The 124,518-nt window shown below is 37.5% G+C and overlaps 5 protein-coding genes across 8 annotated transcripts; 2 read left to right on the top strand and 3 right to left on the bottom strand.

Moving 5' to 3' along the window:
• Positions 1-2,971: 2,971 nt before the first annotated feature.
• dph3 (diphthamide biosynthesis 3) lies at positions 2,972-6,206 on the bottom strand. The gene is made up of 3 exons (XM_051898188.1): positions 5,976-6,206; positions 5,640-5,714; positions 2,972-3,276 (listed from the first exon to the last, which is right to left on the bottom strand). Exons 1-3 carry the CDS (start codon positions 6,081-6,083, stop codon positions 3,202-3,204), a joined length of 258 nt encoding a protein of 85 aa, XP_051754148.1. The 5' UTR covers positions 6,084-6,206; the 3' UTR covers positions 2,972-3,201.
• A 14,538-nt stretch (positions 6,207-20,744) lies between these two features.
• Positions 20,745-27,386, top strand: fhl2b (four and a half LIM domains 2b). The gene is made up of 5 exons (XM_051897127.1): positions 20,745-21,244; positions 23,679-23,853; positions 25,316-25,485; positions 25,569-25,755; positions 26,860-27,386. Exons 1-5 carry the CDS (start codon positions 21,089-21,091, stop codon positions 27,009-27,011), a joined length of 840 nt encoding a protein of 279 aa, XP_051753087.1. The 5' UTR covers positions 20,745-21,088; the 3' UTR covers positions 27,012-27,386.
• A 1,839-nt stretch (positions 27,387-29,225) lies between these two features.
• On the top strand, positions 29,226-49,634 carry tgfbrap1 (transforming growth factor, beta receptor associated protein 1). Of its 2 annotated transcripts, none has more exons than XM_051898352.1 (12): positions 29,226-29,371; positions 30,676-31,377; positions 33,115-33,309; positions 36,233-36,387; positions 36,484-36,566; positions 38,314-38,655; positions 38,954-39,011; positions 42,405-42,548; positions 42,660-42,806; positions 42,902-43,061; positions 45,675-46,111; positions 47,643-49,634. In XM_051898352.1, exons 2-12 carry the CDS (start codon positions 30,690-30,692, stop codon positions 47,835-47,837), a joined length of 2,604 nt encoding a protein of 867 aa, XP_051754312.1. In that variant the 5' UTR covers positions 29,226-29,371; positions 30,676-30,689; the 3' UTR covers positions 47,838-49,634. The 2 variants fall into 2 exon arrangements, with proteins under 2 accessions (XP_051754312.1, XP_051754313.1); XM_051898353.1 differs by lacking the exon at positions 29,226-29,371 and adding an exon at positions 29,379-29,711.
• Positions 49,635-51,002: 1,368 nt separating this feature from the next.
• On the bottom strand, positions 51,003-72,497 carry mrps9 (mitochondrial ribosomal protein S9). The gene is made up of 11 exons (XM_051898357.1): positions 72,333-72,497; positions 70,770-70,952; positions 62,974-63,036; positions 62,821-62,851; positions 62,642-62,721; positions 55,232-55,317; positions 55,011-55,086; positions 54,738-54,906; positions 52,749-52,857; positions 52,047-52,216; positions 51,003-51,373 (listed from the first exon to the last, which is right to left on the bottom strand). Exons 1-11 carry the CDS (start codon positions 72,429-72,431, stop codon positions 51,282-51,284), a joined length of 1,158 nt encoding a protein of 385 aa, XP_051754317.1. The 5' UTR covers positions 72,432-72,497; the 3' UTR covers positions 51,003-51,281.
• Positions 72,498-88,587: 16,090 nt separating this feature from the next.
• pou3f3b (POU class 3 homeobox 3b) lies at positions 88,588-95,246 on the bottom strand. Of its 3 annotated transcripts, none has more exons than XM_051898355.1 (2): positions 93,091-95,246; positions 88,588-92,770 (listed from the first exon to the last, which is right to left on the bottom strand). In XM_051898355.1, the coding sequence occupies exons 1-2, from the start codon at positions 94,300-94,302 to the stop codon at positions 92,657-92,659; spliced, it is 1,326 nt and encodes a 441-aa protein (XP_051754315.1). In that variant the 5' UTR covers positions 94,303-95,246; the 3' UTR covers positions 88,588-92,656. The 3 variants fall into 3 exon arrangements, with proteins under 3 accessions (XP_051754315.1, XP_051754314.1, XP_051754316.1); XM_051898354.1 differs by having other exon boundaries at positions 93,082-95,216; XM_051898356.1 differs by having other exon boundaries at positions 88,588-95,241.
• Between the last annotated feature and the right edge of the window lie 29,272 nt (positions 95,247-124,518).

Below are 124,518 nucleotides of genomic sequence, written 5' to 3'. Positions count from 1 at the left end.
CGACTTATGACTGGTTTTGTGGTCCAGGGTCACAAATATCATTAGGAGATTCTGAACTATTCAACATAAATTCACATTATACATTGTGTTTTTCTCTCTCTTACTGTATTTGGCTAAATATTTTGGGATTTTTAAACAATTTTTCCATTCAATTCAGTTCACAGTAGTGCATTCATGATTATTCTTGACATTTGATGATGTTTGTTCACATACATTTCAATGGCAAAATTCAAATGAGGCTTCATTTTCCTAAAATGATATTGGAAACTCGAAACCAAAACTACATTGTTTCAGGACTTGTTTTAAATTTCATTGTTCTTTTTACCTTCATACTTTTTACACACACAATATTGTCACAACATTCAAAATACTTAATAAATCTGATTTATTGCAGTAAAGGTAAAGATCTATTGGTTTAAATCTCAAAGCTGATTCAATGTTTCTGTGTGCCTTTGATAGCAACGTCTGAAGTAGATTAAATTAAAAAAAAAAAACTTTTGACAAGTCCTAGTTATTGCACAGTATATGCTTTTATATATATATATATATATATATATATATATATATATAAACTAGATAGAATAGAAATAGAATATAATTGGAGGTGTTAGTAGGCTATAATGGTTCAAGTGATGGTGAAAATGATGTGTCTAAAGACTCGGGTTGAGTCAGGCCATTCCACAGCAGGAAACAGTCCAGGTAAAGGTCTGTGAAAGTGATTTTGGGATGCACCACAAGGAACCATTCACTTGCAGAATGCAAGCTTCTGGAGGGCACAGAAATATCCCAGAAACTGCTTGTGAGAAAGAGATCACATGATTAATGGAAATAGTGTTTGCTAATATGCATGCACTTTATTTCATGTTGTTGGTGATCATCATTGACTTTGACTCTTTTTGTGCACAAATTCTCTCTGAGGGGAGTGTGTGTGCGTGTGCGTGTGTGTGTGTGTGTGGCAGCCCATATCCAGGCTCTGATCAGCAAAGTGAGTTGAAATGCTATTGACTGAGTGCAGTGTTCCTGCTGCTGCTCACAGTCATCAGAGAGATGGGCCTTTCAATATCATCTGAAGGACAGAGAACTGCTGTCTGTCTCTCTCACACACACTCATACACACACACAGCTGGCTGCTGACAAGCCAAATAACATAATTTAGATGACAGGAAATCAATGAAAGCCAAATTATGATTTGTGAATATACCGAATGGAATCACTAAAAGGATTAATTCATGGCATTGTTCCAGGGTTGGCTCTGTCATGCAAAAGACACACACACATCTTACAGTGTCTTAGACTTTCAGTAGTTACTTTTGAGAGTTTCTATTTAAAACTTTCTGAAAGAGTAGACACTTTCAGATGCAAATTGGTGTCTCGTTACTTTTTCAAAGAAATAAAGCTACAAAATGAACAGTTGCGTTCACAAATCTCAACCATTCAACCGTGTTAAGAAAGTTATAATAAACACACAGTCACACACAAAAAATATTTAGGCCTAAATGTAAGATTTATGTATTTTAATTGCTTATAAATCGCTTATTTTATCGCTTTTTTTTTTTTTTTTAAATATCAAATAGATGCAAATAGTTAGTATGACATGCTTTTTTAAGTGCAGAACTTTAATTTATGCATAAATTAAAGTTGAGTAGTTACATACATACAGTATGTAATCCAAATGTATGCAAAAAATTGTTTATAGCTAATCAAGTATCTTAAATTTATGCATTTTTTAGTGTAACTGCAAACCATTTTCACTATGAGCTCTTAATCAGGCTAAATATTCAACCCTGATTCTGGTCATTTTCTTTAAGTGTTAATGTTTAGAATGAAATTGCAGAAATCGTGCTTTCAAACTATAGTCATATGTCCCTATATTCCTCTTTTTATTTCAAAGCAGATGAGATTCAAAATTGATCTCAATCTAACATTATTTTAGAAATTACTTGGTAAAAATCAAAATGCGCTGCCTAAGAACATTTACATCTTTAGAGAAACTTTTTACAGCAATGATAGCTTTAAGTTGAGGAATTTATGTATTTTAGTTTTGCTTACTGTTGGTTGATATTTGGTTTGCTCCTCAATGTTTGAACAGAAGAACAGATTTTAATTCGGACTGACATCAGGGTCATGTCTTATGTCCTTGAGCCACTTCAGGGTTAAATTACAAAGAAATTCATCCAAATTCTATATCTGATGTTTTTCCTACCCTACAGTTAAACAGGGACTTCTTCTGTACGTTTTATCTTTGTTGTTGAACAAACAGCACCCTCTGGTGTCCAAAAATAATACCAAGAAAAACACATTGTAGAATTTGCTTCAGAGGTCATGCAGCTCATCATGACATGTTGTAGATTTATGTTTTAACATTACACACCATTAGAAAAAAGTTAAGGTTCTTGACTCAATTTTAAAGAACTTTTTTTGCCAAAATGGTTCTATATAAGGAGAAATGTCAAATGATTGCATAATACTTTCATGTTTAATTAGTTATTTAAGATTTTTTTTTCTACTTGTAAAAGTGTTTACAAACTGTTTAATTCATAAAATTTAAATAAAACACAAAATTAATTAAATTAAAATTAAATTAAAACTAAATCCATAAAATGATCCCATGATGGGAACCCATAAAAAGGATCTATAAATGAAGCGCCTGACAGAACCCTTTCTTTACAGAACCTTGTCTTCTAGGAGTGTATGATCAAGTCTTTATATCAATTATTAGACTTGTTTTGTTCATCCCTTGAAGTTACCATCATTGCGTTAATTCTTGCTGAATATTCAATGTGCGGTAAGACATGCATTTTCTCTGAAAATGCTAAAAAAAAGACAGACCTGGCAAAACATGTATAAAATAGTGAAAAATAGTTTAAAAATGAGTTGAAATGGAGCAGCAAGTGGCATTTCAGGAAGATCACCAAATTACATACAGTAGAACCAAACAAAGAGATAAATTAATTCATTCAGTATTACAGTATTTGTTCAAATCGTGAAAATTTTATTTTCAAACAAGAATAGAGCATATTTTAAAAAGGTTTTTAAAAAAAAAAATAAAATAAATAGCTTTAACAGAATAGTACTTCATGTGCAAAATCTGGGCGCAAAACGTATCAGTTAATGAGATCCAGTCAGTTTCCTCACAAAAGATCTGCATATGTAGTAAGTAACAGATGTGACAGATGTGTGTATTAAGTCCATGTTGATATCTCAGCTCTGGGCCAGCTCTAGTTTGTTTTCTGATGTTCTTGGTGCTTCAATTACTTCTCCACACATGAACTGCTCCTACAACAAAAACACAAGATTTTAAATTAACATGATTTTGAAAAACATTTCTCATGAAATCATAATTGACAATTCATATTTTATGGAATATTGCAGTATTTATTATAAATGATTTATTATTTATTTTAATACTTATTATAAATGATTAAATGGTTTATTTAAATTAACGTACCCTCGTAATCTTTAATCAAAATAACTCTTACTTCCAGCAACATCTCTTCTCTGATGACGTGTTTACTGCCGTGAGGGCGGGGCAACCTGTCACGTGATTTCAGTAAACGAGGCTTTGTTACGTCATAAGTGTTTCGAAACGTTTTGAAATTTCAAAGGTTCACGCGACTTTGGCAGTTTGATACACGCTCTGAACCACTGATTCAAAACAAAAGATTAGTTAAGCTTCGAAGCTTCATGAAGCAGTGTTTTGAAATCGCCCATCACTAGATATTGTTGAATAAAGTTGTTATTTTATTTTTTTGGTGCACAAAAAGTATTCTCATCACTTCATAACATTAAGGTTGAACCACTGTAGTCACATGAACTGTTTTAAGTACGTTTTTTAGTAGCTTTCGAGTGTTAATTATCTTGCTCTCAATGCAGGCCTCACTGAGCCATTGGATTTTATCAAAAATATCTTAATTTGTGTTCTGAAGATGAACGAAGGTCTTACGGGTGTGGAACGACATGAGGGGGAGTAATTAATTACAGAATTTTTCATTTTTGGGTGAACTAACCCTTTAATTCCCAATGGACAATATCAAGTCCCGCAGTTGAAAAGCAGTTTCACTCGGATATATGTCACAACGGGAGAAAACACTAAGAAAAGACTATCACAACTTCCATTTCATGGTGACTTTAAAACAATTAGTAAGTAAATAAAGCTTTATTTATATAGCACCTTTTTAAAACAGGGTTTACAAAGTGCTTTACAGAATAGAAATACACAAAAGAAGAAAAAAAAAAAAAAAAAAAAACGACAAATTACTATTTGATGTTTGGCGCAGTCTTGCTGGAGTATATTTATTCAACAAATTAGAAAGGTTTATTGGGGCAGTTCCATGAAGACATTTAAAAACTAACAAGAGGATCTTTAATTCAATTCTGAATGATAAAGGCAGCCAGTGAAGGGATCTGAGAGTTGGAGTAATGTGATTTCTAGTTTTAGAGCGAGTTAGCATTCGTGCAGCTGCACTCTAAACTCTTTGTAAGTGTTTAATAGAGCTCTTTGGTAACCCAGCAAAAACACTATTGCAGTAGTCAAGACTAGACGTAACAAATGCATGAACAAGTTTCTCATTGTCAGAAGGGGAGAGCATGTCACATACTCTGGAGATGTTTCTGAGGTGATAATATGCCGTTTTAGTAACAATGCTAATATGTTTTTTTTTTTTTTTAAATGAGGTCACTGTCAAACATGATTTCTAAGTTCTTTGTTTAGCTGTTCTGGGACATCCAAAATTTTATGCAGTCCAGAAGTGTGGAAATTGAATTGTGGGCATCTGGTGCAGGTGAAAGATAGCGTTGAGCGTCATCTGCGTACTTGTGAAATGAAATTTTGTACTGGTTAATTACACCAGCTAAAGGAAGCATGTGTAGGTTAAATAATAGAGGACCCAAAATTGAGCCTTGAGGAACACCACAAGAAATGACGTAACGCATTGAGGTGTAGGTACCCAGTGTAACATAGTATTCCCTGTTGCTTAAGTAGGATCTGAACCAGTCTAAGACAGGACATGATAGACCGACCCAAGTCTGAATTCGGTCGGGTAGAATCTCATGATCAATGGTGTCACAAGCAGCACTCAGATCTAAAAACAAGGATTGCCAAGTTTCCAGAGTCCCGTTTAAAACCCTAATCAAGGCTGCTTCTGAGGTCAAGTGTTCAAATTGAGGTCAAATGTTATCAGGGGGCATTAAGTGGTCACTTAATGGAGTTTAAAAAACTCAAAATAGTTGAACGGATACTATAAGGAGGCCTTTTTTTTTTTTAAGTCAGCAGGAAATATATATATATATATATATATATATATATATATATATATATATATATATATGCTATAGACTTTTATTCCCTACTGTGACGTATATCTGAGTGAAACTGCTTCTCAAACAAGAAAAAATGTAGGACACCTCACTTCAGTTTTATAAAACAATTTTTATTTATTTAAATTTTTTAGCTGATTTTTTTTTTTTTTTTTAAATAGCCAAAGCTCTCAAACGAGAGGACTCTGATATGATTGTTTATTAAATTATCGCTATTTTATTTGTTTGTTTGTTTGCAGTGCAGAACAAAAAAAAAAAAAAAAAATCAATGACCAAGCCAAGTTGGCTATACACAAATATAAAAAACATACTAAACATCTTACCTTATCATAGATTACTTTAACTATTAGTGAACAGCTCGGACAGGTGGCCACATCTTCACCATTCTCAAGATCCTCCTAAAAAAACAGAAGAAGTTTCATCTTAACAAAACAGTGGGTATTTTTCAGTTCACCTATAGAAATTTGCCACTAGTTAAACTCTCACACTCTTGAGTTTTGGTTAATGGTCTTTTAGCTAATGTCTTGTAGTTCTTCGATTACAGATTCAAATACAACTCTTCATAAATCATATATAAATGTACACACATATTTATATAAAAGTGAAAATAGATGAATCTGGAAATGATTAGTCAAGTAATGCCTGTTAGAACAACTTGCCTTCGTTATCGCGAATCTGTCACCACATGGACAAGGAAAATAATATGTTTCTGTTTCTTCATCATACTCAAAATCTTCTATTTCAACCTCGTCGTGAAACACCGTCATTTTAAATCAGTTATTGGTTAAAAACCCTCGCCGGTGCTGATTCAACAACAACATGCGGCAGCTGTGACATAAGCGGCGCACAAATTTGACGTGGTCAGCAGCAAACAGCTGTTCACAATTTAGCCACCAGGAGGAGACACATTTCTATCAACACGATGCTGCACAAGTCTCTTATAGCTTGAGTACAGTATAAAGTTACAGTTAACGTCTGGGGTTTTCAGTATGCAGTGGGATATTCACTTTGCAATCAATATTATTGTGCATGCAGACCTACCTAACTTTTCCAACGCAAGATCTGCTTCCATTTGAGTCACTATTGAGTTAGAACAGACTCAAGACAGCATCAAACACTTACATACTTGGCAACAGGTTTTCACTCCTCCCATGTTTTCAAAAAAATCATCCCAAGTTCTGTGAAAATCCAATGTTGTAATTTTGGGAAAGAATTTAGTTTAGTATCGAATTAGATTTCACAATTTTTAAGCTTTCACATGCAGTTGAGTGAGTCTCTGTGACGTAACTGGAGTAAAGGCTCAGAGACAGGCATTCATTCTTGGAATGCAAATGGGATTAATTGGTCAAATAGATTTGGGCTATTTGAGGAGAGAAGTGAGAAGAACAAGATTGTCCCAAGAACTAAGGTTTCGTGAGACCACATGCAGCAGATACGGTGCCATGAAAAGTATTTGATATTAAATCTTGCATGTTATTCACTGTTTTTGAGAACTAGTTGTATATTATCAAGCAAAATACAATATTGCATGAAGGGAACTTTAGTAATGACACAATGCAGCATTTTTATCTTTTATTTTCTTCTTTCAGTGCAAATCATATCACCCCTGTGAACAAGTAAATGCCCCTTAAACCAGTTGGACAGCGGGAATAACTGCAACTAAACACTGTAATATGAAATGAGCTTTGCTTCTGTTTCTGAAGTAACTTTAACCCGTTTTTCTTTGCAGAACTGCCTGAGAGATTGTGATAAATCTGAAATGCTCTTTCAGGATCTTGGCACCTCATCTCCAGGCCTCTCCAAAACATTCAGTTTTGTTTCTTTTAAGCCATTCAGATGAGGAATTGCTTCTGTGTTTTGGATCACTGTCCTGCTGCATCACCCAAATATAGCTCCAGTATGACAGGGCATTCTCTTTAAGATTTGTCTTGTATATTGTCGGAATTCATGCTTCCATTAATGATAACAAGTCGCCATGTTCCAAAACATCCCAACAATCACTGTAAGATTTTTGTCGTAAATATAGATTTTTGGAGTATATTTTACAGGAAAATACTAAACAAAATTTCATATTTAATTCAATGGCTGCATCTGAAATCTTAAAAATGCTGAAAAGCATCAAGGCACATCCAAAGTTAGCTTCATTTTGTGTCTCCTGAGATACCTTCATCTGATTGATTTTTGAAGGCAGCATAGACAAATCCTTCACTGCTTTTGATTTCCCACAATCCTGTGCCTTCCATTCTGTGACAGTTGATCTAAAAAATAAAGATAGCATCTTGCGGTTGGTGGTCAGTTTGTGTGTAAATGTATGTTTTTGACCATTGTTTTACACTTATGATGTAATTTTCTACCAAGAAAGTAGTAGTAATTAAATATTTGTTTAGTTATCAACAAAGCTCACTCTATTTTGCAGTAACTGTTACGCTCCCTCAGAAGTCTGTCCAAAATCAGTTTCATGAGGTGCCTTCATACGCAAATGCTGCCTACAAACTCATTGTCTGATAAAGCAGCGAGGCAACAAGTGAGCCAATATGTTACTTTTGGTCATGTGACCTTGGCCTACTCACTGTCCCTAGAGTTAAACTTAAAAAGAGGCAATTGTGCTTTCTCTACCGCTGGAATGAAACATTGGAATAGCCTTCCTCTTTACATTATGGCCCATCCATCACTGCTTTTAAAGGGGTCATGAACTGCGTTGTTTTATTGTTTTATAATGTTTCCTGAGGTGCACTTATAGTGTCAGTATGCTTTTTACATCAAAAATTGTCATAATTTAGAAATTAAAGGCATTTTTCCTACCCTGATTTTAGCCCTCTGATTTGAACGCTCTGTTTTAAGGGGCGTGTCTGCTGTGAGACTTCAGTGTAAACGCCCACTGCTGTGATTGGCTGACATCTTTGCATATGAAATAGCTAAATATTACTCTCGAAAACTCTTAGCATGTTTTTCACTATTAGAGCTCTCAAGGTTTACTAATTGTAATAAGTGTTGATTATAGCATTACATTTAGATCTATGGCATTATATTTAGATCGTGGCATGAAAGGTTGCAGTGATGAACATTGTAGCCGATCACAGACATATTATTGAGCGAGTGAAAGCAGTGATTTCTGCTTTTTCTGCACACTAACGAATGCTTTCATCATAACTAACAGTGCAAACACGATGTAACTAAGAGATTCGTTGAATAAAACAGGAGTTTTGGTGCAAATCCAGAACTTAGTCACTGATAAACTCGTGCTATATGATTGACAGCTCTAGTGATTGCAAAGGGAGCGTTCTTTGATCGCTTACTATAAATGATTTAATCACCGTTTAAATAACAGATTATTTTTATCCTACTAAGAGAAACAATGTAAAGTTGAGCGTTTAGTCATTGGTTTGATTTACTGACACATAGACAAAGAACATCTGACTGTACATGAATCATTAATATCAGATCAGGCATTAGGAATGAACACAGTTACTTACATGTTGTTGCATTACTGTCGAGTCCATATCTTAAAAGTTTGTTTGCAAAGCCAGCGCCGAAATGCAATTGATTTACCAAAGAATCCACAGTGAAATGTACCGAATACAAATAAATAGAGCTCAACTGAGACATTCACATTATTGAAAATAAATAACAATATTCCTAGCGTTAGGATCCTTTGAAAGGTAATGTTATTTTAGTCCTGTATCGCTTTTCTCTCCTCCTCATCTCACTAACACACCAGTGGGCGGGGCTAACGTTACAATGATGAAGTAGGCATTGATTTCTTCTGTGGAGGCGGGGTTTCACCTATTTGTGATAGATAGGCACATCCCAGGACAAGTCGTTCGATGGACCTGGTGTCAATAAAAGCTGTTTTTGGACAAACAAGGAAGTTTTCAGTTCTAAAACTTACAGGATATTCTTATAGTATGATAACCTGTTATATATCAAAAGCTGAAGTAAAAACTGATTTCTCAATTCATGACCCCTTTACATACTATCTTAAGACATGTTTATTCTCCCTGGCTTTTAACATTTCATTTTAAGTATGTTATTTTGGGTTTCTCTTGTATTATTGATTGCCTATTGCTTGTTTATTTAGTTTTTATTCATTTTACAGCACTTTGATAGACCTCAGTTGTGTATAAATGTGCTCTACAAATAAACATTGACTGACTCACTGATTGATGATTGATTGATTGATTGATTGATTTTTCATTCACAGTCTCTTAATTTGTTCTAGTTTACTTTATCATTTTCTATTCTAAAATTAAATATTTATCCAAAACACAATGGACCATCTATTCTGTGGCAACAAGAAGAAACACAGATCCTCGAAAGACTTTTATTCATGCAAGTGCGTAATAAGTGTTGTTTAGGGTGAAAAGAGTAAGACCCTCTGATGGAGTAATTGTATAACGGGTGTCAGCAGGGATTTGTTTGTGAATTAAGACCTGGGTGAACTTCAAAAGCTTGGTTAAAGATGCAATTAACTACAAAAGCAATGAGTATCTTAAACAGATATATTTTTAAATTAAAAACACTTAGGATAATATGCACAAGTAACAAACACAAGATGTCTTTGTACATCAACTTAGCAAAAGATCTAACAAGTCATGGGCACAGATTTAAATGTAGAGGATCAATTAGGGTCACTTAATTTGAATTCTGAATTTGAGCAAAATTGGTTAATACTCTGGTGACTTTTAACACAACAACAAATGAGTTTCAGTTCAAATGAAAGTCTTTCATCATTGACCTTGCATTCAACATAGGAATCCTTCTTAAACATTTTTTTTTCACATGCTTCATGTAGTTTTGACCTTTTACTTTTTAGTAAAGAAGTCACTTAAACTAAGTTTCTGCCCTCTGTCATGTGCCCTTGTCAATAATTAAGCACAGCTGTTTAAGTAGTCCATGATGTCTCTGTTAAAGTCAGTATAAGTGTGGTCCACCCCCAAATAATTCAATATGAACACACAGAACAGCAAGGAACTGGTTAATGTAATTTTATTACTAAGTTAACATCTTTGTAGTACACATCTATATTTTAAATGAAGGGACAGAATGTGCACTTTCAAATTACATCATGGGTTAGAAGATCAGGTCAGTGAATACCAAGCACATACGACTTAACTGGAAGTAGACATTTATCTGAGATCATATGTCAAACCGTAAGGGGTTAAAGATAAAGAAAGCTGTACGAGAATGTATGTACCATCATTTAGGACTGCATTTGCGTTGTTCAGACTGTCTGTTTAAAATAAATTAAAAGAAACCTAGCATTATGGATTTGTCCTTTGACCAGTAACACTTTAGTTTAGGGTCCAATTCTCACTATTAACTAGTTGCTTATTAGCATGCAAATTACTAGGATATTGGCTGTTTATTAGTACTTATAAAGCAGATATTAATGCCTTATTCTGCATGACCATATTCTACATCCCTTCATCCTACCTCATACCTAAACCTAACAACTACCTTACTAACTATTAATAAGCAGTAATTAGATGTTTATTGAGGCAAAAGTCATAGTTAGTAGTCAGTGAGAACTGGACCCTAAACTAAAGTTTGACCATTTTTCCTATTGTAGCGAACCGTGACCCAAAAACCAAGGTACGTACCGAACCGTGACTTCTGTGTATCATTACACCCCTAATAAAGACGCATTTATACTACATGAGAAAAACACAGCTGTTCTGAAATTCAATAATTGCCTTTTATATTGTCATTATACTGAAGCCAAAAGCAATTTAATAACGTTATCTTTAAATATGTTGTATCTTATTACAACCCGAATTCCCGAAAATGAAAACTAAAAGACTTTCAAATCACATGAGCCAATATTTTATTCACAATAGAACGTAGATAACATAAAAAATGTTTAAAGGGAGAAATTTTACACTTTTATCCACTAAATGAGCTCATTTCAAATTTGATGCCTGCTACAGGTCTCAAAAAAGTTGGCACAGGGGCAACAAATGGCTGAAAAAGCAAGAAATTTTGAAAAGATTCAGCTGGGAGAACATCTAGCAACTAATTAAGTTGATATCAGGTCTGTAACATGATTAGCTATAAAAGGGATGTCTTAAAGAGGCAGAGTCTCTCAGAAGTAAAGATGGGCATAGGCTCTCCAATCTGTGAAAGAGTGCGTAAAAAGATTGTGGAATACTTTCTGGAGAATTATTCTGGTGAATTATTGTGGAATACGCCCTCAGATGACACTGCATCACTCATCAGCATGATTGTGTCAATGACATTACTAAATGGGCCAAGGAATACTTCCAGAAACCACTGTCGGTAAACACAATCCGCCGTGCCATCTGCAGATGCCAACTAAAGCTATATCATGCAAAAAGGAAGCCATGTGTGAACATGGTCCAGAAGTGCCGTCGTGTCCTGTGGGCCAAGGCTCATTTAAAATGGACTGTTTCAAAGTGGAAAAGTGTTCTATGATCAGACGAGTCCAAAATTGACATTCTTGTTGGAAATCACGGACGCCGTGTCCTCCAGGCTAAAGAGAAGGGAGACCTTCCAGCGTGGTATCAGCATTCAGCTCAAAAGCCAGCATCTCTGATGGTATGGGGGTGCATAAGTGCGTAAGGTATGGGCAGCTTGCATGTTTTGGAAGGCACTATGAATGCCGAAAGGTAAAAGGTTAAAGGTTTTAGAGCAACATATGCTCCCCTCCAGACGACGTCTATTTCAGGGAAGGCCTTGTGTATTTTAGCAGGACAATGCAAAACCACATACTGCAGCTATTACAACAGCACGGCTGAATTGGCCTGCCTGCAGTCCAGATCTTTCACCTATAGAGAAAATTACGTCAAAGATGACCATGAACTCTTCAGCAGCTGGACACCTATATCAGGCAAGAATGGGACCAAATGTCAACACCAAAACTCCAGAAAATCATAACCTCGATGCCCAGATGTCTTCACACTGTTTTGAAAAGAAGAGGAGATGCTACACCATGGTAAACATGCCCCCGTCCCAACTATTTTGAGACCTGTAACAAGCATCAAATTTGGAATGAGCTCATTTTGTGCATAAAATTGTGAAATTTCTCCCTTTAAACATTTGTTATGTTATCTATGTTCTATTGTGAATAAAATACTGGCTCATGTAATTTGAAAGTCTTTTAGTTTTCATTTTATTCAAATTTAAAAAATGTCCCAACATTTCTGGAATTCGGGTTATATATTATTCATTCTCAGACTTATTAAACATGTTTCCATGTTTCTATAAACCTTTAAAATAAAAATAGTTTTTTCTTACTGTTAAAATAAAGCTGTAATATTTTACTTTGTCAGTCCTAAAAATATAATGTTATAAATAATTTGTTTTCTTAAATTATTTGCAGACATCCAAGCACTCTCCTCCCAAAACTCTTCATGTATTTATACTGTACTGACATAAATTAAGATAAATTAACTTAATTAACTTAACTTAATAAATTATTAAATTAACATTCAATAAACACATCATTTTGAAAGAATAGATCTTCCAGGAAAATAAATCCAAATATGAGATTGTGTGGACTGAAAACAGAAAAACTAGGGCTTGCATGGAAAAACACAGAGTTCCATTGACCTTTTTAATTAGTTTTTAACGAGTAACCAGTGGTTCTTGGGGTGATATTAATTTGGTTTGTTCCAAAAGAAATCCTATATCTTATCAAAATCACTATAATGAAGTTACATGGTAAATCGTCTATGCTGATATCTTTACTATTTTAAGTTAAAAAAACGGACACTGAACATGAAAAAAAAAAAAAAAAAAAAAAAATCCATAAGCCTAAATGTGTTTCTTTCGAATGTCTCATGACACTATAAAGTTTCATGACAAAAAAAAAAAAGGAATGTAATGAGCAACTAAACCTTTCCTAATTTAATTTGCATTGACTCCAGACAGTGCGGTACTTTTCAGGACCCTGAGGTCAATGGGAAAAACTACGACACTAATAATGTTATGCTGTGTATGTCAAATGCATCAAGGTCTTCTGTTAAGGAGTTGTAAGCTGTGGAAGGGTGTAAAGTCACTGTTTGGATATTGTTGCTGGACACCAGTGGACTCTTACACCAAGCCTCTACAGGGGTCCATTTCATGTGTCGGAGACCTCTTATGAACAGCAACATTATGTTCCAAAATAAAAGATAATACAGTTGCCAAAGAGGCAAACCTGAGCCCAACAACAGATGGTTCAGGACACATATTGCATGATGACTGCATGAGTTTAAAACATCAGTTATCATAAATGAATTCATTAAAAGTGAATTTTCACAAAAATAGACAGCAAAATTGGATAAAAATATTGTCATGTATAAATCATTCAAATGGAAATGGACAAAGTTTGCACTGTTGGTGCTGGTTGGACATCTGAGTTGATTACTTTCAGGTGGTTTTAGATGGCATTTTAGATGTTATTTCACTGCATGTTCCATAGTAACCCTAAAAAACCTTAAAAGGGAACTTCCTGTAAGATATATGTGATATTCCTTAGCATAGAAGTGTGTAGCATAGAAAAGTAGCTACATGCAGGTCAGAAAATGACAAAATAGTTGGTGTGATCGCACTTTATGTACAGTCTAAAAAATCTAAAAACAATCCAAGTTGGGTTGAAAATGGACAAACCCAACATGCTGGGTAGTAATAGTTATTTAACTCAACTATTATGTAAAAATGACTGTAAAAATGACTGTATTGCTTGCTTAAAATGAACCCAAAGTATGTTGGAAATTAATGTTTACTAATATATTTAATAAATGAACATTTGATAAAAAGTTTAATTAATAATGATTAAACAATAAACATTTATTAAATTGCTTATTAATAAATGTTCACCTTTTGATTATTATTGTTGCCTCTAGTAATTATGTGTCTGATTTTTAATTTTTCAACCTATTTTGGGTTCATTTTAAGCCAGACATATAGTCACTTTTAAACAATAGTTGAGTTAAATAAAACTGCCCAGCAGGTTGGTCAAACATTTAACCCAAACGCTGGGTTTTCAACCCAACTTGGGTTGTTTTTAACCTCACATTTTTTAGAGTATACTATAACAAATACATGTAAAAAAACAAAAAAACACTTTATTTTAAGGTGTCCTTGTTATAGTGTAATAATACATTTAAGTACTGAATTACTATAGAGTTAGGAATAGGGTTAGCTACATGTAATTATGCATAATTTACTGTTATTACTACAGTAAGTACATGTAACATATGTAACAAGGACATTCTTGTGTGCTGTAGGTTTTTTAATATTTGTTCTGCTACCATACAAGATTAATGTTCTCAGAAGAGCTCATCTTGTTTTGGGAACTGGGATTAAACAATGGGCACATACACATTGTATAGAGATGTGTTATGGGCCAAATAACCCTGCACTATAAAAGTGCATCACATCCTGACATTAACACATCTTTTTTAGCTGTACACTGTTGTTTGACCGGTCAGATCTGGCAGAGCTGGGTGATTTACAGCCAGTGTGATGGTCCAGGAGGATCACTGCTGACCTTATAGAGCTTGAGCTGTACCTCTCATACTGTAATCTAGACAGTTGCTGGATTTATCCAAGGCCTTATCACTGGGCAGAGAGGCTGAGGTGTGTGGCACTGCCAGCCCTGCGTACGTGTGCTAATCAGCCTGGCCTGTGCACTTCTGGTGCCATCCACAGTTCTGTCTTCACATTCTCGTGTTGTATTGATGGTACGAACTATCAACACCATGAAGTTGGGTTTCTCTCTGGTCCGCAGTGGGAACAATCAGCTAGAAATGCTTAAACGGTTAGTGTATCACTGAAATTAATATCTCTCTGATTGCTTTATGATATTAAAGCTATATTTGGCCAAGCTTGTATTAACATTGTCTTGAGTTCAAGTTTAAATCGGATTGAAATATGCATCGTAATGTATTTTGGATGATTTTAATTTTCTACTGGATTGTTTTGGAAAGATATTTGTGTTTCTCTTCACAATAACTGTCAGCTGCTTGTTCCGTCAGTGGTGCTTTTTATTATAGAGTTCCTATAACATTGTGTAATAATCATTATTCATGTCAGTTTTGTTGCACGTGAAATAAATCATTATCATTAGCAATATAGAATGGTAATGGCTTTCTGTAGCCTAGTTATATCCCCTTGAAATTATAATAGTCACAGCCAGGGATAAATAACACCTCCATTTGCAATCTGATCATGGGAATTCAAGTGTTAATTGATGACTGGCAGAAGAGTTCGGCTCTAGCCATGAGGAAATCTTAGTACCCATGGGAGTGACAGATGAGAGAGGAAAGTTTGGAGCAAACAGGTGTTGGGTCTCACCATCTCATTGTGAATCATCAGCCACAGTGACGAAAGCTTCCCAGAGTTCCCTTCTATTCCTCCACTCTGTCACTAAGCAACTTTTCAATATCACACACAGGCCTCTGCTCATACTGTGGGCAGAGGGATGGGGACGATTTGTGGTAAAACTCAAATATCACATTCTGTGGGGGTGTTCCATAAGGAAACAGAGTATTCTCAAACAGTCATGGATTTGATTCCCAGGGAATGCATGAACTGAATGCAATATAAAATGCTTTGGATAAAAGCATCTGCCAAATAATGACCTTTGTGGGTTGGATGGACTCATAGAGGAGAATGGGTAACACTTTTCTCAAGTGTTTCTCATACTTTTTAAGGGGTCATGACATGAGAAATCAAATTTTACTTGGTCTTTTGGCATATAAGAGGTCTTTGTATCATTACTACATCCTGCAATGCCTACTTATACATCATCGCATCGTTGGCCCCGCCCACTAGTGTTCAGTCGATGAGCAGCGAGTGAATCTAAAGTAGTTGTTTACGATAAGATTGTGATAATAACAAGATTGCGATGCCACGCAGACATTGTGCTGTTCCTGGCTGTGGAAAAACATCATCTTTGCATCAGCTGCTGAAGGATCCCAATGTCAGAGAAAAATGGATTCAGTTTATTTTTTTTATTTTCACGTCAGTGCTGATTTGCATGTTTGTACTGTACGTTTTACCAGCGACTGTTTAGAGAACAAGATGCAATACGAGACTGGCTTTGCCCAAAAACTTTTGCTCAAAGATCAGGAATCAGCTGTTCTGGAATCAACAAGGACCCCGCTTAAATTCATAAAGAATAATCCTACTATTTTTACTTCAAAGAACGCTCTCTTTATGATGGCTAAAACTGACACTTGCCAAAAATCTCGTTATAGTGACGCTCTTACACTACACAGTGAATCTCTTACTGTGTTTACATCATGTTTGCATTGTTAGTTATGGTGAAAGCATTTCGCGAGAGTGCAGAAATTGCGTTGCAATGACATCTGATCAATGTTAATCACTGCAACTTTCCATGTTATAGGAATAGGTATAAAATATTATGCAATAATCAACACTTTTCACGATTCATTAATCTCAACAGCTATAAAAGTAAAAATGATTGTAAAATGGTAAAAGTATTCGAAAGGATTCCACATGTAATACTTACAGTATTTCAAGTGCAAAGATGTCAGCCAATCACAGCAGTGGGCGTTTACACTGAAGTCTCACAGCAGACACGCCCCTTAAAACACAGCGTTCAAATCAGAGGGCTAAAATCAGGGTAGAAAATAGCCATTTATTTCTAAATTATGACAATTATTTGACGTAAAAATCATATTAACATTATAAGTGCACCTCGGGAACCATTATAAAATAATAATTAAAAAATCCGACCCCTTTAAGACTTCCTAATCATCAGCCTAATCATCAGAACATCTTCATGACCAATGATGGCATTATCAGCCTTTGCAGACTTAAATTTGAGAGTTTTTACTTTTATGTTTAATTTGAGAATTTCACATGGTTTCTGTCTCAGTGACGCAATAATCAATCTGTGTAATTGTACCTTATTTGTGCTATAGGCCATTTCAAATTCATCTGTGGCAACTTTGCCAGACAGATCTCACTAAACATAATCCATACTTTTGGAGGTTTACATTTTTGGTACTTCTAATCTAAACTCAGACAGTACAGAACATTATTTAATTTACTTGTGTGCAAATGAAATGTCTTGCATTTGATGCAAAAGTGCATCATTTTAAATGATGATTAATACAAATTTCTACAAAACTGGTACAATATTAAGTGGACAACCATTCAGAACATACAGATTTCCCATATGTTCACTTTGACCTTTGCTGGCCATCAGCATATGTTGTGTTCTGGATGGGAAGCTAGTGTGTTGGCATCCCCACAAGCTTTAGAACTTGCTTCTTAACCAGCAAGACTTTCTTTATCATCCAGTATTTTGGGTGGAGCAGTATGACAAAGGAAGTCTTGTTGGTTAAGAAGCTAATACCAATGGAAAATCATTACAGTCTAAGATGGTCTTTTAAGCTTGAAAGACCCATTTTGTGAGTGTCCTATATATGCACATCGCTCTTAAGGTTATGCATTAGACTCTAATTATTAGATGCACATCAGTTTTTAGAAAATGGCTTACACCATTCAGTGGAAATATACATTTACTGAATTGTTACATGAGAGCATGTATGGTCAAGTACGGGGTGCATGCAGTTGATTTCGTGGCTTAGTGGTGTCTATGTATTTATAGTTCCTGATAAATTGTCCAACCCATTTCAATCACCCCATTGCCCTTCCAGAGGGGGAGTAATCCAATAAAAAGGAGCACAGGAGTCGCTCCTCCATCTCTCTTTCAAGAACCAAGACGCACAGCACATCACGGCACAGGACAGGCAAGTTGGGCATCAAGAAAATTCTCTTCTCTTCTCTTCTCTTCTGATTATTATTTTTTTTTTTCAGAAAACATCTGATGTTATTATTATCAATCGATATATTGTATTTAATGTACATAAATTCTTCCAATCGCATTCTCTTTCTATTATCTATCCTGTCTATTCCGAGCAATTTTGACTATAATGTAAATTATTTTCTGACTATCCTATCATGTACAGATGGTTTACTTTCAGGCATGATATAGTTTCAATGCTTGTGAGCCAAATTTGTTTCACTGAACCATATTTTAATAGCTCAAGGTGGTTTGTTTATTAAATGAAAACATATTAGAGATGGAATATATGCTTCAGACTAAGGATTTACAGTGGAAAGTAGCCTGCATTTTAAAGCTGACATGATTACTGAAATGTAAGAGCATTTGTGGACATGCCAGGATGAGCCAGTCTGTATTTTTAAAGGGATGTTTTTGAGGTTTTGAGATTTATACCTGAAAAGTAGTAGTACTGTTTGCTCCCTTTTTTGGTTCCTTGTTGGTATGGGGATAAATAAATGTGTCAGGCATCTCCACAGCCACCTGTTCATCTAGTTATGGCTAAAAGGTTCCACAAACACAGGCCCTCTTGTAGTCTTTAATTAGCTGCACGTTTCACTGCATCACTCATGGTTTAATCGAAAACGAGTGGGCTGGTTTGGGACTTCATTAAGGTAATTCACATGACTCAAAAGATTCTCCTGCTAAGCTCCTGCTTGCGCCAGTCTTATTTAATCCCTGGGTAATGTATGTGTGTATCTGTCTGTTTGAGACTGAGGGAGATACGTCTCTTTACTGATAGTAAGGGACACACTGGGGACAGCTGAAACCACAGAGACTTCTCTTGATCTTGTGCCCAGTGCTGGTGCCAGCCTGCCAGGCTGAGGACAGATCAAAGAAGCCATTCAGAAACAACAGTGTGATCTGACAAGTGTTCACAGTGCAGATTTAGCTGACTCCACTACCTCTCTGTGGGAGACATACAGAACATGAAGGAGTCTATGAAGTTATAATGAAGGTCACAAACAATGAGATCATGACCTAACTTTCGTGTGGCAGAGTGGCTATAGCTCAGGGTTAGTCAACAGAAGGCAGTTACACTTTATTTTGATGGTTCCCTTTAGACATTCTGTTGATATAAGTAATGTTGCACCTACATGTCAACTATTAGAGTATTAGTTGAGTATTAAGCCGCGTTTCCACCGCAGGAACTTTCCCCAGGAACTAGGGACTTTGGGGTGGTACTCGTCTGTTTCGACCGCAGGGACCAGGATCTAAATGAAGTTCAGGGTAAAAATTTCCCCCTCAGAAAGTCCCTGCTCACGTGGTAGAACGTTTTTAAAGTTCAGGAACTTTGGGGGTGGGACTTGGGCGCTGAACATGCTGATTGGTTGAGTTCATGCAGCATTTTGATTGGTTGACTTTACGCAGCATTTTATTTCAACCACCATTTTTTAAAGTCTGTTGCGGTGTGTGCAGTAAGAGTTGTTTGCTATTCGAATCAACAATGGACGACATCGTGAAATTAAAGGGATAGTTCTGCCAAAAATGAAAAATGATAATTATCCCATGATTTATAGCATTTTGCATTTTGCATTTTGGATAGCATTTTGAAGCCAAACATAATGCATCCATCCATAAAAATAAGTAATCCATATGACTCCAGGGGGTTAATAAAGGCCTTCTGAAGCGAAGCTACGCATTTTTGTAAGAAAAATATCCATATTTAAAACTTTATAAATTCAAATAACTAGCTTCTGGCAGACGACCGTATGCAGAAGTCAGACGTCAACTGGACTAATTTGTCCAGTCTTCACGGTACTTTAGACCACGACAGCAACCGGTCTGGGGGAAAAAAGTTCCTGGGACAAATTGTTCCAGGTAATTTCGGTGGAAACACAGCTTAACTCTCATTAGAGTATTAGTAGACTATTAGGTTAGTGTTAGCAGAATAAGTTGACATGTACTTGCAAAGTTACGTATAGTCAGTAGATTGTCTGTTGGGGAGCATCATGATAAAGTCTTACCAGATATTAAGCAGACAGTCTACTAACACACTACTAATACTCTAATAAAAGTTAGTTGACATGTAGGTGCAACATATAGTCAACAGAATCTTTAAAGGAGACCATCACAATAAAGTGTTACCATGCAACAAATGATCCAATAACTATCACCATTGCTTCTGAGCAAGACAATCTTAGTTTGCTTTGTAAGTATTGTCTTTTTTTTTGCAATTTGCAACAACTCAACAACCTATTCACACAATTCAGTGCAGCTTCCAGTTGAGATCAACACAGTTGCATTATAATAACCTCAAAACACTTTACTAGTACATGATTTGTAAATTAATACAATTTCACGTTTGCATCATATATTCAGCTCCATTTGTAAGGCTTTTTCTGATGGTGTAAACTTGCTCCGTAGCTCACCTGGTACAGCATTGCACTTAAAGCAGAGCGCTCGAGTACGAGTCCCATGAAACACGACTTCGATATAGGACGCTCGATATAAGAGCTCAAAGACTTGTAGAAGCAAGCTAAAATGGCGTGGTTGCATTTTTATCTCACGTTTGGGTAGGGTTTAATGTAGGTTGTAAGTTATTTTTGATGAGCTTTACAGAGACTTTTGTTGTGTTTGAATGAGACAATCTGAAAAAATAAGCCACAGGATTGGTGTGGAGCTCAGAGCGGGTAATGTTTGAGTGCACAAATGCTAGTCTGGACACAGTTCTGAGAGATAATGCAGGAATATTAGCAGGGCTTTTCTGAGGGAGACACAACAGCTGGGACTAATACGTTGGCACGCCTTCCACTCTTGCTTTAGAAAGTTTGCGTCATATAGTTAGCCTTTATCTAGAAGAGGTTAAGCACTGGTATTATAGGCCTACTAGTTAAGTTTCATGCCTAACATGTCTCCAAACTGTTATCTGAACTGCATTTCCAATGACCCCCTCAACCTGTCTGCACCATTTAAAACACGTTTATCTTTTAGGGACTGTTTAAACCCAAGATGGCGGAGCGCTATGACTGCCACTACTGCAAGGAGTCTCTGTTTGGGAATAAGTATGTCCTGCGTGATGAAAATCCATACTGTGTGAAGTGCTATGAGAGCCTGTACTCCAACACCTGTGAGGAGTGCAAGAAACCCATTGGCTGCAACAACAGAGTATGTTAATCTTCACAGTTTCTACTTTACTAAATGTTTTTACTGAAAGACAGCTGGAGCTGCCCTGGTAAAGAAGTACACTTTAGCATACTTTACTTATTACAGAAATAATATGGTTTAAATTTTGATGAACTTTTTTGATCCACTTCATATTTTGACTACTGTACTTTTAAATTATACTTTTAAGATTTCAAGTACATGTGCACTTTCAATGCAATTAAGTGCACTTATATTTAAAAGAGTGCGCCAACTTAAATAGCAGGAATTATCCAGAAATATGCACTTTTCTTACCTCCATTAGAATGATAGTTCTAGCAGACTGTGCACCATATCAGAGCTCAGTATCTAGAACGATGTGACTATTTGAGCATTTTTATTTAGTAACACTGTACACAATGATTTGGAGCTCTGTGTAACCCTCTGAAAGCTGAGAGATCACCAGGAGAGCGGTGAGGAATAGCATGAATGCCGGCTCATGCACTCTGGACTGAACCCAGCAGGAAATCAGTGCTGGGGAGAGAGTCCAAAACCAAACAAAGAGACCAGATGAGCTTTTGTGGATTTACCAGCACTTATTCACCTTGGAGACAGAAACACCGACCTCTATTGCCATTTCAAAGACAAATTAAAACTTTTTTTATAACCTTTACATACTAAAATATAAATACTGAAGATAAAATGCGTGTCATTTCAATATAATTCAATTTTAAATAATAATTTATAATTTACAATATTTTTCAATTTGTTAACAGTTAATTCATTAGGATTATTATAATTTATTAGTACAGCTTTAAATGTTATATGTTTGCGCGTGTGTGTGTGTGTGTGTATGTGTGTGTGTAATTTAATTTGACAATAGAGGGTTAGTTCACCAAAAATGAAAATTCTATCATTAATTATGTCATTCCACACCCATAAGACCTTCGTTCATCTTCAGAACACAAATTAAGATATTTTTGATGAAATCCGATGGCTCAGTGAGGCCTGCATTGACAGCAAGACAATTAACACTGCTTCATGAAACTTCGAAGCTTTACAAATCTTTTGTTTCGAATCAGTGGTTTGGAGCGTGTATCAAACTGCCAAAGTCATGTAATTTCAGTAAACGAGGCTTTGTTACGTCATAAGTGTTTCGAAATTTCAATGGTTCACCACTGGGGGGCGTGACTTTGGCAGTTTGATACACGCTCCGAACCACTGATTCAAAACAAAAGATTCGTAAAGCTTTGAAGCTTCATGAAGCAGTGTTTTGAAATCGTCCATCACTAGATATTGTTGAATAAAGTCGTTATTTTGTTTTTTTGCCACACAAAAAGTATTCTTGTTGCTTCATAACATTAAGGTTGAACCACTGTAGTCACATGAACTGTTTTAAATATTTCTTTAGTAGCAATGTTAATTATCTTGCTGTCAATGGAGGCCTCACTGAGCCATCAGATTTCATCAAAAATATCTATGAACTTAAACAACTTATTAGATAGCTTGTACCTGACTGCTGCAGATTCTTTTCAGTGTTGATACTGTTGACATGAAAACACATAATTCTGAGTCTGAGCCGGTTAGAACGTCACAAGTTGCCTTTGCTTAATTACGGTAGTTATGGCGTGAACGCAGCATAGGCTGGTTGTTTTGTTTCGGTAGGAACTGTAAAAGGCGGCTGCTGTTTGTTTCAAACTTTCAAAAAAATGTTTCTGTAGAGAATCACCTACTGCACCTTTAATATCTCATAATTTTTGTCCATTGAAAATCCACTGTCACGCTATAAAAAGTACAAAAGGACACTGTATATGCATTGATCAGTATTTATATGTGAATAAAAGCCTAAATTATATATACATATATATATATATACATATATATAAACATGTGGTGCTCTTCTCTCTACAGGCTCCTGTGAGTTTCTGTCGTTAGTGTCACATTACATGGTCATTAGTCCTGATGAGGAGGCTGTCACCGGTCTTGAGGACAGGCCTGGGGTGGGGCCACATCTGTGTGGCATGTCCTTGGCCCAGTTAGCCACCGCTCCCCCCTCTAGTAGCAGCCAATCAGCATGACCTCATAGCACCTTGGGCCAGCAATTTAACGAGCACACATTCTCGCTCTCCAAATTGGTGGATAATTAAAGCAGTGGTGTCATACACTCATCCTGAGGCGATGTGTGCTCACAGCCCGGGACAGACTCTCACTAACGTACACCAATTGGCAGATCACACTGCGATTGGTTGCAGACGCCAGCACCTGCGGCTCTCATTGGAGAGTGACCCGCTGTGAAGCTGACATTGAGGAACCCTTTACCCTCCCTCTCTCCCTAATTAGCAGTTCAAAGGCTGAAAAAGAGCATTGAGGCCAAGCACATTCTCCCTTAAACCCAAGTTTAATGCATGTGAGACAATGGAGGTTCAAATTGTCCTTACCTGCATGCGTTTGTCCTCAGGACCTGTCTTATAAGGACCGTCACTGGCATGATGACTGCTTCCACTGCTTCAGATGTCAACGTTCTTTGGTGGACAAGCCGTTCTCCACCAAGGACGAGCAACTACTGTGTACTGAATGTTATTCCAATGAGTATTCCTCTAAATGTTATGAGTGCAAGAAGACAATCATGCCAGGTAAGTGAAAGATTTGCTTGCCCTGCTCCTCACACATGTTCTTAGTCCTTTAGAAACCTGATTGAGGCATTTGACAGTATCTTAAAATAAAAAAATAAAAAAGGTAATTGCGACTTTTTATCTCACAATTCTGACTTTTTTTCTCGCAATTGCGAGATTTAAACTCTCAATTGCGAGATATAAAGTCAAAATTCTGACTTTTTCTCAGAATTGTGAGATATAAACTCACAACTGCGAGTTATAAAATCAGAATTGCATGATATAAACTTTTGTCCCTCACAATTGGACATTATAACATGCAAATGGTGAGTTTCTGTCTCAGAATTCTAAGAAAAAAGTCAGAATTGCGAGATATAAACTTTTTCTCGTGCAATTGCGAGTTTATATCACGCAATTTTGACTTTATATCACACAATTCTGACTTTATATCAGACTATTCTGACATATATCACGCAATTCTGACTTTATATCATGCAATTCTGACTTTATATCACAATTCTGATTATATCACGCAATTCAGACTATATCACGCAATTCACACTTTATATCACACAATTCTGACTTTATATCATGCAATTCTGACTTTATAACTCGCAATTCAGACTTTATATCACGCAATTCTGACTTTAATCACGCAATTCAGACTTGAAATCACGCAATTCTGACTTTAATCACGCAATTCAGACTATATATCACAATTCTGACTTTATATCACGCAATTCAGACTTTAAATCACGCAATTCTGACTTTAATCACGCAATTCAGACTATATATCACAATTCTGACTTTATATCTCACAATTCAGACTTTATATCTCGCAATTGTGAGAAAAATAGTCAGAATTGTGAGATAAAAAGTCGCAATTACCTTTTTTATTTAACGGCGGAAACAAGCTTCCATAGATTTCTGTACCTCCTTTGAAAGTCTGTTCCACAAGACGTTGATGCTTCAAAAAGTTCATAAAGACATTGTAAAAGTAATCCATATTTCTGAGCAGTCTAAAGTGTTCTGTAGAGACATGATTGTTTTATATGATGAGCAGATTGCTTTTATTCACTTATAAATATTGACACACACACATCGAGCACATCAAATGGTCAACAGAAGCTCACTGGTTCTTGCGGAAAGTTAAATATGTTTGCATGACACAAAACGCCTTAAATTTCTTTTAAAATGTCTTTATTAACTTGTTTAAGGGCCAAAGTTTTGGTGGAATGGACTTTCAATGCAAGGAAAGAAATCTTTCAGGTTTCATTAAAAATGTTGTGTTTCAAAGAATGACATGAGGGTGAATTTTAATTACGACTTCCTATCTCATAAATATGAACTTCCCCAAGATGATTTTCATTTTTGGGTGAACTAACCGTTTAATACATAGGCTATAATAATCCATCCTCACTATTATCCAGCCAAATCATGGGATGTTTGTTTGTCTGTCTGCATTTTTCTTGATGTCTCTCAGGCTCCAGGAAGATGGAGCATAAGGGGAACAGCTGGCATGAGACCTGCTTTACCTGCCAGCGCTGTCAGCAGCCCATTGGAACCAAGAGCTTTATTCCTAAAGACAACAGTAACTACTGCGTGCCCTGCTACGAGAAGCAGTTTGCACTGCAGTGTGTGCACTGCAAGAAGGTAAGAACAGCTGGAATGCAACATTTCACTTTGAATATATGAAAAGTATTAAATGACATCACACCTTATTTGTTTCCTCTCAGCCAATCACCACTGGGGGCGTGACCTACCATGACCAGCCATGGCATAAGGACTGCTTCCTGTGTACTGGATGTAAGCAGCAGCTGTCTGGCCAACGCTTCACCTCTCGTGATGAATTTCCCTATTGCCTCAACTGCTTCTGCAATCTGTATGCCAAGAAGTGTGCTGCCTGCACCACCCCTATTAGCGGTATGAGCATTTTACATCTCCTTATTTTTGGAATGTGCAAGCTTATACATCAGTATAAACACTATTAAAGGGTTAGTTCACCCAAAAATGAAAATTCTGTCATTAATTACTCACCCTCATGTCGTTCCACACCAGTAAGACCTTCATTCATCTTCGGAACACAAATTACGATTTTTTTGATGAAATCCGATGGCTCAGTGAGGCCTGCATTGACAGCAAGATAATTAACACTTTCAATGCCTAGAAAGCTACTAAAGACATATTTAAAACAGTTCATGTGACTACAGTGGTTCAACCTTAATGTTATGAAGCGACGAGAATACTTTTTGTGCACCAAAAAAACAAAATAACGACTTTATTCCACAATATCTAGTGATGGGCAATTTCAAAACACTGCTTCATGAAGCTTCGAAGCTTTACGAATCTTTTGTTTCGAATCAGTGGTTCGGAGCGCGTATCAAACTGCCAAAAGTCACGTGATTTCGAGGCTTCGTTACGTCATAATTGTTTCGAAGCATTTCGAAATTTCAAAAGATTCGAAACAAAAGATTCATAAAGCTTCGAAGTAGTATACTTTATTTCAATGCACTAAAAATCAGTTTAAGTATTAGTGGTATTTAGTATACTTTTTCAAGTGCACTTTAGCACAAAAAATAAGAATGTACTTGCTTGTATTTAAGTATTTTTTTATGTGCATTCAAGTATACTTTATTTTTACCTGGGCAATTTGACAGAAAGTGTTGAAGGTGTTCTAAAAGAAGTCCATATGAGAAATGTGCTGCTGTTCTGAAGCCATACAATAGTAATTATGCGAGTAACAGACCAAAATTGATGCCTTCTATCACTTTTATGATATTTTTGTTGTGATTTTTGTCATTTTGGAGATTTTGACAGCCCCATTTCTAATTCATGTTGATGAAAAGCATCTATGATGTTTAAAAAAAAAAAAAACTTTTTACGTTTTTTAATGGAAAAAAGAACGTCATACAGGTTTGAAATGACCTTTCTGACCTCAGGGCCTGTATGAGTCTCCCAGCAATCACACTTTAGCAAATTATAGCCCTATTTCCCATGACATTATTGTTATTTTGTGATTTGTTACAGGTCTGGGAGGAAGCAAATACATCTCCTTTGAAGAGAGACAGTGGCACAACGACTGCTTCAACTGCAAGAAGTGTATGGTGTCCCTGGTGGGCCGTGGCTTCCTGACGGAGAGGGATGACATCCTGTGTCCTGACTGTGGCAAAGACATCTGATCACACAGCACTGCAATTCCTAACATTTTATTCTTTAATCAAAGTTAAATAGCAATAAAAGCTTTTATCATAGCTAATATATTTGTCTAATAAAAGTTCTCTTTAGATTATTAACTTTAAAAGGCCTGTGTGTGCCAAGAAGGCCTATTACATTGTATCATGTTCTTATGGTCAGGGTTTAAAATATTGCCAGCCAAAGGAAACATGTGCAGAGTGATAATTGTTAAATGTCTTTTTTAAGATATAAAGACATAAAGCACAGAAGTGTTATTGCCTATTTACCTTTTTGTGACTAATATTTGCTTTTGACTCAATATGTAATTTATAGACTGTGTGAAGAATTTGCTGTAGCTCATAATAAACTTCTTGAAAAGGCATTCATGCAAGTCTCAGTACTGCTTATAAGAGATCACTATAATAATAAAAAAAAATTATAAAATAAATGATTGACATTCAACGCATTTACTCTAAATATCCCTCAGCTGTTCTTTTCTATCTTTCAGTGAAACCCAGAACAGAACCCAAAGGTCTGATTCATCTTGCATCTGTCTCTGTAGCTTATTAAAAGCAATGTAAGTGTATTCAAATCTATTCTTAACAAGGGTTCAATTTATTATATGAAAAAGATTTCATAGATCAACATCTCACATCTCCAGTCTGGACATACAGACTAGATGTGAAAAAAAGAAAAAAGAAAAAAAAGAGAGCATGGTGTCACCAGCGTTGCCAATTTAGCGATTTTATCAGTAGATTTAGTGACTCCCCCCTCCATTTTGAGTCCATTTTCAAAAGTTTATGGACAAATCTAGCACCTTCTTGGACAAACCTTATCTAGATTCTTATTTTGCCCACTGATCTATATTCACATTTAAATAGATCAATGAATTTGTCATTATGATATCATCTAGTGACATTTAGCTACCAGTTTTAGCTACTTTCAGTTGAAAGCAGTTGGCAGCACTGGGTGTCACACAATAAAGATAATGTTTTTAAATGAATGAATGAATGAATGAATCAACAGTAATGTAAGATCATGGATGTCGTCAGACATTAGACTAGAAGTAATTGGCCTATGGCTCCACCTTGTGTTAAAATTTTAAATTACATTTGCCATATGCAGAAACACACACCCATTTCCAGAGGGAGTGCATAAACCAGAACATAATTCTCTGGAAGTTGTAATGGGTTTTCAATCTATCAATAATATATATATATATATATATATATATATATATATATATATATATATATATATAAACTTAAAGCCCCCCGTGGTGAAAATCAAGTTTTTAATGTTGTCTATGTGGTGTTTTTAATATGCTTTAAGACAAAACATGTGCAAATTCATAAGTCAACACCGTTGCTGAGTATTTTCTCTTTAAAACTGCAGTGAACTAAAGACAGTTTCAAAAACGCGGTTTGAAACCGCTGGTGTTTCTTATGTCACAAACTACCTTATAACCAATCACGTCAACATGCCAGCGGGCTTTAGCATATCATTAACTATGACCACTCTGAAGCAAGGGATTCGTGTAACATTACCAACACATTATTAGCTGTTTGTAGTCAAGCAAAAGGCTAATCATATTGATTACAGTTTTGTAAAGAGCGATACCATTGTGCAGCGTTTACCTCAGTAAGTTGACCGAGTGGATCTCTGAGCTCGTGCGATTGAGCGGAGGCGGGACTAATTAGCATATTCATAGATCAGTGTATACTAAATTAAACAAGGGTGTAGAGTTACATTAAACCCTTACGAAAATTAACTATGGTTTTACCATGGCTTTTTGGCGTATTGACTACCATTTCTATAACCACAAAAAAACCATAGTTAAGCTATGGTTTTTGTAACAAAACCACAATTCGTGGTTACCATGGAATAACTATAAGAACCATATATTTTATTTATTTATTTAATTTTTTTGGGTTTTATTCGTAGTAAAACCATGGTTAATTTTCGTAAGGGAAGCAATTTTAAGGCACGAAGAAATTTTTTTCACAGGAAAAAAACGTTTAAATATGTCATATTGGTGATCAAAGATGAGTTTTAAAGGATAAAATTATTGACTACAGGAGGACTTTAACAGTCTATTTCCATTCCAACAATCTATCGACATTCGTGAAAAAGCTAAATTGTAACCCACTTCGCTTTCAGATTTAATTTTCATAAACGCTTTCAAACCAAAAAGCCAGAACCCACCCTCATCACGTGGCCGGATGTATTTCGGCGGAGAAACAGGAAGCGTTACAGCAGGGAGAGAGAGAGAGAGAGGGAGGTGGAGTGGGGCGCTTGAATGAAACTGGCAGGCCGTGAAAACGCTGCCATCTCCCAAATCTGGACCGCACTGGCCAAGGCTGGGGTACGATATGCGCTCGGCTTTCTTTCACATCACCTGTCGCGTCACCTGCGCTGTCTGCATGCCGCAACACACACACACACACACACACACACACGACCAAACACGTAGGCTGTGTTTTAAAACCTAGCTAGCTGTCTTCCAACACAGCTTTTATGGCATAATATGTGCGTTCGTTTGGAAAACTCCCCCCAAAATGCTGTCTAGATAGGTATCTCACTAGGTTTTGAAACACTCCCATGATCACCCATAATCAAAGAACTGTCTGTCGTTCATATAAATGCTTAAACTGGGCTGTATGCGTGGATGTGAAGCAGGTGCTGGGGCTTGAAAGAGGAATTGAGTAAGTGTTTGTGTTGATGCATGTTCTTATGATGGTTTTGCTAGCTGGTTGGACAGAAAATTATCTTGGAAACAACTTTCTAATACTGAAATGAAATGCCTTGTTAGTTTTTAGAGGAAGCTGATGGGGCAGGTCTATAGTACTAATGTGTACACAACACAGGTTAATAGGCACCTTGACTGTCAGAGCTGTGATTTCTTGCTTTAGACTATACTGTTATGATGATTTATGCCAATAAGTGGTATTATTAAACCATTTTTTTTGCGTTTCTGTTTACGTGGATGCACTCAATTCCTCATTATTTGAAGGAAATATTCTTTATAATAATGTTTGTCTACTTAATCTTTTTAATATTATTTGAATTATTGTTAATCAAATGTTTTTATAATAAGCTTCTTAATACTGCTCATATTTGTTGTCAGTGTCTAAAATGAAGTTTTCTCTCGCTGAAGATGTGGAAAAGAGAAACAACCTTTAGTTTAGACTTGTACAACAAAACAAAAAAGAGAGGAAATATATATTTTTTTAATATGGTTTGTCTTTTTAATGTTCATAATAGTCATGTCAAATGATTAATCGCATCCGAAATAAAAGTTTGTGTTTATATAATATATGTGTGTACTGTCTGTGTATATTTAATATGTATATATAAATACACACACAAAAATATATTATATTTATATATAAAATATTTATATATAATAAAAATTATATATAAAAAAATATATATGTATACATGTAAATACTTTTTAAATATATACATGTATGTGTGTATTTATATATACATAATAAATATACAGTACATATATTATGTAAACACAAACTTTTATTTTGGATTAATCGCATTTAATCGTTTCGCTGCACTAGTTTATAATATTCTTTGTATTATTATAATATAATATAATATTCTTTATAATATTGCTCAAACTTGTTTCCATTCTAAACTCCCATTTTGTTTCCGTAGATGTGGGTGGCACCATGAGCGTGAAAGCTTTTGAGCTGGTTCCCGCCGTGGAGCGGGAGCAGGTGATGGGCGAGAAAGTGCGGATAAACATCGAATGCGTAGAGTGCTGTGGCAAACACCTGTACCTGGGCACCAATGACTGCTTCATCCATCACTTCATACTAGAGGAGCACACGACAGCCAAAGGTAAGCTGGCCTACAGTGCCCAGAAGCTCCTCCACAAATACCTAGGCCTGAAAAAGCCAGTGGCAGAGCTGAAGGCCGCCTCTGCTTTGGAACGTCTAATCGTCCTCTGTGATTCAACCATCACTGTCGTGGACATGGTTACCCTGGAGCCTGTTCCCTTCGGGGGCACTAAACTCAAAGGAGTGACTGCGTTTTGTATCAACGAGAATCCGGTGACGGGGGACGCGTTCTGTGTGGAAATGGCAGTGGTTTTCGCACGCAGGCGGGCTGTCCAGATCTGTACGGTCCATGAGGACAGAGTGCAAATGTTAAAGGAAGTGGCCACACCAGAGCAGCCCTGTGCCCTGAGCCTGGACGGGTACAATATCTGTCTGGCCCTGTCCACACAGTATATGATTCTGAACTACAGCACAGGAGCCTCTCAGGACCTGTTCCCTTACGACTGTGAAGAGAGGAAACCCATTGTTAAGCGGATCGGCCGGGAAGAGTTTCTCCTGGCTGCCCCAGGCGGACTTGGTGAGTTAAATGAGCAAACACAACACTGACCAGTGCATGTGTTAATTTTTCCCCCTTATTTTATTATAAGCTGAGGTTTTTCTTTGCCCTATTGAAGCATTTTTAATCATCAGTGACATTCAGAGGATCTACACATAATTTGGAGGATTTAAATCAGACCTGTGGCTGAAAATTTAGATGTGATTTAATGGTTCAGGAGATATTAATATAAATTATAAATGTATGTCTCTATAAATATTAGGGTTGTCAAAATGTTTTTTATGTATTATTTTGTATTTTAGGGGATTTTATGGTACTAAATATGCTGTAGTTATAATCCATTTATTTACTTTTTGAGCATAGACCCGAAAATGAAATTTCCAACTTAAAATGTTGGTCTGTTCTTAAAGAGGACACTTGGAAAATTACTTAAGTGAAAAGTTTAAAAAAAGTTACAGAAGTTTGTTTATTGTTATGAAAAATGCACAAAAATACTATTTTCAATTTTTATATGAAATATATATTTTCAAAAACATGTTTTACTCTAAAACTGCAAAAAAAAAAAAAAAAATCAAAGCCATAAATCTAAACAAGTTGAGTTCCAAATTTGAGCTTGATATCTCACAAAAATGAGCTTTCAGTAAGATTTTGTTTAGCCGCAGTACCAAAAGTTTTCACTAAATGAACTTTGTCTCCCATACCATTTAACCTTTTCAAATCATCTCCATATTTATTTATTTTTTATTTTTTTTGTGTGTGTGTTCACATAGCAAGTGCCAAAACCTTTACCAAGTTTCGTACCATTCCGATGAAGTAAAAAAATTCTAAACAAAAACTTTTTGGACAAAAATGACTGAAGAGCAAACCTTTCAGCTATAAATTGCAGCAGAATAGGGTGCAGGAAAAGAAAGTTTAACACTCTTTCGTCAGCAATAAAAAAAAAAAAAAAAAAGAAACACAAATGTGATGTTAATCTAAAGTAATTTTTGCTTATTAGTATGGTTTAATTGGATCTTCAAAAGTCAGCAGCAAATACATTGGTCAATAAAGTGAGATTAAATACATAACGTATTGTATTATTTAACATATTTAATTAACGCAGATTTGTTTAATATTCTGAGTTTGCGTTTCACTGTTTTTATTCATTTTGAGGCATGCTGAATCTGTGTCTGTGCAAGTGAGATGAGTAAATGCATGTTCACAGTTAGCGTAGAACAATATCCATCATGTTCACACACAACGCCTCTGATCCTTACGATTTCTTTCAACATGGGGACAGGAGGAGTGTCAGTCAATACATGGGAAAATAAAGTAACTTGTGTTACTTATTTTAAAAAGTAATATTTTTTTTTTGTTGTTGTAAATTTAAAAGTAATGCATTACTTTACTGGTTACTTGAAAAAAGTAATTTGATAACAGAACTTGCGTTATTTGTAATTCCCCCAGCACTGGTGATTGTTTTCAGAACGATGTAACTTGTTTCCTGGTTTTGGCCTACAAAAATATGTCATCCCAGCAGCACTCTATAAGACAAAAGATGCAAATCACTTTTTTGCAAACCAAAATGTTTTAGAGGAAATGCCTCCTTATATGACCCTGAGGAGTCTGTATAATAAATTGTTATTTTTTTCTTTGTTGTTTTTATCATAAGTTCAGCCACACCCCAGCTGAGATATGAATCTGTGTTCTCTGCTGTGACTGTAGTCATGGTGATCGTTTGTGATGAGTCATGCGTCTCTCTGTATCTTTATCTCTCAGGGATGTTTGCTAATGCTGAAGGCATATCTCAGCGTGCTCCGGTGAGCTGGTCAGAGAGCGTGATTGCGGCGGCTGTGTGTTTCCCGTATGTGGTCGCGTTGGATGAAGGTTTTGTGACTGTTCACAGCATGTTGGACCAGCAGCTCAAACAGACGCTGTCATTCAGAGATGGACACCTTCTGCAGGATTTTGAAGGTAAGAGTGCTGTCCCATACATTTAGCATTATTTTACCCTTAGGGCCGGCAGGTCAGTTGAACGAAAAAAAGGTCTAGAGGCATATTTTTTTAAAAGTTGAACTTCTTTTAACTTAAGCACCTTGTTTTTAGAATAGAATGTGGTTATGAGAATTTAATTTAAGCTCCCATGTAAACACTGAACAGCGAACATAAGCAGAAGCTCAACCGAACATGAATAACGCACAAGAACAAACCTCTTCCGGAAGCTCAAACGTGCTGCGTAATCAATGAGGTTCAGGACATTTGAGCTTCCGGAAGTGGTTTGATCTCGTGCGTCATTCACGTTTGGTTGAGCTTCTGCTTATGTTCGCTGCTCAATGTTTGCATGCGAGTAAAAGCCTAAATTAAATTCTCATAACAACATTTTCAACTACATCAAGTCAAATGATCTTCACTGAATGAGGTTTATTTGTTTTAACAATGGCTGATTCCTCAGATGGTTGCCTTTTTTAATGGTCCATTGAGTTAATAATGTCGCTTATTAGTTATGGCCACAAGCTGTCAGAAACATCTCCGACCTCCTGTACTGCATCTTTAAAGGGTTAGTTCACCCAAAAATGAAAATAATGTCATTTATTACTCACGCTCATGCCGTTCTACACCCTTAAGACCTTTGTTCATCTTCAGAATGCAAATTAAGATATTTTTGTTGAAATCCGATGGCTCAGTGAGGCCTGCATAGCCAGCAATGACATTTCCTCTCTCAAGATCCATTAATGTACTAAAAACATATTTAAATCAGTTCATGTGAGTACAGTGGTTCAATATTAATATTATAAAGCAACGAGAATATTTTTGGTGCGCCAAAAACACAAAATAACGACTTATATAGTGATGGCCGATTTCAAAACACTGCTTCATGAAGCTTCGGAGCATTATGAATCTTTTGTGTCGAATCAGCGGTTCGGAGCGCCAAAGTCACGTGATTTCAGCAGTTTGGCGGTTTGACACGCGATCCGAATCATGATTCGACACAAAAGATTCATAACGCTCCGAAGCTTCCTGAAGCAGTGTTTTGAAATCGGCCATCACTATATAAGTCGTTATTTTGTTTTTTTGGCGCACCAGAAATATTCTCGTCGCTTTATAATATTAATATTGAACCACTGTACTCACATGAACTGATTTAAATATGTTTTTAGTACAGGCCTCACTGAGCCATCGGATTTCAACAAAAATATCTTAATTTGTGTTCTGAAGACGAACGAAGGTCTTACGGGTGTGGAACGTCATGAGGGTGAGTAATAAATGACATTATTTTCATTTTTGGGTGAACTAACCCTTTAAGTATATTCTACAGAACAAAATAATAATTCACACAAATTATAGTCAAAAGTTAACTTCAATAAAAAAACAGCAATATTTATTATCCCTCGTAATAAAAAAACATTTTGCAGTAGACGTAAACTGAACTGTATATCCATGCCGCTTTTCTTCATTGATTTCTTCATTCTTCAATATTGATTGGCTGATTAGCGAATCAGACTGTCATTCACAATCTCAGCTATCATCAGACTGAATCAACTCGTTTCCACACTGAATCAGCTCGCATCTGACTCACTTGGTGAGCGGAGAACTTGTTTTTGAAAGCAATTAATGATGCAAATTTGTTAGGTTAGTAAAACTTAAAACAGTCTGACTGATTTATTAGTTTATATGTGACCCTGGACCACAAAACCAGTCATAAGTTGCATGGGTATATTTGTAGCAATAGCCAACAATACATTGTATGGGTCAAAATTATCGATTTTTCATTTATGCCAAAAATCCTTAGGATATTAAGTAAAGATCATGTTCCATGAAGATATTTTGTACATTTCCTACTGTAAATATATTAAAAAATGTATTTTTGTGAGTGGATATGCATTGCTAAGAACTTTAAAACCGATTTTCTCAGTATTTAGATTTTTTTGCACCCTCAGATTACAGATTTTCAAATAGTTGTGTCTTGGCCAAATATTGTCGTATCCTAACAAACCATACACCAGTGGAAAGCTTATTAATTCAGATGATGTATAAATCTCAATTTTAAAAAAATGACCCTTATGACTGGTTTTGTGGTCCAAGGTCACATATGAGAACATGTGGTTAAAGATAGATATGAACAACAGAGTTTCAGAACAAAAGCATGTAGGAAACACGATAAAGAAGCGGTTGAAAAATCACTGATTTAAGCTGTTATAAATAAAGATCTCCAGTGTCTTACTTGGTATTCCTTTAGATTGCTAGTGCTGCAGTCTAGTCATTACAAGTATTGATTTCTCTGAAGTGCTGAGGTGAATTTCCCTACAAAGCAGCAAGGAAATTTTCTCCTGTCAAGTCTTGCTAAAGCTTGATAGTGCTTGAATCGGGATGGCGAAAACCAGACACATTCGCATTTAATAAAGCAAGCAGTGCAGAGAATGTAGTGAAGGCAATTTACTGAGGAACACCTGATTTAATGTGTTATGACAAGCTCAGATCAGGTCAGTCACCATACGTCCCGCATCAAAAACTCATTATTGTGTGGATCAAAAGCTTGATTTATTTTTCAGCTGTTTAATCATGTACAACCTTCATCCCTCACACATTCTCATGTCTTATGAATGTGCTGTGCTTTATGCTAGAGCATTTATTTCCATGAATGTGGCTTTTTTTTTTAATCTCTTTTACACCACTCAATGTTCCACATTGCATTGCAACTCTATGCACTAAAAATGCTGGGTTGAAAATGGACAGCAACTGGGTTGTTTTAACCCAGCGGTTGGGTTAAATGTTTGCCCAACCTGCTAGGTAGTTTTATTTAACTCAACTGTTGTTTAAAATGACTGTATTGCTTGCTTAAAATGAGTATAAAATATAAAGAGCCTCTAATCTCTTTATTTCTGTTGGCTTCTCTCAGGTAAGGTGGTGTTGGCCTCATCAAAAGCGGTGTATATGCTGGTGCCTCTCCCTCTGGAGCGTCAGATCCAAGACCTGTTGGCGAGCCATCGAGTTGAAGAGGCCCTGACCCTCACCGAGGCGGCACAGAGAAACATTCCCAAAGAAAAATATCAGGTACACCGAACTGTTCTAACAATGGTGAGATACAAGAGTGTTTCTCTCAATTGGAGAAAGGATTTTAATTGATCATTTTCTCTTTTTGTGTTGTAGATATTGCACAAAAGAATTCTCCAACAAGCAGGATTCATCCAATTTGGCCAGCTTCAGTTTTTAGAAGCAAAAGAGCATTTTAGGTGAAGTGCATCATTTTGTCATGTAATTAATACTGTTAATTGTTGCTCAGGCCCAGATGTTTCAGAGGATGACTGAATGGAGTTAATTAACTTCTTTGCTAATTGCTTCTTATCCCTCTGCGCACCTGACCCTGATCGCCGTATGCTAATGGATAGAGAACAGAAACTTGTCTAATAACTGAATAAATGGCTGTCGTAAATATCAGCGGATGTACCATGTTGAATTCAGCATGTATTTTAAGCTGCTACGTCTGTCATACGGCAAGAACTATTAACCGCTTTGAATCAAGGATTGCTAGTACTACTGTAATGTTTCAGATGACCAGGAGGAGGTGCATCTGGAATGATTTACTATGTAAAAACATGGCCTTTTATCTTTAAAACCTGGAATAGGATTGAGCAAATGGACTACCAGTGTTATTTTACTATTAATTATAGTATTTATTAACATTTTGAACTGACTTTTATTTTTATATTTTCAGTTTTCTTTTTAAGTTTATATCTCGCAATTCTGACTTTCTCGCAATTGTGCGTATATATCTCGCAATTACGAGTTTATATCTCACAATTACACGTTTATATCTTGCAATTGCGTGTTTATATCTCGCAATTGTTTATCTCGCAATTGTTTATCTCGCAATTGTGTTTATATCTCGCAATTCTGACATTCTCGCAATTGTGCGTTTATATCTCACGATTACGCATTTATATCTCGCAATTATGACTTTTTTCTCGCAATTCTGGCTTTTTTCTCGCAATTGCGCGTTTATATCTTGCAATTCTGACTTTTTTCTCGCAATTACGAGTTTATATCTCGCAATTCTGACTTTTTTCTCGCAATTCTGGCTTTTTTCTCGCAATTTGTGCGTTTATATCTTGCAATTGTGCGTTTATCTCAATTTTTACTTTTCTCGCAATTGCAAGTTTATATCTCGCAATTCTGACTTTTTTTCTCGCAATTACGAGTTTATATCTCGCAATTCTGACTTTTTTCTCGCAATTACAAGTTTATATCTCGCAATTGCGCATTTATATCTTGCAATTGTGCGTTTATCTCAATTTTGACTTTCTCGCAATTTCAAGTTTATATCTCGCAATTCTGACTTTTCTCACAATTACAAATTTATATCTCGCGATTCTGACGTTTTTCTCGCAATTACGAGTTTATATCTCGCAATTCTGACTTTTCACAATTCGGTATTGTGAGATATGAGCTCGAAATTGTGAGTTATAAAGTCCAATTCTGAGGGGAAAAAAGTCAGCTCGCAATTCTGAGATTTTCTTACAATTGCAAATTTATATCACATGATTTTTTGTAAACTCGCAATTGTGAGAGGGAAAAAAGACAGAATTGTGAGAGGAAAAAGTCACACTTACCTTTATTTTTTATTCTGTTATGGAAACAAGCTTCCATACATTGTAGTACTTAAGCTTCAACTTATTTTATTTTAGGTAGTTTCAGGTAATTTCTCATTTTTGTTTGTTTCATCTAATATTCATATTTTATTTTATTTCAATTAACAAAAACAATTTTAGTAGTTTTAATTTTAATTAACAGTAACAAAACAGGATTCCACTGTAATGTTAATTTTATTTTAATATGGCTGAATTTTGTTTTTAATAAAACAGCAAAATAAAAATTATTTTAAATTATAATACATAAAAATAAGCTTTAATAAAATAAAAACCTTGTAGTAATAATAATTAATAATAATAACAACATTGCTTTTTCTGATGCCCATCTCAGAAAGGGACAGCTGGACGTACGGGAGCTGATCTCTCTTTATCCGCTGCTCCTGCCCGCTTCTTCCTCTTTCACACGGTGCCATCCACCACTTCATGAATTTGCTGACCTGAACCACCTGACGCAGGGGGACCAGGAGAAGGTACAGCGCTTCAAACGTTTTCTCATTAGCTACCTACACGAGGTGCGCAGCAGCGACAGCGCTAATGGTTTCCGTGAAGACGTAGATACGGCATTGCTGAAGCTGTATGCAGAGACCGGCCACGAGAGTCTTCTGGACTTGCTGGCCTCCGATAATGCCTGTCTCCTGGCAGACAGCGCCCCCTGGCTCGAGAAGCATCACAAGTGGGTACTCGCTTTTATATTTCTTTGAGTAGCCATTGAAATAAAGATTCAGTCCAGTTTATTTTTGCAAGAATAAACTGATGCCTTCGTTGAGCTTCATGTTTTGTAGTGTTTTGGTTGTTGTCTTGTAAACCATCATGATGCATTAATCATCAATGCCTTCTGTCCTTTTAATCACTGCAGTTGTCATGGCAGCACATTAATTAAATCTTTAATAAATGACAGTGCTTGAATGACTTGCTACATTTCTTAATATGTGTGTGATTTGATTGTTAATGGGTTTTTTCTCTCTGTTCAGGTATTACGCTCTTGGACTTCTATATCACTACAATGGTCAGGATTCTGCTGCTTTACAGGTGGGATCTGATTCCTGATGTGCTGCTTGATATATATAACTATATATTCTTTTGTCATTTTATTTCTTTTATTTTATTTTATTTTAACATATATTATAATGTTAAAAACAGTTGTGCTGCTAAATATTTTTGCGGAAACCATATCCTTTTTTCCACTGTCGGTCTGAACAGTTCTAAGAATGGTAAGGAACAGTGACGGTTATATTTTCGCTTGAGTTTGGTTTCGGCACGATTACAAAGCATTCTCGGCCCAGAATTGTTGGCTAACTGTGCTGACAGAATGCATGTACTGACGTCACTACTCAGGATTGGTCACTTGTTTCTTGTCTGTTGCCTGGCTACCAGTTTCTCTCTAGCTGTCCATGCGTGCTATGTGAGTGAAGTAAACACAAGTTAATAATAGAAATTTCCGATCTTCCTCCATAATGCAGTCGCTATTTACATCTCATACCTTCTGTAAACTCTTGCATTACCAAGGCAACGACTGACGCATTTGTATTACGTTCCAAAGAGCTCCGTTATCAGCCCCACAGTGGAAAATGAAACCATATCCATACCATATCATATCTATAAATACAATTTAATAGCGGCAAATAAAATTAACACAGGTTTGCAGAGTTAAAGGGATAGTTGATACAAAAATGAAAATTCTGTCATCATTTACTCACCCTCAAGTTGTTCCAAACCTGTATAAACTTCTTTGTTCTGCTGTACACAAAGGAAGATATTTGGAAGAATGTCATTACCCAAGCAGATCTCACTCCCCCTCCCATCGACCTCCATAGTAATTTTTTTTTTTTCCTACCATGGTAGTCAATGGGGGGTGAGATCTGCTTGGTTAATGACATTCTTCCAAATATCTTCCTTTGTGTTCAGCAGAACGAAGTTTATACAGGTTTGGAACAACTTGAGGGTGAGTAAATGATGACAATTTTCATTTTTGGGTGAACTATCCCTTTAATGATCACTTTCATGCTATATTTACTTAAATTCACACACACATGAAGATGTAGAGAATGCACTATCCATTTGATAAGGCTTTTTTTTTAACTGACATTTAACTGTGTGTGGATAAATGCTTCCGTTAATCAGCAAATCTGATGCAGATGTTGGCTTAGACTGATAATCTAATGGTCACGTATTGGCCAGTTAATCTGTCTGGATGATGTATCGGTCTATCTGAGTTAGACTGGTGTGATAAAATTGTTTACCAATCTTGTCTGCCTAAATATACAGTATATACAGTGTTTCAGTTTGTGTCATGACCAGTTAAAAAGTAGTAGTAATAATTTAGTAGGAAACAGTTCTGGAGGAACATGGAAATGATGTGATGTGTGTGTATTTAACCTGGAACATTCATGTTAAAGGGTTTGTTCACCCAAAAATGAAAATTCTGTCATTAATTACTCACCCTCATGTTGTTTCACACCCGTAAGACCTTCGTTCATCTTCAGAACACGAATTAAGATATTTTTGATAAAATCGGATGGCTCAGTGAGGCCTGCATTGACAGCAAGACAATTAACACTTTAGATGGCCAGAAAGCTACTAAAGACATATTTAAAACAGTTCATGTGACTACAGTGGTTCAACCTCAATGTTATGAAGCAACGAGAATACTTTTTGTGCGCCAAAAAAACCCAAAATAACAACTTTATGACAATATCTAGTGATGGGCGATTTCAAAACACTGCTTCATGAAGCTTCGAAGCTTTACGAAGCTTTTGTTTCGAATCAGTGGTTTGGAGCGCGTATCAAACTGCCAAAGTCATGTGATTTCGGTAAACGAGGCTTTGTTAAGTAATAATTGTTTCAAAATTTCAATGGTTCACCACTGGGGTGCGTGTCTTTGGCAGTTTGATACACGCTCCGAACTACTGATTCGAAACAAAAGATTCGTAAAGCTTCATGAAGCAGTGTTTTGAAATCGCCCATCACTAGATATTGTTATAAAGTCGTTATTTTGTTTTGTTTTGGCACACAAAAAGTATTCTCGTCACTTTATAACATTAAGGTTGAACCACTGTAGTCACATGGACTGTTTTAAATATGTCTTTAGTAGCTTTCTGGGCATTTGAAAGTGTTAATTGTCCTGCTGTCAATGCAGGCCTCACTGAGCCATCGGATTTTATGAAAAATATCTTAATTTGTGTTCTGAAGATGAGTGAAGGTCTTACAGGTGTGAAACGACATGAGGGTGAGTAATTAATGACAGAATTTTAATTTTTGGGTGAACTAATCTTTTAAGCAAGATGCAGTTCTATTTTAGAACCTTGCAATTTACCATATGCTCGGTTACTTCCTGGTTTTCGTTAAGCCAGCTTGGGCATTTCCGGTGAACTGTTAGCTGTCATTCTGTACTCGCTGTACGTCGACACAAAACCATCAATGGTTGACTTTTTAATGCTGTATTTATATATTAATGCAGTTATCACACTTACCTAATTTGCCAATAAACCAGTTTTATTGATTGCAATAAAGACTTGAAGCTACTGCGAACGTTTGAATAAGAAACACGGTGTCTGTAATTGGACACAAACATGCAACATTATTCCAGCACTTCAAATGTTATTTTTAATGTGATGACCGAAAACATTATTTGTTCATCCTTCTGAGATTGTCCCCTTTTGTAAAACCGAATGTTTCAAGATGTAGGAAATCCAACATTTGATAGAAAACACTTTTATTTAAACATATAAAAAGACATTAATTACCACTATAACCATCAGATGGCAGCAGAGGACCATTTATTGGCTCATATTAGCCATAATATATTTTTCACTCAGTTTTGCTTTTGAATAAATATTAAACATTATAAAATCGCTAGGTTTAAAAATACATTTTGTCAAGGTGAAGAATGAAGTACTCACAAAATCTCATGAAAAACAATAACTTTTCTTGTGAATGAATGACACCGAAAGCGAGCACTGCTCTCCCTTTATAATCACTGAAGCTGTCAGTCAGAGCAGCGCAAGATCAATGATTTCAGCACACTTGAGAAAACACACAGTTTTTTCAATGAATCTAACTAAAGTGCACAATAAATCTTTAATTTACAGTGTGTTGATGCTTTTTTTCCACACGAAAGTGTGAGAACTGATGGTCAGATTTCTCTTTTTGTTGTCTTACGTTTGAATAACTAAATTAACGCTAGGCCTGACTATTTAAGTGACTATATTCTGATTATAAACTAAGTATTACACTATTGATGCTGTTAAAGCTACCTCAGGACATTGAAGATACCGACACACCGAGATGACATTTCATCGGAAGTTTCCAGCTAGCTTATCTTATAGCGGAAGTCCTTAAGAACGTTCTGTGCATATAGTCCATTGGATATACTCTCAGGCAATGTATGATTAAGAGCATTTTTTGGGTCCTGTCCTTTTGTAGATGTGGGTTAAGATTGTCAACGGAGATCTCCAAGACTCAACACGGCCGGATCTGTTTGAATATGTTGTGGATTTTCTTAGTTTCTGCTCCAAACTTGAGCTTGTGTGGCGGCATGCAGACTGGGCACTACAGAAAGATCAAAAGGTGTGTACTTTGTCCTCATTGTAATTAACTATTTTAGATGAGAGAGAGCTCTATCATTCACCTACAGAATATTCTAAAGGTGGCTGTCTCTATCTTTTGAATCGCCTACAGATTGGTGTCCAGATCTTCACCAAAAGGCCTACCTCAGAGGAGAAGATAGGGCAGTTAAACCCAGATGACGTGATTACGTATTTGCAGAAGCACAGTCAAGCCCTTCTGCTCTACCTGGAACATCTGGTGCTAGAGAAGAGATTGCAGGTAAGAGCACCACTGCCAGAGCATTATTGATTCTGTAGTCCAGGACTACCTATGCTAAAGGTTTCCCAATTCTTTGTGTGTTCTGTCTCCGTCAGAAAGAGAAGTATCACACACATCTGGCCGTGCTGTATGCAGACAAAGTCCTGGGCCTGATATCACGATCGTCAGCCAATGAGGAACAACTGTCTGCTGCCCGCCAGAAACTACAACGGTTGCTGAAAGAGTCCAATCTCTACAGAGTCCAGCTACTACTAGGTTGGTACCTGCGTGCCTGTGCCTCTTCTCCAATAGACTTATGAAGACTTTTGATTCTTTGATTGCAGTATAATTAATTGTCCCCCTTGTCAAAAAGGGCAGCTTTTACAAAGATGAACATGCTTATAGAGTAACTACGTCTACTGGCGGTAGGCCTGTCACAATAACTACTTTTTGTTGTGCCATATATTGTTCCAGGAATAATTGCGATAAACGATATTATAGACCATTTTATGCCACTGAATATATAATAATAATATAACAGCATAATAATGCAAGTAGGCCTACACACTTTCAAATGACAACAACCATTTAATTCTTTAGACCATGGAAATGAAGGATCAAAAAATGTAATATCCTAAATAAAAAAAACTTGAATAAATGGTAAATATTTTCTAAAAAAAAGTGCAAAGTAACAAGAAAAAGAAACTGCAAATGCACAAAAGGTACTATGGAGATTTTCCATTTACAGATTTTTCCCTGACCTTCTTTTCTCAGTAAAGTAAGGGTGCACTATTGCTGAAAACACAAACCCTACTTAGCAGTCAGATGTCCGTATGAACAAAGGCACAGATGCCTCAACAGGCCATATCTGCTGCTAAAACTAGGCATGTTTTTTAAAAGTTTAACTTCTTTTAACTTAAGCGCCGCATGATTATGACGCAGCGTTTTGCATGAGATGCTGCAAAAGATGCAACATGTCTGTTTACATACAAAATACAATTGAAAAACTGTGCAGTGAAATGCAAAAAACACATTCTCTGTGAAAATGAACTCTACACTCTCAACTGCTGTGTCCCTTGTGAAACGGCCTTAACACTTGCTGTTAGTGTGCACTTTTTTGCACTGTGACATTTATATTTGCACCAGTACACAGTGGATTGCGGCTTTGAAATCGAGAGCATTTGGACTTGTTCTTCCAAACTGTCTGTAGTTGTCAGAAAAACACTATAACGCCTCAAATAAAGCCTTTTTTCACCTGTTGATGACTGCTCTGTGTAGAAACTGCAGATGACAGCATGATCGGCAAAATGTTGGTGACATTCATTATCATGTAAACATAATGGGCGATATATTGCATCCCCAAAAATGATTGAGGTCATGTACGTATATTGCAATATTTTGATTATTTGTGACAGGCCTAACTGGCAGCAGAGTGTGGGCAAAAAAAACAAAAACATTGATTGTTATTGTTATTTCGTTGATGAATAATTTTCATCATTTTTTTCGTCAACGACATTTTTTCACAGATGAAAACGAGACGATAACTAACCAGCTTTGAGTGACAAAAACTGTGACGAAATCTATTGACACTTTCGTCAATGAATAAAAACGAGATGTTAGGGAGGGACGATTTGGGACGAGATCCTGTCAGAATGATGATCTGCGCTGTAGATGTGCCCTTAAGTTGTCATACACTTGTTGCATAAAATGTTCAAAAAAGTAAATGTCTGGGAGAAAGAGAAGAGCAGACATATAAATCTGAAAAAGCGTGACGACACAAAAGAGAGCTCGATTCAATACGTTAGTGTTTGAGTACTGAATTGAGCTCTCTTTTGCATCTTTTCGTGCCTGAACGGACAAATACACAAAACATTATGTCAGAAAGTCTGTTTTGGAAAGTATTCACGTAAGTAGTTGGTTATGTTGTAAGAAATGTTAATAGTTGTGAGAATATCGGATGTGCATCAGTGCATTGGATCCCAGCATTCGGTCTCAAAGTGACAGTAGCCTAATTATGCTGCTGCTGTCTGTGCCCTTAATATCAATCAAACAACAAAAGACAGGAGTAAATTATATTTAATTTATACAAATAAATATGTCTGTTTAAAAGAATAATGTAGGCTATGCAAGTTGTTATAAAGAATGCATATATCATTCATTGAAACGAAGACCATATGTTCTTTAGGAGAAGTGGATTTATTTATTTTTAAGATAATGTATATATATATTTCTTTTTTGCATTGCATTGCAATTTAACCAAACCCATTAGATTTTAGATCTGCTGTAGATTTAGTCGACTAAAATCGTATGACATTCAAAACAATTCAGATTACTAAAATATCACTAAAACGAAATGGCATTTTAGTCAAAAGACTGACTAAAACTAAATCAAAATTTGCTGTAGAAAAAAAAAATTTAATCAAATCAAATTAAATCAAAATTAACAACGATTGTTAGTTTTTGCCCACCTTATTTCAGTGTGATTTTTGTTTTTCTATTCTGATTTTATGTATTTTAAGTGGTATTTATACATAAACTCCCGGTTTCACAGACAAGGCTTAAGCTAGTCCTAGACTGAAATGCATGTTTGAGCTGTTTTAACTGAAAGCAACTTGTACAGACATATCTTAAAATATGTCAGTGCCATTGTTTTGTCTCAAAATGCGCACCAGTGATGTTTTTTTCTTGTGTACTTTTATAAAAGCTACTTAAATATCCTTGTCGAACTAAGGCCTAATCCTGGCTTAGGCTAAGCCCTGTCTGTGAAACCAGGCCTAAGTGGTATAATAACATTGTTTATCATATCACAGTTCAAATTGAAATTGCGGTATATATGTATGCGTAGTGTTAAGAGCTAAAATATGGTTACCTCTGCTTGTGTGCTTGTAGGTAAAGTTCAGGACTCTGAGCTGCTGCTACATGAGCGAGCTACACTACATGGGAAGTTAGAGGAACATGACAAGGCCTTGCACATTCTAGTGCACCAGCTCAAAGACTCTCCTGCGGCTGAGGAATACTGCTCTTGGGCCTCTGCATCACAGGACTGGTCCTACCGTCAGAACCTTTTCCACCAACTCTTGAGCGTTTACTTGGACCCGGATTTACCGGGAGGGGCACAAACAATAGCTGCAGTTGACCTGCTTAACCGACATGCTGAAGATTTTGATGCAGTGCGTGTGTTAAAGCTCCTCCCAGAGGAGTGGTCTCTACCGTTACTCCGTCCTTTCCTGTGTGGGGCGCTGAGGGCTAGTGTTCATGCACGTTGCACTTCCCAGGTTGCAGTGGGGCTGGCCCGGGCACAAAACCTTCAGCTTCAGCATGACAGGGTGAGTTCGCGTCCCAGCTTGGGGAACCTTTCCTGATCCTGTCCCCCTAAATCATATATATATATATATATATATATATATATATATATTATGATTTTTTTTAAAAATGTTGTAGATTTATGTAGCAAATGAGAATCTATAAAATTAACTATATTTTGAGACAAAGGTCTTGTTAATGATTTTCAGTTTTGTTCAAGGTAATTAAAGCAACAGTTTTTCAGTAACAGAAGAATATGTAAAGTATGGTATTTGAGGTAAAAGGCGCAACTGCTGTTGTGGTTAAAGGCACAATAATTAACAAGATAATAAACAGCTGGCTAACTTTTACAGTTTATAAGATTTTTAAACAAAACAAACCACTTTTATGATTTATTTTCACACAAAATCTGTTGCTCCATCAATGTTCAATAAAAAAAAAAACATATATATTTTTTTCTGCAATCATACACTATGGGAGTAGTGAAAAACACACTTTTCTTAAGGTGTGCCTTGAGCCCTGTTGTACCTATAGTTAACATTTAATTTAATTTCTGAATCAAATTTCATTTTGATATTTTTGCAGGGCATAAAGTCAAAAATGCCAAGGTGATACAACTGTCTAGAAAATTATTTAACTGCTTGTTAATATTTGGGAAAAATTTGTCTGAAAAATCAGTCATATGGTAAAGTCAAATCATGCAGATCCAATGACTGGTCAAGGTCAATAAGTTGCTTAAAATATCAGATTATAAAAAAAATAAAGATAATAAAATAATCAGATAATAAAATATCAGTTAGTTCAGGTTGAAATAAATGTCATGTGGTGTGACCCCCACAATTAATTAATGTTATAATTCATGATATTTGTATAAAATGAGTAAATATTTAAACATTTTTTAAAACTTTTTTAAAAATGATTGGTTTGTGTACTAGTTTCCTCCACTGAATAAAAAATAAAAAAGGTAATTGCGACTTTTTTTTTTCCTCGAAATTGCGAGTTTACATATCACAATTCTGACTTTTTTTCTCAGAATTGTGAGATAAAAACTTTATAACACTCAATTGCGAGAAAAAAAAGTCAGCCTTTTTTATTTTTTATTCAGTGGCGGAAACAAGCTTCCATAGTGTACTCTATACACTACCGTTCAAAAGTTTGGGGACTCCAGTCTTCAGTGTCACATGATCCTTCAGAAATCACTCTAATATGCTGATTTGGTGCTTGAGAAACATATCTTGCTATTATCAGTGCTGAAAACAGCTGCTTAATATTTTTGTGCAAATGGATAGATTTTTTTCAGGACTTTTTGATGAATAAAAAGTTCAAAAGAACTGCATTTATTTGAAATAGAAATCAATGTAAATGTATTTACTGTCACTTTTGGTAAATGTAATGTTGACCACAAATTTTTGAACATTTTTGTTTTATTTTAGTGTATACATTTTGTTTTTCAAAATTAAACAAAACCAACATGAATGATAACTTTATATACATACTTGAACACTTACAGTGTATGTCATTGACCCACTAACCACCGCTTTCTGTGTTGCACAGCTGAAGTATCGAGGCGGCCCAATATTAGTGTCTGAAAAGAAGGGATGCAAGCTGTGCCACAATACCTTCAGTGAGCCAGACTGCGCCTGCTTGCCCGGCGGAACGCCGGTCCACATTCACTGTGTCGCCAAGAAAGCCCGGGACTTCCCAATAGAGCGCCAACATGAAAACGCCCACCACAGCAACCACACATGAAGCTGATCAGTGCTGTGGGGCAGGAGACACATGCTGGCGTTGCACCTGTACCGCATGCGTGAGAAGGCTGAGTGCATCAGAGCCCACGCGAGAGCACTTGATGCGAGCGGGACCTGAGGGAGTCAGGCAGCAAATAAGTGTTTTGGCGTTTGAGATACTATTTATTCCATACACACAACACTGACAATGAATATGAACATTTTAATGAACGTCAAACTAAAATCCAAAAAAACCTGACATTGTCTGCTGGTTGATCTTTTTAGCATTGCCTTATGATGACTGGTCCAGTGGTTGTCTTGAAATATTTCGCTTTTAAATGGGTGGTATCCATGTTGACTATTATTTGCATACTGTTTGAGGTCAAAATATCAGTGTCTTGACCATCTGTTCCCTGTGAGCGGAATTATCAAAAATCGGTTCATGCAATTTCAACTGGTCAATAGTTTTCATTAAACAAACACCAAAGTTACTTGCTCAGAGAGTGACGGGTTATAGCCTTAAGTGATTGCATCATGATTCTTTTAATATGAGGGAGAAATGCTTAAAAAGAAATTATTTTGAATATGGTTTGTGGTCATCATAGCTCGTTTTAAACCATTTAATAGTTATTTTCTGAGATAAAAAGGGAAGATTTTCCAGAATTCCCATGTTCATCTTCTGGCTACAGTCCGATCTGGAGTGTAAAATTCTGCAATGAAAGTCTGATTAATTGGCACAACCCAAGAGAAATATTCTTGTTTCTCTCTCCCTCTTTCCCAAGCTTGATTTGGCTTGATGTTTTCCTTCAAAGTCAAGTTTAAGATACAAAGTGATATTTAGTCAAATAAATGGTAGCCATATAAAACAAACCGATGGACTCAGGCTGTGCTGTGTTTGTGTACATGTTATAACGAAATGCTAAAGTTGTTTATTACATCCAAAATGTTTGTTTCTCATATGCATGTGGTGATGTGGATATGATTCATCATGTCTTACTGCTAAGCTGTGATTTTAAAGATCAAAAAATATTTTAACATGATCAATTACGTTGTGTGGTTTTTAGGGAAGCATGGTAGCAGCAACGGCTGCAGAGGGTTTCGCTTGAGAATAATCTGTAACCTTATATTTGAATAAGTATTTGAAATATTTTCTCTGAGAAAGTGGGATTTTAAAGGCGGAATAAGTGAAGGGGGGGAAAAAGCACAGAATAAACACTGCCTACTTAATAAATACTAAAAATGACCTCTGCTATAACCAGGGAACGGTATGGGTTACTAGTTGCTTTGAGATGCTTTTACAGAAACAGTTTAACAAGTGAAACTATTACATTTATTAAAGTGGTCATTGGCTGCAAGGATAATGGTAAGTTGTATCCAAACAAAATTGTCCCATAGTTACACATTATTTAAATACTGTTGTACACAATATCTTAGGTTGTGGATCCAGCACAAGTTCCACTCTTGAAATGCCGGTGTAGGGAAGTTTATGTGCTCTGTTTGGTCTTTGCTTTGATTTGCTGATGCGTTTCTCCCTGAAAAAGTTCCATTCGTCATCCGTGCAACCAGATCGTTCCTCCTCCTCGTCTGTCTGAAGTGAGACTATGAACTTTTTCAGCTTGAGCAACTAAATGGAAACCCTCTACATTGCTACGTCTCTTTATATCCACTTAAAGTATTTTATACATATAAATATACATGGATACTGGTGTGTACATACTGTATTAATAACTGTTTGTTGCTTTGTAAATCAATGCCAGTGTGGGTGGAATGTACAGAATGTAAAGACGTCCATTTTAATAAATGATTATGCCTACATGAATAGAGCACTGTTTATGATGATGTACTTCATATAAAGAGTCTAATAGAAATGCAGAAGGGCCAAATGGTTGATCTGTTTCATTTGTTTATCAGTGTTTATCACTCCAACATGTTTGCAGAAGCATCATATGCCTGACTGATACTCTGAACAGATGCTGCAGCCTGAAGAATGGAGGAAAATAATCTATTTTATATATGTGCGTGTGTGACCCTGGACCACAAAACCAGTCATAACCATAACTATTTGAAAATCTGCAATCTGAGGGTGCAAAAAAATCTAAATATTGAAAAAAATCGCCTTTAAAGTTGTCCAAATGAAGTCCTTAGCAATGCATATCCACTCACAAAAATACATTTTTGATATATTTGCAGTAGGAAATTTACAAAATATCTTCATGGAACATGATCTTTATATCCTAATGACTTAATATCCTAATCTATAATTTTGATCCATACAATGTTGGCTATTACTACAAATATACCTGTGCGACTTATGACTGGTTTTGTGGTCCAGGGTCACATATATATATATATATATATAACAAATTTATTAGACCACCTGTCATAATGAAGAGAAAACAAATATTTTAGGAATCTGTCAAAAACTTGTTTAAAACTAAAAATTGTATTTTCATTTATTAGGCAAATATCAAACTGAAACATCTAAACGGTCATTATTCACACTGTCACACATAATAATAATAAAAAAAGATTTATTTTTATTTTGTATGGCCTCCATTGGCCTTGATAACAGCTTGCATTCTTGCTTTCAGCGTTATGTACTTTTCCACAGTGTCTGTTGTTATTGACTTCCAAATAGTTTCTAGTTATTCCCAGAGACTTGCTTTGTTTGAAACATTTGTGCGGTCTATCTTTGAATCCATTAAATCCCAACAATAATTATATTTTTGCATTAGAAACTAATGTGACTAGAGCCTACACATACTGGTGTGGATTAATCTTTTCAGAAACATAAAAATGATGTTGGTAAATCACCAATACTGTTAGTTCAGGGCAGCTGTGGCACAAACCTTACATTGGGTGGTGGTCTAATAAATTGAAGCACTCCATATGAATCATTTTTATATACAATTTTTTTTACCTTAAGGTATTGGGACACACTCTTTAATTCATGAATTCAGGTGTTTCAATCAGACTCATTGCCACAAGTGTATAAAATCAAGCACCTAGCCCAAAAATCAAAAACATCAAAAATCTAAAAACAGCAAAATGTATCAAAGTGAATTAATTTCAAAGATTTTTTTTTTTTGCTGCCCTCTTGTGGTGATTAGAAGCATCACAATCTAAACTATCTCACTCTGTCAGGGCAGCTGGGTTCATTTTTGAAAAAAATAAAAATATAACCTGGGAATATACACAAATGTTTATTGAAAAATGTTTATATTAACATTTTCAACAACATCAATATACACAATGCACAGAAAAGGACAATTAAATGTCAGCAACAGAAAGGTTTCCTTTCAGCTCACGGATGTCCAACAGCGATATATTTTATCATTTTTAACTGATGAAAGGGCTGGTTTAAGTCTGTGATCAGCAGTTGTCCATGAAAAAAAGCCAATAATCCAGTGAAAAAGAAGTTGTGTCCTCTTTCAGGGTTCCAGTGCTGCATTGCCCCCTTTCCTGTTCAGCGCTTTTTCCACGTGAACTTTCTCCGTGCTCCTTCCTGCCCTGGTTTCTTCCTCTCCTTGATCCTGGGATCAGCGGTCAGCAGGCCAGCTGTTTGGGTAATCAGAGAAAACAGATGATGACAAAATTTTCTAATACTTCAAGTCTACTAACTGTGGAAGCTTGTTTCTGCCACTGAATAAAAAATAAAAAAGGTAATTGCGACTTTTTATCTCACAATTCTGACTTTCTTTCTCAGAATTGCGTGATATAAAGTCACAATTGCGAGTTATAAAGTCAGGATTGCGTGATAAAGTTGCTAAAAGTGATAAAGTTGCAACAAGTCAGAATTGCGAGATGTGTCTTTTCCTCAGAATTGGACTTTATAACTTGCAATTCTGACTATTTCTTGCAATTGTGTTGTGAGAAAAGTCGGAATTGAGAGATATAAACTCACAATTGTGAGAAATAGTCAGAATTGTGAAATTACCTTTTTTATTTAGTGGCAGAAACAAGCTTTCATAACTAACAGCATCTGTGACATGACTACCAGAGAAAAGAGATATAAGTGAAAAGTAACTCGCCATCTTTACATCTTTTGGAAACGTGTAAAATATTGGACGGGTGTTTTAGGCCTTGCAGAGCAAGTGCAGTTTAATATACCTGCCAACGTCGTTAATATTAAAGTAAACTAAAATTTTAACAAGAAGAAACACACTATTGTTGGTCAATAAAATTTCTATGGTTTCCCACATTGTGATGTTATGGGCTTCTTGTCACACACCTTGCCTCATCTTTTCCACTTCTACCTCAGACACAAAGCTGAGCAGCGCCCGTGAGATGGCCAATCGCAGAGCGCCAGCCTGAGCAGAGTGACCGCTGCCCTCCACACTGCCCTCGATGTCAAACCGGCTCAGCATGCCCACAAAGTGCAGAGGAAACAACAGCTGCTCCCTGAGAGAAAGAAAAGAGTGAAATGTGGGGCGGACAGAATTAAGAACATGTTTCTCTCTACTGGACTGCTCAAGCTTTCAACATCTGTATGAATGACACTCCTGCAAATCCCCCATTGAGGACTGTATCGTCATATTTAGACAAAGTGATAATCCCGCCACTGTAAGAACTATTGAGAGGACGCGATGCAAGCGTGTGCAGTCGCTCGCAGGACGGCCCACAGTGCTGACACAGAGCAACACTCCCCTTCTGCTCCAATTAGGCCTGTGTGAAGCGGACGGAGTGATAAGGGCGGGCAGCCGGCCGCACGCTGACAGCGCCTGAGTCTCCGGCTCACTCATCTGTGTAATTAACTTTTCAACCACATTTAAAAAACTGAGCACACTCACCACACACAAATGCTGGATTTGAACATTTTTGGTGTGGGTCTCATTTATGGCATACCAACTAGAGTAAAAACAAATATTCAAGCTCTCGATGTGCTGAAAGGATCTTTCCATAAAGATGTGATGCAGAACTGAGGCACACACACCTGTCTTGTAGTACGGGAAAGTAGTGGAGGTAGTTCTTGCCGTTGATTGTGACGTTCCCAGAGCCGCTGTCTCTGAGGGTGATACTGGCTTTGGCAGATTTTCTTCTGCCTGTGGGAAGGAGAGAGAGAGGGAGAGAAAGACTAAGCTAGAGTGATGTGGGAATTAAGTGAGTGTGTACAGAAGAAACAGACAGAGAATCAACTGAGAAGAGCGGAAACCTTGCAGAATAAAAATTCTTTACCTCTCAGATCGCAGGAACACGAGACTTAAAGGAACGGCTCACCCAAAAAATGAAAATTCTGTCATTTACTGTCGCCCATGTTCTCAAATCTCATTTGAAACAATACAGTTATTATTACTGTTAAGAAAAAAAATCATTACTTGAAATAAAATGTTAACTTCAGTAAAATAAAATTTGAAAACATTTATCTCAACATTTCTTATTTTAGTTTAAATATATGTAATAAAATAACGAACTAAAACAAAATTAAAAATTAAAACTATATAGAGACAAAAAACGACTAAAAATTACAAAAATCTAAAATTAGTTTTTTGAATTAACTTTTAACTAATATTAAAATGAAAATGGACAATATAAAAACAAAAAATAATTCAAAATATAAAAAAAAAAACTATTGTAATATGAAATAGCATATTCATACAGACGCATCATGATCGGTTACAATACACACAAACAAATGGTGTTTGATGTCAAACCTGACGCAATGAATATTAACCATAATAATAAAAAATAAAATAATATATTAGACTTAAATGAAAACTTGGCAAAGCTGAAGTACTGAAATGACAAACTGAAATGAAAAAAAATTAGAAACAAACAAACAAAAAAAAAAAACGATGAGCACAAAATGACTAAAACTGAAAATATAAAAATAAAAGTTAATTCAAAATATGAACAAAAAGTAATACCATAAAAAAAAAAAAAACACTAAAAAAGTTATAATTACAAGTTACAACGGATTATTTAAGGATTTGCAAACTAATACTGCACATGGGTTCAATTACATAATTAATATTTAAATATTAAACTTGAATATATTACTCTTGGACCCACTTTCAATTCACAATGTGTTCACAGCCCACCACAATATTATAGTAATTGATTAATGTTTGTCTTGTGAATTATATTATGCAATAGTAATATATTTTTGTCCTCTTTATGCACCAGAGACACATAAAAGAGATATTCTCATAAATTCCCTTATTTGAATAGCAATTTAAAGTGCACAATAAATGCAGTTATCGTAAAAACAATCACAATAAGATTCAGAATTATTATCAGGCCTACACACATTTGATTACAGAGTTACAATCTGAGAGCTGGAAATCAAGTCTACACATCAGTAGACTTGGAAAAAGGCTTTTATGGGGTTCGCAAAAACAAATAATCTAAAAAACTAATATTTTAACAGCCTGTACTCTAAAAAATGCAGGGTTAAAAACAACCCAAGTTGGGTTAAAAATGGACAAACCCAGAAAATGGGTTGTTTTAAATGTTTGTCCAACATGCTGGGTAGTTTTATTTAACTCAACTATTGTTTAAAAATGACTATATGTCTGGCTTAAAATGAACCCAAAATAGGTTAGAAAATTAAAAATCAGACACATAATTACTAGAGGCAACAATAATAATCAAAAGGTGAACATTTATTAATAAGCAATTTAATAAATGTTTATTGTTTAATTATTATTCATTAAACTTACTAATAAATGTTCATTTATTAAACATATTAATAAATGTTCATTTTCAACATATTTTGGGTTCATTTTAAACAAGCAATACAGTCATTTTTAAACAATAGTTGGGTTAAATAAAACTACCCAGCATGTTGGGCAAACATTTAACCCAACCACTGGGTTAAAACAACCCAATTGCTGGGTTTGTCCATTTTCAACCCAACTTGGGTTGTTTTTAACCCTGCATTTTTTAGAGTGTGTGTATTTGAGATGTCAATATTACGTCGTACCATCAGCAACGCTGAAAGCGACTCCCTGTGGATCGTACTGTATCACAGGAATCTCCTGTTTACTGGACTGAACCTCCAGATGCCTGCGAAACTTCAGCACGAACTCCTCCTCCAGAGAGCAGTAGGGCATGGACAACAACCTCTCCATCAGCTGGATCAACCGCATGTACTACACAAAATCACACAATTCACTTAGTTTGCCAACAGCACCCTCTTGTGCTTTCATCCGGAATTACAAACTTTATAGGATTCGGACAATGTATCGGTTCTTACATCTTGATCTGAAATGTTCTCTACCAGATGCTCCTCCATTTCCTCTTTTAACAGCCACCTGCTCCCAGTCAGCATACTGAAAGGAAACAAACACATTTTAACCATTAAATTCATCATTCTAGTTGTATTGGCATTGTATATTACAAATTGCTTTTGATAAAAACATCTGCTAAACGCATAAATTTAAACATTTTTCTTGCAGGAAGTTTTGAAATTCTCACATTTGTTTGGTATCTGTTGTATATAGACCTTTATTTCTCATCTCGTCCTGATGTCTCTCTATGGCCAGAATCTTCTCATACAGATCCTAGAATGACAGAAAAGAGAAATGGAAAGTGGTCAGTTTTAATGCCATTTCTGTAAGAGCAGATAGAAGCTTGTTTCTGCCGCTGAATAAAAAATAAATGATTGCAACCTTTTATCTTGCAATTCTGCCTTTTTTTTCCTCAGAATTGTGAGTTTATATCTTGCAAATTTGACTTTATAATACACAATTGCGACTTTGAATGTCAGAACTGCGAAATATAAACTCACTATTGAGAGTTAAGTCAGTATTGTGAAATAAACTCGCAATTCTGACTTTTTTTCAGAATTGAGTTTATATCTTGCAATTCTGACTTTATAAATGCAATTGCGAGTCAGTCTTTTTTTCCCCTCAGAATTGGGCTATAACTTGCCATTGCAAGTTTATATCTCACATTTCTGAGAAAAGAAGCAAGAATTGTGAGAAAAAAAAGAATTGCGAGTTTATATCTCATAATTGCTAGAAAAAAAGTCAGAATTGGAGAAAAAAAGTCAATCGTGAGTTTATCTTGCAATTCTGACTTTATTTCTCGCAATTCTGACTTTATTTATCACAATTCTGAGTTTATATATCGCAAATCTGACTTTATTTCTCACAATTGCGTGTTTATATCTCGCAATTCTGACTTTATTTCTCGCAATTCTGACTTTATTTCTCGCAATTGCGCAGTTTATATCTTGCAATTCTGAGAAAAGAAGTCAGAATTGTGAGATGAAAAGTCACAATTACCTTTTTTGTTTATTTAGTAGCAGAAACAAGCTTCCATACAGAAATATTACTAAAAAAGAAGAAGAATCCTCTGAGCGTGGTCTCTGTTGACTAATAAGTCAATGAATACACCGAATGAAGGACGAGGTATTCTTCATAGATATTCAGGAATCCCTCAAAAGAAAAGATGCAGTGAAGCAAAAGCAGGGATTTGAAAATCCCCCCGACACACACGCTCACACAGATACACACACACAGTCTCCATTATGAAGGCAGATCTCATCTCTCTCTCTTCAGCTCTGGCTGAATTTAATTGTGTGTGTGTGTGTGTGTGTGTGTGTATGGAGGGAAAATTGAATTGGGGAGCACTTGGGCCGTAACCCCCCACACTTTCTCTCTCCTTTCTAACACACACACACACACTCGCACGTCCTCCTGACAGGAGAATCTGCCATGCGGAGAAGGATGGCATCCTCGGGCACACTTGTCTAAATTGGCATCGCGCCCGTGAGCCTGGAGTGCCCGTCAGGCGTGGTGGTGCTGGAGCGGTGCGGAGCAGGGGTCTGACGCGGGGCCCGACGCTGGCATGCAGCTCACGTCGGCACCTTCCTCACGCCTGTGCGAGAATTCATTTCCCCCTCAATTATCCCACAGCTGTTTGTTTAATTCGCTCCTGATAGAGTGCGTATAATCCACCGCTACTCGCCAAAAAAGCAAACATCGGGCAAAAACCAATTTTCAGCACAAAAAAGGAGGAGTAATAGAAAAGAAAGGGGGGAGGGAGGAAAAAAGCGGGGGAATACGCGTTACACGTTCGTGATCACAGCGCCATAACGAATCCAGAGAAATTCAAATGCCTTTAGGAGGGGAGAGAGGCTCCTCGATCTCAGCTTTTAATATGAACTTTCAATGTAGCCTTTTGGTTGGCAGGGGCTCCTTGTATTCAACAAATCATGGTCAAATTGTACAGACTCGCTCCTCCCAAAGTGCACATGGGATTTTTGTTGAAGGTTAAGTCGAAAACACAGCATAATGAACACAAGATTCAAAGTTGAAGGGCCTACAGTTAAAAGCAGGAAGTACTAACATCATGAGCTTGTGTTTTATGACCTTGCTTATGTTTCTAGTGAATAATTGTTAGTATAAATGTCTTAAATGGACGTATTTGCCATTGCCAGTCAGTCCACTCTGCAGCTATTCTTGATATTTACCGAATTAGGAATTAAATCTGACAGCAGTGTCAAAAATGGTGATTCTTTGGTTTAAATGATGCAAAAATAAAATAATTTTCAGGCTAGTCCAGCTAATGCACATACAAACAGGCAATGCCTCTATGAAAAGGTGACAGGCTTTTTAAACTGTAAGGCAGGACTATAGTGATATTTTCATGCCTGGTTTTCTGTGATGCATTGAATGTTGTTGTGAATTCAACATCAATGAAGATAACACGATCTAACAGATTAGTCATTCTCACAATTTGAAGAAAAAAGGAGTTGTGGAGCCACCAGAAAATCAGTAATGTTTTGCATCATATGCCATATATCCTATAAATGAACTATCAATCAAATGTTTGGGGTCAGTACGATTTTTAATGTTTTTGAAAAAGTCTTTTGCTCAACAAGACTGCACTTTGACAGTAAACAGTATTATATAGAGAGAAGTATCTTTACAATTCAAAATGACTAATATATTTTCAAACATTTACAGCAGCCATTACTCAAGTGTTCAGTCACACAATCCTTCAGATATCATTTTAATATGCTGATTTGGTGTTTAAGTTATTACTTTTTTTTATTATTTCAGTTGAAAACTGCTTAATATTGTTGTGGACACTGTGATACATTTTTTCAGGATTCTTTTATCAATAGAAAGTTATAAAGAACAGTTATAAAGATTCTCATTTTCATGAACCCATATCGATTCTTAAATCCCAAAAAATAGATCTTTTATAGTATATGCTGTTTTATGAATGAACAAAACATTGTAGAATGACTCCCATCCAATAAATCACAAAAAAGCTTTGTGCTTTATTACTTTTGATATGAAACAGCTTTCAAATTCTGTACATTTTATTAATAAATTCAAACATTAAATACTATTTTGCAAGAACTCAAAATAAAAATGTTCATTAACTAAATCTTTTATGTAAATTGCTATAAAAAAATGTATGAGTTAGCTAACTCAGTAGGCTACCTCAAGTTAGGAGCAATTAACATGCATAAGTACTACAAACTCAAAACTTGATAGCTCTGCTTACTTAAAATTGGAAATATCATAACTTAAAAAATTTGATGTAACTGATTCTCAAATTTTTTGAGTTAGCACAATTTATTCGGGTTTACAGTGCAGATCAAGCGAAGCGGCAGCGTGAACCGATAATCTCTTCTGCTTTACTACTAGTTACAGCGCGAAATAAACATAAATGAACATCTGAAGGTATGTTGAAAGATACAGTACAACTTATCAAAATCCATATCATGTCACATGTAATCGCTCAACCAGAGTTTCAACCGCGGAAAGACGTCAATAAAACAGCTTGCAAACAATGTGACGTATTTTAACATTCACCTCAGAAAAGCCATTCAATGTACATAACCGTCAGTCAGCTAGAAAAATTAACTCCAGAGAGGTGCATTTTTCTAAATATATGCACTATATTGCATATTCATTGTATTTTTACTTAACCTGTTCTTCAATATTTAATGTTTCAATATATACGTCATGTTTTTATGACAGCCACCATTTAAATGTTTATAGATATTTCAAGAAACGAGTAGAAATATAATGTCATTAAAAAGTTATTTTTAACGTTATGGTTGGGATTATTATGTTATATATGACCCTGGACTACAAAACCAGTCATAAGTCGCATGGGTATATTTGTAGCAATAGCCAACAATACATTGTATGGATCAAAATTATCGATTTTTATTTTATGCCAAAAATCATTAGGATATTAAAGATCATGTTCCATGAACATATTTTGTAAATTTCCAACTGTAAATATATCCAAAATATATTTTTGTAAGTGGATATGCATTGCTAAGGACTTCATTTGGACAACTTTAAAACCGATTTTCTCAATATTTTGATTTTTTTTGCACCCTCAGATTCCAGGTTTTCAAATAGTTGTATCATAATAAACCATACACCAATGGAAAGCTAATTTATTCAGCTTTCAGATGATTTCAAAACATTGACCCTTATGACTGGTTTTGTGGTCCAGGGTCACATATTATAATGTTACCTATACAAATCAGTTCATTTTAAGCTTTAAAATTATAGTAATGTACCATCTGGGGTACCCTGTATATTATAGCATTAGATATTTTGGCATGTATTGTACCTGATACATACTCCAATTAATCGATATAGAACTGAATCAAAATATGAACTGAATCAAATCACAAGCTTATGAATGTGAATCAAAATCTAATTAAATCATGAAATGTGTCAATACTGTAGCCCTATATTGTTTAAGGACACTTTAGATAAATTTAATATATCCTTAATAAAATACTAATAAAAAAAAAAAAAACTTTTCCAGTTACATTGTAGCTACATAACTTCCAGCCATTATTTCAAATAGAAATAAATACATTTTAAAAATGTATTTGTAAATGTATCTAGCACTGAGTAAACTTCACAAAACCTTTAAAAAAAATCTATCACCACCCAAATATATCAAAGGCCCTGTTTTGGCATATATATAGCTGTTAAAGAATTTTAAACCTGATTTTTTTTTTATTTGATGCAATGAAAAGGGTCACACAATTAATTGACCACTGCAGTACTAGAATACTTGGTTACTTAAATCGAGTGTGCAAGTGGGTTACTTCGATAGCTGTAAAAATGTCCTGATACATCAGCTACAGAATATAAGTCTCCTTGGTAAATGTCTATATTTACCATCTGTGTATCTTAAGAGTTCGGATGTGTTTGTGTTTTGCTTCCTTTTGCTCATGCTAGAAAAATATTGCTGTCTGCAGGAAGGAGAGTTGAACATTATTTTCTGCACACTGCAGGGTTTCTGAACACGGAGCACCTCTGTGCGATTCGACGCTGGATGAGAGAGCCGGTGCACGCCGGCAGATTTGACATACCTATTTAAATTAGCAGCAGGGGTCCCAGCCACTGCAGGGCAAAGGGGAGGATGAGGGGCTTGGGCGCACCGAGGACAATGGCGCATTAGTCAACTCGCACACACACACAAACTCCTTACTGCTACTGAGAGACGTCTTAGCCCAAGGTCGAGTCCAGAGATGAATGGTAGAGAAGGGAAAAATAAGCTAAAACAAACAAACTTTGAAAAGGAATTAGCCGTGGTGACAAAGAGCCGGTTAACGCAGGAGGCTCTCTGGGGCTCTTCCCATCGCAGTAAAACCCCTGAGGCTGATGTGCACATACACCTACACACAAAGAACAGCACGTGTGCACGCATACACACTCACACGCACACCTAATATCGCAAAGCCCTGGCGTGCCTAGTGAAGTGTGTGATGCTCCCTGTTGTAAATGGGATTTAAGAAGGAGAAAGAGCTCCGTCACACTCATCTTCCTCTTCTTACAAATCCAAACCTTCCATTACCATTTCCTTAATCATTCCGATCTCTGATTTATACTGGTTTGTTTTAACAACAACCATTCTATTTAATTTTATTCAGCACACTAAGTGTAAAATGTCAAACAAAGCCTCTCTCTGGCTGTTCCCCCCGTCACCCCATCCAGGCCCTCTTTAGGGGATCGGCTCTCTCTGTCTGTGCCCCTCCTTACATCCCACATCTCTGTGATGTGCCCCCCACCTACACTCTGTGCCACTCCCTTCAGTCATAGACCAGACAAAGCAGAAACCAGTTCAAGAGACAACAAAATTTAAAGGAATAGTTCACCCAAAAATTAAAATCATCCCATGATTTACTCACCCTCAAGCCATCCTAGGTGTGTATGACTATCTTCTTTCAGACAAACACAATCGGAGATATATTTAAACATATCCTGGCTCTTCCAAGCTTTATAATGGTAGTGAATGGGGGTTGAGATTTTGAAGCCACAAAAAGTGCATCCATCCATCATTAAAACAATCCATACGACTCCAGGGGGTTAATAAAGGCCGAAACGAAGCAATGCATTTTTGTAAGAAAAAATATCCATATTTGAAACTTTATTAACTCTAATATCTAGCTTCCGGCAGATAGCCGTATGCATTGATTTGCGGCGGAAGAGTGACCTCTGACCCGATGCATGATGCAATAACGAACGCGGAAGCGCAGAGGATAGAGCAGTCTAAAATTAGAAGTCTGGAACGAGAATTTTTAAAAAGAAATGTCGGAGGATTTCGATTTAAGATTAGAGGAGCCTGAGTTTGATGCACAGCCCTATTTGTTTGAACTGTGAGAGGCGTCTAAGCTTATGATACTCGTACATCTACATCATACATCGTGTCACGGGTTACTCTTGTGGCGCAAGTCGACTTGTGGAGTATGCGTACGGTCGTCTGCCTGAAACTAGTTATTTTAGTTTATGAGGTTATAAATATGGATATTTTTCTTACAAAAACCCATCGCTTCGCTTCAGAAGGCCTTTATTAACCCCCTGGAGCCGTATGGATTACTTTTATAATGGATGGATGTGCTTTTTTGGGCTTCAAAATCGCTTCAAATTCACTCCCATTATAAAGCTGGGAAGAGCCAGGATATTTTTAAATATATCTCCGATTGTGTTTGTCTGAAAGAAGATAGTCATATACACCTAGAATGGCTTGAGGGTGAGTAAATCATGCGATAATTTTCATTTTTGGTGAACTATTCCTTTAAGTTTTGGCCGATATCAATAAATTTAGCCAAAAAACTAATAATAAAGTTTATTTAATAATCAATTAGAGGTACAGTGTGATTTCTGAGAAACTGTTGATATTTGATATAATGCAAGAGTGGATATCTCTTTATCATAGCTGAAGCAAAGCAAAATAATGCTTCACGAAAAATAAAGCGAAGATGACAAACGAACAAGGAAAAAATAAAAATAAAAAATTAGTACACAAGAGTATATACAAGCAATATTCCCGCTTAGGTCTCTCCAGTGCTAAAAAGCTTTTCTAATATTCCAAAAAATCTTGCCTTATCATAGCCCTTCTTTTCAGTGATATTCCTCTGGCCTTTTCTCTTTTGTAATGTCTCTCAGCCATCTCTCTTTCTACAGTCTTTCTTCAAATCTCCCTCTCGCTCACTCTCTCTTCTCCCCAATCATGGGTGGACACGCCCCCTACTGCTGATTGGCTAATTTCGCCATCACCATCTTATAATGTACACAATGAAAAAATACTGAAGTATGCTAGAAAATTTAAATTTAACAGTTTTATTAAATGATTTTTATTAAATGATGATGAGTTTTAAAGCGAGAGTAAAATTATGGTGAAATTAAGAAATGTAAAAGTAGGGACAATTGAGCCTAAATTTCAATTAAGTATTAAATATCAACCTATATTTGGGATTTGGGACCTATATTGATTATCTCTACAGCTACAGTATTATTTAAATATCATCTAGAACACTTTGGCTTTGTATGTTTTATGTAACAGATTTATGTAAGCATTTAACAGATATGAACAGCATGAACTCACATGCAAGAGAGAATAGTAGGACTGTTTCCCTGTGTAGAACAAAAAGTGGAAAGGCCGTCCTTCTGCATCCCACTGGACAGCTAAAAGAGAGAACAGGGCATGAGTAATTCATTACCAGATATCAGCATGCTTATATATTTGGTGTCAAAGAGCAGAGAGTTAAAACAGCTTTTCCATACCTGTCTGTTTTGGGAATATTTGCTCTGGGTGCTAAAACAGAAAGAAAGGTACCATAAGGAATATACTGAGTCTTGACTGTGTGTAAGTAATTATGTAAATAAGTAGATAAGTAAGTAAATAAATAAATGCAAAAAAGTTGGAGCAAATCTCACCTTCATTATAGGTCTTGCTCGCTTGTCAAAGAGTCCAGAGGGGAAGAGGTATGCAATACTCCTCTAAACAAACAAACAAACAAAAAAGTATCAGAATGCACACTTTATGGCAAATTTAATGTCATATACTTTTTATTTATTTTTCTAATTCTGAATATTTTTTTATTATGATTATGAAATGTAATTTTTATTAACATTTTATGAAATTATCTTATTGAGATTGATGGGAAATGATTAGTGCCAATTTTGAAAATGCATGGAACAGTTTGACAATAAAATATTTTTATTGTACACCCCAGGTGTGTTTTACTACATTTGGGAAACACTGATCTATTCTATCTACAGAGTGGTGCAGGGATGACGTATTTTTGTAGGCCAAAACCCAGAAATGAGTTAGCATTTTAACACTTCCGGTTCATCGTCCAGAAGTCAATGGGTTTTTCCTCAATGGGATTTTGGTTAAAAGCCTGAAATAAGGTCTGTGGTGAACACAAGCTCAAGATATTTCCATGTTTTATATTTATGTATATAAGAGAAATGTACAAAAAGTATGCAAAAAACAGTTAAAAACAAAAAAAGCAGAGCAATATACACTATATACACACACATATACACACACATATAAATATACATATACAAATATACAAAAGCCGGATTCGAACTCGGGTCGATCGCGTCAAAAGCTACTTTCACGCACGTGTCTTTTTTTTTAATCTTGTGTGGCCCAATCAGACATTGGTGGGCGGAGTTAGTGTAAATTGCCTTTGCCAACAAGACAGGCTATTTACACTTGGTGCAAATAGACACTTTTTTTCCCGTGTCTCAAGGCAGGAACACACCAAGCCGACGGTCGGCCGTCGGGCAGTTTTTCTTCGTCGGCCGACTAAGTTTTCTCAGTGTGTTCTGCACCGTCGGCTGAAGTTGGCCCTCGTCTGCTTTTTTCGGCCGATTCGACATGTTGAATCGGCGTCGGAGCTCGTCGGTCCGTCGAGCCATCTGATCATTCTGATTGGCTGTTCAGCTACTGCCACCTGCTGGTACGGAAAGGCATTTCATCTTACGCAGGCGCAGAACGGACGTGCTACTTGGCCGTCTGCTGTCGAGCGTCAGTTTGGTGTGTCAGGCCAACTTTGGACTCAGACACTGCCGACGTGAGCCAACCCCGCAGTCTGCTTTCGTCACCACTAGTTCATCTGCGTCGGCTTGGTGTGTTCTTGCCTTTTAAAAAGGCGATTGCTAACAAGTTGCTCAATGGGACTAAAGATGTTTTCAGGGACATTAAACATCACACCAATCAGGTAAACTTATCTATATACTAGTCTACTTTCACAGCCTCATGTTTACAATTGCACTCTTGCAAACTATTATAACTCAAACTTTCAGGGAAAAAGACTGAAAACGTTGTCTGGAGCCCGGTGGTGGTGACATTGAAGTCGAGAGACTGTGGTAAAGTTCGTTTATAGCCTAAGGTAAGCTTTTTTTTTTTTTTTCCTGACGATTGTATTTAGGCTTCAAAATTGTGTTCATTTGTGAAAATTATTTTGATAGACAAAACATGATTACAAAGCTTATTTTTTTTCTTTTTGCTATAATTCAAAAGCTTATGGAAAAACCCTATTGGGATTTTGTCGAGGGAACCAGTGCGATGCTAACTTCCGGGTTGGCCTACAAAAATATTGATGCAGCGCTCTATTCTCTTCATCAAATACTCTCATAAAGAACCAAAAGATTCCAGTGATACCATTGAACGGGGCACACAACTTTCGTTCGCATAACATGAGACATTCAGAATGGCAACCTTTGGGTCTTTGACCCTGTTTTCCAGGATAAAGAGACAGAAAAGATGAAAGAAAAAAGTAAGGTGATGGCAGATGCACTCCAAGAGAACAGATATCCATGTAAAACCACAGGGTGAGGGAAACTGAGTAAAATAAAGCAACACAAAGAGAAGAAGAGACAGAACGGTGCAGGATGCAGTGACAGATGAAGGCAGCACCTGTTCATACCTTGAAAAGCAATATGGCCCAACTCCCTCAGGGAGGTTTAGCCTCGTCACAGTGTTCTAGAAACCTCTGCTGCCTACACTTCACACGAGCCCAATCTGGGAAAGCAAACTTGCTACTAGCACTCTCTCGAAACAGATTTTTTGAGACGTCTGACCACTCGTTTCATGTGGCATGGAAAACGCAGAATCAAAAATCTAAAAGTGTCTGACCTTCTCAGGTGACAAGGGCATACATGTTTACACCAGACCAATCTTGCCATCCCATCTCTTTTGTAGCATCATTTTTTCCCTGTAGTTAGTCAAGGTTTCTTGCACCAAGGCGTAATTTAATTTTACATGACATCTGTGCCCTCTCGCTGACCCTTATACCGAGGAAAGGAATAGTTCACCCAAAAACCGTGTTGTTGCCAAATACTAAATATTTGTTGATATATTTAAGTGATCATATGGCTCAATGAAATGACACTCAATTTTTGTCTTGATTTATTCATTCAAAAATACACTACCGTTCAAAAGTTTGCAGTCAGTATATATTTTTAAGCCACTTACTTTTATTCAGCGAGGACAAATTGAATTGATCAAATTTTACAGTACATTTATAATGCTACAAAAGACTTCTATTCCAAGTAAATGCTGTTTTGAACTTTCTATTTTATTTATTTATTTATTTATTTATTTATTCTATGTATGTATGTATTTGCCTAACAAGCATGGCATTGTATATTACAGATATTGTTGGCTCTTTGACAAATTTCTTTTGGTCCTCTTTTGTAAATCGCTTTGGATAAAAGTGTCTGCTAATTGCATAAATGTAACATGTAAATGGGTCAATGAGGTGACGGGTCATTTTTTTGTCCAAAGGCCTTAATAATAATAATAATAATAAAAAACAAAGATATGACATTCAAAGTATGTAAGGTAGTACAACTCTTTTATTAAATCCAAAAGGTTTTAATTACATTTTGCTACATATAAAGGTATTTTAAAGTTTTTGAAGCGTCAGGGGTCATTCGGTTTAACCATCCAAAGGCCAATACAGCCATTTCATTTGTGATTAAAATATCTTAAAATCTAATAAATATATATATATTTTTATTCCGGCATGATTTTATAACATCATATATCAACATAGTGCAAAATGGTGTTAAAATTATGTGTAGAAATCATGGCTTTGTTATGAGAAAGAATGTCCGGAAAAATTAATTTCATTGATGTCATTCGGAGTAACCAATTTAAAGGGACCATTTTTGAAGTCATGTGGTCAATATCATGTGACAGGATGTGACATCATTCAGACACCTGCGAATGACCACATGGTCGTGAAGCAAAGTAACTAACATTTTTTTAACTATTTGAAAAATTAATGTTTTCACTTGCTCATACGCATGTCCCGAAACATCAGGTCATTCTGTACAACCGCTATAAAACATGGAAAATGTTGTAACATTTTAAAAACTTGTACTAAATATAAAACGTCCTTTTGCTAGCTAGCTAGACAAAAGCAGTGTTAATTGATTATAAAAATCACAATCTCACTGTTAACACTTAATAAAACCTGAAAAAATAATTATTTCTCCATTATGATTTTTTTTTATTTTATTTTTTTTACACTTTTAAAAACCTTATTCGTCAGTGACCCAAATACATAAATTGGAGTAATGGCTGCTGAAAATTCAGCTTTGCCATCACAGGAAGAAATTATATATTAAAATACATTAAAATAGAAAACACTGATTTTAAATGGTAATAATTATAATTATTGTAATATTACTGTATTTTCAGTCAAATAAATGCAGCCTTGGTGAGCATTAGAGACTTTACAATATAATAATTATAAAATAAATTCAAATTAAATATCTCAGAGGTCCCAAACTTTTGAAGAGTAGTGTACATAAATACAATTCATACATGCAACTTGAATACACTTTAATTTCTGAGCTAAAATTTATTTTAGTTCAACAAAAGGTTTCAAAATATTAAGTAGTTTATTTTTATTATTTTTAAAATGGTATGAAAGTTAAAACCATATGAAAACCTCCCACATATTTTTAACTTTTTATTTAAAAAAAAAAAAATCCTTTTCTTTATTTTAGACGCCCTTATTTGTCATTGACCCATATGCTAAAGGAATTTTTCTCCTAAAAATAATCTACTTTCTACAAACTAATGTTTGACATCAGTATTATTATTTGTGGAACAAAAAATGAGATATTTTGCTGATATTATTCATATAATGGAAATAAATGGTGCGTCACTGCCAAGCTCCATAGATACATAAACGTATAACCTGCGCTATTTTCCAAAACTTCTGAAGCCTCCATGACACTCTCCTTTAAAACTTTGACTCATGTTGTTATTGTCAAAAAAATCAGCAAATTTCTTCCCAATTTCAGTAGCATGAACGTCAGAGCCCACCTGATGGGTGCAAACGCAATGTGTGCGCGAGTAGACGAAAGACAGCGGGAGAAAGCAGGTGAGGCTTGCAGTCTTTATTAATTACTTCCTCCTGGCAGCGCTTGCTGTGCAGCTGTTTCACACCTTCAGCGCATTCACGGGAACGTCATGTCGGCTGAAGCGCTTGGCAGACACATCGGTGCCAGCTCAGGCACAGACGCCCCATCCTGTACTTGCTCTGTGCCCCGCAGTCGCAGCCATTTCCACCCCTTACCCACCGATCAGCTGGCAGAGGGACGGTACGTGTCAGCTTCTTTTAGCCACACTTACTCTGAGGACTCAATTCATTAATGGTGACAGAGATTGGGGAATAATGCTAAGAATCGAGAAATTGGACCAAATTAGTGGGATAAATCAATTACGGTCATTTCTTTCTGGCACAGAATAAGATATTGGACATAAATACTGTTTGTAAATGTATGCCAATTTCTAAGCGGGTCCAAGAAGTTCAATGTGACACCTGCAGAAAGTTGACTTTACTTTCAGCTTTAAGAGTAACAGGTTAAAAAAAAAAAAAAAAAAAAAAAAAGATACGATCTTAAGGAATACTCTTATTTAGAAATTGCTCATGCTCTAATTTACATGTCAGAACTGAAAAGCTTGGGAGAATTTTAATTAATCATTAAGCAGATGTGTAAACATTAGAAGAGTGGAGACAATAAAACAAATCGCAAATCAAGGATATTTGGGCCAAATTTTTTAAAATGAAATGAGAACTCCACTCAGAACAGCAGAGAGAGCAACACTGCCATCACGATAAATCGCAATTAACATGAAATCACGCTTAAAAATGACATTTCTAGGGATGCACCGATGTATCGGCCGCCGATATTTATCGGCCGATTTTTGCTCAATTTACAACCATTGGCATATCGGCTGTAGCAGGAAAACGGCCGATATAACAAACCGATGGTTTATAAATTAACTGTGTGAAGGCGCTGCTGTATAATGACTGTTGCTAATCCTAGCGCTGCTGTCTGCGCTTTAAAGTTAATCAAATAACAAAAGATCGCACTATTCTTGACTAAATAACTTTTGTAACTTTCATAAGTGTAGCGGACCCCATCCGAATGATGACCAAACCTTTACTGATGCTGTATTAAGTTTATTGCGTCCGTTTTCACTCCAAACATATCACCACAAAAGCTAAACATTACAGAGCACAAGAAGTGCGCATTAAACTCTCTCTCTCTCTCTCCATTGCATTATCATCAACATACAGCAAATTACTCAAAACACTTATTACAACTAACAGTTAACAAATACATACAGATCTTATGCCTTTTCGGGGGATGCTTAATAAACGGACAAACTTTAAATCTGCAAAATAACTGCGTGCTCTCCTTGTCAGTCCGTACACTAGAACACCCGTCAAAATAAGAGTCCCGCCTTAGTAAAGGAAATCTCATACATATTTAAACTTGTACACAAAATGTATACAAAAACAAATTAGAAGATTAATCACAATAAATTCTGTTACAATAAAGAATGATTAATATGTATTTAATTTATACAGTGAAGAATATGCAGTGCTATTTTACATTTGTTTACTTTATTTCTTTACCTGAAAACTATTAAACCTACCTAAAAAGCACCGTTTATTTCATATGTATCTTTGTTCTGTTGTCTTTATGTTGGCCTGCTGAATGTTAAATGGATCCAATTCATGTTCATTAAAAATTATTTGATGATGCAGCAATAAACCTGCTAGTATAATTTAATGGTGTTTTTGAACTTTGCTTATTTAAAACATGATCAAAATACTATTTTCAAATTTCAAATAAGAGAGGAAGTGACAAATATCGGTATCGGCCAATAATTGTTTGTTAATATCGGTCTCGGCCCCAAAAAATCATATCGGTGCATCCCTAGAAATTTCTGTCATTAATTACTCTCCCTCATGTCGTTCCACACCCGTAAGACATTCAATCATCTTCGGAACACAAATTAAGATATTTTTGATAAAATCCGAGAGGTATATGACTCGTCCATACACAGCAATATAATCAACACTTTTAAGGTCCAGAAAGGTACTAAAGACATCATTAAAACAGTCATGTGACTGCAGTGGTTCAACCTTAATGTTATGAAGCGACAAGAATAATTTTTGTGCTCAAAAACAAAACAAAATAACGACTTTATGCAACAATATCTTCTCTTCTGTGTCATTCTCATACGCTGTTTACGTTCAGCACTTCCCGGTTCTACATCAGAAGGTGTCAGAAAATTAATGACAGAATTTTAATTTTTGGGTGAACTAACCCTTTAAGACATTATTGGACATTCAGTGTTTCTGAAGAAAAAAAAAGAAAAAAAACTAAGAATACTACTATACAATATAAACACACTAAGGATTGATGAGCTGCTGGGTTCATGAATATTAATCATGTTGAACTGATTTGCTGAAATCAAAACAAGGATGATAATAGGCGAGCACCAGCCAATGAGACTGTCATTTGCACATTAGTTCCACCCATTAACGGAGGTTGCTTTTGTTTTTAAGACTGAGAATAATTCCAAAGCACTCTGTTATTTTGACAGGAAAATGCAAAAAAATAAATAAATAATAATAATAATAATAATAATAATAATAAATATAATATATTTTATATATATATATATATATATATATATAATTTACATGTAGAGTGTCAATTCTGTGTGGCATGTAAGACTCTCTCGCTCTCTCTTTGCGCAACACCGAGAAACACCGAGTGCTCTCAGGTAAGCGACGGCGAGTGTGCACCTTCACATTAGAGCTGCATCCATTAAGATGATTGAAATAGCGCGCTTTCCGGATCACCTGATGGAGAGTGAAAATCTCAAGTGCTCAGTCAGAATGTTCGGCGAGTGAAAACATATCTGTGCTCAACTTAAACTTAGCCTCTAACTCACACACTGGCGAGTGAAATAGTAACAAATTATTAGCCAATGGCTAAAGTTAGGCATCATTTAGTCATCCAAATTTAGTTGCATATGCCAGTGATTTACTCGCATTGTAGAGGGTTGAAAGCAATGAGAAAAAGCACTGCACAGAGTGTCAGAACTCATTGTAAACAGTTAACTCTACTTACTGTAAATACTTAAATTATTACTGCTTATATTACTTAAATATATAAGCCCAATCAGAGCTGTCAGTGTGGTTGCATAAGGACTGAGGTAAAGATCTGTCTGCCTGGTGAAAATTATTCTGGTGGTGGCTTTATCTGTCAGAAAATTGACTGAAATGAATGTAAACTTCTAATTTCAAAATGAATTGTGTCAATTACACTACACATACAGTACAAACAAAAGAACAAAGAAATAAAGAATAGAAGAGTGCAGTGAGTTAACTCACATCAATATCCTCCTGTGTAAATGTCTCTGGGTCCTCCCCCATCATGTTGGCCAAGTGACGTTTACCGACTTCAAAATCCTCCACCTGTTTATTGATGAACTCCTGTGTGAATTTCTCTGGGCCTGCCGCTGCCAGGTTCTTCTTCCACAAAGAGGACGACACACAAATCTGCCTGACCGGCAGCTGGAATTAAGAAAAAAATAAACATAAGAACAAATTTCAGTCAAATGCTGTTGTTAAAGTCGGCATGAAATGGAAGTTGTGATAGTCTTTTCTTTCCTATTGTGACATGTATCCAAGTGTAGTCTCACACCTACAGACCATTGGCTGAATGGCTGATGAATATGACACACAAAATTGTGAAAATTTCAGGAGTTTTGAAATCATCATCTGATTGGTTGAATTCTACAGATTTTCTGGGAGATGTGTTTGTCACGTTCTTTAACGGTCCACCTGGAAACAAACACTCTGTGATGCCAAACCCCCTCATGGAAGAAGAAAGCCATCGTGTTTATAACTGTGACAATAAGCACTTACCAGAATCAACTAAACGCTGGAGTTTCAAAAGTATGCGAGTATGCAACATACTCTTTAAATAAGTACGTCCAAGAGTTTTACATGCCGGTCTGTTATTGTAGGGACATCGTTTTACATTTTCATGCCCCTAAATATGATGCGGAACAAAACGAACTGTAATTGGTTGCTTTACACGTCAGTCAAACGGCCTCTGGGCAGTCCTTGGCCAATGAAAGCCGCTATGGAGTCAAGAGCTTCTGAAGATCTGGCTATACGAGACTAATCCAAGTGAAACAGCTCCTTGAAAAAGAAAAAAATACAGAAAGGGACTTGATTTTGTCCTTTGGGAACTGACTGGACTGTTGGATCATTGTGGTTTGCTATTGCTGCGATCTCATGTGAGCGACAGTTTGTCCCGCCCTCATGCTAAAAAACACCATCAGAGAAGAGATGTAGTAGCAAGAAGGATTTATTTTGGTTTAAGATTATGAGGGTGCATTCATTTAAAAAAATGCTGATGATCATGGATAAATAATTCATAATAAACACAGCAATATTCCATAAAAACAAAAACAAGAATTGTCCATTTTGATTCCATGGTGACAACTGATCACATTCATATGAAATGATGAAACATCAATATTAATTGTAGAGGAAATATTCTAAAATACTCAATTAAAAAATAAAAGTATCAAAAATAATGTTCTAATTAAAAATAGTTAGTATAATCTTGTTTTAATTCATCTTGCATCTGTATTATCTTTTAGCTTGGGCAGTGGACATAATGTCATGCTATTATGTTGTATTAAAACACAAAAAAATTAATCTTTGAAATAGTTCAGGCATATCTCAACACGTATGCACTGCAGCGGAGGAACAGTTCACTCCATCCTGCCAATCTGCTCGTTTTACACAGACTCAATAAGCACTCGACTATTACTACTCAGCCACAAGGACATTCTGCTCTCTACAGCATCACTACCAAATACGATTAACAAGTCGCAAAAACAGCTCTGTGTCGGAAAAAAACGTAAGAATGCTTTTCACCTGCAGAGCCGTCTTTGATCGGGACACACACAAACTCTTCCCGCAGCTCCCATACTTCCATAAAATCGATCTCATGCCTCTGCAACCGGAGGCAGCCATGTTTGCTCGCCGACTCGCGCTCAGACAGGAAGTGATGACTACATCACATCCTGGAAGCAAGCAAAGTCGTTCATCACCCACAAAAATACCTTTGCCACGTAATGGTACGTTTTTGAGCTTTACATATTTATCCACGGTAACTAAATTCATTCTCAGATACTCAGAATATATTTTGAAGAAAATACCACCTTTGTAATCTGTAAAATTAGATAGTCTATATAAGATAAATTTACTTGAGAGAGAAAAAAAATAACTTTTTAAGTTTGAAGATTTATAGAAAAATAACTCTTGTGTTTATGTATGTATTTTAGGTGCAGTACAAATATTGATAATGAAGTGCATTTAGATGCATTTGGGTCAATGACTTGACGGATCATTTTTTTGTCAAAAGGCCTTAATAATAATAAAAAACAAAGATATGACATCCAAAATATGTAAGGTATTATGTAAGGTATTTCAACTTGATCTCTTTTATTGAATCCAAAAGTTTTAATTATATTTTGCTAAATATAAGGTATTTTGAAGTATCAAAGGGTCATTCGGTTTAACCGTCCAAAGGCCAATACAGCCATTTCATTTGTGATTAAAATATCTTAAAATATAATAAATGTATACATTTTTTTATTCTGGCATGATTTTATAACATCATATATCAACATAGTGCAAAATGGTATTAATATTATGTGTAGAAGTCGTTGCTTTGTTGTGAGAAAGAATGTCCGGAAAAATGAATTTCATTGATGTCATTCGGAGTAACCAATTTAAAGGGACCATTTTGGATCAAGTCATACGGTCAATATCATGTGATAGGATGTGACATCATTCAGACACCTGCAAAGGACCACATGGTCGTGAAGCAAAGTAACTATTTGAAAACATGGAAAACGTTGTAATATTTTAAAATCTTGTACTAAATATAAAATGTTTGATTGTCCTTTTGCTAGCTAGCTAGATATCAGCCTGTTAGCATTGTTTGAAAATATTGTCATTTGGTATAACCAAAAGTGTCATTCGGTAAAACCGAAATTTTGGTTAAACCGAATGACTTTTTTGGTGACAAATTTTGTTCATCTTGTAATAAATGACAAAAGCAGTGTTAATTGATTATAAAAACCACGTAATCTCATTGTTAACACTTGTTTGAACTCTTTTGATGCCTGTCCTTAAATGCCATGTAAAATATTCTCATTTTGGCCTGATTATTCAACAATACGCACCAAACCAGAGACTGTCACAATCAAGGCTGATGGGTGTTAATATAAAGTCCAGCATCCTTGGTGTTTTTGTGATTAGTATGAGCCATTTAAATTAATTAACTTATTACGTTCAGTACAACTTATGGAAACTGCATTTAGCCTACTTCTAAACTGTTAAAAAAAAAAAAAAAGTGTTCTCTAAGTATGCATATGTTGAGAATTAATATCTGTATATACTACGTCTGCCAGGTAGAATTTGTAAAACGTCAGCCTTTAACAAATCCTCTCCCATGGCCTCATGAGATAGTAAGAACATCTCATTTGACATACTACTTTTCGCATACTACATTGTCTGGAAGTAGGCATATTTGGGGTAAGAGCGCCTTTAATGAATTAAAAAAAAAAAAAAAAAGAATCCATCTCCTTCACAATATTCAATGTATGAACATATCAGATGGAGGGGGCAGAGCCACAGGCCAGCATTTATTCCAGGGGTTATATGTATGCGAGCACTGTTCCTAATGGACGCCAGGTCTTCACTCATGATAGAGCTGGAGTGAGTGTTTTCGAACATTAATCAAAGTGAAGGGGCACACGCTTCTGGTTTGTGCCAGTCAATGCTCTGGCGAGCTAATGTGGCGCAATGATGAACAACGTTTGCGTTCAGGTTTAGCCACAAGCGTTCACAAAGAAAAATAGACTCGACCCCTGGTCTCCAATTCACCATGGGGGTTAGTGAGCATCACATTAATCACATGCTAGCTCTGGCCTAACTCAGGGCTAACACTCCTGCTGGAGGTGTTTCTGTGAGCCACCCTCGCAAATATGAAAAATGTTAAATGTCACAAAGGTCTACAGCTTAAGACTGAAGAATTCTATTAAATTTAATTATTGTTTTTAAGATGTAAACACTTTTAACATTCTCTGTTTAGACTAATTTTCAAATCAGAATCTGAATCTGAATCAGAAAGAGCTTTATTGCCAGGTTAGGCAGTCAGTTGCATGAAGTGTCAACATGTTATTTTCATTAAATTAAAGGAATATTCCATATTCAACAACTACAGCACTTGTTGTGACACACTGTTGTGTTGTGAGACACTTACAATGGCAGTGAATGGGGCCAATCCATAAACATTAAAATGCTTTAAAAAAATGGTTGTTTCGATTACAAAATGTAAACAATGATAACAAGTGTGGAAAAATAGTTTATAACCTTTTCTGTGTAAAGTTACATCCACTTACAGCTTCATTTCCATAACAAAATAACACCTAAAACCCTAAAATGACTGTATAAATGACAAAAGCAACATTACAGCTCAAATAATACCCACACTCTAAAAAATGTGGGGTTAAAAACAACCCAAGTTGGGTTGAAAATGGACAAACCCAGCAATTGGGTTGTTTTAATCCAGAAAATGGGTTGTTTTAACCCAGCTACTGGGTTAAATGTTTGCCCAACCTGCTGGGTGGTTTTATTTAACTCAACTATTGTTTAAAAATTACTGTATTGCTTGCTTAAAGTGAACCCAAAGTATGTTGGAAATTAATGTTTATTAATATGTTTAATAAATGGACGTTTATTAATAAGTTTAATGAATAATAATTAAACAATAAACATTTATTAAATTGCTTATTAATAAATGTTCACCTTTTGATTATTATTGTTGCCTCTATAATTATGTGTCTGATTTTTAATTTCCAGCCTATTTTTGCTTCATTTTAAGCCAGCCATATAATCATTTTTAAACAATAGTTGAGTTACTGTAAATAAAACTGCCCAGCACATTGGGCAAACATTTAACCCAACCGCTGGGTTAAAACAACCCAATCACTGGGTTTGTCCATTTTCAACCCAACTTGGGTTGTTTTTAACCCAGCATGTTTTTAGAGTGCAGTTTTTAACAGAAGAATTAATGTAAGTGCATTTAAAAAATGATATATCAAAAATTGGCCCGATTTAATTCCAAGTGGAAGCGTCTCTCTGTAACCTCAATCAAATATTTATTTATTTATTGTGGTAATTAAAATTATGCCAGAAGTGATGTCCATTGAGCTTAGCTTGTATTGAACCTGCAATATGTCATAATTATTATTGCAAGACCAACAAAGTGTGACTGCTTTATTGTCCTTAACTGTACAGCATGACTTCACCAGTCTCTCGTGAAGATGGTTTTGTTGTCTTTTCAAAAGTTTAATAAATGTCCTCCTCCTTTCCTGGTATTTTGGAAAGTGGCTGTAGTCCAGAAAGAAAGTTCTTTGAAAGTTAAAAGAGCTGTGTGGTTTTAGAGAACAAGAAAGCAATAGCAAATTCCACAGACTGAAACGTGGAAAAGTGCCTTTTTGAAAAATACAGTTTTACACTGCAGGAAAAAAAATGGGTTAGTAGTGGCAGAGCATGAGGGGGTGAAGAAAAGGGGAAAAGAGAGAGAGAGAGAGAGAGATGGGCCTGGATTCTTTAAGCTTTAGTGGTAAGATGCAGGCTTATTCCAGTCATAATTTCCATCATGCTTTTCCTAATATCCTTACTGGCTGGTGATGGGATAAGCACATCTCACAGCGTGTGTCGTTTTCACCTTAAAGCTTTCACACTGCTTACAGCGTCCATTGTGGCTGACACAATCAGCCATAGGGGCAGTCTGCTTAAAACTGCTTTTCCTCTGGTATTTTGCACGCTGTATCTCTCATTCCATTCACGAGGGATTTATGTGAAAACATCTTAGTGGTTACAAACAGCACATGCTTTCTGTTAAGACTTGGTCTAATGATTTTGTTTACTCGGGGCCAGTGCCAAAGTAAATGGCAAATGTCCAGAGATTTTTGAAATAGGCTTTATTTCAAAAAAAGGAAATATTGTGACAAACACTACAAATGTGTTCTTCTAGTGAGTTTGCATAATGTGATGCAAAGTGGCTATTTCAATAGCAATGAATATATGGTATTATTTAAAGGGGACCTATTATGCCCCTTTTCACAAGATGCAACATAAGTCTCTGGTGTCCCCACAATGTGTTTGTGAAGTTTCAGCTCAAAATACCCCACAAATCATTTATTATAGCTTGTCAAATTTGCCCCTATTTGGGTGTGAGCAAAAACACGCAGTTTTTGTGTGTGTCTCTTTAAATGCAAATGAGCTGCTGCTCCCGGCCCCCTTTCCAGAAGAGGGCGGAGCTTTAACAGCTCATGCTTCGGTTTCTCAACAACAACAAAGCTGGAGAATCTCACGCAGCCAAAATGAGGATTGTCAGTAACCTTACATTGTTCAAACCGGAGTCGGACACTGATGGAGAGACTCAGGAAGAAGTTACAACTTTTAGAATGAAACTGGACGTTTCTGAATGGTTAGTGGATAAATTTATGTAGTTGATTCAACTCATCCACTAGCATGTGCCGTCATGTTAAACTTTTGTGCAAATTCAGCGTTGAATTGACCCTTGTTTGTGAAGCAGTCCGGCGTAAAATGACGGCATGACAACAACACTCTACTACAACAACTCTTCCTCTTCTCTAAAGCAGCCCAACATGGCCTCACCTCCTTTTGTTGTGTGTTTCCGAGGGCAGGGTTTATGTAAATTTAGGGGTTTTGATGTCACCAACCCAGAAAGAAGCTTGTTGTAGTCCCTACCAGCCGTTTAAAAAGCGATTTCTGTAAAAGAAAATATCTCCCTTTGCATTGAACTTTGAGCGTCGTAACTTTGCAGATATTGTTTATGCTCAAACAGCAACATTACACACTAACTAAAGTTAAAAAAAGTGAAATCATAATCAAGGACCCCTTTGACCATCTAGCATAAAAGTTACTTTTCTTCACTCATACTCATAACACGTTTGCTTATAACAGAGCTTAAGCCACAATTTAGGAAGGCACAACACAGGCTGACATTACAATAATGAATCAAAAATGAATAGTTTGCCGATGCAGGGAGCACCATTGATCGATACTAAGGCACAACAGCTGGAGGGGAGTGAGGGTGGTGAAAGAGTGAAAGAAAAACAACAGATTTCTCTTTTCCCCCTTGAATACACACTTGCGTCCGGGTGCAAATGTGTGAGTATCTGTGTGTGTGTCTTTGTCATGGGTGCCAGTGCTCCTTTCATGCCCCGGGGCCATGGAACCCGCCCCATGCCCCTACCCTTCATGAACTAGCACCTGCACTGATTGGCTGCTTATCTATAGGGAGAAAGAAGAGGTAGAGAGGCAGTGATTGGAAAAGGCAGCCGGAGGATACGAGTGGGGCCCAAATGGTGTCCTCTCCTCGGAGACACAGACAGAATCCAGGAGAGCCGTAATCCACACAGAACACGCACGGCCCAGGGACGCGGACGGAGCGGTACGATGCACACACATGTAGCGCACACACAATCAACTAAGCCTAAATAATAAGTATGCAGAAGCGAAAGCAAGGCACAAAAGCGTAACCCTGGCAGAGCCTGCTCTTAGGAAATCACTGTTTTATTTACATTGTTTTTCCAGAACAGGCTTATTTAGGAAATGGACTTTTAATGAAACGGTCCTTCAAGCGAGGCCTCGCTAATGCCGAATTCTCCAGTATTGTTAAAACGTAATGCTCCCGAGGCATCCGTGGAGAATGCTTGTCTAGATTTCATATCTGCCCTCCGACAGCCACGGAAATCATCCGACTGATTATCAAAGAGCCGTGCGTTGAGTGGCCTTTAATTGATAGCAAAAGCTCTGTAATAAATAGAGACGTTTTGCTGAGGAGCGGAGAGAAGCTGAACTGCCAGTGATTACCTGCTGGAATCAGGCCTCATCAATATCAGCCTAATTACAAAGCACTTCTGGCAGTGCGTGAAACAAATCGACCGCCGCGGCAGATTGGGCTGTGGCCACGGACGTCCACAGATATTAGGGCTTTTAGCGATGGGCCTGTGGGGGGCTACCTGAGTATTGCTCCCCACACACTGCTGATAAGAAAGAATGGGGCGATTTAGATCAGTGAAGTGCTTTGCCTCTGCCAGCTCTGCTAATGCCTCCTTTGCAGGCTTATGTGGTCATGGGGCTACAGCCAGAACTTGGACCGTTTTTTTCTGTGTATTTCTATCTCATCCATCTCATGTTGTACACCTCTGTTCATCGACACAATATTTGTTACAAGCAGTGTGCGAATTCTGCCCCCGCTAATGAAGGCTTGATCCCCCCTGAAGGACATCAAAATAAGATGTTAGGGGGTCAAAGAAAGTAATATGTAGTGTTACCTATAAATATGAAGATTGCAGCATTACATTTACAGTAGATTTGTTCATGTTACATCATATTTATAGTCATTTTCTTTTACGCGTAGTTTGCAGTGTTGAGCATTATAACCAATCACACACATTTCTGTTGAGCTTAGGAATGCAATGTCCAATCGGAGATGCTTTGATTCGTTGCCGCGTAAATTTTGGTGTCATGAGGGTTGCACGCGCTCACTGACTGGATTCTGAATCTGAACTTCTCTCTTATCATCATAAACAACAAACTGCAGAAAAGATGCATGTAAGAGATTCATTTTGCAGTACATAGGGAGTATATCGGGAGTTTTTGCTAAAGTGCATAACTCACATTAGACTGAAATCATGGACCGCTTCGGTGTTCTTTGATCGCTTGCTTAATGTAATAGCTATATTCCCAGTTTGAATAACCGTTTTGTTTTTCATGCTACTGAAATAGCCAATGTTAAGTCTTTTTTTTTTTTTTTTCAAATCCATAAACAGCAATAAACAAATTCATTAACAGTTCTTAGCTTGTTTTGTCTGTAGCCAGAATATGATGTGCTTTTTCCCCACCAAAAAACTTTGTCGACTTAAAGGGTTAGTTCACCCAAAAATGAAATTTCTGTCATTAAGTACTCACCCTCATGTCGTTCCACACCCATAAGACCTTCATTCATCTGCGGAGCACATATTAAGATATTTTTTGATGAAATCTGATGGCTCAGTGAGGCCTTCATTGACAGCAAGATAATTAACACTTTCAGATACCCAGAAAGCTACTAAAGACATAATCAAAACAGTTCATGTGACTACAGTGGTCCAACCTTAATGTTATGAAGCGACGAGAATACTTTTTCTGTGCCAAAAAACAAAACAAAATAATGACTTTATTCAACAATATCTAGTGATGGGCGATTTCAAAACACTGCTTCATGAAGCTTTGAAGCTTTACAAATCTTTTGTGTCGAATCAGTGGTTCGGAGCGTGTGTCAAACTGCCAAAGTCCCGTGATTTCGTTATGTCATAAGTGTTTCAAAATTTCAATAGTTCACCACTGGAGGGCGTGACTTTGGCAGTTTGATACACGCTCCGAACCACTGATTCGAAACAAAAGATTCGTGAAGCTTCGAAGCTTCATGAAGCAGTGTTTTGAAATTGCCCATCACTAGATATTGTTGAATAAAGTCGTTTTTTTTTTTTTTTTGTTTTTGTTTTTTTGGCACAGAAAAAGTATTCTCGTCGCTTCATAACATTAAGGTTGAACCACTGTAGTCACATGAACTGTTTTAAATATGTCTTTAGTAGCTTTCTGTGCATTTGAAAGTGTTAATTGTCTTGCTGTCAATGCAGGCCTCACTGAGCCATCGGATTTTATCAAAAATATCTTAATTTGTGTTCTGAAGATGAACGAAGGTCTTACAGGTGTGGAACGACATGAGGGTGAGTAATTAATGACAGAATTTTCATTTTTGGGTGAACTAACCCTTTAATAATAATCATTACAATTTCAAGAGCAACAATCAACCATAATGATTTTGTCCTGATATTGCAGCTTCACCCCTATAATGACTTAATGTTTATTGGCTATTTACCTTATGCAGTGTAAATACATGTATATGAGCAGCATTAAACAGTGGGCCTATGTGTAAATAAACATTAATGCCATGTCAGATGCAGTTTCTGCTCTACCTTTGCAGTGTAAAAATGGCTTTAGTTGATGGCTGAAAAAAAATTCATTGGTAACAGTCTGTAGAATTGTGATTGATTAAAGTAACTGGTTAAACTGGGGTATTTGAACAACACAGGTAGGCAGATTCAAGTAGATTTTTAATAAGGTAATTACAAAAACTGGCCCCTACAAAGATAAAAAAAAATGTGTGTATATGTAAAGGCATATATGTGTGCACCATGCACCCCTAAAAATCATTGACCCCGCTGTAGGCCATTGTATAATTCGCACCCTGGTTACAAGAGCAGTAATGATAGATCAGAACACAGATCTGTCATCTTTGCGTTATGTGTGTAGGCAGTATCCCGTGTGAGACTCTCTCACTCTCAGATGGAACCACTTTGTAGGCCCATTCGGCCCCCCCCAACACACACACGCTGTATTGGGTTTCCAGCCTGAGACAAGTTGAAGGGTTCCTTCCCTGCTTCCCATGGATGAAAAGACCAGTGTCTTTCCCCCCCTCCCTCAACTTGTGTCTGTCTTTTTTTTCCCCAGGTAAGCGTCTGAGGTGGGGTCCCGGTGGCGAGCGCAGGAAGGAAGCCATTACTACACACTGCGGAGAAAGGGGCCGTGGGATGCAGCTGCCCGTCACATGGGAGGAAGAGGTTCAAGACCCCAGACAGGACGGGAGTAATACGACCCTCTGGAGTAGCTGAGACTGACCTTAGAAAAACTTCCTACCGCTTCATCTCATGAACATTTCCTGCTAATGGACTTGCCCTGCAAGGGGCACCCTCTCGTTCTGCTACCTTTAAAGGGTTAGTTCACCCGAAAAATAAAAATTACCACATGATTTACTCACCCTCAAGCCATCCGCGGTGTTTATGACTATCTTCTTTCAGACGAACACAATTGGAGATATATTTAAAAATATCCTGGCTCTTCCAAACTTTATAATGGTAATGAATGGGGGGCGTGATTTTGAAGCAAAAAAAAAAGTGCATCCATCCATCATAAAAGTACTCCACACAGCTCCGGTGGGTTAATAAAGGCCTTCTGAAGTGAAGCGATGGGTTTTTGTAAATATTTAAAACTTTATTAACTATAATAACTAGCTTCCAGCAGACGGCCGTACGCATCGATCTGCGGCGGAAGAGTGACCTCTGACCCGACACATGATGTAATGATGAACGCGAAAGCGCAGAGGATAGAGCAAAACAAACACCGCCCATGAATTAGAAGTCTAAAATGAGAATTTTTACAGAGAAATGTCGGAGGATTTCGATATAAGAGAAGAGGAGCTTGAGTTTGTTGCACAGCCATATTTGTTTGAATCGCGAGAGGCTTCTAAGCTTCTAAGTCTGCCGGAAGCTAGTTATTTTAGATATGAAGTTTTAAATACCTATCGCTTCACTTCAGAAGGCCTTTATTAACCCCCCGGAGCCGTGTGCAGTACTTTTATGATGGATGGATGCACTTTTTTTTGCTTTAAAATCGTGCCCCCCATTCACTGCCATTATAAAGCTTGGATATTTTTTAAATATATCTCTGATTGTGTTCATCTGAAAGAAGATAGTCATATACACCTTGGATGACTTGAGGGTGAGTAAATCATGGGGTAATTTTCATTTTTGGGTGAACTAACCCTTTAAATACATTCCCAGCATAATATCCCTCATATTCATTTTGGGGATTTGTTCATAATGTTTGCACTCCATGTTTTAATCTCTAGTGCACAGCAGCTTTGGTGCACACAATTACAAACACTTTAAACAACAAAGTTGATTTCAGTGATGATATCGCTGAAAAGTCTCAGAGAGAAATAACGCTACCAATCAGACATAAAGAGTTGCTCTAAATGAGACAGGGATAATAAGGACCGGGAGTCTTGAGACATCTCCCTCTGCTGATGAGAGGACACCGGCTCTCCGGCTACCGCTGGGCTCGCCAACATCTGCGCAGGCAATTTAAACCCACTGTAGACTGCAAAGGTTAAACCACTAAAATCTAATATTTGCCTGGAGGGGGTCACGGCACTGCAATTACTAGGTACAATCGGCAGAGCTAATCAGCTCGCCAGGCTTGCAGGGGGCCGGGGTGGGCGAACGGGCCCATGATCAGAGTCTCTGTCCTCTCGCTGTTCTGTTTACTTATTAAACTCCATCTTGTGTTCAAGGAGCCGCGAGGCTGCCCTCAGCCCTCTGCACAGGGGGCAAATTTAGCTCCCAACACTCTCAGATATCGCCACACTTCACAAGAATGCACGTTAATCAGTAGTTTTGTTCTTTGGTCTGTGAGAGAAAAGGGATAAATCTGGCAGTTATTAACATATATAATGCTCTCCACATATACAATCTGCTGATGATGTAAACCTGACCTGAAAACGAGTTCCGAGATGTTTCTGTTTGAGCATTGCGAAGTAGTCGCTGTATATGTTCTTTGATACAGTGATATCCTCTTTTGCAAAACCAAATATAGGATTAGAGCATAATGCATTATGATTGTCTGGTCTACACCCCTTTTGAATGAGGCTTGGGGAACAATTACGGGTAATTAAATATGTGCCAGTACAGAAAAAAAAAAAAGATAATTATGTCCTTTGTGTATTACACCAATTAATTACTATTATTTCTGGGAGTAAAGCCTTTAATGACTTGAGAATTTGCACATACGATGCGTGCGAGTGCGCTACAGATGTCTAACCAAGTTTCTTCTGTTCGTCTTCATGTGTTTCTGGCAGGTCACCTTTGATGTTTAAGGTTAATCGCTCTCGTATCAAACCCTCGGTGAGTGAGTTTGCACTGTCCGACTGCCCAATGTTGAGTGGATTAGTTGAATCTCTGCCGTCTGGGGCTGGTGAATGTGTGACCAGGTGTTAACTCTCCCACACCTGGAGCTGTCCTAATGAGGGCTGCTGTAGAGCACCTTTGAGCCTTTTATCCTCATCTCCCCTTCTCAAAAGAGTAACAGAAGCCATTTAGGGCATGGACAACTTTATTTCACAACAAGACAGTTCAAAGCAGTCAATTATAGTGTAGAAAAGCCACTGAACCTGCTGCACATGCACGCAACCAAACTTTTACTTGTTCTCTCACACTTACTTTTCTTATCTGGAAAAGATTTTCCAGTGCTGCATACTGATCTCTGGTTTAAGCAAAAGAGCTGTGGCATCCGTTTACAGTGATCTATTTATTGGCTCCAGGCACTAATACCTAACCTAGGATATGTGGGTCCAATTATTAGTAATCTATTAAACCCTGAAACCTATAAATGGTTACACTGCAACCCTCTGAGCTAAAGACGGCTCAGATGCTCTATGCTCTAAATCCCTACCTGGTTAATGAGACATTGAACCCAACAGCCCCTCTTCCAAGTCCTCTGCCCCCCTCCCAGGGCCTCTGAGGATACTGTAATTCCATCTTCCTTCTTGTCCAAGAGCTGCTCAATCAATGGATGTATATAGGAAAGCACATGTCTATCCAAACCAAGGGATGCCGCTTGCATGCGTGTGTTTTGGGACAGTCATGCGGTCTGCTGCCCCACCTGGTCTAAGCACTATTGACAAATCCATCAAGGAGGTGATGCATCAGCTCCATAGAAGCCCGCTCCAAGCAGCCAAAGCTCTGACATGCTGTCACCTTGGTAACTGCTGCTGAAGTGAATTGCCTGCTGGGATAGCTGACCTCGGTTGGCGGACCGCCATGACGCAAAGGCAGGCGTGTGGCTGGAGATGTCACCAGACCCCTGAGGACCATCGATCCCCCCCAACATCACCACCATCCATCCTTATCCAGGATAAATTTATTCCTCTCAAACAAGAGTGTGGCAACTTAACATTTGTGATCGGACGGCATGTGGAAGCCATGGATTTGAGTGATTAATGGAATTCCAATTATCCTCTGTCTGGGAGGGGGCTGCAAAGCACAGAGACCCTCAAAACAAGAGACTCTGGGACAAATACAGAGTTACATTGTGTAATTGAGAAGCACTGAAAATGGCAATATACCATAATCACTTCCACTCAATATTAATGGCTACAAACAGTTCATGGGTTATTCAAAAATGTCTCCTAGTTTGAGTTTAATGTGAGACCAAATATTCACTACAGGGTTCAAATCTGGACTCTGAACAGGGCAAAACATGAGCCTGATAGACTTGTTCTCAATCCACTTCTTTGTTGTCTTTGCAGTGTGGGCAGGAGCATTGTCTTGTTGAAAAATAACATCTGATCAGTCCTCTGTAGATAACGACTTGTCAATGGTGAGAATCAAGCCATTCTGCAAAATTCTCCTGTACTCCAAAGCATTAATTCACTTTTCACAGCAGCTGAAAAGATTCCCAACACAATGACACCTCTTCCTCCATGCTTCACTGTGCTAGAGATGCATTTATTATTATATTATATTATATTATATTATATTATATTTATAACAACCCAAGTTGGGTTGAAAATATACAAACTCAGCGATTGGGTTGTTTTAACCCAGCGGTTGGGTTAAATGTTTGCCCAACATGCTGAGTAGTTTTATTTAACTCAACTATTGTTTAAAAATGACTATATGTCTGACTTAAAATGAACCCAAAATAGGCTGGAAACTACAAATCAGACACATAATTACTAGAGGCAACAATAATAATCAAAAGGTGAACATTTATTAATAAGCAATTTAATAAATGTTTATTGTTTAATTATTATTCATTAAACGTATTAATAAATGTTCATTTAGTAAACATATTAATAAAAAATAATTTCCAACATATTTTGGGTTCATTTTAAGCAAGCAATACAGTAATTTTTAAACAATAGTTGAGTTAAATAAAACTACCCAGCAGGTTGGGCAAACATTTAACCCAACCACTGGGTTAAAACAACCCAATTGCTGGACTTGTCCATTTTCAACCCAGCTCGGGTTGTTTTTAACCCAGCATTTTTTTTTAGCGCGTATTGTATTATATTATATTATATTATATTATATTATATTATATTATATTACATTTAAAGACACAGAGCATTAGTTGTGTGTGGAGTGGAAACACGAGTTTCATTGTGATTCATCAGTCCACACACAACTTCCCATATTCTGTCAAAAATGTAATTTTGTCTTTGTTTTTTATGCTTTTTAAGGAGTGCATTTGCTTAAATTGTGCTAATTTCTTGACCAATTTGTGGTTAAGACATTTAAAAGCTTTAACCATTTTAACCATGTTTAACCATTTTGGGCCATTTTTTTTTTTTTTGTATTATAAGTTCTAATATTGTTAATATTAGTACATTCTGGTGGGGATGAAGGCTTGGATGAAGGCTCCTTGCAAAACGTGTTAAAGAGCAAACAAATTTTACATTTTACAAGCAAAAAATATATATATACTAACACAAACCAACCAAAATTACATTGACAGCATTTTTACAACATTCTCCAAACAATCAATCACATGGTCATACAAAATGATCTCACATAATTAAAATTTAGATTTGCTTGTTGGAATATTGGATATTTAGTTAGGCTACATATGATTTGTCAGTATTAAACATTTATTGGTAGATAATTAAAATACATTATAAATAACATCCACAAAATCCAACAAAGATTGCTCACCAAAATTTACACTTCATTTTATTATAATATTATTTTGTTTGTATGTCTCACAGATGTTATGGGCTTTATGAAATATTTTAATAGATACATTTTGTATAGGATACATTTTATGTAAATGAAGTTAGACAACATTGCTCAAATCTCATGTGTTACATTTATAGGCCTAGTATATGAATGTGCTTAATTATTTATATAAGTCTAAAGTAGGCTATACCCCTAACAATGTCACGTGGCATGCACACTGCGAAGTATCGTTTTAAAGGTGATTTTACCAGCACTTCATTCATTCATTCGTGCAAAAATCAAAACGCATTAACATAATTTGTTTTGTATTCTTTGTTCTCCGGTAAACTATGAAGCAAGCGAAAAGGCCGGAGGCTTTCGTCAGTTTACTAACGTGTTTACTATACTAAAATAACAGTAATTTCGGGAAACGTGCCGCAGAGATTAAGGACAATTTAAGTCCTGTAATGCCCTAATGCTTCAGTTACAGCCATGATCAGTGGATTTTCGATAGTCTCGCGCATAAAAGCACACAAAAGGTAACAACTGACTTTGGTTGAGACTGTATAAAATGTACAGATTGTTTAGTGGCAACTTTATTTAAAGTGTCTCGCTCTCAAGAATTGAACTTGAAACTCTTTTGGGAAAAAAAAAAAAAAAAAAAAAAAAAAAAAAAGGCCTAATATGAAAATGTAGGCTATCAATTATCTGTTTTGTCCGCCTAATCGTAAAACATGCCATTTTACTAACGAAAGTAGTAGCCTATATTAATCCTTTTGAATCCAGTTCACTTGTGAAAGAGAAAACAACTTTTAGCCGGATCATCTTTGTCAGTAACTGTGATATAAAGCCTCTGTAGGAAACAGCAGATGGCGCTGTTGGGCCGTGGAAGTGTTCCGCCCAGCTGCGCAGTAGATTGGAGATGTGTGTGTGTTGTTGAGCTCACAAGGATCCATGCAGTGACTTGGGGAAAAAAGGATGGTTGTATAATCAATTAATAGGCTATATACTGCATGTGGCACATATTATTATTTTTTTTAAATAATGCTACTACTACAAATATACTACTACTAGGCTTCTAATGATTTCATTCATTTTTAATAACATAAAACTATATGTTGAGTCCACGATTAGAGGTCACCACTAAGATTAATTTACTGTCACAACATTCTTTTTAGAATAATCGAGAATTATTAGGCTATATTAAAAATCAGTAGGTTATATTAGAGTTATAAAGCAACAAACTACTTTTTTTTTATAAATGTAGATTCGTGTAATCTACACAGCCCTGCATTTATTTGTAAATGACTAAATAAATAATAATAATTATTATCAGGCTATTTTATTATTATTAAAGGCGCTTTATTGTTACTAAATTACTATATTCAATATTAGAAACCTTCCTGTTAGATGTCGCCAAACAGTTTGTTGAAGGTCATTTTAAGTAATTAAAATACACTCAACCCTAGTCCAGTGGCCCTTTCCCTCACCTGTCCGTCTTCTTGTCTGTCCCTCAAAGCACAGAGCCTTGAACTTCTCATTCTATAGAAAGGAAACCCCACACGTCACGTCACTCGGCATACATATTTCATTAAGCTCTATTCTCGCGCTCAAGAGCGGCGGAGGGCACGCGCGGTGCCCGGCGCGCACTGCATCCCGCCTGGGCATATGATCCGGAGCGATCAGTTTCACCAGTGGTCCGAATGGTCACGATTTTTGAATGTTGCCCTCCCTGTTATTTAGGAATAAAGCCTACTTATTTATTTACGTAGCCCCTTTGTGTTGGGTTATCAAACTATAGCATTCCTTTAGCACTCCGCGCGTAAGAACTCATTAGACACCACCAGGGACCCCAGTGACAGTCTGCACAATTCTCTGTCTAAACAGACTGGGATCTCAATGACACGTCATACAGGTAATGCACAGCAATGGGGCCTACTGCTTCTGAATAATATTAAATGGATCGAATACACATAATAACGCCAATAGAGTAAAATGCATGGATAATAAAATAATGAAGTGTAAATGCTGCAACATGCGTGGCCTAGTGTGGCTTGAGCATTGCGGACATGTGTCTGGATATTGTTTCACATGACTTCAGGAGGGAAGTGATGGAAATGTAATCTCTGGTTTGCAGAGGGGAGCAGCACCTGCGCCCGCTGAACATGAACGGCGTTTACAGTGTGTCTCCAGAGGGAGAGAGGGACTGGGAGTGGCTGGTCCTCCAGACAGCACAACTGGGGACTTCCAGAGAGTTCTGAGGGCCTTTACTTATGATGACACACCGAAGAGTTAGTCTACGTACTGCATTAATGTATATACGGTGGCTGAGTTTGAGCCTGTGTGCTCCGGATCCTGTTTACCATTTTAAATATTTAAACGTTTTAATTCGAATATAGTTCAAGCAAATACAGCTGTTACCTGGAAATAACCACGCTGGCTTATTATTATTATTATTTTTATTATTATTATCGATAATATTGGTTTCTTTGCTTTAATATTTCCACACACTATTTCCCTGTGTAAGGAATATGCAAAATGGATATATGTAAATTACAACAATAAGAAATGCATTATTACGCAGAATTCCTAAATCTGTGAAAGACCATTTGCGCGTTCCTAACTTTTCTTCGTTCAAAGTTGAGTGACTATTTTGAGTATTTACTTTTTTTTTTTTTTTTTTAACCACTAATAATAGTCCAAATAAGATCATTTAAATTCAACATTTCACGGGGAAAGTATAATTCTGTAATTTGATACAATTTATAAATAAAGGCAAATGACTAATTCAAAAAACAAGGATTCTGCCAAGATAACCAAAATGCATTTTGGATTATTACAGATGTTTGAAAGATACAACAATATCTGCTGCTTATTAATGACAATAGAACATGGATTAACAAAGGCGGTCTGAAGCATGTCTCCCCACTGAGCACAGCACGAGGGGTTAAGAGACAAAAAGAAACATGAAAACAACAAAATGAAACTCGAATAGTCTGGCATGTTCGTCTGGAAATAAAAAAGTGCGGAAACCTCAACGATTATGAACATTTACTTTTTCAGCACTGATCAAAATAAGTGTTTGTGTTCGTTTGTTCAGTTGGACACGATGTTGATTCCATATTAAATATCCTGTTGATTGGGATATTCTGTGTGATGTTCAAATTGGAATTTCGATATCCTGTTGAAAATTATTTGTTGGCCATTTAAGTTATAATGGCCCCAAATTAGCATACATTTTAGAATACTATAGCAAAATATAGAGCAAAAACTGAATTCCCTGTGCAATGCCATACATTTTATTATTTATTTTTTCCTCAGTGATGTAGTTGTTTTCGATGTGAGTTCTGGAAAAGTTTCTGGCGTGTGGCACTATATTCTGAATTTCTCAAGACTTTTATTTTTGAACTCACTGGTGAAATTGAAGCGTGGAGCTTCTTATCAAACGTTATATGCTATGTTAGGCTACTGTTACAAATATACAAATATACAAATATATTAATGTTACTTGGAATTCATGTTAAGAGATATAGGATATTTGACAGTGACACAATGTAGTTTCTCTAGTAAGGTTTGTCAAGAAAGCATTCATGCAATGAAATAAATGTTATTTGGGCTAAAACGTGGTGGCAGCACGTGCACGAGCACTGATCGAATATTTATGAAGGACCAACATTATTGCTACAAAACTAATCATTTGAGCTTCTTTTAAAATCCAAGTAATTTTTGCGGTAAAACGTTTCGGAAAAAGAGTTAAAAAAGGAGTTAAAAAATGTTCATAGCAGTTCTTCACTATTTTATCAGCAGTGGATAGATCTGAGCACGTGGGTCGAAAGTCATGTGACAGTAGACTATGGAGTTTAGTGCAGTTTATGTCATCTGCTTGCTGAACATATTCCAGGCCTCCCTGTATATACTGAAAGCTCCAGTGTTCCATAAACTGTATAATGCTATATATTTTAGTAAATTAAAATGCTATATTATATATTTATGCGATGCTGCTAACTTAAAGGGAAACAGGGTCAGTGGACATCACAAATGCTGTTTTTTGGTTGTTGTTGTTGTTGTTGTTTAGATATTCCTCTAAATCTGTTTAATAAACAATAATTTAATAAACAACTCGATATTTAAATATTTATACACCAATCATACACATGAGCTGATTTCCCCCCTCAAAATGTTCTACATTTTAATTCTGAATTAAATTTAGCCTACTTCTCAGTGACAGAATTTCTTTAACTCGGGTCATACAAAATCAGTCTGAATGTCAGACTAGCACCCTTATTATTAGGGACAAAGAGAAGGGATGCATACTTCTATAACATTGATTGAATTTAGTTGCTAAGCAACTAGTGTATGGGAATTCATCCGCGAAATTTAAATCTTGGAGAGAGAGAGAGAGGGAATTGCGCGTTTTGCTGAATAGTCATCCTAAGAAAAAGTTGAAGCGATCACACTGTCGTTTTCGCCCGCTTAAGAAAACACTTCGTCCGTTTTATTTATGAGGCCTAGCTCGGGATAATTTCATCTCCAATATTTGACTTACATGAATAATGTTAGGTATAACATAAAGTCAGTTTATGACAGGTTTACACCGACTAAAGTTTACGACATGAATTATATTCAGGCCTATATTTGTTAGTCTGCAATCAAGCATTCTGGTTTATTTTAACAAGCAAAAGCTGGTGTTTGCGACACCCGGGAAATAATAATAATAATAGGCTAATAATAAAAACAACAACAGGCCTAATAATAAAATTCCATATTTAGGTCATCACACAATGCATGCAGCAAGCGCGAAATTAAGAGAGAAATGGAGAAATGCTGACAACATTATAAAATAAATACACTTCAGCTATAAACACCTCGCCTGATCGAATGCAATACAATACAAAATATATGCATAGGCCTATATGCAAGTCTGTAAACACGTGTTTTGGAATATTGTTACAGGAATATTTGAATATAGATAGATAGATAGATAGATAGATAGATTGTGTTTGAATTCGGCAGTTGCAATAAAGCAGACCATGTAACATTGAATAAAAATATGTCCAATATGTATCGGGCTGATAAGGCATGTGGATTTGACAGCTGGCGTGAACGTAAAAGCAGGTAAAGCGCGTGACACTGTAAACACTCCACCTCCAAAAGCGATCAACTTTTCCTGGCTTTCTCTCGTGAGATTTACTGAACGTTGCTATCTCCATTCCTTGTCACAGAGACACATTTCATCCTGCTAACAAAATGGATGTACACTGAAGTAATTTACAGCGGTGACACTTTTGCTGGTTTGCTAAAAAGCTCATGCTAAAATGCTAAAAGTTCTAGAAATGCTAAACTGCCGTTAATGCTTCCCATCGAGGCCTAAACGATTGCACTGACCTGTTTTTATTTATTTATTTATTTTTTTGAGAAAAATGCATTGTGTCATATGTTTATAGGACGGTTGTATTTTAAGCAAACATCGCTATTTTGTTGGCGTAAAAAATAAAAAGGTTTTCTATTCTGCATGTCATATTCAATATTCAGCAGTCATCGTTTTAAAATGCATACTGCTCTGAGAGCAAACTAAAAAAATTACAAACAGCTACGATTTTAGGCACAACACACAATCTTGTTTCATTCTAACAAATTTATTGTTCTCGATCATCTCTTACGGAATCACTACTGAAATTAAATTACAATCAAATCATCACATCAAAATATACCCTTATCACCTACTGTCAAAGTCAGCTCGTGTAGATTTGTGCTCTTTTTAAAAATGAGAATACAAAATGAAACAAAACAAATAGGGTCAACAACGAAAACAGGGAGAAAACATTTTACACAAGTCTGGGGGGAAATAAATAACTGTTTGGAATAGTTCGTATGTATCCCGAATAAAATATTAAAACAAAGCATTTTAATGAAAAATATTAAGTAAATAATTCCGATCAGCATCTGATCTAATGCATCTATATTGCCGGATTTACATAGTCTTGTTTATTAAAACCTACCAAAGAATACTGCTTGGAAATGGCAGCACATGAAAACATCCACAGCACCAGCTCTGGCCCACTTGGCAACGGATGTTCGCGCAGAAGATTTTCAAAGAGGTGCAGCTGCGGAATAATCAGTCTTTTCAAAAGTCATCTTTGATTTCATTTTGTCCTCAAAATCCACGTAAGATTCAGTGTCTTTACATTTAAAAAAAAAAAAAAAAAAAAAAAAACAATTTCAAAAAGATCTTGGAGATCAGAAACTGAGGGCAGTCTTTTGTTGTTTTTGTAAGGATTGGAAGGCCAGAAAAAAATCCATTCCATATTTTTGGATAATAACAAAACCATGCAGTCTTCTCTGCCAAGTTGGATGGAAGCTTCGTGGATGCCACTGTTCTTCGCATTGTTTCGGTTGAATTTCATCCCTTTGTTTGAGGTTTAATGTCCCATAACAACATACACAATTGCCTGCGTCTTTTGCCTCTCAAACAAGACATTGGTGTAACAGGGAAGGGGGGGTCAAAGATTTTGTTGTTCATTTCTAATTTCTTGTATTTTTCAGTTGAAGTTAATGCGCCAAAATTACCTGGTGGAACGAACTTGTAGTTGTCACCCTCTGGTCGCCCGGTTCGCTCGGCCCAGTTAAACTTGCATCTTTTAAGTAATCTACTAAAAAATGTCCCTGAAAGAAAGAGCAGACACAACCTTTTAGGTTAAGACATTTAAGGGCCTGGAAGAAGATTAGCGGGCGGTTTAGGGTTGGGAAGGAAGAGGGGTGATTTTTTTTTTCTTGTGAAAAAAATATATAGTAACACATCTGCAGTCTCAATATTCCCTCACAATCACAGTATCAAAATGCTTTGCTATCTTCATGATAGTCTGTGTTTTATCAGATTAGTCATATATAAAATATTTTTAGTCTTGTATGCTGTTCTATGTCTCACTGAACATTCGTTTGCAGTCCATGGAGGGGGGCGGTGTATCTGCACTCACATTGCCGACCTGAGAATACACATCCTCCGGCGTCTGCGGCACTCCTGGGGGCGTCATCCTTTTCTCCTTCTGTCTCCGGTTGCAAAACCAAACTCTGACCACCTCTTTCTCCAGCTGCAGGTTGTCCGCTAGGCTGGTTATCTCTTGGGCCGAAGGCTTGGGACATTTCAAGAAGTGACTCTCCAACGCACCTTTGACGCTCACTTCGATGGAGGTGCGCTTCTTGCGCTTCCTGCCCTGAGCCGCGATCTTGTCGATGCTGGTGGGACTGCCCGTGGAAGAGTCCGCTTCCTCCAGCCATTTGTTAAGCAACGGCTTCAGCTTGCACATGTTCTTAAAGCTGAGCTGGAGGGCTTCGAAGCGACAGATCGTGGTCTGCGAGAAGACGTTCCCGTACAGAGTGCCCAACGCCAAGCCCACGTCCGCTTGCGTGAAGCCCAGCTTGATCCGGCGCTGTTTGAACTGCTTGGCAAAGTGCTCTAAGTCATCCGACGTCGGCGTGTCCTCGTCGGAGTGCGGGTCGTGGCTGTTCACTCCGTGGTGTGCTTGCTGGTGATGTTGATGCTGGTGGTGATGGTGGTGGTGGTGGCTGCTGTGATCGAGCTCCGGGGTGTCGCCACGCACCAGCCCCGGGTGTACTAGGCTTTGGCTGCCCGGCGGACTGAGCATGCCGTTCACCGTGAAGCCGCCGGGCTGCGAGTATATGAGGGACTGCTGCTGCTGTTGGCTCCCGGTTAGCGACGGGATGTGGGCAGCGGTTGTGCTACCCCAGGCGCCCGCGTGAGTCTGGTGGGGACCTAAATGTGGGGGCCTGTGATGCAGCGCAGTCCCAGAGTGCAAATCGTCTCTCCCCGAGTTATTTTTCACGTCCTGCTGCTGTTGCGGGCTGCCTGTCATTCCAACGGGACTAGACGACCACGGCGATCCGGCTTCAGCTGCGGCAACTGCGGCAGCTGCAGCCGCCGCTGCGGCGTGAGGCAAGGACGTCACCCACTGGTGAGCGTGGCTCAGCATGTGTCCCCCGTTGCTCGCTGCCATCGCGCCCTGCATAAAATCACTTTGTACCATTTTAACCGTTGGGTCTCCTCTGTACCCACCGGACACTGAGGTTACCGCAGCACTGCCCTGCTGCATCCCACCCCCGGAGTCCGAGTGCACGATCGAGCCGGACGATAATATACTACTGCTGGGTAGATAAGGGTTGGAAGCCGCTGTGGCCATTCCGCTAACCTTATGAATATGTTCGCTGGTCACCCCCTCCCTTTTGCAGAAACTTTTTTAATGCAGGCAAATTATATCTCATGAATTATTCAAACTTTAAAAGTCTGGCTTGTGTTTTGGCAAACACCATCAACAAAAAGCAAAGAGAACGATACTGTAGGCGAGAAGACGAAATCCGTCTCTTGAATATTTTGTGCATTCATATATTTCGAACATATGAAAACGATAAATTCCAGTTTTATGTCAGCGTTGAAAACCCCTCGAAAGTCGAACAGTCCTTCAATCTATACTTTCTATTTAAAAGCAAAGAAAAACAAAAAGAAAGATTAAAAATTGTTTCAAAAACTTTGTCCCGCAAGAAAGTTCTGGCGCTTGAATAAGTTGCCCTTAAAAAATAATAAGTCCAAACGTATGTTCCGTTACCGAGTGGAAAAATATTAAACGTGGTTCTTCCTCAATTCTTTTGTTATTTAGCCGCAGCGATTTCACTTGCTCCGTTCCTTTATTTCTTTTCTTTTGCAGATTCTTTTATGGTGCTGTAAAGTCTGTCTCTTTGTTCTGTTTTGATGTGTTTAAACCTGCCAAACCGCTCCAGTTGAAGTACAATCCAGTATTACAGTGCAAAGCAGTGTTGCATGCCTTCTTTCTCATTCGCTTGTTCTCTCTCCTCTCCCTCCCTCTCTCTCTCTCTCTCTCTCTCTCTCTCTCTGACAGTTAGCTCCGTCCCTCCCTCAGAGCTCGAGGACACACGAGTGTTTACCCTGCGCTGCGTACATCGTCCACGTCTTTTCCCCAAATGCAAGGAAGTCGGGTGTACGGCTCTCGTTGATTGGATGGTACGGGCGAGATTGACAGCTCTAGAGAACTCGCTTCGGGCACTTAGACCCCCCTTCCGGCTATTCCAATTGGTTGCTTTTGAATTTAAATAAATAAATCAAGATAAATGACTGAAAACTCTAAAGAATGCTGGAATATAATAAATCCCCATTTAAGTACAATTTCCCATAGTTTTGGCGAATTATTTTGGTGAATTATTGACAAGACCGTGTGACTGTTAGTGGGCTAATTCTAAGAGCAAAAACAAAACATAGTTCTCTTACCAAGCCGTAGGTTGAATTCAGATAAGAGTGATGAACAGTGTCCTCTAACAAATACAACTGATCTTGTTTTAATTGAAATTTCGAAATAGCTCTTTTGAAAGGCATTGAAATCGCACTCCTATTGACAAAACGACTCCTAAAATATCGTTTCTCTTCCAGCTTGTCTGTTACAATTTTTGAACTCAACCAAGCAAGATAATATAAATATATCGAACCTAACTGCATCGCATTGACTACTACTACATTTCCCGAGACCTCGGCCTCTCAAGAGTTAACGAGATGACTATGCGATGCTTCCAAGCGGAAACAGAGAGTGCAAGGCAGCTAAACACAAGAAAGGGATGGGGAGAAAGTGGCAACCAAAACGAATGGAAACCGAGCAGGTCTTTGGGGATTTGCAAGAAATGTCTTCTACCAAGATCGACTAACGATAGGCCAAATACAACATACCTTTTCAAATCTCGCGCCGAATTGTTTAGACATACCATCATCAGACCCCTACAACATATGGATTCACCCAGAGGTATAAATAAAAGTGCAAAGAAAATTTAGAGTGATTGACATATACGGTCCCCCCAAGCTTCAGTAAACAAGAGAGGTGTCAAACTGGATCTCCTTGTTTATGAACTACAGAATAAGTATCATCACGTGCATAAAACACACATGTAAACCAATGCACCATTTTACAACAATAATCACTCCAAAAAGGTGTTGTGATAGAAAAGCTCGTCTTATTTCATTTAGTAGGATTGATGCACTGGGTAGAATAACACTGAATCAGGTTTTGTAGAAAACCCAAGAGAGGACTACGTAGCTACTCCCCTTCCCAGAAGATTTCATTTGGATCAGACTCAAAAACCGAGAACCTCGTGGATTTGTTTACATTGAATGGCAAAGTAGGGCCACCGCCACGGGGCTGTCTATTCATTAATTTCCAGCAGATTTTGCTCTAAATTACTGATATGCATTTCATACTGCTCGTCTCGTGCGGCCATAAGAAACGTGATAGCCAGTATGAGGAAACTCCAAGGAGTCAAAGCAATTTCAAATGTTCAAGCCTTCAACTTTTTGAAGTTTAATGTTTTTTTTTTTTGTTTTTTTTTATCTGAGAAGTAGTCTGTTTATTATTTATTTGTTTATGTAACAAGGTCCCCGTGTTCCCTGCTGGGGAGATCATTTGTTTTCTGTGCAAGTAGAGAGGGAAAAATCCCCAAGTATAACAAGAGACGAACAGTTAGTGCTGATTTTCATTTGCATAAATTTTCATATATTTTAGTGAAAATAATAGCGGTGCAGAGGAGAGCTCCGCTCAGTTGAGTCAGAGGGAAGAAAATCTTAGGAAGGACCAAAACGGAGGGAGAGAGTCGGTCAGTGATGGACGAACAATGCAGTATTTGAGACATTTTTCCAGTTATCACGGAATCTTACGGTAAGTGAAAATAAATCAGTATTCGGCGCGATTATAAAACTGTATTAGGCATACTACACCTGAACAATAATCTATCTATATAGCTACTAACCTCATATATATATATATATATATATATATATATATATATATATATATATATATATATATATTTACGTGTCTGTGTGGTTGCGAAGTCCTTTTTTTCCCGTGCAAAAATCAATAAGACTGTTTAGCTTTATAAATAGCGAGCAGACGGTTAAGCTGCTGTATTGTAGTGAATGTCCAGTGGAGAATGTGCAATCAATCAAATTCAAACAGAAGACCCTCGGTGGAATTCTCGGTGGAGTCGCGTACAAGTGGATATCAGGTCGTTTACATAAATCGATCTTTTACTTCTGTGCCAAAGTTTGATGAAACTTGGTCTGCGGCACTGACTTATTTTGGAGCGCGTGATGGTGTGTGAATGACGGCAGGGATTTTAGTTGTTACCGAACGACTGTGAGAGACTACACAGCACATGAGGGGCAACTGAGCAGATCATGAGCAATGGCAATGAAAATATGCAAGTGCTCGGCGCAAGGTATGATTATCTAAATTAAACGAGACTGAAGCGGTTTAAATTATAAACATCTGAGGTGACTAAAATGTAGGCTACATGCAGTTACAAAACTAAATTTAGATTGAATTAGAATTAAATTGCAAAAGACTAAAGATTAATATATTACAATGTAATATGCAAACAAAACGAAAACCTCTCCCCTTGATATTTCTTGGGTTAACTTTGTGTGCCCTCCCAATCGAAGATGCCAACTCTCTCGCAGCCCCACTAAGACCGTTTGTTTCATTCATGGGCAACGCATTTCTGAAGCCTTCCTCTCGGTTGCTATGGTGAGTGGAATAAAAGAAGGAACACTGGTCGCATTAAGCTATATGTTTGTGCACTGGAGTCGAGATGAAAGAGCCACAGTCAAGCCAAGATCATCTACCATCGCGCCAAACACACATCTCAAATTCGTATATGTCTAGGCTATAGAAATATAAGCACCTACAAAAGATGTATACATAAAATAACTGGAATCAGCACAACCATAAAGATTAGATCGCACACTTACACGCTTGACAGTGATGTATGGGGGAGTATTTTGTCACCAGCAGGTGTCGCGCTTAGTCAGTATGGTAAAAGCGCTAATGGTGAGTAATTGGGCTATTGTCCTTGATTATTGATTTATTCGTATTTTTTTGAGAGAAGCATAGGATATCGTAAACTGATACCTGTTGAAATCATACCAATGCGAAAAATCACCTCGGTATAATTAATGTATTCATAAGACATTAATTTAAATTATTGCTATTGCTCAAAGAAACAATGTACACCCTGTTTTAAACGATACATGCTTTCAATAAATAAATAAATAAATAAAAGATTCAGTAGTTTTCAAACAGATTTTCACCCTTCCAATTCTGACTTATAACGTAGATGTAAGTTGCAATTTTTTTAGTTTACTAAAAGGTTTCGTTAAGGTACGTTTATAAATAAAACGTAAAACGTTTTAAACAAAATCTTTGTAATTATATTCAGCTAATGTTGTGTAAAATGCTGATGTAATGACAGTATTTAAATAGCCTACATTCAAAAACTTATCATTAAGTCTTGACACGTTATCATTAAAAACGTATTCAACAAAAAAATAATATAACTGAAAAATAATTATAAAAAGTGCGCGCATGTTTGATCACCCAGTTAAATATTTGAATAATTTTAACATTACGAAAAAACACACTGGATACAATACAATTTAACTGAGTAAAATTAATGAGAATTGTGAATATTAAAAAAGAAATTATTTCAAAGAAAAAAAAAATATTTATATTGCATGTATTATAATGAAATGAAATATCTGCTCATTTTGAGGAAAGACAATATATGTAACAGACACCAGTGAATTGTCATTAATTAGAGAAACAAACCTTCAAAGCGCTAAGCTCATGTCTGACAGCGTGAAATTGTAGGCCAGAGCTCTGGCGTCCTCCCAAAAATACAGAATGCGATGTGACTTATTTTCTCTTAATTCCGGAAGATAAAATGTCATAACTGCACGATACATGTGTATTTTGTTATTAATAAAACAAGAAATATAATATTATACACTAACTATAATTATTATTTTATCTTTTTTTTTTGCTTTATTTTATTGTTTAACTGCTGTCATGAAAGTATCACTTTCTTCATCGAAAGGAAAAGAAAGGATTGGGCATATGTCACGAGCTGTAATCCTTCAATACAGACAGTTTTGGGCTTTCATTTGCCACGCTGTTGCGAAATTATTTGAAAACATGCTATAGTTATTGTGAAGAAAGATTACAATCGAAATAACAACAAAAATACAGTATTGCATTTATATGCTTTTCTTTTCCTCACAAAAAATTGGGATAAAATTACACAGGATCAATCTAAAATCTTTAGTGATAGTAGGTCAGAGAGGAAGAGTAATATTATTTCATAATTTGTGACAGGGAATGACACTATTTTATATCCTTGTTCTATACATGGAAGCCCATCGAGTGCGTCACGCCGTTCCGCCTTGTTTATTCCACTGCTCCCTTGTGCATCATTTCCCGTAGCACCGGCCCAGGAGGCGCGCAGCTCGTGACCGAAAAATGTATCAGAGCTCTATGTCTTACACGAAGATTACCCGAGCTTCATTATTCGTAAACATTCCAGCCAGCCCCTTATTGATTGTGCTTTCTCCCATTGGAAATCAATGCAAATGTCATAATGTGCTTTAAATGATATGTGGATGCAACATTATATACATGTAGTATAAATATTGGGTACACACACACACACACACACACACACACACACACACACACACACACACACACACAGAGCAAAATACAAAATAATCACTCAAAAATACATAAATCACATCAGACATGTTATCCCCTTAGAAATCAGTCAGGACCCCATCCTCAAATTTCATCCATCTCAAGATATGTGTGATGTGACACGCAGCTGTCTGTTTTGTGATATGGATGCTGTAACTGACAGATCCCTCTTAACTGTCCCATGTGGACTAACAATATCTCTTGGACATCCTGCACCGATTACTGCTGCAGGCCACAGCAAAAATCTAACTCCTACTGTCCCGTTACAGGTCAGGGGCACTTTCACGAAACACTTGATTATATATATATATATATATATATATATATATATACATGCTAGGCTTATCTGATATCCCATCGTAATTATGCATCAACATATTAATCTGATGGAAAAGTTGCAGGAGCTCCATGACGTGCCCTCTACCATTTAAAATGTATCCATTGTGTGCGGACTGAAGTGGTGCCCTGCGTGTTTTTGTTTGTCAAACAGCAGCGTTCCCTGAGGAGTGCGGTTTGTGGTACCTCCCTGCTCGGGATTACATTAATCAAAGCATTTATTTCCCCAGAGATGCACAACACAAATCACCCAAAATCCCAATCAAATTGAATAACAGAGGAACCACGCATTGGAAGTGACCTCTCTTGCTCGTTTTGTGAGAAAACAGGTCTCCTGATATTTCAGCTTCAATCACAAAAGCAAAGGTGTCTGTCAGGAGAGGAGAAGAGTTTCAATAGTTTCATAGCACATGGAAATCTTATGCCATTGGCCAGACACAGTGTGTTTTTTAGATGTTTGGTTTCAACAGAGTATATCTACGGATTTAAGGATTTGCTGTTGGCTGCTGTCTGTTACCCGCTGGTTGAGAACTGTCTCACCTTTTAGTATTAAAAAAGAATATACTATGCAGATGAATTGATGTTTTTTTTCCATACTCAAGTTATACAAAATAACTACATTCGACTGAGTGCAAAACTGTCAACCGTGTGTGTGGCTCAATAAATATTGCTTCCAACAAGAGGCCTATTACAGGTATTGCAAATAAAATAATACAGCTGTAATTTTCCTCACATGTTGTTTTAATGTAACTGCCGTGCGCCGTTTGAGATTCATGGTGAAAATGGGAAGAAAATGTGGGGCTGTTTATGGCAGTGCAGCACAAATTCAGCTCTGCTGCTTTCAGCCTGATCAGGGATAAATGATGGAGCCTGTCCTGGAGTGGGTTACCAGACGGGAACGCTAACTCAGGAGCATTTTGCTGTGGATACTTTTGTTTTTGACGTACACAAGTCACAGTATGCAAGTCGTAGTTTTGTGTCTCTATTTTGAGCTGTAAAATTGAGATAAATCTGTGGCTCAAGTTGAGAAAGGTGATGTATGGCTAACAAATGACAGTGTAAACGTGTTAGCAACTATATAAAATCTTCTGTTTTTGTATGTGTGGGCACAAATCATTTGTGTGTGTCATCTTAATTACGTTCCCACCCACAACAGGAAAAATGCGTTTACATACATCTGTATCCATATTTTGGCATCCTATACGTTCTCCCAAAACCTCTGGGCCTTTCCTCGCTCTCTGTCTCAACCGTTTCTACCTCTCTTTGTCTCCTCCTCTAATTCTCTCCCTCTTGGTCCACTCACGCATACAGCCCGCAGGGTCAAAAAAAAGCAACAACGTTCACCAGCCTGCTAGAAGTGGCCTGACCTTCTGCCAAACTGCCTACCACACATTACTCATTACTCAGGCCGGGCACACGGACAGCCACACAGCTAAAATGCTGCCCTTAACTCAGGCATCATGCAATGTATCATTCCAAACTCCTCCAGTTTGCTCTCACTCACTTTTATTAAAATGTGCTTGCTAAGGGTGCACTGCAGTGCTTAGAGGCTGAATAACGGCTAAGCTAAGGAAACATATGTGTCTCGTGTGTAAGGTGGAAAAGGTCAATGAGTCTAATTTCTGGTATGCACGATAATGGCTATACAGTGCACTCGCAGTGGGTGATAGAGGTGGATATTTTTATCTAAACCTCATGTTATACACAAAAACGATAGCATATGCTGGAGAAATTATGAAGTAATATCATTTATAATGGCGGCCATAGCGATGCGAGAGGATATGGTAACGGTAAACCTACATGCGTGTTAACAATTACGTATCATCTATCTATCTATCTGGCTTGTCTACACAGAAAAGTTTATTTCCTCTCAATTTAAGGATCAGTCACTGCCCTCAATAAATAAGGTGAAAGGTGTGTGATCAGATATCAACACAAACTTTATTAGCAAACATGTTGAGCATCTGGACACCTGGAGAAAAAAAAAAAAAAAAAAGACGCCTGGAGACAAAATGTGTATTGCGTGCCACAGAAAGAATGTTCAAGATGCAGTTCTAACAGATTCTGATGTTATGTTATTTCTCTTGCAGAAGAGGAGCTTCAACTCTCCAACCTTCCCTCCCTTCTCCAGGGAGAGGGGCCTCCTTCCACATCGGACCCGGACTCAATCTGCTGCCGAGGGACAGAGTGGCCACGCTGTGAGCGCAGACACACACACACACACACACACACACACACACACACACACACACACACACACACACACACACACACACACACACACACAGATCTCACTGCTTCCGTTTTCAGCACACACTGCTGCTGGAGCTGTTAGCCTGCCGGCTATTTTTCTTTGAGAGACTATAAAAATATGCAAATGCTGTTGTTAAAGAGAACAGTCTTTTTTCTTCTGCTTGCGCCCCTTGTGAGTCTGCAGAGCAAAAGGCGGAAGGATTTCACTTTTGTCCCTCACTTTGTTTATAGAAAGACAGAAAGAATTAAAGGCGAGCGACAGAGACAGACACATCATAAACATGTTTGAAGTGACCATGTAGATATGCAGAATAAATACAATAATAATAAAAAAAAATCCTGCTTTACTCATGCCAGTTATATGTAGTCGCAGAGAGAGTGAATTTAAAACGCTCTCCTTCATTCTCTCTACCACTCATCATGGCGGACAGGCCTTAAACACAGAGCATCAACCGCTTTAAGAGTGCAGGAAAAGTACAGGGCGAATTTGTAAACCCCTCACGGTGCTGCGAATACTTTTTGAAGTGATTATGAAGACAGTTCAGATCAAAGGCTTTGACAACTCTGAGTGCCCGCCAAGACTGAGCCCCTGTAATCGCACAGAGCCCTCCGTACAACACAGCTCACACCCCTCAAGCACCCGGCAGAACGCAACGCCACACTCACGCATAAACAGATTATCAGGGGACAGAAAACGGCTGGAAAGTAAATATGGGATTAGAGTTTTCAGACTGAATCGCACCGATATAACCAAGGAGATTAGCGAAACATTCACAGGTAGATATTAATTATCGGCATCAGGGAGATGAGGAAAAAAATGAGGCAAATTAAAAAAAAAAAAAATCTCCTTCCAATATGTTTTAAAAAAAGGAATCGCCATATAACCATTGTATTCACCATATCAGTTGTATTAAATTAACTGCCATGATTTTCTAAATCCTTTACAAAGAAACCGTAAGAAGCAGGGAGAAAAAAAAAACATGAGAAGAAGAGAAGGAGAGTGAGCAGAAAGTGCTTTGTTGAAGTCAACAAAGTCTTATATTTTTATATAATTATGTGCTCTGCTGTGCGTAACTGCTAGGCAGCATTGTAACAAATGTCCATCATTGGCTCCATTAGCCCTGAAGACAGACGGCCATTTACATTTAGCTCAGTGTTTTGCTAAAACACAATAGCTCAGAACAAAACAACAACAGTATTATTAGGGATTTTATTATGTAAGTATATCATAGAATTTCAAAAATACATTTTGTCATGCACATATGCACACACATCAACCGCTAATGTGCTAATATGTTAACAGGCTGCCATCTTGAACCTGTTCTCCACCCATTCCTTTCATGCTGTATGGTCATTTAATTGAAAGTTTTGCTTTTGTCAGTGTATTACTGTTTTGTGGTACTGATGTGAAACAATAAAGTGTGTGTGACAGCAAGTCCCCTCTCTGCGTCCTGTTTACGGTGCCACTCAGCGCCTCTCTCAGACTAACCGCTTGGTACAGTCTTCTCTGGATCACTTCCAGAACCCTCGGGTTCCGAGTGGCCCAGTCTCTGAAGAGCAGCCAACAAACGGGCCTTTCAGTGTGGACAGCAGATGGGGCGGGCCAGCCAGCCACTCGGAGGAACTTCTTGTGTCGCCAGACACAGAGAATGAATCCGCTTTTATCTGCCAGCCCGGTGGACTACAATGAGCCTTCCTGTGCACTTAACCATGAGACAGCACACACACATACAGAGAATGATGCCAGACAGGTACTGCACATTGCCATTCCCTAACCATGGAAGTAAAAATCAGAAATTCTGAGTTTGGCTACAAACGCACAGTCTATTTCTTCAATCATGTAAATCATTCTCTGGGTGGAAGAGCCAAGAAAAATAAGCTAAAAATTAAGTCCTGAAGAATGATCAAAATCAGCATTATTTAGGCACTATGATCAAAGACAGTGACTGTGCCAGGCTATACATATTTGTTTTTAAAGGGGACCTATATGCCCCTTTTACAAGATGTAATGTAAGTCTCAGGTGGCCCAGAATGTGTCTGTGAAGTTTCAGCTCAAATTACCCCACAGATCATTTATTATAGCTTGTCAAACTTGACCCTGTTTGGGTGTGAGCAAAAACACGCCGTTTTTTGTGTGTGTCCCTTTAAATGCAAATGAGCTGCTGCTCCCGGCCCCTTTTCCAGAAGAGGGCGGAGCTTTAACAGCTCACGCTTCGGTTGCTCAACAACAACAAAGCTGGAGAATCTCACGCAGCCAAAATGAGGATTGTCAGTAACGGTGTTCAGCCTTACATTGTTCAAACCGGAGTCGATACTGATGGAGAAACTCGGGAAGAAGTTACAACTTTTAGAATGCATCCGTTTATGAACAATTAGTGGATAAATTTATGTAGTTGCTGTGGAGTTGATTCAACTCATCCACTAGCATGTGCCGTCATGTTAATTTTCTGTACAAATCCAGTGTTGAATTGACCCTCGTTTGTGAAGCAGTTCGGCGTAAAATGACAGCATGGCAATAACACTCTCCGACAACAACTCTTCCTCTTCTCTAAAGCAGCCCAACATGGCCTCACCCCCTTTGTTGCGTGTTCTCGGGGGCAGGGTTTATGTAAACGTTAGGGTTAGTGATGTCACTAACTCGGGAAGAAGCTTGTTGTAGTCTCTACCAGCCGTTTGTTGTAGTCCTTAAAAAGCATTATCTGTAAAAATTTCCCTTTGCATTGAACTTTGCAGTTGTTGTTTATGCTCAAACAGCAACATTACACACTAACTAAAGTTAAAAAATTGAATTCATAATCAAGGACCCCTTTAATCAAAATAATATGCTAACATTCCTTTCATATCTTGCATAGGGGAGGTAAAAATCTATGCATATTGACCCCACTATTTTTTTTAATATTCTGTCAACCGTTTACGCCTAATTGTTCCAGACAAGCTTTCCAATGTCTCTTTCAACAGTAGCCGAAACTCCCACTGACTAGTCTCTCGCGGATAATCATTTGACATCACTGTGCTCAACTGCTCCATACCGCCTCATGCTAAGTGTGTGTGTGGTGTGTGTTTGTTCTTTTGACAGCTTGGTCACAGAGAACTGCAGGCCCTATCGATTGTCTAATCATTAGGAGTGACCAGCTGAGTGGCAACATAGCCGCAAACACTGTTAACTCCAACGTGAAACATCTGACCTCTCTAACGAACGGCCATCGAGTGACCAGACCTTCTCATTGACCCATAATAGTCACTGCAGGCCAGCAGCGTTAAGATAACTACACCCAGCTGTGGGCTGTTTCATCGACTGCTATGGATCCGCCGGGCTTGTGCAATTCGGAAAGGGTCTGACATGGATTTTTTTATGAGGAAATGTAACTCATATCTGATGGTTTAGCAGATGTCCGTATGCAGAACAGTTGGCAGGTGTGTCTGCCAGTACAATCCCACTGATGATACAGTTTACACTAGTCCGACACCCACTGCTGAAAGTCTGCGAGTGACACTGCTCACCTCCTGTTGCGCTATTAGAAAGCACGGCTTCCAGTTCAGAGCCTCGCACCACCCCAGTATGTGTGTGTGTGAGAAAGAGACAGTGAGAAAGGAGGGGGAGGCAGGGAGAGTGTAGGAGGAGGAGGAGGAAAAGGCCACTGATCAGTGAGTGAATGAAGCGTTTCTCTAGTGAGTCCCTCAGAGGGGAAGCACCCTGCAGAGGACAGTGTGGAAATGAACTCGATGAGGCGGTGAGTGTTTGACCCCATGTCTGTCCTCACACCACCCTCACCACTCTCATGGCTGACTGACACGACTACATCCTGTCTGCAACGAGTCACTTCCCGTCTGTCATTACCTTGCCTTCAACATTAGTACGTCTGACTATAAACGGGTGACGAGTGTCATATTACGATATCACCGGTTTGTTTTCTTTCCTTCAGGTTTCATCCTTAGTCTCTTAAAGAAAAAGGGTCTGTTACATGCTAACGAACACCATATGAGTCTAGCAGCGTGAGAAATATCTGAAAGCTGACTGCTCGAGAGTTGAGCTCCAGGGAAAGGATCCTTGTGGGGCAGCTGAAGGAATGGGGGGAAGAGCGGAAGCAGATTGCAGGAGAAGGCGGTGGCTTTGAAGGTTGTAGGTAGCAGGTTTTTCCCTGCACCACTGCAGGAGACTCGAGCACAGGCCCCCACCGGCACAGGTGGTACTGCTCATTTCAATTTAGCTCAAATCTACACTTGAAATAGTGCGGCTGTCATAAGCAATCTGCAGCCCGGGACGGAGCACAGCCTTGGTCGAGGACCGGTGGGGGGAAGACGGGGGTGTCAGAGCAGACTACGTTGAGTTCTGAAGAAGAGGCTGCTGCCATATGCCCTCCCAACAACCTCCTCCCCCTCCTTCGCTGTTCTTTTACTCTCCCAAGCACATGTTCACCGCAGGTCCACTCATCCAGAACAGCACAAAGAGAGGTCAAAGCAGTCAACAAGTTATTTACTGCAGGGGAGCCGCTATGCCTCACACACCCCATCTGCTTTCAAAGATGAGTCCGAATCCCCCCCATTATGTAACACAAGATCAGTTTCTTCTTTCTCTTATGACAAAGGACTGATGTACATGCATAACTTTTCTGTGCTTACACTTCTTGTACCAAAGATGAAGCTCATGGGCATCAGGAGAGCTACTGGTCAATAGCCGCTTTTCCACTGTCAGGCCCGTGCGAGCCAGGGCTTTCAACGGGACGGGCTGGGCTAAAAGCCTCGGACCTGTAGCACAGAGCCCAAAATCACGCTGCGTTTTCACCATCGGGCGAGAAGAGGTGAAAGAGAGGGCTTCACTAAAACCCGCCTGGCATGCAACTTCACACAAATCCATCATTTCACCAGCAAATAGAAGTTTTATCAGAAAACTAATCAGAAAGAAATCCCTGGAAACTAGTGAAATCGCAAAACGAACATGATAAAAGCGCCCATTTATTGGCATTTTTGTTGTTTACTTAAATATTTAAAAACCCAAGCATCGTATTTACACAGTTTTACAATAATTAAAAATTTAAGATTGCACATTAGTCACAGAAGTAAAGGGGTATTTACCGTTATTTCACAAAAGAAAGAGGACACACATACTTATTCAGTCGTGTCTGTTTCTGTTTATGTGTAGTCACTGTTTACATCATATTTAGAAATAATGATAATTTCTTCAAATTTTCCACCAAAAATACAACCTGAGGAGCTTTAGCACTCTCTCCGGTGACAGTTATTTCAGTCAGAAAAACAGAGGATGATCCCGGAAAAACGGAGTTGCTTTATTTGATGACATATGCGGAGCTAAATATGGACATCAGACAGTCCGGTATAAAGAGACAAGACATACTGACAGATAAAATAAATACACGATTGTGATAGCTTATATGATTTGTTTGATTTCTTCAAGCGGTCGTATTTACCATGTTAACTATGGTAATGGTTAGTACGCATAGACTTTTGCATCGCATATAAATATTTCTGCCTTATACAATGATCAGAATCCACAAAACAGAAGTTATTTCAAATACTCAATGATGTCTGAAAGTGAGTTTTGATCTACACTGTTAGCTGTTAACTTATAGGAAATCATCCGCGGCGCTGCCGTTTCCAGACTAAACTCTGCCTTTGTTTGTAACCACTCCTCAAGCCCGAGCTGGCCCGCTTTAGACCAAGGTATTCGGTGGGCCAAAAAACCCTGGCCGTTGGCCCTGAGGAAGCCCAGACGAGGCACGATCAAGCCCCGGAAGTGACAGTGAAACGCGACTGGCCCTGGTACGCGCTAACACCCACTTTTGGCCCGACAATTGAAACGCAGCTAACGTCTTCTGTGCTTTAGGTCTAATCCACTTTAAACATTCTTATTGCTGAGTTTCAGTTAATTCAACTACAGATGCTCAAGATGTGAAACACAGCAAGCACAATTTAAGCTGATTTGATAGTTATTCTGAGGCACAGAAAAGTTCCTGTGGGATCAGTTTCCTTTCCTAATTGGATTTTTTTAATTGAAATTTTTCAATTAATTTACATGTATGAATTTGGAAGACGCTTTTATCCTATGCAACTTGCATTGCATTCAAGGTATACATTCTACCAGTTCATGCATTCCCTGGGAATTGAAGCCATGACCATGGCATTGCTAGCACCATGTTCTGATTGAGCTACAGGAACACCTGTCTAATTGCTGCTAATTTAATTAAACAATGTTTCCAAACATGCCTGATGCGCAGTCACAAACTGTAATATTGCGATCCAACTCAGTGTCCAACTCAACCTGCAGCCTTCTTCTCAGAAAGCTGAGGGAGTCTTTAAACAGAGGAGATGACAGCACAGAGGATGGACAGATCAGAGCAAGCTTTGCAATCCTGGAAGTGTTTCCTCGTCAGAAAGCATGCGTTTTTAAGCAGTGTTGTTCTAGCCTGGGGCTACAGCCCACTGGATCATGTTGAGCTCTTTCAGGGGAGGAAGAGAAAACATGGCAGGCCTCTATGAATGCAAATGTACCTTGTGTATCTCACAAGCATCTTGATAGGGCTTGGAAGCACAGTTGCCCCTTTAGGAGCAGGTGTCTGATGTGGGAACCTCTAAATAATACACAAGCTCGGACATGAAGTGTTACTTTTACTCTGGGTTGAGGGAAAATATAATTGAAATGCTTTCAAAAGAATCTGGATGATGTATTCCCTCACCTTTAAAATGAAAATTTAATCATGTTAATTTATTCATGGATTTAACCTGAACTTTAATACATATTTACCTATCCAGAGGTTCCAAAAGAACCATTGGCATCTACACAGTCAGCACTTGAGGAACCAGGCATGGCGCGCCATACCATGACTATGGAGGATTACACCCAAGTTGCCCCCTTTGGACTGTGTGCCTTGCCCGATGAGCTGCCAACCTGGCCAGCTCTTTCACGGGCATGGCAGAGCCTCTCCAGGAGGTGGTATTCTCTCTGGACTAACATGTGTTTCTGTGGCTGGTACCCTGCCCAATACTGCACAGACCGTGCCAGGGATCATGCGTCTGTGCACTGATAGGGCCTCAATGAGGCTGCAGGAATGCTGGGAGATTGTCTATCTTTTATCCCCGGGCTTCAAATGAAGTTGAAATTGAGTTTTTAGCCGGTTTCTCTCTCTTGCTTGCATGACTCTCGAGCAATGGCTCCTTGCCTGCAGCAACAGCAGGGAGTCCTTTCAAAGACTCCAACTCTGCAAATGCAAGAACGCATGTATGCAAAAAGACACACACACACACACACACACACACACACACACACACACACACATACACACACACACTCAGACACGCACACACATTCTTTTTAGCTCCTAGACACACAGGAGTCTGCAGTCAGAGGACACTCTACGAATAACTTTCATGCACATTTGGGAAAAGAGAAAGTTTATTCCCAAGTTCTCTGAGGGAGATTATGTGTGCGCGCACAAGTTGATTGAAGTCATCAATAGCCTTCCGCATATATGCTTCAACATTAGCACATATTACAAACAAGTCTTAATGGATCACTCACATTTGTCCTAATGAGTAAAGTTGGTCTGTAGTTTCATTCGTTAAACTTGTTCATCAAGACCCACATCATCTGTGCATTAATGTCTCATGACTGTACTGAAGCTGCAAAGGAGAGCTAGAAGAACTGGTGAAGAGCTGAATTGACAGGATTAATGGACGAGGAGCTGAGCAGTGCAATTACACCCTTCAGTGAGGGGCATTTTTCATTTTTGGGTCCTCCTCATCTCTGGCTTTCTCTCCTGTGGGAGAGAGGGTGCAGTCCTAGCGGTTTGTTTGTTTTAATTATTTTTCCATATGCAAATGTGGTTTTATTTAATTGCAGCGAAGCAAGCGACGAGCACGGAGAAGAAAGAGGGGAGGACAAACTCATTATTGATTCCTGAGCCATCTTTCTGGAAGCCATCGCCATTACATAGCGTAATCCATCTTTCCCATGCATTAACTTCAGTACAGGCATGGAGAGAAGTGTTAATGCCTCCTCAGAACATCAATCAGACTGGGAGAGAGAGGGGGTTAGGAGAACCTATGAACGAGTTTCTTGTTTTTTTTTTTTTTTTTGTTTTTTTTTTGACAGGTACCACTCAGTAAAATATGTTTTTATTGCCTGGAAACAGGGACTAAAGGTTGTTGTAATGAGGCGGGTTAAAATAAGCCGTGCAGGTTACCAGCAGCCTTCTGCCAAACCATCCTCATTTATTCCTCAGGCCTGAAGTAATGTTTTCTGCAGGGAGTTTCCAATAATGTCCTCTTGAGGAGATGAGTGTGATTGCGTGCGTGGGTTGTGTTTGCATGCGTGTGTGTGTCCTGTGTGTGATTGAAGCTCTTCACGACTCTTTTCAAGTGTACAATATGCCCTGCGCTATGCAGAGATGAGACATAAATATGGCTGAATAAAGAGAAGTACGTTATCAAACCCTGCCTTTACAATGGAGAGTTTAATTACCCATGGCTGTGTTTTGGGAGTCTGTGTGAGCGAGACGGTCAGGTTTGAAATTCAGAGGCCCAGAATGTTTCTTTGCAGGTTTACTTGTTTATTGTTCACTGAAGTGGGCGGGGCTAAAGCAGTCCATTATGTGAGTGACATCTTTTTCAGTCTGTCAGGCCATGCTTCCCAGTACAGAGACGGACGGATGTCATCTGTCATTCTGAGGCCTCCCTGATGGTTTATTGAAGGTGTTCACGGATGTATGACGTGCTCGTTAATTTCAGGGACTATTAATGAACGGCTTGAGATAAAATGAAGGATAAAAGCGAGAGCCAGGAGTGAAAGAACTGCGGAGAGCAGGAAGCTCAGTTTCAGCATTTCTGAAAAACCCTCAAAGACTTTCCTTTAATCCATCCTGACAAGGCTGAGACTCAATCCACCTCTCTCTCTCTTTCTCTCCTTCCTCTTCTGGATCAGTAGGGTCCTGCAGTGGTGGAGCAACAGCATGGGTTCTTAGATCAGTGTTCTGTGTTCTGAGAGACACACATACAGAAGGGATAATTACTATGCCACACTGAACAGTAAAAGCAGACCTAATCCTCTGCGTGTTGGAAGCCTGTCTACCACGGCTGCACGGGAGAGATTGTAAGTAGTGTTTGCGCTGAAAATGTTTGTGTGTGTTTTCGTTTGTGTGTGGTTCTCTTAAAGTAATAGTTTACCAAAAAATGAACAACTTCATGTTTTCATTTACTCAACCTCATGTCATTCCAACAACGTATTCTTTTGTTTTCTTGCATGAATCACAAAAGATAATGTTGTCCAAATTTCATAAAAGTAAAATAAATGGTGAGGTCTAAAAAAAAAGTACCATAAAGGTAATTGATGAACGGAAAACTTCCAAATCAAATGATTATGTTGAATTTTTCACTTTGTACTGGTAGTACTTGCACTGATCCTGCAGGAATCTTGCAGCAGTGTTTGTGTGTGTTCCTCGCTGGCAAAGCTCTGGGAGAATTACATCAGTCAGAGAGCAGTGCCTACTGAGCACCAGGCTGGATGCAAAACGTGTTTCCCTGGAAGCCCAGTCTGATTGGACATGCACAGAGGATGTAAATAGCCTGGCAGTGCTTGGGGCATTCGGCATCGCCAAACAGGCCTTCCACTAACCAGGGAGACACCTGCGAGGGATCCCCCCCACTGTGGGCTTCATTTAGGAAAAGTCTCTCCTGGCTAGACCTGGATATCTCACTCAGGCCCAACTGTGGTGGAATACGGCTGCCAGTCATGCAGATGAAAGGTCTACCGTGACCATGCCGAAACTGGCTTTTACATGGTGGGTATGCTGTGCAAACAGCGCAAAGCGTGGGGCGATAATCTGCTCTAATACCACCCACCTGGACTCATATATCACCTCTGGAAGTCTATAGCATTGCAATATGTACTCAACTCTGCCCTCTGGAAGTCTATAGCAATGCAATACGTACAACTCTGCCCTCTGGAACCCTGTTGAAAAAAACTAGCATATGCTGGTTAGGTATGTTTTGAAGCATGGAAGCTGGTTTAAGCTGGTTTATGCTGGTTCTTAGTTGGTCATGAGCTGGTTCAAGCTGGACCTGAGCTGGTTATAAGCTGGTCCTGAGCTGGAGCTAGTTGCTTAGGACCAGCACTTGACCAGCTTAAACCAGCTCTTGTCCAGCTAAGGACTAACTAAGGACTAGCTTAATCCAGCTCATGACCAACTAAGGACCTGCATAAACCAGCTCAAACCAGCTGCCATGCTTCAAAACATACCTAACCAGAAGTCTATAGCATTGCAATACATACACAACTCTGTCCTCTGGAAGTCTATAGCATTGCAATACGTACACAACTCTGCCCTCTGGAAGTCTATTGCATTGGAATACCTACACAACTCTGCCCTACAAAAACCAACACTAGTGGGGAGAAGAGGGCAATCAATCCTTTAGACTTCAGCTGACTCTGATCTAATACAGGAAAAGGGGGTTATACGGGGCATTCTGTCTTGTGTAGGACATCTGGATGCCTGTCAGTGCTAATATGGAACATCCATATCTAAAACCAGAAGAAAGCATTGCAAGATCAGAAACAACTACCTATTACACCCCATCATCAACTTTTGAAAAAGGATGTTTTGATCGACAGCTGCCCCCGTTTCACACTCACAGCGGAGGTAAATTGTGTGATCTCTGCGACGACTGATGGACACTGAGCCGGGCTGAGAGACGGAGAGCACCACAGTGGCATGTGGAGGTCGAATCCAGCATATGCCAGCCAGTCAGCCTGTCCTCCCCACTGCCGAGTGACGAGAGCAGGGAGCGGAGAGCCGCCCTGCCCCTGACGAGCTGCCAGCTGGCTGGGGAAGAGAACACAGTGGACTGACACTCTACTAGGGGGTAACCTGCCAGGAGGAAGGGAAAGACAGCTGCGTGTATAACTGGTGTGTGGGTGTGGTCAGTAAGTATGCATGTGTGTGTGTGTGTGCATGTATGAAGGGATGCAGGCGCAGCTCAGGGCGCGGCTGGTCTCCTGCAGGGGTCCAGATGGACGCAGGGAGGGGGGTGAGCTTGATTCAAGGGTTTTTGGAGAGAGTGACAAGAGTGACAAAATTTCTCTGGAGCTCAAACTGTGCTGCCAGCATGTTCTCTCCTGGCCCGCCTTCTGCCCCCCACTGTCACCTGTTAACCCCCCACCCCTCTGCCCTGCTCAGGGATTGGCTTTGAGATGAGGCACACACACACACACACACTCAGTGGAACCGGCATGAAGGCATGGTATGGTTTGACAGCGTTTCTTTCAACTGAAACTGGGCTGTCACAGTCATCTCTTAAAAAGCATCAAAAGCTAAAGCACCGAAAATGTCTTATATGGCAATTAATAAATAATTTGCTACAATTTAGCTTCATTCTCATTAGTTGTTAAAGCTAATTCTGGACATTTTCAGGACTATTTCTTTAAAATCAGGGGCATAGGACTGATCTGAAAAGGGAGGGTCATGATACAAAATATATCAGTTTTGCTCATGATATGAATATTAAGTATGTGAGGTGACATTTGCCTAGCAAACTTAAATGATTTCATTGGTAAGGCACTAGTTATATTATATTACTAGTTATATATAGGCCTACATTAGTAAAATTACCAGTCGGATGTTTGCTCAGTTGGCATAGGCTTTTGCTCTTCTTTTCCCCTATGCGATACAACCAAGCAAAATTTATATATATACAGTCTTATCTATGATCAATTTTACTGCTTTTTTTTCTTTCTCCACTGTATGTTGGTTGGACCACTACTTAAAAGTTTTTCAAATGTTTTTTTTTTTCTAAGAAATATATATATATATATATATATATATATATAATTTTTTTTTTTTTTTTAAAGTATGCCACTGAATTTTCTTTTCAAGAATTATATTGTTTTAATGAGACTTTTTCTTCAACATGATATAACATTTGTATCACCCTGACCTTTTGTCCCTTCCAAAAATACCAAAATTAAATTTTAATACAGAAATTAAAAGCAATTTCATCATGGATCAATGGATCTATCTATCTATCTATCTATCTATGGATCTATCTATCTATCTATGGATCTATCTATCTATCTATCTATCTATCTATCTATCTATGGATCTATCTATCTATCTATCTATCTATCTATCTATCTATCTATCTATCTATCTATCTATCTATCTATCTATCTATCTATCTAATCGGCTTGACTACACAGAAAAGTTCTCAGTCTGTTTTTTTATGTGAATATATTTCAAGATGTATATATTATATTTATTCCTGTGATCAAATCATATGATCCTTCAGAAATCATTCTAATATGCTGATTTGCTGCTCATGAAACATTTATTATTATTATCAATGCTGAAAACAGTTGTGTACATTTTTTTTTCCGGATTCTTTGATGAATAATGAATGTTCAAATGTTCAAATGAACAGTATTTATTTGATGTTTGAAATAGAATATGTGTGAAATAGAATATATATATAGTATATATATATACACACACACACACACACACACACACATATATATATATATATATATATATATATATATACACACAAAAGATTCTCTCTCTATATATATACATATATATATATATATATATAAAACTATTATATATTTATAAATACAAATAAAAAATAATACTCACTTAGGTACATACATGTGTAAAATTTATTGTAAAAACAAGGGGCAAATGTACTAAGCCCAAACAGAAAAAAAGATTTTATCTTTAAAACAAAACCACGGTCTTGTTTCCTAAGTCTTTTATAAATAATCTCTCCCTCCTAATTCTATCATTCTTACACTCTTTCTCTATAATAAGACTCTTTTGTGTCCTTGATCAGTGTGACCTACCGTGCTTTCTGTGGGAATATTCTCCGTCTTTTATGAAATTAGCCTGGATACAGAGTGGGAACGCTGTGGCTGTCTGGTCCACCCTGCGGGCCTGTAGATCCGTTGAACCTGGTCCCATGGTGAGGGATGCAGGGGCGATCAGACGTTCCCTCACACATACTGTCCTTCAGAAACATCTCCATGGGGGCATCATTAATCTGGACCTCATAGAATCACAGAGGAACTATTTGGCTTGTAGAGACTAAAAATTATAAGTTAGGGTGGCATACCATGCTATATGTTGAAGCAATGGTGAACATTTTCTTCGCTCTTTCTCATCCATACCTCTATTTTCATATTTCTCTCTCCCACTCTCTGTATCTCTGGTCTCACACTCTTTTCATATCTCCTCCAAATACTTTCTTGACCCTACAGCCATCTTCATTTCAGTTACAACCGTGACACACACACACACACACACACACACACACACACACACACACACACACACACACACACACACACGTCACATTTACATTTCAAACTGGCACAGTGTCTGCCACACATTCATTATTTACCAGCCCCTGGCCACAGTGGAGAGTGCCTGATCTCTCACTCTCTCCATCTCTCTCTGTTTCTGTCTCCCCGTGACTCTTACCCTCTCCTCTCCCATCTCAACTTCCTGTTTCTACATTGTGGATGGTGAAACTTATGAGTACAGGGTAATTATGGTTCTCAGCATGGCCAAATCATTCTAATAACTCTTTGGGGAAAAAACAGAGAGGAACGTTTATGGATATTTACGTAACATGTCTGGAAATATATGTCTTTTACAATCGCTGGGACACAATTCTCAATACTTAGGTCACTTTTTTAAAACTCTTCACACAGTTCTCCTAACCAACTTTCAACTAGGCAGTTAATTTCACATTCAAAATGCACTAAAACTACCGAATCACTTCATACATCCCTAGGAAAAAAAAAAAAAACGGTAACACTTTACATTAAGGTTCCCTTTGTAAAGGGTTTATTAAGGTGTCTATTAATGAGTAATAAGTCATTTACTAATGCATTTTAAATTGTTGATAAGCAGTTATAACTGCATGAATAAAAAGGGTGACTTTAATGCAATACTTGCCAAATAGTGAGCCGTTTTTTTAGCTATGTGTAAGACAGTAACTTCGGTAACACTTTAGTATAGGGAACACATATTAACTATTAACTACGACTTTTCCCTCAATAAACTCCTAATTTACTGCTTATTAATAGTTAGTAAGGTAGTTGTTAAGTTCAGGTATGGGGTAGGATTAAGAATATAGAATAAGGTCATGCAGAATAAGGCATTAATATGTGCTTAATAAGTACTAATAAATAGCCAATATTCTAGTAATATGCATGCTAATAACTGGCTAATAAACAACTAGTTAAAAAACCCTAAAATAAAGTGTTACCGTAACTTCTAGTAAGCAACATAGTAAAAAAAGTGGCAGTCATGAAATGTTAATAAGAAAACCACAGATACAACACCCTTCAGTCTAATTATGATAGTCAGTTTTTGCTGCATAATGCAATAAATCAGGAATCTTGTTTTGAATTAAATAAGTGTGAATAAATACATTTATTAAGCATTTATAACATGTGAGTTAAAAACGGCTCACTATTTGGCAGGTATTGCAAGTTGCCCTTTTTATTCATGCAGTTATAACTGCTTATCAACGATTTATAAAGGGAACCTTACAAAGGGAACCTTAATGTAAAGTGTTACCAAAATCTATTTAAAACACACTTATTTCATACTAAGTACTTAAAATCCATTCACATATTTATTGACATTTCACTACAGACTTATTGATATAAAATTATAAGTAAACTTTATTTGGAGTATTTCTTTATTGCACAATGCACATTTCTTAATATTATGTCTAAAAAGTGTTTTAATATGACTTAAGGATTGTATAATATCAGTCTTTAAATGCAAGATATTTAAAGTGTACCTAAAGTATACCTGCAATAGTTCAACTTTAACACAATCAAATATACTTCAGTATATCTTTAGTTGTTCTCAGCACTATTTCTGCACAATTAAAGTGCATTAAGTACAAAATTATTTGCTCCAATTTAGCAGACTTTAAGTATACCAGTTTAGTATACCAAAAGTACAATTGCGGGGTATTTTTATTTAGCACATAAATATGTAAATGTATTTGTAGGATACTTAGCACAAAATAAATGTATTTCAAATACATTTTAGTATATATTTTTTTTCACTAGGGATGTTTAAAATCAACTGTTAAATTTCTTCACAAAACAAGAATGACGCCCTCCACTGCTTATAATTCACTGCAGTTTATGTTATATAGCCCATGTTTATATTACAGTATGAAATAATTCCTAAGTTTTCCACTTTTGAATGGATGGTAATGAATTGAAAGACTAACACTTGTGTAAGTGTTCAGTTACATCTAATTGCTTTGATAGTATTTATTACCAGTTTTGCCATTTTGCCTGTCTGCTATACACCATGGCCGTAACCAGCATAGACTGTGAGGGGGGTTTTACGTTTTCGACATGTTAGGCATACAAATAAAAGTACATGTGTGCATATTTTAATGCAAACATTCTTTGCAAATAGTTCAAAATGATTATATTCTAACCAAAAAAACAAACAAACAAAAACAAACAAACAAAAAAAAAACAATGTGCAAGACATGGTCACGGCCTTGCTATACACTAACATCAAACAAACAAACAAACAAACTATTATATTTATTGAATATCTAGTTGTTTCTTCATTCTTTCTTTCTCTAATCAAAACGTTTTCAAGGGGACCTATTATGCCCCTTTTCACAAGATGTAATATAAGTCTCTGGTGTTCCCAGAATGTGTCTGTGAAGTTTCAGCTCAAATTACCCCACAGATCATTTATTATAGCTTGTCAAATTTGCCCCTATTTGGGTGTGAGCAAAAACACGCCGTTTTTGTGTGTGTCCCTTTAAATGCAAATGAGCTGCTGCTCCCCGCCCCCTTTCCAGAAGAGGGTGGAGCTTTAACAGCTTGTGCTTCAGTTGCTCAACAACAACAAAGCTGGAGAATCTCACACAGCCAAAATGAGGATTGTCAGTAACGGTGTTCAGCCTTACATTGTTCAAACCGGAGTCGACACTGATGGAGAGACTCAGGAAGAAGTTACAACTTTTAGAATGAAACTGGACGTTTCTGAACGGTTAGTGGATAAATTTATGTAGTTGCTGTGGAGTTGAATCAACTCATCGACTAGCATGTGCCGTCATGTTAATCTTTTGTTCAATGAATTGACCCTCATTTGTGAAGCAGTCCAGTGTAAAATGACACACTCTACTACAACAACTCTTCCTCTTCTCTAAAGCAGCCCAACCTTTGTTGTCTGTTCTTGGGGGCGGAGTTTATGTAAATTTTGGGGTTTGTGATGTCACCAACATGGGAAGAAGCTCGTTATAGTCCCTACCGTTTGTTGTAGTCAGTATCTCCCTATGCATTGAACTTTGAGCGTCGTAACTTTGCAGATGTTGTTTATGCTCAAACAGCAACATTACACACTAACTAAAGTTAAAAAAGTGAAATTATAATCAACCACCCCTTTAAACAAAATATTTTTCCTTGGGAATATTTTTTTTTTTTTAACTAATAAAGGTTTTTCATAAATGTCCTCAATTTCATTGTCCATCCTGTAATATCCCTATAATATTGTCATATCCCCTTTTATAAATACCATTTTGTAATTTCCTTTTGACAAAGACCAGTTCAACATTATCTTTCAGAAAGTCCTTTTATGAATCATGACAATGACAACACAAACATCAGTAAACAATGGTATGAGATTTGATAAATTCTGTGATGTTTTGTGGTATTACTTGTTTGTCTCACTTCAAACAATTTACAGAAATTATGGGAAAAAAAAATCAAATATAACTTCAAGTTGACACTCATGTAAGCTAAATTTCAATTCCTTATTGATTCAATGGCTACCTTTAGCTCTTTATTAAGGAGGCAAACTCATTTTTAAATATTACAGTGTTTCATTTCTGCATAACAGGAATGACCCAGCCACCTTGATATGAGGACATACGTGTGAAGTCTGGGTAAGAAACGAGTATGATACAGAGACAGTGTGGTGGGCAGCTGTCTGTTTATACTGTCACTGGGTTGGTGTTAGATTGTAGGAGTGTTGAACATACAAATTTCACATTTTGATGAGACCAAGACATTGTGTGTTTGTAGTGATGTTAATTTCTCAGGTGCTATTTACAGTACAAAATGTTCTTGAATGTGACAAAGGTGACATCACACTCGTTTAGATCCAATATAGATAACTGGAGCCAAATGCTATAAAAATCTTGTGGGACTTGTATCTAAATGTGAATAAAATATATAAAATGTATACCTCATCACTGGAGTACATCTTTAGGAGTAAAACTGACATTTCCCCCCCTTATTTCTGCAGGTTAACACTATTTTTGACTGCTTTTCACAATGCTGGGATGTAGTTATATTATATTTAAATAGCTTCTCTGTAAACCCTAAAATGTTGAATATACTAAAAATAAAAATAACAACTAAAAAGTACCTGTTCACTCAGTTGTGTCTCTTAAAACCTGTGTTGTCAAGTTTCCTAATGTATTACCTAAAATGTAAGTGAACTTAACCATTTATGTTAACTAGCTGTGAGTACCGGTACACTTAACTTAGCTTTGGAATTAAAATGTTGTTTCTACTAACCAATTCTAATTGTATTGGCTCAAATATAGAAAACAATCGTAAAGAATAAACAGAATATAAAAAGAGAAATAAAAGGCAGAAGTGTAATACACCTTCATTTGGCAAAAGAAATGGAGTGCATTGAAAAGTGTCCAAGTTCACCAAAGGGAAAACAAATCACACGAAACAACTATTTACAACAAAACAGCATCAATAATTCAAAAAAGATAAAACATCTATGAATTCTTAACAACTATTTAAATGCCTCTATAAATTCCCAAGAAGCATGCAATTAAATTATTCAAGCACAAGGGATTTTGGTATTATTCCCCTCAGCACTAATTGAACATCTTGAGTCATTTTAACACTTAAAATCTTATTTAATTAATTAATTTAGACTTTTAAGGCAAATAAGTTTGAACATAGGTAACTGAATTATGAATCCAAACCCTGACATTTCAAGTAATGCTTAATTAGTACATGATCATTTTGAGTAATTATATATATAAAAGCCTGGACCACAAAACCAGTCATAAGGGTCAGTTTTTTTAAATTGAGATTTATACATCATCTGCTGAATAAATAAGCTTTCCATTGATGTATGGTTTGTTAGGACAGGACAATATTTGGTCGAGATACAACTATTTGAAAATCTGGAATCTGAGGGTGCAAAAAAATCAAAATATTGAGAAAATCGGTTTTAAAGTTGTCCAAATGAAGTCCTTAGCAATGCATATCCACTCACAAAAACATATTTTTTATATATTTACGGTAGGAAATTTACAAAATATCTTCATGAAACATGATCTTTACTTAATATTCTAATGATTTTTGGCATAAAAGAAAAATCGATAATTTTGACCCATACAATGTAATGTTGGCTATTGCTAAAAAAATACCCGTGCGACTTATGACTGGTTTTGTGGTCTATATATATATATATATATATATATATATATATATATAAAACTTTGCTAGATTTATGATGTTAATAACACATCATCACAGTCTGTGAAAGGGTCATTTACTGATTCATCACATGATATGACATGCTCATTAAATTGAAACTTGTCTTGAAAATGATATAAATGTTTTTCAAAACCATATGAAACCAACATATACAAAGTGTACGTTTCTAAGAACTTGAACGATGTGATTTCACACTAGACTTTTTCCCTTTTCTTTATCATGGACAGTATGTTATTGACTCATTCGCCAGCTGGAACATTTACAGCACAAATTCCAACTCTAACACCTGCAGAAGAGCTGTCTCAAAGATCCTGAACCCTTCAATATAATTTCAAATCGCTGCAGTAAACTGAAACAGTGAATTTGATGTTTAATTTTATTTTTATCTGCCAGCTCATTGCATTTAAACAGCATCAGCTGTGCCTCTGCTCCAAGCAGTTTATGATGTACAAACAATCTTCAACATACCACCTCCTTCTTCCACACGCACACGCACACACACACACGCACACACACATGCACACACACACGCACACAATCACATGAGGTGTAAATGAACAGAATAGAGACAGATAGCTGTAGGCTGCAAGCAGGCGGGATTGGTTTGACCTGCTGACATGCTGCGTGCAGGTATTGGCGGCTCTGTGTGGGCCGAGCACTTATCCCCTCTTTGCACTGTCAGGAGAGCCCACACGGGCCTCACCGCTGACCTGCAGCTGCATGAGCACCGTCTGTTTCATCCAGGTGCACTATGTATGGCCACATATATATTCGTGTAAACAAACACATACACATTTACACCCCGATCACACACGTACGATATCGCAAATGCACACACGCAAGATGCAATTGTGAACGCAGGTGGTGAGTGAACCCACAACTGTATCACTGCCAAGATATGATCAGGTATCCAGCGTATGTGCGTATGGTCCACATATGTTCGCTCAGATTTGCTATTTAATAGAAGCCCTGCGTGACTCAGGGACAGAACAGCTTTCCTCCAAAAATGCCCTTTGACTACAGGGAAAAGAGTTAAGTATGCCTAATACAATGCACATGTGAGACTGAAATGATTCTTTTGTAAATTGCTTAAGAAAAGAGATCGAGAGAGAATGAGAAGGAAAAGAAAGCATGGCATGCAGGACTATAGAAAACAATCTGGGGTGCGTTTTCCGTACATGTATGTAACACACTGTACATCGCTGGAGGAACTAACCAACTGGTCACGTCATATAGGCCAAGTTTCCACCTGGTATTAAAATGCGTTTTGGTCGTTCCAATCAAAAGTGGATGACGATATGTACAGGTGTAAATGGGGTGTAAAACCACTTCTAGAGGTAGTCGAAAACATATATGACTGGATTGATTTCGTAGTGTAAACGCTCATGTGGTCGAATGTGTTCGAACAGCCACTAAAGACCGCCTACTCTCCTCCTACTGATCTAATGCGTAAACATATGGAAAGCGCTCTAGCCAGACGGGATTTAAACTTTGTCAGCTGAAGACCAAAGTTTGGTTTGAAGATTAAAAACGTACCAAGCACAATGTTCTCTCAACCATTCCTGAACACACACTCACAGTGTTCGGACGGTCTTGCGGCTGTCAGAGCAGAAACCTGATGCTCTCCGTGTTTTTCTGTCATCATGGGCGTGTTCATATGTAAATTGTGCGAAGTTATTTTGTCCATTAGATTGAAAGATCTGAAAAAGCCCATACATTTATCCACCCATAGACCCTCCCCTCGAAGTAATCAGGACGGAAGGGGTTGAAAGTGGACAAAAGAGACGGATTAAAACACCATTTTCCAAAAATGAAAATTATCCCATGATTTACTCACCATCAAGCCATCCTAGGTGTTTATGACTATCTTTATTTAAAAATATCCTGGCTCTTCCAAGATTTATAATGGTAGTGAATGGAGGGCATGATTTTGAAGTCCAAAAAAATGCATCCATCCATCATAAAAATAATCCATATGGCTCCAGGGGGTTAATAAAGGCCTTCTGAAGCGGAGTGATGGGTTTTTGTAAGAAAAATATCCATATTTAAAAACTTTATTAACTATAATACCTAGCTTTCGGCAGACGGTCATACGCATCGATTTGTGGAGGAAGAGTGACCTCTGACCTGACACATGACGCATTGACAAACGCGGAGAGGATAGAGCAAAACAAAACGCCGGTCATAAATTAAAAGTCTAAAACAGGAAATTTTTAAAGAGAAATGTCAGAGGATTTCGATATAAGAGAAGAGGTGCTTGAGTTTGTTACCCAGCCATATTTGTTTGAACCACGAGAGGCGTCTTAGCTTACGATACTCCTACATCCTGCGCCATCTGGAAGCTAGTTATTTGAATTTATAGAGTTTTAAATATGGATATTTTTCTTATAAAAATGCATCGCTTCACTTCAAAAGGTCTTTATTAACCCCCTGGAGTTGTGTGGATTATGTTTATGATGGATGGATGAATTTTTTTGGGATTCAAATCTGGCCCCCCATTCACTACCATTATAAAGCTTGGACGAATTTTTGGGTGAACTACCCCTTTAATACCAGGTGGAAACAGGGCCATAGTCGCATCTCCGTCATCCGAATCATGCTGTTCAGCAATATAGGATTGTTGTAATGACGTCACATGCAGGTGGTGGAGTAATAACTTCTACTAGGTAATCGATTCAGTTCAGAATATTATAGTTCATTTACACGAACAATAGAAAACCATTCATTTTTTAATCACGTTATGCAATGTAACTGGCATATTTACTAACATATATGCATTCATTCAGTCAGCAGTTTTCCCCACAACATAATTTCTCTGAGATGCTACTGTAACGAACATGGCACCTGATTACTACAATATTTTTTTGTTCCCTGACATTTTGCGTTATTTGATGTTCGATTTCAGAAAACGCCGAAATCAATGAACTATGTCGGTAACGTCAGAATTTGTGACCATAGTTGGCTAACAATGCTTTTGGAAAATGCACCCCAGGGTGGGGAAAGATACACTTGTTTGACACTCACAAAGATCCTAAAGCTTTTATATGGCACTCAATGAAACATACATCTCTCCGCTATCACCTGGACCTTCTCAGGTGTCAGCTAACAGATTTAGGCAGGAGAGGAGGGGTGGAGGTAGAGAATGTGCAACATTTCACGCTCTTAACTGGGCTGAGCTCTCATAGACAAATTGTTAAAGCAGAGGAAAAAAAAACATATGATGTGAAAACAACACCTGTTATTGGTGCGAGAGCGAGTTGAGCGCCAAGTTCCTGTTGACTGACAGAAGCTGCCAGGGCTGGAAAAAAAAGAAACATGCTTGATTTCAGTCCCGCTCGCAGCAACCACGTTCCTGGATGCGATCCTCACTAAATCCTTCACTCCTACCAGTTGGTGCTTGTGGACTCACCCCCCTAAAGGTGTCCAACACAGGTCGTCTGCACGGGGGCTCGTTTAACGGGAAGAGAGAGCAGTAAGCACACCCAGAGGAGGGATAAGGCAGCCAGGCTGGTGCCTGAGACTTGGCCGGGGTCCCTGGCTCTGAGACTGGAGCTAGCTCCTGCAGCAGGTGGCTGCCTACCTGCCTGCAGAAAAAAAGAGACAGAAAACAGGTTCTCACGGCAGGCTCTGGTGGAGCCAGGATTGCCTGCCAAGGTCTTCTGTCAGACTGAGCTGGTTTAGAGAGAGAGAGAGCG

Source organism: Ctenopharyngodon idella, chromosome 6 (genome assembly GCF_019924925.1).
Source record: "Ctenopharyngodon idella isolate HZGC_01 chromosome 6, HZGC01, whole genome shotgun sequence".
Classification (NCBI taxonomy): Eukaryota; Metazoa; Chordata; class Actinopteri; order Cypriniformes; family Xenocyprididae; genus Ctenopharyngodon; species Ctenopharyngodon idella.
Note: the sequence above shows the minus strand (reverse complement) of the source record. Positions and strands in the feature narration are given on the sequence as shown.

Excerpts from the sequence above, each read along its gene's own strand:
- dph3 (XM_051898188.1), bottom strand. The coding sequence starts at position 6,083 with ATGACGGTGTTTCACGACGAGGTTGAAATAGAAGATTTTGAGTATGAT. Across the intron at positions 5,715-5,975 it reads ACAGATTCGCGATAACGAAG|GAGGATCTTGAGAATGGTGA; the intron begins GCAAGTTGTTCT and ends CTGTTTTTTTAG. Across the intron at positions 3,277-5,639 it reads TTAAAGTAATCTATGATAAG|GAGCAGTTCATGTGTGGAGA; the intron begins GTAAGATGTTTA and ends TTTTTGTTGTAG.
- fhl2b (XM_051897127.1), top strand. The coding sequence starts at position 21,089 with ATGGCGGAGCGCTATGACTGCCACTACTGCAAGGAGTCTCTGTTTGGG. Across the intron at positions 21,245-23,678 it reads CCATTGGCTGCAACAACAGA|GACCTGTCTTATAAGGACCG; the intron begins GTATGTTAATCT and ends GTTTGTCCTCAG. Across the intron at positions 25,756-26,859 it reads CTGCACCACCCCTATTAGCG|GTCTGGGAGGAAGCAAATAC; the intron begins GTATGAGCATTT and ends GATTTGTTACAG.
- tgfbrap1 (XM_051898352.1), top strand. The coding sequence starts at position 30,690 with ATGAGCGTGAAAGCTTTTGAGCTGGTTCCCGCCGTGGAGCGGGAGCAG. Across the intron at positions 36,388-36,483 it reads TTCCCAAAGAAAAATATCAG|ATATTGCACAAAAGAATTCT; the intron begins GTACACCGAACT and ends TTTGTGTTGTAG. Across the intron at positions 42,549-42,659 it reads CACTACAGAAAGATCAAAAG|ATTGGTGTCCAGATCTTCAC; the intron begins GTGTGTACTTTG and ends AATCGCCTACAG.
- mrps9 (XM_051898357.1), bottom strand. The coding sequence starts at position 72,431 with ATGGCTGCCTCCGGTTGCAGAGGCATGAGATCGATTTTATGGAAGTAT. Across the intron at positions 70,953-72,332 it reads GATCAAAGACGGCTCTGCAG|CTGCCGGTCAGGCAGATTTG; the intron begins GTGAAAAGCATT and ends TCTTAATTCCAG. Across the intron at positions 55,318-62,641 it reads CCTACTATTCTCTCTTGCAT|GATCTGTATGAGAAGATTCT; the intron begins GTGAGTTCATGC and ends CTGTCATTCTAG.
- pou3f3b (XM_051898354.1), bottom strand. The coding sequence starts at position 94,302 with ATGGCCACAGCGGCTTCCAACCCTTATCTACCCAGCAGTAGTATATTA. Across the intron at positions 92,771-93,081 it reads TGTATTCTCAGGTCGGCAAT|GGACATTTTTTAGTAGATTA; the intron begins GTGAGTGCAGAT and ends TCTTTCTTTCAG.